The sequence below is a fragment of the Myxocyprinus asiaticus genome, chromosome 11 (genome assembly GCF_019703515.2).
Source record: "Myxocyprinus asiaticus isolate MX2 ecotype Aquarium Trade chromosome 11, UBuf_Myxa_2, whole genome shotgun sequence".
NCBI classification, from domain to species: Eukaryota; Metazoa; Chordata; class Actinopteri; order Cypriniformes; family Catostomidae; genus Myxocyprinus; species Myxocyprinus asiaticus.
In genome coordinates this window covers 50,036,158-50,140,963 of record NC_059354.1, presented here as the reverse complement: position 1 = coordinate 50,140,963, position 104,806 = coordinate 50,036,158, and the positions used below count along the sequence as shown (strand labels likewise).

At 37.8% G+C, this 104,806-nt stretch overlaps 2 protein-coding genes across 6 annotated transcripts; both read left to right on the top strand.

The window, feature by feature from the left end:
- The first annotated feature begins 4,389 nt into the window (after nt 1-4,389).
- LOC127448245 (E3 ubiquitin-protein ligase Midline-1-like) lies at nt 4,390-53,862 on the top strand. Of its 3 annotated transcripts, XM_051710638.1 has the most exons (11): nt 4,390-4,471; nt 4,550-4,633; nt 30,559-31,292; nt 40,764-40,859; nt 41,312-41,419; nt 43,519-43,667; nt 44,601-44,728; nt 46,886-47,029; nt 47,661-47,822; nt 51,223-51,430; nt 52,213-53,862. In XM_051710638.1, the coding sequence occupies exons 3-11, from the start codon at nt 30,612-30,614 to the stop codon at nt 52,559-52,561; spliced, it is 2,025 nt and encodes a 674-aa protein (XP_051566598.1). In that variant the 5' UTR covers nt 4,390-4,471; nt 4,550-4,633; nt 30,559-30,611; the 3' UTR covers nt 52,562-53,862. The 3 variants fall into 3 exon arrangements, with proteins under 3 accessions (XP_051566598.1, XP_051566600.1, XP_051566599.1); XM_051710640.1 differs by lacking the exons at nt 4,390-4,471; nt 4,550-4,633 and adding an exon at nt 18,114-18,224; XM_051710639.1 differs by lacking the exons at nt 4,390-4,471; nt 4,550-4,633 and adding an exon at nt 21,519-21,701.
- Nucleotides 53,863-63,063: 9,201 nt separating this feature from the next.
- LOC127448237 (conserved oligomeric Golgi complex subunit 3-like) lies at nt 63,064-93,073 on the top strand. Of its 3 annotated transcripts, none has more exons than XM_051710627.1 (23): nt 63,064-63,251; nt 67,331-67,477; nt 67,697-67,758; nt 68,435-68,600; nt 68,913-68,987; nt 69,085-69,177; nt 73,091-73,216; nt 73,293-73,373; nt 73,482-73,525; nt 75,761-75,887; nt 77,638-77,729; nt 77,870-78,009; nt 79,511-79,671; nt 82,923-83,025; nt 83,113-83,219; nt 83,702-83,791; nt 84,826-84,946; nt 85,081-85,169; nt 85,299-85,433; nt 85,637-85,712; nt 89,174-89,301; nt 89,421-89,519; nt 91,517-93,073. In XM_051710627.1, exons 1-23 carry the CDS (start codon nt 63,078-63,080, stop codon nt 91,541-91,543), a joined length of 2,463 nt encoding a protein of 820 aa, XP_051566587.1. In that variant the 5' UTR covers nt 63,064-63,077; the 3' UTR covers nt 91,544-93,073. The 3 variants fall into 3 exon arrangements, with proteins under 3 accessions (XP_051566587.1, XP_051566586.1, XP_051566588.1); XM_051710626.1 differs by having other exon boundaries at nt 83,110-83,219; XM_051710628.1 differs by lacking the exons at nt 89,174-89,301; nt 89,421-89,519; nt 91,517-93,073 and adding an exon at nt 87,061-89,167 and having other exon boundaries at nt 83,110-83,219.
- The last annotated feature ends 11,733 nt before the right edge of the window (nt 93,074-104,806 follow it).

Genomic DNA, 104,806 nt, shown 5'->3' with positions numbered 1-104,806 from the left:
ACACCTACCAGTTTTGGCTGTAAGGTTTTAGTAAAGGGTCTCCCAGTAGGGAATTGTAAAAGCAGGACTTGATTTTATTCATCAGTAATTGATTGGAAAATGGGAGTTACAGTACAGAATGAGGTCAGATTAATATGTTGATATATAGCCTAATGAATCCATGTTCGTGGGATACTGTAACGTTCAGTTTGCGATTAATTTGGGAGTTAAATGAGAAATTAAAGTTCATAATTTAGCCGTTAGCAGTGCTGAGTAAGTTACTCTAAAAAAAAGTAATTAATTACTAACTACTAATTACATCTTCTACAGTGTCTGAAAAGTAATCACATTACTTATTACTAATTACTTTTTAACCTCGACCAGATGAAAAATACAAGGATAGACATGAAACTGTTCTTTTAATTCTTTCAATTAAATCATATAAAATCAGATAAATTATTCATGAACTGGCCAAATGATGTAAAGGGCCTGCATTTAATTAGGAAACATACATTTTAGCATTAGACGTTAAATTAGATTTGAATTGTTCTATAGTCTATACAGTATTTAACACAATTACATCACAATAACTAATTAAATTACTGCAAAATTAAGAATAATCCCTTACTTTTTTCAACGAAAAAGTAATTTAATTACAGTAATTAATTACTTAGTAATGCATTACACCCAACACTGGTTGTTAGTATGTTATTATGATTGGTCATACCTGTGCGCACATGCGTGTTTGCGCACATGATCAGAGGAGGTCTGTTAATGCGCTTCATTTAAGGTTGCACCGCTTCTGGTTTGTTTTATTATTCTCCTTTTGCGTGTATTTTATGCATCAACCACATGTTACGCAGTTCAGTTTGAGGTATAAACATGACTTAACACGATATTGATGATTAATAACAGTATATATTTTAGTTTTACAATTTATAAAGGCTGTTTTAGAGTTGTGTCCGAGCACGTGGTTAGCATATGTGCCGAGATTGGCACGCGACTAGTGAGAAAAGTAATTGTGTGTGTGTGTGTGTGTGTGTGTGTGTGAGTGTTTTATCCGTTTCTGAATGCACAAATTTAGCAAGTTTCTTGTAATTCAGTATGAGAATGTTATATGAATCTTTATTAAATTAAAAGGTGGATTGAAAGTATAACTAGAGGAAAACAAGTATTCATTTGTTTATATTGGCACATTTCTCCATATGATACGAGTTACAATTGAATAACAGAAAGATATGTTCAGGCATAATATTTGGTAAGTGCATGTTAGGCTAAATGTATTTGTAGTTTGTAGTTGTGTAAATGTATATTGTGACAGATGTAGTTATTGACAATTTTACTATTTTAATTAACCGAAGGTTAAGCACCACATAGTTTATTCTTTAATATTCTCAGTTTAAATAAGTAGCTCTATTTATACAGTATATGAAGTTGTAAATGTATGTTGAGTTGTTTTAAGCACGATGCTGTGTAGTTCTGGGTAACGCATTCACACATGTCCACAATTACAAATCAGGATAATGGGCAAAAATCATGTCGATTGGTTAATTCTTAAGCCATTTATGACCTTACACCAATAAAGGAAAGCCTTTTAATGCATTTACATGACCACACATACGTTGTTGGCTTATTGAGCGTAATCAGCGTAAGAACATGCATGTAAACATGCATGTGGTGGTGGTGTAGTGGACTAAAGCACTGTACTAGTAAGCAGAAGGTTGTTGGGTCAATCCCCACAGCCACCACCATTGTGTCCTTGAGCAAGGCACTTAACTCCAGGTTGCTCCAGGGGGATTGTCCCTGTAATCAGGGCACTGTAAGTTGCCTTGGATAGAAGCATCTGCCAAATGCATGAATGTAAACACTCTCAGTGATGGGAGTAAAATGTGGTAAATTGTGTGAATGTTTGTGCCTTTGTGTAGCACCTCTACAGAACCTTCTGAAAAATCCCACTGTTAGAAACAAGCAGCAAAAGTTTGTTGTTCATTTCTGTCTGATCTTAACAGTTTGAGCTGCATTTTTCAGCATGGATTGCTCTAAATCTGCCGCAAAGAGGCTGTTATTGAAGGGCGGGGCAGTTAAAAACTGTATTGGACTCGACAGCAAACCCACAGCTTGTGTGTGAGCGCAGCAGAGCACTTTTACTCATTTCACATGGTAAGAGGGCGTTTACATAGACGTCTGATAATAACACAATAGCAACAATTGGCCCCTTTAATTGTAAGGGTGTGAGAGAAGTCAACCAGTTAGTTTTGGGTGGAAATAAGTTACTAACACTGTAAGTGGACCAAAACAAATTCAGTTTTTGTTGGCTATACAGCACCATACTGAATCTAGGCTGGTACGAACAACCTGGCTAAAGATTGGCCAATGAAATAATGCCAGCTCTGTTTTCTGACATTTGATCTCAGGTCTGGCTCTCTTTGAATGGTTAAAAAATGAGACACGGTTGAATAAATCTCTAACTAACCTGTAAATCTCTCTCTGGTTGAATGTGCTGTTGTTAATCAAACTACTAGTGCTTTCCTTCACATCGTCAAAGGAGAATTCTTTCTTCTAAAGGTTTTCTGCTCTTTCATTGTCTTCCCCGGAGTGCTTACAAATCTCAGCTCCAGATGTTTCCCTGGAACAAGGCAATTGCATGCTTGAAAAGCTGCAAACAATGTTTTACTGTTTTCAGATTCAAACACAGGTGACAACAAGCTCTTTTGTTTCTGAGGGTTTGGTGACTCACAACAGATAAAATTATGCATTGAGAGATCTATGAATATTTTTTATATTTTAATATTAAAATTGCTGTTCTATATTCTACGTGTGATTCAAGCATCCAACTTGTAATTAGAATCGTCTATATTGGAAATAAGATACACAATATACTCCTGTAAAGTGTTAGTTCACACACATACTTTTCAGTCTAGGCTGACTTTGTAAATTTTTGTGTATTCATTGTCAAGTTCATGCATGTCTGTTTTGCAAGTGTTAAAAACACATCTATATGCATCATTCAATCTGAGCGCAGTAAAAATCTGCAGAGACACGACAGCCATAGCAACCCAGAACAGCATAAACAAAATACAAAACGATTCTAAAAAGTTGCTTTCCCGCTGACGACAGCATGTACAGCATTGATGAAAGTTCAGAACTTTTTGCTTCATTTCAGAATTTACAGATTGTACTTTTCTTCTACTTTTTCTTCCATGTTTGTTCTGCCACAAAATAGTTTTTTTTCTTCTTTCCTTTTGACCATCTGTAGATTGTCTGGGAATAACTTCACATAAAGATGTATAATTATGCGGAGCAGGTAGGTGTAGATGAATTATACGCAGTAAAGTTGGTTTATTAGAGGTTGAGAGCACAGGGAAATTCCTTTAACTAGTTCAATGACTGTGACTGCTGTTTATAGTGCTGTCGGCACACATATTTGACCCAACACTAAATGCTATACACTGTATGCAGTAAGACTTTATAGAGCATGTTAAAGGCATATAGGCATAAACATATAGGCTAACTATAATAACATTAGATATATCATATTACAAATAACTGGTTTAAAAAAATGAAAACAATAAACAATGTTCAAGATATGGAATTGATATTTCTAAACGTCCTATGTAGTCCTAGTAAATTGTTTTATGGTGAAAAAAGTACAAATGCAATTTTTGTCCCTGATAAATATTTGGGTCATTGACAAATAAGGATGTCTGAGGTGATAAGAATAAGAAATGTAATCTCTTTAAAGCATTTTCTTAAAAAAAAAAAATTATGTAATGACGTTAAAAATGTAATGCGTGAAATGTAATACACCATTATCCTTGAATACATGAGTGTACACAACCTAATTGTTAATTTAAAAAAAAAAGTTTTTAAGCATTATTTTCAAGGTAAAAAATATAAATGTTTTCTTTTTATGAATTGTTTTCCCAGAGTTACACCATTTGTTTTATTTTTATTTTTATTAAGTAATAATATTGATATTTAATGTTGTTAAATATTGCATTTTAATGTATACTGGAATAATTTAATAGATCTGGAAAATAAAAAAATAAAGAAAATGAGCGTCACGTCATTGACCCATTTATTTATTAAAGGAACAGTTCACCCAAAATGAAAATTGTCATTATTTAATTGTCATGTTGCTCTAAACCTTTATGCTGTTGTTTTTTATTTTTATTTAATTTTTTATGGATACAAAAGGAGAATTTTTGATGAATGTAAATGCAGCTCTTTTCCATATTACAGCAACAGTTCATAGTGAGTGCACATGTCAAGCTCCATAAAAGTAGTCTTCTGAAGCCACACAACAGGAACACTTTTTTAAAAGCCAAACAGTGAAACACAAAAAATGAAACTCAGATGGTGTTGTATAAAAGGTAAAATTGAAATGTCTCTTGTTCTCCAAAACACAGTTTGACGTGAAGGGTTAAAGTGATGGATTATATGCAGTCCTGTGTAAACCTGTTGTTCAGATGTGGTGCAGTGTGTCGGTGAGGTATGTGTTTTGAACACACCCACATATTAAGAGAGAGAGAGAAAGAGACCATTATCTGAAATCTAACATTTCTTTCAGGCGCATGTTCAGTATGTAAGGGACCTCTTGTCGCAATTTCTGCATCCAGAGATGATAAAACTGACCATCGCCATGGGGAAGCTGGTAAGACCAGAGCCATGTATACATGTAGAATGAGAATTTTTGCTGAATTCTGGTGATTTTTAGTAATTTGCATGCAACAATTGGGTTAGTGTATTTGTGCATCTAGTGTTAAAAGGGTTCAAATGAGGAATACAATTTCCTTTGATGTTTTGAGATAAGAGTTCTTTGTACTATGAAAACTGTAACGTTTAGAAATTCAGACTTGACTTTCTGCGCTCACCAAAATTTGAATCATTGTCCCCCAGTGGCTGAAGCTGGAAGTGTTAAACATTTGAGCACGTGTGAGCTCTAGTTTGCGGGTGAAATGCCCACAGGGGGGCGCCAAAAGCGAGTTTTAAAGCGGGTTGTTTTAGCTGTAAATGATGTAACACAGAGAAGAATAATGCATATTTTATTAACCTAAACCTGAACCCAGAAGACTGATTTATATGCTGTAGGCTCTGCATAGTGGCAAGTGTGTTGGTTTGCATTTATAGTTCTGCGTTGGTGTGTCTGTGTCATTCTGCGAGTACACAGCCAAGTGTTGGTATATTAAGAGAAAACGCCTTTGTTTCTGAAATAATTATGCATATACAAGATATGTAGATGTTTTGAGATTTAGGGACTATTTTTTGTTGTCTGCAAATCAGGCATACACCATATCTCTCAGTTTGATTTCAGAGGACTCGATTAATACAAATAAGGCTGGGCATAGAAATGCATCTCCTCTTTGACTTCAAACTACTCAGACTAGGGGTGTGAATCTTTGGGTTGAAAGCGAATCGATTCGATTCACAGGTTTTCGATTCGATTCAAAAACTATTTTTGCAAATTCAAAACGATTCAATTCGATTCACAATGAAATTCGATTTGATTAACGATTCAATTCTGCATTTTTTTAAATGCCTTTAAATACTTTTTAAATACTTCCCCTAATGTGTCTTAAGCAAGAAAAAGAAAGGCAAACTACTTAAACACATTAAATATATGTACATACAGGCTACTTGGAATACGATAATAGTACAAGAGTACAATGTGCCAATAAAATATTTCTGAGATGAACATAACTAGAAAATAATTCCATATTTCACTATAAAAGGTCTTTTTATTCATTTGCATGACTTTTCCAGGCCTTGAAATCACAATTTAAAGATTCCCTGATATTTGCAGGATTTCCACGACCGTTGGGACCCTGAATCAGTAAACTAATCCAAATATTACAACATTAAAGTAACATCATCTGACTACATTCAGTTTCAAGGAAAAGAGAAAAGTAATTATATAGATGAATTTGTGACGAGGAGGGCAGGGCAGGGCTGGGCCATGAGAACACACGGCCGGCCCTGAATCAGGCTAATCAGCCGGGAGTGGGATAAAGACGAGCCAGAGGCGCCAGTTCGAGAGAGAGAGACCCATGCGGCCGCGTTGCATGTGTGTCTGTTCGTTTATGTTTTATGTTGTTTTAAGTTAATTTATATCATTACATTTTACATTGACTGTTCAGCCGGTTCCCGCTTCCTCCTTGCCCGTCCTTATACTGTTACAGTGGTGCCGAAACCTGGGAGGGAGGAGGGATGCACTGTCACAGAGTCCTCACCGCTGCTATCCACCAGGGGAGCAGCCACGGCCGTCTGCCTGGGGACGGAGGGGTCACTGCCGGCCGCCGAGTGCCGGAGGAACCGCTGCCGTCTGCTGAAGAAGGGGAGGGGCGGTTCCGTCCTCCAGGGGCCGGAGGACTCGCTGCCATCCGCCAGAGGGCGGAGGAGCGGTTGAGGTCCGGGCAACAGCGTGTCTGAGAACCAGCGGGCAAATTTTTCTCTCTCTCATCTCAGTCTTTCTCTCTCTCTCTGTCGCCCCGCCTTGCTCTTTCCCTCTCCCCTTTCCCTCCCCTCGTCTCTCCCAGGGCTCCAGAAAGGAGGGGAAGACCTGCCGGCAGGCATGGCCGGAAGGGCAACACCCCCCCTCCAGGAAGGAAGGGGAGGGGAGTGCGTCATGCCGGGGGTTTCCCTGGCCTGAGTAGGGCGATGGAGGGGTGTGACAAGGAGGGTGGGGCCGGGCCGTGAGGGCGTTTTATCTATTTAATTTTGTTCCACATTACACAGCTCATTTAATGGATTTTTTTAATTAAAAATAAAATGCATAAATCTTATAAATAGGCTAAGATCATTTATTTTGAGTGAAGGACAATGCCTGATAAAATTTCCAATGAATGGCAAGAGTGTAGTGTTCTGTTATAGTGGAACAAAGTTATTTTTGTACATGTAATTATTTATTATTTACTTGGCTATTGTGTATGTGTAAATGTCTTGGGCTGTCAAACAATAAAAAAAATAAAAAACAATTAATTACATGAACTGCCAGTTAATTACATATTGATATTTACTATGAAAGACCTGAAATTTAGTATATAACAATTTAGATAATTATAAATATAATATTATACAATAAAACCCTAGCCCATCCAACCTCTTCCACTGGGGCATGGCAGAGGCACCAGTATGCCCACTGTGTCAAGCAGTTGCCCGAAGGCCCTACGTGAGGACGCTATCGCTGGCACCACGATCAGGTCCTGAAGGCAGTAGCTGATGCCATCTGTACAGGTCTCACTCCGAGTAAACAGGGCGTGGCGAAGCAGAGGATTGCCTTCGCAAGGGAGGGTGAGATGCCGTTAATGCGGCCAAAGCAACCAGGAGGGCTCCTGGCCACATGTCGGGACGGTCAGTTGACGGCCGACCAGATAAAGTTCCCAGATACCATCACAGTTACCACACTCAGACCAGATATGGTGCTGGAGTCTGAAACATCTAGGCATGTGGTTCTGCTGGAATTAACTGTGCCCGGGAAGACCAGATGGAGGAAGCCTAAGTATGAGAATCTGGTTGGGGAGTGCCGTAGGCGAGGATGGTGGGCACAGTGCATGCCCTTTGAAGTGGGGTGCCAAGGTTTTGCAAGCCAGTCTCTCTACAAGACTCTATTGGATGTTTGTGGAGCGCCTCACTTTGGTTGCATCGCGTCTCACTAGTTTTCGGTGTCTCTAGTCATAAGTGCTGTGTTTTTAAGATGCTGTGTCAAGTTAAATGTAGTTTGAAACTTTGAAAAACCGCTTTGAGATCCCTGAATTCTGATGAGCTCGGTCCAGCTGTCTGTAGAAGACGTGTTGCATAAACAGCTGCAGCACTGACTGCCCCCTACTGCCACAGACTCGCAAAAAATATCAAGCTTGAATTGGTCCGATGGTAAGAACATTCCTTATTACAGAATTCATGTACGGATCGGGAGTATGATTATTCGCGTATTTGTTTTAATGCATTATTTTTCATATAATTAATCGCACTAAATTAATATGGTAAGTTGATAGACCTAATATGAATATATTTATATGAATGTACTATATGTATGTTTATAGCTACATTATAGGCCTTTATTATTGTATGTACTGTATATAAATATGCACACCAAAAAAAAGGGGGTGGGGGGGGGGGGGTCTTAAGGGGCTCGCTGTCTCTTAAATTTTGTCTGAGCGAGTCTTACAGTCTTCGACTTTGAAATTTCCTGAATTAGAGATTGCAAGATTAAGTGCTTTCTAGTTTTTTGTGCAGTATGACTGTGGGTGTGCCATCTGAAGCTGACTCAGGACTCTCTTTGTGTTTGCGTGTGTGTGTGTGTGTGTGTGTGTGTATGGACAAGCCCATGATGGGGGGGGGAGGGGGGGGTGGGGGTTGGGTGGTGTCTCTCTGAGTCTTTATTCCAAGGGCAAATCGAATCAGTCTGCGGTCAGTGCACACAGAACCCCTCACAGCTGAGCAACCGGCTGTTAATGCATTCGACATTCCCAACTAATTAAACAGCAGTCAAGAGCAAAACATGCTGTGCAGTGTGACATTCTGTATACTGTACACAAAGAATTCATCTTTTTCAGACCATGTGAATCTACAGTAATTCCAGTTCTTGCTTGTAACTGCAGTTAAAGGGATTAAAAAAATAAAAATAAATTAAAAATAAAAAATAAAATCTGTCATCATTTATTCACCTTATGTTGTTCCAAACCCATTAGACTTTCTACTGTGAAACACAGAAGCAGATGTGAATGCAGTCACCATTCACTTTCATTTTATAGAAAAACAATGCAGCAAAAGTAAATGGTGACCAAACATCTAATGTTTGACATTTGCTATGCAGAACCAAGTTTTAAGGGCCAAGTACAGATTTTTATTTTTATTTCAAATAAAATGTCCATCAAATTTAATTGAATTATTGAGTAGTATTTAAAAAAATAAATAATAATAAATAAAAAAACTTTAGATTTTTGAAGTTTTATTTAATGTAATTTTGTTAATGATTATACAATTACATTTTGTGGAATTTTATAATGAAATTGAAATGAGTAAATCTTAAAAAATAAAAATAAATAAATAAATAAATAAATAAATGTGTATGTGTTTGTTTTCTTCTTTTTCTATAAAGTGTATTTATGCTATCCAAATGGTCACAAATCTATTTTCATCTTTTTGAGATATGTCTAATAAAATTCTACAGGTTTCAAACTTAAAGAAATAGTTCACCCAAAAATGAAAATTCCATCATTATTTACTCACCCTCATGCCATCCCAGATGTGTATGACTTTCTTTCTTCTGTAGAACACAAATTATGATTTTTAGAAGAATATTTCAGCTCTGTAGGTCCATACAATGCAAGTGAATGGTGATCAGTACTTTGAAGCTCCAAAAAGCACATAAAGGCAGCATACAAGTAATCCACACAACCTCAGTGGTTTAATCCATGTCTTCAGAAGTGATATGATAGGTGTGGGTGAGAAACATTGCAAAAATATATGTCCTTTTTTTACTATAAATCTCCACTTTCACATTCACATTCTTCTTCTTTTGTTTTTGCCGATTCGCGTTCTTCGCACATATCGCCACCTACTGGATAGGGAGGAGAATTTATAGTTTCTCACCCACGCCTATTATATCGCTTCTGAAGACATGGATTAAACCACTGGAGTCGTGTGGATTACTTGTATGCTGCCTTTATGTGCTTTTTGGAGCTTTAACCTGTTGATGTGCATTGTTGTTTTGATTTATTTATTTAAATTGTGTTATAAGGTGTCTTACACAGTATAAGGGAAATTACGATTAGACTCTAGGTTAGCCATATGGCACACTGGACTCATAGTGCACATAAATCTGCACTTTTGTAAAGTACAATTGAGTAAAGAAGAATGTCTTAAACTCAACAAGTTCACCAGAGGTAACACTAATCACCCCCATAGTGACCTCACAAAAATCTCAATTATCAACCAGCTACAACAAAACAACAACAATAGTCATAAGAATTAAATCTAAATACATTTTTAAATAAAAATCTATTATTTTACTACATAAGTTCCCTTGGTTTGACCAAACAAACATAATTTATTCAAGCGCAAAGGTTTATGGGTATTCCACAAAGCTGTAATTTTGTACTTGGTAATTTTGAGTTAGTAGTACTCGAAGCCAAAGTTTCAAGAACATTTCATATTGGATTTGGAACAATATGAGAGTGATGACGGAAATTTCATTTTTGGGCGAATTATCCGTATAATGACAAATATCATCTTCAAATAATCCTAGTATATGTTACATCCTTACTAATCATATATTTATGTTGCTTTAAATCCCCAGATATTGCTTAGAGGTTTCTCTTTATAGCTCAGGAGGATTAATGGAGTTCTACATTGTTTCATTCAAGTATCAATTTTCTTCAACATCAAACATGAAGCTTAAAGCATTATTACCCGGGTCCTTTGTTTTTTGGGAGACTGGGAGGGGTTTTGAGGTCAACAGCTCATCCTATCTGTTAGTTTCTGCATAACGCATGGCGAAGATCCCCCCTCTGTATGTTTCATGCTCGCATGATTACACGGCCTACTAAAAGGGGCAGGGCCGGCGGGGGGCATGCAGGGCAGCACAACACAACGCAAGCCAGTTGATTGTGTTTTGTTATCTTTAATATGCTTTTGTCTGAACATCTAAAGCACATCTATCTGGCTCCTGATAGCTGTTACCTTGAGGACACATTCATGTAAGTAACATGAAATCTGTATGAGTGTGGTGTCGTGCAGTTGGCCTTTTAATTGATGACCTACTTATTTGTTGTGGTGAGTTGGATCTGGGTGCTTGAGAGTCGAAATTATCTTTATATGATGAGATGAGCTGATTTCAATTCTGAATAGGGATCTAGTGGGATAAAGTAATTGTATTTGTGAATGTGATTATTTTAGTTTGTTTAGTGACATTAAAAGGTAATATGATTTATTATCAGGTTTCCCATTGCCTGGAAAACGTGGAAATATCAGAGGATTTCCAGGTCTGCATAGAAAAGTTGTGGAAATATCTTAAAATGTCATGGATATTTTTATAGTGAAAATACATTTTCTGTTTAAAGGAATATGTACAAGTTAAGCTCAGTCGACAGCATTTGTGGCATAATACTGATTACCACAAAAATGTATTTCGACTCGTCCCTCCTTTACTTTAAAAAAAAAAAAAAAAAAAAAAAAAAAGGCACAAATCTGTGTTCCAGTGAGACACTTACAATGGAAGTCAATGGGGCCAATTTTTGGAGGGTTTAAAGTCAGAAATGTGAAGCTTATAATATTATAAAAGCACTTACATTAATTCTTCTGTTAAAACTGGTGTATTATTTGAGCTGTAAAGTTGTTTAAATCGTTGTTTTTGTGGCGGACTACTGTTCTTCGATATATCGCCATGGCAACGAAGTTGTAGAATTGTCTATAACTTTACACAGATGTGGTTAGTAAGTGATTTTATGACAGTAAAATCATGTTACCACACATATTGTTTATGTCTTGTGTCTATACTTTTGAAACAGTGAGTATTTTAACGTTTACGGATTGGCCCCATTGACTTCCATTGTAAGTGTCTCACTGGAACACACATTTGTGCTTTTCTTTTAAGTATAGGAGGGATGAGTCGAAATTCATTTTTGTGGTAATTAACATTATGTAACAAATGCTGTCGACTGAGCTTAACTTGTGTTGAACCCGAAATATTCCTTTAAGGAATGGTGACCTACTGTTATGTGACAGTGTTGGCAAACATTGAATAGGAGTGATGTCATTACAATATGATCCTCTTTCAGGGACGTTTCAAGCTGTTTAATCACCGGGAGTTTGTAGCAAAGAAAATAATTTGCAAGTGATGGTGAATTTTTCATAAACTTTTATTATAAGGAGAGCATGACAGGAAATAAAAAGCACACCAAACTGCTCATAACCTCTCTCTGATTACATAATTGTGTTTTTGAGTCTGTGGACACTTATTTCACACTATATGTGTCATGTAGGAAGAAGTCTGACTTGATCAAAGGTGGTACTGAATGGCCTGAATAGTTTGAGAACCACGGATGTACAACAGCTAATTAGTTTTTGTTTTTGTGTCTTTACATTCACAGTTATGTACTCATTTAGCAGAGGCTTTTATTCAAAGTAACGAACACAACAAGCAATTTGTCATACACAAGTCAACAATATCTGCAGTATTGCAATGCAGTAGCTAGAATAGTACAGAAGACAGAGCAAAAGAAAGAGACATAGGATCTCAGAATCATATTACTATATTAACTTTTTTGCCAGATGATTTTTACATGGCTCATTGTCCGTATGATTTTGTTTCCTGGCAAACGGAGACGGCTTTGAATTCTCTGGCAGAGCTCCATAATCCATCGCTGTTTACTGGTCAGCTCAGCTGAAGAGCACAGTGTGGATCTTTGTGAACCTAAACACTCTTCTGTCACATCCAGTTGCCTTGTGTCAAGACAGCAACTTAAAACCAATTGCTTTTGTCCTGGTTTCCTCCAAAAGGTGCAAGTGAGCAGCTCAGGTTTTTCACAAATGCCAAGATGTTCGGCAGACTGCCCACACAACGCCATGGCAACAACAGACATGAAAAGCATGCGGTAGTATTTAAGGAATTGTTCACTCAGAAATGAAAATGTATTCACCCTCATGTCATTTCAAACACACAAAACATTCTTTCTTCAGTGAACACAAGTACAAGTATGTAGTTTGATTAAATATAAATGTAAAATGTGTATAAAAATTAAATAATAATTGTATTTATCTTTAGTGGTCGAAAGAATAGTTCTACAGCATACAAGAGACGAGGTAATGATCTGAGATGTCATCGCTCTGCAGTAGAATTTCTATAGTATCAACATTAACTCCATATGACAGAATTAAATCTAGCGTATGATTATGGCGATGAGTTGGTCCTGTCGCATTTTATCTGACTCCAAGAGAGTTGAGAATATCGATAAATGCTATATGTCATTTTCATTATCTACGTGAATGTTGACGTCACCAACAATTAAAGCTCTATCTACATAAAGGAGATATTAGGTAGAATGTCCGAGCTGCTTTTTTCCAAACAGCAAAAGTGGATGGTGATTTTTACATCCTTGAAAATGACAAAAAGCACCATAAAAAGTATCATAAAAATTGTACATACAACAATACAAGCTATCATATGGCTTCATAAGACTTAAAATATAGTACACAGTTTTATGGACTACTTTTATGATACTTTTAAGGTGTTTTTCATCCTTTTTGGAGCTTAGCAGTAAAAATCACCTTCCACTTTAGTTTTATAAAGAAAATCAGCTTGGACATTCTGCTTTACATCCCCTTTTGTGTTTTATAAACTTACATTCTAATTATTATAATAATAATAATAATTATTATGATTATAAATTAATTACTGTGATTAATAATAATGAAAGCTATAATAATAGTAATAATAATAATAATAATAATAAATAATGTATTATTATTATTAATCACTGTGATGATAATAATAACAATATTAATAATAGAGTTAATAATCATAGTAATAATTATTGTTATTACTATTATGATTATTATGAATAATAACAACAATAATAATAACATATTTATTATAAGAATCATATTAAATTGATTATTATTATGAATATTATTAATCGAATTAATTACTGTGATTAATAATAATGAAAGCTATAGTAATAATAATAATAATAATAATAACAATAATAATTATACATGTATTATAATAATAATAATAATATATAATTTATTATTATTATTAATCACTGTGATTAAAAATAATAATAGTGATAATAATAATAAAAGAGATAATAATAATAGTAATAATTATTGTTAATGATTATTAATAATAATAACAACCACAGTAATAACATATTTATTATAAGAATCATATTAAATTGATTAGTATTATGATTATGATTATGATTATTATGAATTATTACTGTGATTAATAATAATGATAATAATAATAATAATAATAATAATAATAATAATAATAGAGTTAATAGTTGTAATAATAATCATTATAATTACTATTATGATTATTATTAATAATAATAACAACAATAATAAAATATTTATAATAATAATAATAATAATAATAATATAGAATTGATTATTATTATTATTATTATTATTATTATTATTATTATTATTATTCGGAAAAGCTAAGTCAAGTATCTAACATACAATTCACAAACACAGGATAAATCATTTTCCATTTTATCATAGCTTTCAATACTAAAACTATAAAAAGAAAAAACACAAATGAAACAAAACTTTAGTTACAAATTAGTGAGATGAAAATACACAACATCCGTCCATCTTCTATGTAGGGTCATGGGTAAATACACAACATATTTTTTGTTTTGCTAAATAAAAGGTTTTGGATCAATGGGTTTAATAAATTGTCAATTTTAACCAATATTTGTATCTATTTCATCTTCTTTTGTGTTTCATGGAAGAAAAAAATTATTTAAGAACGACATGATGCTGAGTAAATGTTGACAGAATTGTCATTTTTGGGTGAGCTGTTTCTTTAATTCTGTCTGTCAGATCTTCCTAATGTTTTGTCACATAAATATTTCTGTTATCTTTAATTCATGAGTGAACAGGACAGTTATCTTCACGGGGTGGTTCTGTGTCATACAACGATGCTTCAGATGAGCATTCTGTGTGCACACTGTGTAAAAAGAAAAGAAATTTCTCATCGCTCTTGAAGTCTAATACTTACAATGGCATTCTTTATGTTACCTTCTCATGGCTTGTTTAATTTAGGCTGAAGTGAATGTGGCCTTGCATGAATTCCATGCAAATGAGTGCTGTGAACGAGGGACCATTATTTAGAGACAGCCCTCTTGCTGTCAGGTCCTTCTAACCAGTTTTAACGCTTTTGTCCTAATTAGCCAGTGTCTATGACTGCAAACTCCTACTCCCTGACGCCTTTCTGCATTGAGTGACAGCCTCATTGGACGAGGTGGGGGGGTATTTACCTCCAATGTATCCAGGGACAGAGCTAATGATCCCGGGCAAAGACAAAAGCTCAGAGCATGAGAAGTGGACTCACTGTTGATGAGAATCTCGCTTCTTTACAAGGATGATTTGCCAACAGTACTGTAAGGAAAATATCTCATTCAGCATCTGGTTCTTTTCTGGAAGAAAGTGACAGTTTAATTGCATCTCGGAATGAGGTAAGGATGTTAAGACTGTTTGTTGCTTTTCATTTCGGGTTTAACCTTTTTTGGGAGCAGAGTGTAATAAAAAATGCTGTTAGATATTCAGTCTTTTATTCAGTCATTTATAAGCTGAAATGAAGAAAAACAGCGCTGAGGTAACTGATCGAAAAGTTTATTTGAAAGCCTGAAACTTCTTTTCTTTTGACTGTTTCAACTCGTCCCTCCTTTTCTTTAAAAAAAGCAAAAAATCTGTGTTCCTGTGAGACACTTACAATGGAAGTCAGTGGGGTCAATACGTTTCAAAAGTTGTAGGGGTGGTGGCGTAGTGGGAAAAGCACAGAACTGGTAAGCAGAAGGTTGCCGGTTCGATCCCCACAGCCACCACCATTGTGTTCTTGAGCAAGGTACTTAACTCCAGATTGCTCCAGGGGGATTGTCCTTGTAATAAGTACACTGTAAGTCGCTTTGGATTAAAGTGTCTGCCAAATGCATAAAAATGTAAAAAAAATAAAATGTGCAACATGGTTGCATAATGTCATCACGCTTTAAACCATGTAACCCTGCAAAACAATGATTTAAACAACTTTACAGCTCAAATAATACACAAGTTTTAACAGAAGAATTAATGTAAATGCTTTTATAAAATTATAAGCTTCACATTTCTGCCTTTAAAAAAATGGCTCCATTCACTTCCATTGTAAGTGCCTCACTGGAACCCCGATTTGTGCCTTTTTTTTTAAAGATAAGGAGGGATAAGTCCAAATTAATTTTTGTGCTTATCAACATTAGGCCACAAATACTGTCAGTTGTCAACATCCCTTTCTGTGTTCTTCTGCAAATAATTCAGCCTGAACCACTTAATGTATATACAGAAAACAAGCCGTGCCGAGTGTCATAACAAGGGCAAAGCGGCTCTGATACAGCATTGCAATTACACAGAAGAAAAGGAAATGCAAAACTAGTTCAGCATGTGCTGCTCCATAGATACTTTGCATGTTTACATGGAAAAAATCAAACTTGGATTAGGATAAATAATAAGAATCATTTACTTTGGTTTGAACTTTGCCTTGAATTCACAAAATGCTGATATTTGTGATCTCATCTTAACTTGGAATCAGTGTCAGTTCTCTTGGCAATTCCAGCCCTAAAAATTCACAGACAGACCGCTTACCACTCCCATTTTGGGCTTTCACTGCAGTTTTTAGCACAGCTTCCTTTTCTTGCCCTATTTTCTTACCTCAGGTTAGTTGTCAGTTAGTTGTTTTCACTGTTAAAGCTATCCCTGATCACTGAGACTTTGTTTTTTTGTTGCTGTGACTTGGCTGAAGGTTGTAGGATAGAATTAGAGCCGCAAAATAATGCCAGAGTGAGGCTTGGAAAAAATGCACGTTCCAGGCAGCGATCCCAACCCAGAGTTAAAGCTCATATGTGGAAAAATGATCAGAATCAATATCAGATGTTGGAAGGTATTGATCACATTCATTTCTGGTAGAGTTCCTGAAGTAATTGATTAAATAAACGTCAATAACTAACTTGGAAAAGAAGTTACTGTTGAACCCATTTGGCTGCAGGGACCTGGAATTCCTACATTCTTCCATTTGACCACAGACTTGGGAAAGAGCAGCAGTGATATTGCACCAGTGGACCAAAATTGACTGGACTGACTGAAATCTGCAATCTTTATATATATATATATATATATATATATATATAAAACAGAATAAAGTAAAAGCAGTTAAGTGATCAAAGACTTTCCCAGTAAAGCAGGGTGTCAGATTGTACAATGCAGCATTAAATCTATAATTAGCTGTTGTGCAATGCATTGAATCAGCATTTAGAAATGTATGCAAATTTTGGTCCAATCAAATGCATTCTACAATGTTAATAGCAATAGCAAGTAGCAAATTATGGTTCACAGCAGTGATGTTAAACTAAATGTTATTGACTATAGAAAAAAAAAAAAAAAAAAATGACAAGCCCTTCGATATGTCCCGCTTCAACTTTGTAAAAAAAAAAAAAAAAAAGGAAATACATAAACACAGAAAATAAAACTGCTCTGGTCCAGACATTTAATTTAATTTAATTTATATAATTATTATCATTTTTTTTTTAATTTAACAATTTAAATTAATTTATTATTTTTTATTTTATTTTTCATTTATTTATTTATTTTATTTAGTTTAATTAAAATGATGTAATTTAAATGAATTATTTTGTAGTTATTTATTTATTTATTTTTATTTTATTTTATTAAAATTATTTAATTTAATTTAATTTATATAATTATTATTATTTTTTTAATTTAACAATTTAAATTAATTTAATTATTTTTTATTTTATGTTTTTATTTAATTTAATTAAAATTATTTAATTTAAATTATTTTGTAGTTATTTATTTATTTTTATTTTATTTAATTAAAATTATTTAATTAATTTAATTTTTTTTATTTATTTTTTTTATTAAAACCCACATGCCATTCAAAACCCCTATACTGTTATTCATTTATTTTTTCTCTGTGGAACACAGAAGGAGAATATTTCAGAATGTTGTTTTTTTTTTTTTTTTTTTTTTTTAATTCCTCAAAAAAATAAAAATAAAAAATAAAAAAAATCTCCTTTGGTGTTCCACAGAAAAGAATAACATGGGTCTGTAATGACAAGACGGTGAGTATGACAGAATTTTAATTTTGGGTTGAACTATCCCTTTAAATGTGTTAATAAAAACAACATTACCTGATCCGCTGAGTGAGGTGATTGGTTGTCAGTCCTCCCCTCTTTGTTCTGATTGGTTGGGTGGGTGGTCGGTCAGCAGCACACAGCCGTTAGTACAACATTTATTTTTTGAAGAGGGGAAAAGTGAATCACAGGCTGCGTCTCATTGACAGAAGAGCAGCAGGGTCTAGCGAAATTCCCCACTGAAACTGAGAAAAACAAAGCAACTGTACTTCTCTACAAACGGCTCTTTGACAGACTAAAACTGGACGCTCTTGGAACTAAATTAATGTGATACTGTGATCGTTTGTGTCTATTTTTACACTGTTAACTGACAGTGACGCTTTCACGATGTTGCAGGTAAGAATTATTCTGCATTCCTTCACCTGTTTAAAGGTACCTTGGGCTATTTTTGGGTTTTAAAAATGTGACTTCTACTTTTTAATACTACTTTGAGTGTATGAGGCCAGTGTTGGGTAAGTTACTTTAAAAAAGTAATCAGTTACTAACTACTAATTAAGTGTAATTAGATTACTGTACCTATTACTCTGTCTGAAAAGTAATTGCATTACTTATTACTAATTACTTTGTAAAGCCCTGATCAACCTCGACCAGATGAAAAATACAAGGATAGACATCAAACTGTTCTTTTAATTCTTTCAAATAAATCATATAAAATCAAATAAATTATTCATGAACTGGCCAAATAATTTAAAGGGGCAGCGTTAAATTAGAAAACATATATTTTAGCATTAGACGTTAAATTAGATTTGAATTTACTATTGTTTTATATAGAATTGCTCTATAGTCTATACAACATTTAATGCAATTACATCAGAAGTAACTGTAATTAAAATACTTAAAAAATTAAGAGTAATCCCTTACTTTACTTTTTCAATGAAAAAGTAATTTAATTACAGTAATTAATTACTTTAATGCATAACACCCAACACTGTACGAGACACCCCTCATCAGTCATTCATGTTTTTTCTTTTCGTTGTTTTATATGATTTAAACAGGAGTTTGAGCAGCTGGTATTGCAAATTCAACATTTTTGGATGTCTGTAAAAGTAAAATGTCAGATCACAGTTATAAAAGTAAGATCGTTGTGTCATTAGTTCCATGAGTCAGTCTTTACCTCCAGAGTTGTTGCCAGTATATGGTTAGAAAACTTCTTAGTGGTCAGATGATGAATAGAGTGCCTCAGTTGTGTGGCTCAAGTTTTTTCGAGGACGTTTATATTTTCCATTAACTCCCACTAGATGTCCCATTCATTGACATGTCACTCTATTGTACTGCAGATCTGAAAGTAGGTTAAGTATGCTGTAAATGTGAGTGCCAGCAGAGTGACTCTGGCATTAAAAAGACAAACGCAGAGGAAAACGTCCAGAAAAAAGTATGTTTTGTGCCTCTGTGGAAATATAACCGATAGTTTATTTCAGTGAAGAAAACACAGTTCTTTGCTGCTGAAAGTTCCAGCCAAACCAAGGGAGTGTGAGGCATGTCGATTACAGTATTTTTGTCATATTAAAAGAAATATCTAAACATCCTTGTCCTCTTTTACTCTGGTGCATTTTTAGGCTGCCGCCTGCCTAAAAATTGAGTTTTTTCCACACTCAAATATTAAAGCTCAACTTGCACACAGTGGACTACTGGTCTCATTTGACAGAAAACCCCTTTGAATTAAAAAAAAAAAAATATTCCAATAATTAATATAAAGTATTTAAAGTATATCTTTAAAATCTAATGATGAACACATATACATACATTTTTAAAATAATTTTTTGATGTTTTAAATTTGTAAGCATGGATTTCTGGTTCTGTTTGCTCTATCTCCCTGCAAAAAGTCTTATTTATTCCACTAGATGACAGCAAATACTAGGAAAAAAAAATATGTTTTCCTCCGTCACCTACAATATACAGATGTGAAATGTAGCTGGTGCTCTAATGCAGTTGAGCACTCACACCATAGACATCCAGTCTATAATGGATTGTGTGCATGTTCCCCACCGTTTCATTGAATATCCACAGCCCGCCACAGTCTAATTTGTCCCGCCACAGTTTCATAATGAACCGAAAATATTTTTACACTTCTCATAATAACGTAAATGATCTGTAACGTTGTGTTTAGCGCCGTTGCTTTGGCAAAGTATCTCTCACTCCAAGTCTTCCATAATTAGCATATTAGTTTGTGTTATTATTTGTTGTGGTATTAAAGCTGGTATTGAGAATCGTCAAATTTCACGACCGACTCCTGAAAGTCTTTATTGTACGTGGTAGATCTTGCTGCAATAACATGATGAAAAAGCAGATTCCATAGAACTATGAGCATCCCTGCTGTAAATGATGGTGATGGAGGCTTTTCTTTATTTGACTAACATACGTAACATAAAATAATTAATTACCATATGACAATAGTCTCCTCCCCTATCCAGTGCAGTTTACATTTCTGTCACAGAGAATTGAGTTGATTGCACAAGTACACTATTAGTTTGGGCATCGGTCATAATTTTAGAACAATATACAATATAAACTTTGACATGTTATTTGAGCATGTAACTTAAATGACCTTTTTTACTGGGACAAGTGAATGACCAATTTATTTGTCTGGAGGTCAAGCACATGACAACGCTTAATGTCGAGCGCTGGCTCAAATGTTTGCTCTAGTCGATTTTGTGTTTTGACTATTTGAGTTAAACTCCGTCTCGTTTATGCTTTATGAGTGTGACTTTTTTGCCGTGTCATCACCATTCAGATCTATACAAGCAATGTGTTTATGATTAAATTACGACTAGAGCACAAAATTGTTTACAAGAACACAAAGCTAGCTTTTATGCGCAAGAACGCATTTTATCTGAATGGCCCCTCAACCACCTAATTGTCTCATTTTTAATCTCTCAGACACTCTCTTTGACCTCATTCTGTTAATTGCAGTGTTCCTTCTGATCTGATCCTCACAGTGAAAATAAACTCTTTTTTTAAAATTTTTTTTATGTGTTCCCTGCTGAAACAGTCAATTTAAACCAGCTGGTCTTAGCTAGTTTAAGCTGGTCTTCCAGTGTGGCCAAGCTGGTGCTCAGCTGGTTTAGCTGGTTGGCAAGTTAGTCCCCCAGGTAAAAACTGTCCAAACCACCTCTATAACTAACCTGGGAGACCAGCAGACCAGTTTAGGCTAGTCTTAGCTCTCAGTTTTTCTTTTCAGCTGGGGATCCATCGCACTCCTCGCTCTAATAACAAGCATTAGAAATGCAAGTCTTTTTTCGATTAAGCTCTGTATGAATGGCAGATGAAGTCACATGTAAATATTTATTCCCAGTCAAATGGGCCATTGAGAACAGAATGCAAAGCTGCACTTCACATGAATCCCATCTGCTATTTTGGGCCTGTCCCGTTGGTTTTATTCCCTGGTGACAGTGCCCGCATAAGGGCCGATACACAGGGCAGCATTGTGTGTGAGAGCAACGCATTGAAGTGAGACGAGAGAGAAACCGATTGAAAGATAGACAGTGACCCAAAAGCGCTGTCTCTCTCTCTCTCTCTCTCTCTCTCTCCACTGTATTTCTAGGTGGAGTTGGTTTTCCTGGAATTATCTGGGGCAGCTTTTCCTGTTGTGCTGACTGCTACTTGCCATGCGCTTCTCTCTGAGCGTGTTTGTGTGTGTGAGGGCAGCGTTCTGTAATAGCCACAACTACGGATTAACATGTTATGGACGAGTGCACCATCTGGAATTCTTGCCCCGACACACGAGGGGTTTTTGTCCATGTGAGCTTTCTGAAATTTGTACAGAAGTTCATCCTGGAAATGGCTCTGAAGTGCACATCAATGCGAAATCCATCGGTGGGTGAAACAGTATTGCGTACTATGTGTGACTGCATGCTGTATGCGTGACTCCAAGTGTCTTGCACTGGATACATGTGGGTAGTTGACATGTTCTGCAATGTGTCATGCTGTTCTCCATCTTAAATGATTTGTCTTTTATAATTAATAATTTTGCATGCAGCTTTTATGAGTTCTTTATGGAATATTTGTACTTTTACAAATTCATTTGTGACTCCTCTGGCATTTTGGGCTTGGTTTTGTTCTATTAAATAGCAGTTATGAGGTCAGTAGTATGTTTAGCATATTGGAAAATGTCAAGGTTTGTTGCTTAGAGAGGCTTTTTATAGTTAGATATTAATTTATTCTGAATGCTTGGGTTTTTAGGCTGTTCTTTACCTGTAATAATAGACATCAGAAATAACTATTAAAACATGGAAATGTATGGTATGGATCTCAGGGGGTTTGGAAAACAGATTTGTGCAGCGACTGTACAGTGTTTAAAGTGGAATTTAGCATTTTGGGCTATGTTTTGTTCTGTTTATTGTGATTCTGAAGTCAATTAAATGTTAAGGATCAGCATAAGGGAAGATTTCTTATTGGCATAACAATTTAATTATAAAGTTGAACTGGAAAAATGTACACGAATTTGAGAATGTCTTGAGAATGACTTGCTTTAATGACAGCATGATCAAAACCTGATGGTCATGTTATCCAGCGTGCGTTCTTGCATTACTGTGGCGGAAGCAAACCTCAGTACTCAAGAGGGTGAAAGAGTTACCTTCAAATGTCCCTGACTTTTACTTATTTGCTCAGCAATATTCTCTTGAAACAGTTAATCTGCTATGACAGTGGTTGTCTTGAAAGAGAAAACTCGTAGAAGTGGACGGTTCACAGTAATGTCCGCAATAGCGCCCCATGTGGCAATATAGAAAATGACATGCATACGTAGTGTTATGAATTGCGGTATGACAAGCTAAGGATGTGCACGAATAGTCGACATTCGGTTAATCGTTCGACGCGGTACTATTCAAATACCAAAATCACGATTCGGTTATTACACGTGCAACAGAGGTCTTTAACCTGACCCGAACTCGATGAGTTCTGACAAACCATTGGGTTATCCGACCAGGTTTGGTTCGGTTTTTCAAGTTTAGAACGAACATGCTTTTGTGTGCACCTGCACTGTTTTTCTATATACTGTCAACACGTGCTGGTTGTACATCTTTGACATGCGCTTAATCTCACTGTTTTTTTCTTTTCAGCGTCTCGTGCAGGGTCACCGCATTTTTATTAATTTTGTTCTCCCCAATTTGGAATGCCCAATTTCCAATGCGCTCTAAGTCCTCGTGGTTTCGTAGTGACGAATCTCAGTTGCCTCCGCGTCTGAGACCGTCAATCCGTGCATCTTATCACGTGGCTTGTTGAGCGTGTTACCGTGGAGACGTAGCACATGTGGAGGCCCTCGCTATTCTCCGCAGCATCCACGCACAACTCACCACGTGCCCCACCGAGAGCGAGAACCACATTATAGCGACCACGAGGAGGTTACCCCATATGACTCTACCCTCCCTAGCAACCGGGCCAATTGGTTGCTTAGGAGACCTGGCTGGAGTCACTCAGCATGCCCTGGATTCGAACTGGCAACTCCAGGGGTGGTGGATCACCACATTTTAAGACACCAAGCAAAGACACCGAGTTAAAATATCTTACATTTTTATAAATGCATCTCAAAACACCTATGCTGTGTTCCATTCATTGTGCTGCGTTCTGAAGAAGTTCAGGTTGCAAAGGTGACTTCATGTGACTGTTTCACCATTAAACATGATTGCAGGTTGTTTTTCACTGAGCAAAGTTTCAGTGCTTAATACACGGTAAGCCAGTGTTTTGCCCTTTTGTGACCCTCAGGGTTTGTGATGCAGTCGCTCAGTGAATGTATCAATGGTAATTGCTGCGTCTTCACACAGCATCAAAGACCATTGTGTAGTAATGAGCTTTAGATTCTTTTCACACATAATGAGTGGATGAAGAGAATTCATGGCCAGAGTTCATCTGCTCGCAGCTGCGGTGAGAACTGTCAGAAACAAAGACGTAGTGTACTCGCTGCAGATCTGGCTGAGGTATTGTGCTTGACTGACCTGTCAACATGGGCGGTGTTGAGGAGGGGCCTGCAGGTGCAGGTGCACCCCTGTAGCATCCCCAACTCATTTTTATTTGCCTATTCATAAAGATGAGAAACATTTTCTCGGACAGTTTTTCAGCAATCATGTCCTGTGTAGGCTACTGTATTTCTGTCGGCTGTTTAGAATCAAATGGACTCGGCACGTAGCCTACGTATTTCCGTAACGAGCTCCAGGTATCATATTCAGCCATAGCGGAAGTGTCGAGAGCAAATCACTCTTCTTTTTAAAATAAAACGATTGATCACAACAAATGTGATTTAATTTAGTAAAAGTAAAAGAATGATCACAGTAATGATCTCCAATAAGTGTAAATGCATACGGAAGCTTGTAGAACAGCTGAGCACCGCTATACTCTTGTGTCGCGCCGTTTCACATCGCAAGCGTGATCGGCGCGTGAGCAGAACATATTTTTTTTGCCGCCCCTGTTAACAAGTTACAGCATTAACATCGGAAGTGTCAGTATCGTGTCAGAGCGTCGCATGAGCTGCAGTGCAGTGGGGGTTTCGGCTCCGAGTCCATTTTTGCAGCGCCGCTCACGCTCAGTTAAAGTGACCGTGCATAGTTGATGAATAAACTGTACAAAAATGCACAGAATATGCATGTATTAGTAGTCTAGTGTGTCTTTAGACTGTATGAATTAGAGCACACCTGAAAAATAAATGAAAAGAAAAACTGGTATTCCAGGAGATTTAACAATTTATTAATTTAAAACAACAGTAACAGCGCTTATTGACGCTGACTACCACCCCTGGAGTCGCGAGTTCAAATCCAGGGCATGCTGAGTGACTCCAGCCAGGTCTCCTAAGCAACCAAATTGGCCCGGTTGCTAGGGAGAGTAGAGTCACATGGGGTAATCTCCTCATGGTCACGAGTGGTTCCTTAGTGGTTCTCGCTCTCAATGAGGCGCACGGTAATTTTTGCGTGGATCATGGAGAGTAGCATGAGCCTCCACATGCTGTGAGTCTCCGCGGTGTCATGCACAATGAGCCATGTGATAAGATGCACGGATTGACGGTCTCAGAAGTGGAGGCAACTGAGACTTGTCCTCTGCTACCCGGATTGTGATGAGTAACCACATCACCACGAGGACCCACTAAGTAGTGGGAACTGGGCATTCCAAATTGGGGAGAAAAGAGGATACAAATAATAATAATAATAATAAAAAAACTACAGTAAACTACAACTTATGGGCCTGAAAATATATATTTTATGTACTATTAAACATAGAACAGGTCTATAGGCTTCAGCAATACCCACTCACAGCCGAGTTTGCTTTCACTTGTAAACACATGCACATGACAGACCGTGACGTCGGTAAATTCAGAACTTACCTCATTCGTGTTCAACAATGAATGATACAAGATTGTGGAGGTGGAGAAGCACAAAGTGCTCTATTGTTTACCTTTTAGATGCAAATGTGGTCCTCCTCCTTATGTAGATAAGATTTCACAACAATCAAGTCTGTAATACTTATCAATGACCCACTCCTGATAACCATTTTATAAGTTATGGCCTTTATTGAAATAAATACTCACTGTAGTAACAGAGAAATCAGAGTATTTTTCTGTATAGAGCCGCTGCTGTGACGCTATAAAAACGCTTCCAGTGTGAAAGCCCTGTTGTGTTTGCAGCTGACGCTATGCTCACATCTCGCTCAAGCTTGCGATGTGAAACGGGTGTTAGACTTCCTCTGTTGGCAATGTATTTACATCCATCGACTGTACAGTGATTAACCAGTGAGAAATACAACAACACATGCGATTCATTTCAAAGAGAGCACAAACAATCACCAGAAGATAAAGTCAGGGACAGTCCGTTGCGCAGCTGAGGTTTTGGCACCATCCGCAGGGCGACGAAACACCACTGGGAACACTCAACACACTCTCACAGCGAAATTGTCAGGATTCGTACGACTTTTCTAAATTTGGCTAATTCATATGATATCATGCGACTGCACTCGTTTGAATCCCTACGATTTTCTCTACAGCCAATGACGCCGCTGGACATCGCTTCCATCTAATACTTGCTTCTGTCACACACAACAGCTTCCTATCATGTTTACACACTCTACTGATTGGTTAAGTTTAGATAAGGGGTTTGGGTTAGGGCATATTAATAAGCATGTCCTTAACGCCTCGTGCACGAAACTCACGCTTACTTCTGCATTACACATCTGGGAATTTGTACGAGTTCGTGCGACATCACATGAAATAGCCTCCTCGTAGATCGGGTTGGAACATTACAAAGCTCAAACAGTACTGATTTTTTGTAAATTATTATAATTCCCCCATAGTCAAAGCATGAGATGAGTAATTTGAAATACACATTGTTAAACCCCTTCTTTTTACTGAATAGCTCTGAGTCTCAATGTGTGATGGATAATGTCCACTGTCATCCACAGAAAGTTCTGTAAATAACACGTGTGAAAAGCAATTTTCCCCCCGAGTCGTCTTGACGATGTAGAAGATAGTTTATAGGTGTAAATGTGCACCCAAAGCAAAACACGAAAGTCTTTTAAGTCAGTGAATCACTTGGACAGCTCACACACTGAAACATTTGGAGTGGTTTCTCACTCAATTATACCAAAGGCTACTTAGCCCAAGACTGGAGCATTTGTATTAAAAATGAATGTGGGAAATTGGAACGCCCAATATGGCGGATGTAGATTAGAGAGTCCCGCCTTACAGATAAAAGAGTCAATCACATTTTAGATACAGGCATGGCCTGTCAATCAACTCAAGAACATGCATGTGCATTAGCTAGACCATTAGCTTTTTTTGTTGTATAATCTGAGCTAAAGACGCACAATTTATGATACCATTGTTGCCAGATTTTACTGCTGATTTGAAATATGTTTGTTGATCATAATCTTGACCAACCATTTTGGAGGTTTCAGTCTTTCTCAGTTTAAATAGATAGGAGCTACACTTTTATGCCGCTTGTTTACATATAAAATATCCAAATGGATTAACTTGCCTTGAAAGGGACTTTGCTTAGGCTATACAACAGAATAACCGGAACAGAGCAAAAAGAGCGCGGGATGAAGTGGATATTTACATAGAGTAAATTTAAAGTCAACCTTTAAATGCATCCAATCGTTTGCCAGCAATGAATGTCTTTATTATGCCCTACATGTGCACCTTTTGTAAAACACAAGGTAAACATTTTCCAAACAAAAGAGTATCAAAACATTAACCGTGCATGAAAGCACTTAAAGTACCAAAAATTATAATTGCATTAACATGGTTTTTGGACATGTAGCTACATTGGAGTTACCATAGAAATACAATGGTGTACATTAAAGTTCCATGGTATTGCCATCTGATTCCAGCACTGTACCATGGTACTCCCGCAGCAGGCAACTTTTTTGAAAGGCAGTTGTAAGAAATTTCAACCAGTGCTGGCTTGTTAGTCTTTTTAGCGAGGCTTAGCCCATACGTTAAAGCTACACAATGGTATTAAAGAACAAGTAAAAATGCTGCTCCCAAAGTCACCAGAATTGAACAATTTAGTTCTGTTCAGCCCACTCAGTAATCATCTTTGAAACGCCCCCAGGCAGCTACTTTCTAAGTAAACAAGTGGCATAAAAGTACAGCTCCTATCAACTTGAATGGAGAAAGACCGAAATCTCCAAAAGGGTTGGTCAAGATTACGATTAAAGAACATATTTCAAATCAGCAGTAAAATTTGACATTAATGGTATTATAAATTGTGCTTCTTTAGCTTAGATCATGCAAAAAAAAGAAGCTATTTTTCAGGCTGGTTCAGCTAATGCACATGCGTGTTCTCCATTTGACTGGCAGGTGATGTCTGTACCTTAAAGGTGAATTGTCTCTTTGACCTGTAAGGCGGGACTTCCTTTTATACATCCATTGGTCGTTGGGTGTTCCAATTTCTCGTTTCATTTTCATACCTGCTAAACTGTCTCCGCCACAAGGCATTGTCTGAACATGAGTTTGGGGGCATTTGTCTGAGCAATCACAGATGGGATGCGTGCTTATTCACAGCAGTGCCATCTTTGATAGGACGGGGTTGGGGCATCTTCTGCCTGCCAGGAACAGTTTCAGACACCTTTTTACAATGTGCTCTTTTGCCGTGCTTTGTCACCACGACTCTGTGATTGGTAAATCTTTCTCTTCAGGATCATGGGTAGTGTAGTTCCTCACTAGCAATTCTACTATTAAACAATATAAAAAAAAGAAGTTGAAATAACATGGACTGATGTCTTCAACAGCAGCATATACCATTGATTAACAACCTCAGAGCGCACAGTTTTTAAAGGTTTATAAGTTAGCATTAAATATCAATTTGCTTGTGGAAAAATTTGTACTTCCGGAACCAGACTGTTCTGTTCTGTTCTGTTAGTGATGTACAATTTGCACAGTTTTAATGGATAGTTCACCCAAAAATGCAACTTCTGTTGGTCCAAACCTTCTTGACTTCAGTAGCTTCATAAGAGATCAAAACGGTGTTTCTCCTGGGTTTTTTTTTTTAGCAGCGGTGCTGTTGTGCGCACATCCACAAGCCTGTAACACCTGACCGGTCTTTACGCACTGTGGCGGGGTGAGCAAGAGACAAGCCTCGGAGAGGCATTTATTGAAAATAATAATAAACATAAAATGCCCAAAAAGGGGAAATAAATAGTGTCCAGGGGGAATGGTGATCAAAATAAAGAGGAATCTGGCATCCTCGTGGTGAAACGGGGCTCCATGGTCAGGGAAGTGTCCATGGAATGGCCCAGGCATGAGCGCCGTCCTTGGTGACCTGTCTTCCCAGGCCTACGGCAGGTGAGAGGGGAAGGCGGCCCGGCCTCTAGCCTATCAGCTGCGATGCATGCTGTCCTGCCCGGCGACACACCTTATTCATGCCTGGGGTCCATGGAGAGGGTCCGGTAATGCATCTAACTCGGCCGAACCCTCCTTGCTCTGCTCCTGGGCCTGCGAGGATGCCAGTGTGTGCCCCACGGAGAATATAAGTCGGCTCCCAGAGAAGAGGCGCGCTCTGTGTTAATTTAGCAGCGGTGACAAGGCTAAACACACATCAGGTGTGCCTCATTCCCCCGCTAGCCAAACGTGGCTTATTAATTAACCAAATCACATCGTGAGCCTGGCTGAAGGACAGCCCTCAGAGGTGGGGCGATGATGACGAGAGGGAAGGGCAGGTCGTTCCGCCACAGAGCGTTGGTGGAGAAATAGCTTGAAATGACCTTCGAATCATTATATATGGGATATTCATGTTCGCCTTGTCTTGCATGTGTTTACTGGGGGCTTTTGACACTTGAAGGGCTCTGGAGGGCTCTGGGGCTAAAATTGACTAAAACATCTACAACAGTCTCATCTAAATCTCAAGGAGGGCTACTTTACTCAATTCTTACCTCTAGTTTTATTCAGATGGAATGATTTTTGAAGCATGTAGCCTGCATTATGGCCCTTCTCTTCAGTCACTTGTTTCATAGCAAGACGTGATGGAATAATGTGCTTACATTTATGTTGTTCTTGGCAGATACCTTAGTTAAGGGTAGTTAAAGGGAAGTTCATTCAAAAATGAAATTTCTATCATTATAACTCACATTCAAGCCTGTATGAATTTCTCTCTTCTCTGGATCACAAAAGGAGATGCTAGGCAGAATGTTAGTTCCAGTCACCATGCACTGTCACTACATATATATTGTTTTCCATACAATGAAAGTGAATGGTGACTGAAATGATCACCTCCCTAACATCTCCTTTTGAGTTCCACTATAGACAGAAAATCATAAACAGTTGCAAGTGAAGACAGAATTACTATCACTTTAAGAGTACTCTTTAAGCACTACTCTAAGTCAATACTCACTACTCAGTACTAAAAAAGGCCATTTAATGTTGACAAAATGTATTGAAAATGTTAACAGATGAAGTCCTGAGATCCTCGCTTATATAATAAATATTGTATATTAAAGTTAGAAAATGATATATTTTCATATTATGTATATTATTGATATTAAAAGATCTATATTACTAAATGATCAATATTTATGGATATTTTTACATACTAAAATTGACTGATCCACATGGCAGAGAAAATACCTGTATATGTCAGATGGAGCTCTAGAGAGATGGAGATCAGAGATTAGTTTCTCTTCACCCAGAGTGGTTCTGGTGGCATTTACACAAAGCATTTTAGCTGTTTATGCCTTTCTTGTCAAATGTGCTGTATTGTGAAGGAGTGTCACTATATACAGGCGTCAAAACTAGATCGCTCCGACGACCCGCGCTTGCAACGTTGACAGCTTTGCTTTCTTGATTATTGCATCGCTCGCTTACAGAGACGCAGTACAAAGGCATTCGCATGTTGAATCTTAATTTCAGTAATATGTGACTTCCTCACTCGGCGCCCTTACACTAAACTCAACAAGCGTTCAATGAGCTGCTGCACGAGAGATGACGTGTATACGGTGATGTTACTGTGATTTCGTGCATGTATTTGTGTTTGTGTAAGTGGTGGGTCCTTTTCGTTTCATACCAGCCACATTCAGCAGCGCGCAGTGTAAAAAGCATGCGGCTGACTTCGGCTAGCAAGCATTGCGCCACTGCTGAATGCATAAAGGGGAAACACTGCATAAGATACAGTTTCCTCTCATTTTCAAAACACATGACAGCAAACTTTAGACGGCTGTGCCCAGTTTGACTCTCATGCAAGATTTTATTTGTTTTTAGGCAGCTGAACAGCTTCCCTGGGTTTCGATAACATCTGCATCGCTTCACTGAAGATGGACACACTGGAGTCGGAGTTGACTTGCCCAATCTGTCTAGAGCTTTTCGACGATCCTTTACTGCTGCCTTGCGCCCACAGCCTGTGCTTTAACTGTGCTCATCGTATCCTAGAGTCCCACTCTGGTGCATTCGACGAGTCCACACAACAGTTCACTGCATTCCAGTGTCCCACGTGCCGCTATGTCATCACACTCGACGAGCAGGGCCTAGACGGACTCAAACGGAACGTCACTTTACAGAACATCATCGACCGCATCCAGAAGGCCTCGCTGAGTGGACCCAACTCTCCGAACGAAACTCGCCACTGCGACCAGTTCACCTCGAGCGTGGACGATTGCACGGCCATGACTTCATCATGCGAGCCAGTCCGGTGCCAGTTCTGTGAGCAGGACCCGCCGCAGGATGCGGTAAAGACTTGCATTACCTGCGAGGTGTCATACTGCCAGGAATGCCTTCGGGCGACTCACCCGAACAAGAAGCCCTTCACGGGTCACCGTCTCACGGAACCACTACCAGATTCGCGTCTCAGAGGACTAGCCTGTCCGGAGCATGGAGAGGAGAAGGTGAACATGTACTGCATGACAGATGAACAGCTGATCTGCTCACTGTGTAAACTGGTGGGGCATCATCGTGAGCACCAGGTGTCGTCGTTAGGAGAACGATACGACAAGCTGAAGGTAAGACACATTGTGAAGGTAAGATTAATTATAAACAGATAGTTCTGACTCTAAATTCTGATTAGATGAGCTGTGTTCAAATCTGATGTAAATTGGAGATAAACATGTCTCATTAATGCACCAATTTGCGCAAATATTAATGCTCCAAGCAGATGTCGACTGATATATTGATTTTACAGATTAATCAATGCCGACAGTAGCTTTGTGGAACTATCAGTTATTGGAAAAAATCAACAATGATAGTTTAAAAACAAATATTGTTATTCCTTCGGATTCCTCTGTGGTCGGCGCTGGAAGATTACAGTTCCACAGCGGCCTCTAGAGGTGAAGTAAAAGCAATCACTGACACCTTGTGGGGATTTGCTGTATCTCAATCTTTCATCATTGACAGTATTCATCCATATTTTTATCCTCACTTTAAAGCATATTTTGTTATTTCGATTAGATAATCAAGTTCTAAATTAAAGTGAGGAAATGCAAAGAAAAATGCAACTACATGGAAGCATGTCGCGTCAGCACACATATCTTGCTTTATATAGACACAAAACCATTCATCTGTTAAATTTATATACAGACTATAAAAAGCTTCATTTGGTGAAAACTTATACTATACATTTTTGTTGTTGTAAAACAGTGCCTCATTTAAGAAATAATTTCTTAACTTGCATGCAGCATTGCTATGTTATTAAAGATTCATAAACACACTTTGACATATCTGACTGTTTGATAGGACCTTGGCCATTGCTAAGGTATTCAAAGTAGTTGCAAGACTAACGCCAAGGTGTTATGGTTGCTTGGGGGTTGCTAGGGTGTTGATAAGTGGTTGATAAGGTGTTCTGAAAGGTTGCTTGGCTGTTGCTAGTTTAGAGTGATTTGGATGGGTAGATAGATAGATAGATAGACAGACAGACAGACAGACAGACAGACAGATAGATAGATAGATAGACAGACAGATAGATAGACAGACAGATAGATAGATAGACAGATAGACAGACAGACAGACAGATAGATAGACAGATAGATAGATAGATAGACAGACAGACAGACAGACAGATAGATAGACAGATAGATAGATAGACAGATAGACAGACAGACAGACAGATAGATAGACAGACAGATAGATAGATAGATAGACAGACAGACAGATAGATAGATAGACAGACAGACAGACAGACAGACAGATAGACAGACAGATAGATAGATAGATAGACAGACAGACAGACAGATAGATAGTCAGACAGATAGATAGATAGATAGACAGACAGACAGACAGACAGACAGATAGATAGATAGATAGACAGACAGACAGACAGACAGACAGTAGACAGACAGATAGATAGATAGATAGATAGACAGACAGACAGACAGATAGATAGATAGACAGACAGACAGACAGATAGACAGACAGACAGACAGACAGACAGACAGACAGACAGACAGACAGACAGACAGACAGACAGACAGACAGACAGACAGACAGACAGACAGACAGACAGACAGACAGACAGACAGACAGATAGATAGATAGATAGATAGATAGGGCTGCACGATTGACAAAAATATATATATATATATATATATATATAATTGTTGATTATTTCCTTTGATATTGTAATTGTGATTATTCATTTCGATTAATAGAATGTAGGGCAAAATGCAGTACTTATTTTATGTGGGGCAGATCCATGGGCCATGTAGGTTGCACATCCAAAACAAGCTGAATTGCTTTATTATTTTAGTTGCATGTAAAACAAAAAGTGTCTTTTACTTTATGAATAAATGATACACAATATAATTTAGGTAGTGAGAATTACTGATATGCCTTTAGACTAATTTAAATACCTCTGATTTGCCTTTGCATTCATGCACACAACGTCCCAAAAATGTGTTTTAAATAGAACATTTTGCCATAGTGTGAGTAGACCTAAATGGAATGCTGTAATTGACGCTTTTCACAATTATATAAGTGCAACAACTGTAATTGTAATCTTGATAATTTTTCGATTAATTGTGCAGCCCTTATAGACAAACAGATAGACAGATAACTAACACACAAGTGCACATGCACATAGATAAACTAATTTTTCTTTGCAAGTGTAACATTCTGAATGGTAGAATATTAGTGGAAAGTAATTCAGAACGGATGAAAAAGGGAAGTCAGTCAGTTTCCTCTTGTTGGAAAGTGTGTTTGGTTCTACACCTTTGACTCGAAAAGACCTGTTTCCTTCCTGAGAAAAATCCAATTGCTGGAAATGAGTGGTGAAAATGCTTAAACTCAGAAACGTTTATGAACGACACTCCAACACCACTGTAGTAATTTCCACTTATCATATTTCACTTGGATTCATATGATGGTTGTACTTGGTCTGAGCTTTGAAAGCAGATTTTCAAAATTAGCATTGGTGCATTAACTGCAGTAATACCAGGTGAGTTTTGCTGCTTTGCACATCTCCAGTAAGATATTTCTTTAGATTTTCAAAGAGCTTGAAAGATAGCAATGCTCTCTGCACATGATGAGTCCTGCATTTCAGAACGCCCACTGGAGCCCTCTGCTCTGGAACTCCCTTATATTAAATATTAAACACTGAACTTTAGCCATTTTATTTTTAAAACCGTAACACACAGATGCAAATGTTCTTTCATTTTTTCCCTGTTGAAGGCTTCACTTGATATGTCAGCATTTCACATGCTTGATCAAACACATTTTTAGATTTTTTAGAAAATCAAATCATGGCAAACAATAGGAACTCTTTAGAAACACCTTTCTCCGCTATTCTGTGGCTTTTAAACTGCATATATCATGTATAAATGATTTAGTGGAGAGGGTTTGGATAAAAGCATCTATTTCTGTGCAGGCTGAGGCACTTTGAAATGCACTGAAATCTCTGTATACAAAAAAAATAAAATAAAAAAAATAATGTTAAGTAATGTTAACTGTTTCAGTAAATTCAGTCAGACTTAGTCTATGTTCAGAACAGAATACTTTGCAGTATATTATTTTAGTACACCACCTACTATTTTTAATTAAATAGCATGTAAAACAGAAAGCATTATACAACAGTCCATAATCTACTGTTGTAGTTTCCCTTTAAAGTCGGCATGAAATGAAAATTCACCCTATCTATTTTCTAAATGCATGCTATTGATCTTATTGTGTACAATTCATCCATGCATATGTTTAATTTTGTAAAAAAAAAATAATAATAATAATATTTTGTTTTATTTCGTAATCTTTAATCAAAATGTAATAACTCGATCTTCCGGTGAAACGACAGACTTCTCTCTGGTGATGTATGCAGGACTTCTCCAATCATTTAGTCCGCTTAAACCCCGCCCCCTTTCTTATAAATACCACAACCTTGCGTAGAGTTCAACGAAGCGTCAATCGCATGTTGGTGAAGATGGCAAGGTGTATTTTCATCTGATTTCCTTCAAAACTATCGTTCCTTAACCCAAACTTCCTTGGTTACGGGTCAGCTGGCTTGAATTTACATTTCGAATGAGGAGGAATAACGGCGAATTCGCGTTGTGTTCGAGACATTTCACATCTGAATTGCTGAGGTGATCACTAATGAATACAATGCTTCGGATGACTCTGGAGTTTATTATATTTTTGAATGCAGTTATCTTGGGATGCACAGCACAAGTGTTTTTTTCCTTTATATTTAGTGTATTGTGATTCAAAATGTTAAAATATGTTTATCTGTTACTCACTTGTTTTTCAACAGCTACAGCCTCTTTGTAAGCAAAGAACGTGATGTGCTTGTGCGTTTATGCTGTCAGTTTGATCATATTTGTGTTGAGATCGCTGGTCAATTTCACCGATAACCGGCTCTTGAGGTACACGGTGGTAAGGGTGTGTGTATCCACTGCAAACTAAGGATGGGTGGATCGATACTAAAGTATCCATTCTTCCGATGCTGATGTGGTATCAAGAATATCGATCCTCACATAAAAATATAGATTCTGAAGGGTTTTTTTAAACTAATGATCTTATTATTTAGATTACATGAATATTAATGCATATCATAAGCTTCAAAGTGGATAAAATAATTATATGAGCTTGGCACTGGAACTAGTTTTTCTTCTGCTCATCTTGACGTGCAGAAATGCTAAAATACAGTAGCAGTCACAGACAGCACTCACTCTTTCAGTCATAGCGCTCGTTCAAAGAGGGAGCAGTGCTTTCCTGAGGTAATGACACAAAAACAGCATCTGGAGTTATTCACACTAAGTAATGACAAACCTAGACGTGTCATTTATTATAATGGGCTTGTGTAACCATTTTTACAGGCTTATTTAAATTCAGAGTTGTTAAAACATTGATAATGATCTATAATCCTCATTAATAAATTATACCCTTACGAAAACTACCCATGGATTTACTGTAGTAATATTGTAGTAATCACGACTGTAATAACCATGTTTTATTTCTTGTTTTTTTTTGGCAGTAAGCAAGGTTTTGATACAATTAACCACTGGTTTTATTCTTTACTACAGCATTACTGTAGTATCCAAATGGTAACTTGGTTTTAGCAATAGTAACCATATAATGAAACCTGTTGTTAATTTCGAGGGTTGTATATGTGTCTTATACTTACAAATTTTTAAAGGGTATACAAATCAGCCTAATAATTTTCTGCATAGGCCCATAAATATATCAAACAATATAAGTAATAATTTAAGTTACTCATTTTGTCTGAAGAATTCATACAAATAAAATTTAATAGAGGTATCGATATCGGCGATATTGGTCTAAAAGTACTTGGTATCGGATTGAAAATAAAATAAGTGGTATCGCTCATCTCTACTGCAAACTCTCATTCATATCTGCCTCCATTCCACTATGCAATGCCCATATTTTCCCAATCCAATCAACAACCAATGGATGAACTCAAATCCCTGCCCTAAATTTTTGTTCGATAAGCTGTTTCACTCAGAAATACGTCACAATACAAATTTTATTTGTTTTCCTTTATTTTGTGGTGTTAATCATATGTGGTCAAGCATAACATGTCAACCATGTTATGTAGTGATCGACCGATATTGTTTTTTTTTAATGGCCGATACAGATATCCAGAGACCAGTGTGGTCAATATATCACATAATTTAATATAGTAAATAACATAAACATAAAATTGCTAAAAAAGGAATAAAGTCTTATTTAGCACTATGTTTACTCAATTTCACACTAAACTTAAACTTTGTAAAAAAGAATCTAAAAAAATAATATTGTATTTTAATACGAGATATCTGCATATTTGCAGACCGTATATAATAGAACATTTATTTGATATTTGCCTTTTATCATTAGAAAAGTTATAGGGAACTGTTGAGGAGAGATTGATAGAATACATTCTTTAGAGGTTAATAATTGAGCGCTCCACAGGATGCTGAAGATCTGCTCAAGTTTTGTGAGGTTGGTTTATTACATCTGTTTAAATGAGATATGCGCATATTTGCAGACGGTATATGATATACGTTTTATTGATATTTGCCTTTTTGTCAATAGAAAAGACCTTTAAAAGTCAGGAGAGAGAGGGGGAATGAAACAGGCGAGCACTTTTAACATTATGAGCTCAAACGCGTCTGTCGCGGCTCTGATATGTGGACTGTTTAAATGAGACTGTGTTGCACACTGGACTATTATTGTAGGAACATGATGGCACATAACAACAAAACAAAGCATGACTGGTCATTTACATGTCTCAGTCGCTTCTCATGAAAGTAGGCGATTCTCGGTGCCCTCAACAAACAAATCGGCAAAACAGAAAAATTTATCGGCGGATGCCGATAATTAAAAAATTATGAATATCATACGATTTATCGGCCTCTGCAATATATCGGTTGACCACTAATGTTATGGGAAGATATATGGGAAATAAATTTAATTTTAACATTTCAATTTACAGTATTTATATTAACAAATAAAACAATCAATATAAGTTTACAAATATGTTTGCTAATTATCAATCATAGACCATGAAGTGGCTAATTTATCCACTGAATGTCCACCCTGATACTGCCCATGTAACTGGATAGACATCTGAATTTTTTGGTCATTTAGCTTGACCAGTATGACTAATACAATATTTAACATGTCCTTGTAATGATGAAACATGAAGATAGTTGTAAAAGTATGTTTAATTTTTCAAAAATGTCACCGAATTGTGTGAATGTGGCATTTACGATATGTACATAGTTTTAGTTCCACCGCTCTACAATGAAATAATTTGACTAGTTTGCAATATACACTTACTTAATAAATATTTAAAATGTAAAGTCTTTTTTGTCCAACTTAATCGGTAAACCCGATATTAAGTGTCGTTAAGTGATAAAGTGGAAAAGTGGAAATTTCGGTTAAAAATATTAGTCAAACCGATTATTGGTCTACAGTATCTCTAGTCTGGGACAAGGCTAAAACAGTCAAATCTATACATAAAAGACGTTTGAAAAGTACCAAAAATAAAAGATGAAGGCCTGTTGAAAAGTTTCCAATTCAGTTTTAATGAGACCTTCATGTATCAACAGGAAAAAAGTTTTAATTAAAATCAACCCCTGGGACATCAAAGTGCCTGAAGTTTAAGAAACACCAATAAACACACTGTATACTCACATGCATTTGCTGTAAGGATGCACCGATGTATTGGCCGCCGATATTTATCGGCCAATTAATAACCAAATTAAAACCATCTGTTCAAAGCATGAAAATGAGAAAAACCGATGGTTCATTTATAATTATTTATCATCACACTTTGTAAAAACTCTTTGAATTCAAAAGCACAATCCAGAAATAATGATGTGACAGAATGTAGAAGGGTTTTGGCACTCCAAAGAACATGTAACATTCACATTAATTAGGAAAAGCCATCGTTACAGATGTGACAGTTGTGAAAGTGGCACTTACATATACCTGATCAGGTAAAACAATCCAAAACGCTTTGAAAACAGCAAACTTTGTCTTCTGAGACATTGGTATGGTATCCATTAAGGCTGCACGACTGATCGAGTTAAGTTTGAAATCACAATAAGGTCTTGCACAATTATAAAATCTTGAAAGGCTGCGTTTAAAAATAGACTACAATCAGCTCATCAATCAGTATTGTGTAAGCAAGCGGCGCCCTCTAGCGGTCTGGACGGCATTTTCTATTATCCTTTATAACACCGCTATAGAATTTAAAAGGGCCATGTGATGTGGATGTGAGTACTGTTGATTAGAACTGCAAAAACAGAAGTGCATAAATGTTTTAGAAGTATAAAATAAGTTTTTTATTTTAATATCAATCATCATGCTATGATATTTATAAATGTCTTTTTTCTCTTTTTATCTTTCATTGTGGCTCTCTTTAAAATTCATGTGTTCAACAGAACCAATCCAGGTTCAATGGAAATTACTTATTATTAGAACAAAAGCTTTTGTACCTCTTTGTACGTTTTTTAAAACACAATTCCTGAGCAAAATAGTGATCAGATAACAAAATAAGGTAAGTGGCAAAATATCGGTATCGGTCAATTGCTATTTGTTAAAATTGGTATTGGTATCGGCCAAAAATTTTAATATCAGTGCATCCCTAATTTGCTGTATTATATAGGCTACTAGGGATGACCAATTACTCAAATTAACATACATATTTCAAGGCAAGTATATTTATATAGCACATTTCATACATAATGGCAATTCAAAGTGCTTTATATAAAAAGGATATAGAAAATACGATATAGAAAAATAAAATTTTAAACTAGTTAAGAACAAGAAATAAAAATAAATAGAAATAAAATACATTTAAAAAAGTAAAAATGATTAAAAATGAATAAAACAGAAAAAGAAAACAGAAATAAAATGATGCAGTGCAATCAGTGAGTGCAGCAGAGTGTTCAGTCAGTAAATGTACAGGTAAACAGATGTGTTTTCAGTCTGGATTTGAATGTGGCTACTGTTGGAGCACATCTGACCTCTTCAGGAAGCTGGTTCCAGCTTTGAGTAATAGTACCTTAAAATCAATTCTAAAAGTGACCGGAAGCCATTGTAAAGACCTGAGGACTGGAATAATATGCTCAGATTTTTTGGTTCGAGTGAGAATCCTGGCAGCAGCATTTTGAATGAGCTGCAGGTGTCTAATGGTCTTTTTGGGAAGGCCGTTTAGGAGTCCATTGCAGTAGTCCACCCTACTGGTGATGAATGCATGAACAAGTTTCTCTAAGTCTTGACTAGATACAAAACATCTTATTCTGGCTATATTTTTGAGATGATAGTAGGCTGATTTAGTTATTGCTTTGATGTGACTACTGAAACTAAGGTCTGACTCCAAAATGACACAGAGATTCCTGACTTGATTTTTTGTCTTTAGACCCCTGGAGTCAAGATATGTGTTCACCTTTAGAATTTCACCTTTGTTGCCAAATACAATGACCTCTTTCTCGTCTTTGTTTAATTGAAGGAAGTTTCAGCACATCCAACTGTTAATTTCATCAATGCACTGGCACAGACAGTCTGCTGTAGTCATTTGGCGATAGGGCTAGGTAGATCTGGGTGTCGTCTGCATAGCTATGGTACGCAATTTGGTTCTTTTTCATAATTTGGCCTAGTGGGAGCATATACAGGTTGAACAGGAGCAGTGCAAGAATTGAGCCTTGTGGGACTCCACACGTCATGGGTGTCCACTCAGATTCATAGTTACGTATGTTCACATAGTAACCCCTCCCTTCTAGATATGACCTGAACCACCTGAGGACCGTCCCAGAGAGCCCTACCCAATTTTCCAGTCTGTCTATGAGAATGTTGTGGTCAACAGTGTCAAAAGCAGCACTAAGCTCCAGTAATAGCAGCAATGATATTTTGCCTGAATCAGTGTTTAGCCGAATAAGTATCTTTATGAGCGCCATATCTGTGCTATGCTGCTGTCGGAAACCAGACTGGAAATTGTCCAAGTAGCCATTTGAGTTTAAAAATGTATTTAGCTGATTGAAAACAACCTTTTCAATGATCTTGCCTATGAAAGGAAAATTTGACTGAAATTGTCATGCTTAAATTAGTTGTATTAAATTAGAAAAATGCAGAATAGAAGCAATTTCAGTAGTGTACTCTGGACTGCACATGTTGACGAGGATTCAAGCTGCTGTGGCATTGCAGCTCACCAGACAGGCTTGATCTACTTTTTCAAAATCCATCTTAGTCATTTTAACCCCCCCCCAATGAGTCTTATCGCTCCGGGCCGTGGGTCGCGGTCAGATGATGTTTGAAATGCTTGGTGACAGATTAAAGCATCAGTCTGTGCTCAGGTCCTGCAGTAAACAACAGTGCAGAAGCGAGCAACATCTACAAACAAAATCATGACTGTAGGATGTTTGTTTTTTGTAAATCTTTCCTGATTTCCTTTTGATGTGTTAAGCTCTGTATAGGTTTATATGTGTTGTTGCAAAAGTGCTGCTTATTTTTGCTGATGTTGCTGTTTTGCTGTTATATTTCCACAGCAAATGTTGGATTCTAACCTCAGCAATCTGATCAAGAGGAATAATGAGCTGGAAAACCTGATGGGGAAGTTAATTCAGACCTGTCAACATGTGGAGGTAAAGACATTCACCTGGTTTTATGCAAACTTTACAGTCCTTCTGAATTATATTATATAGGCCTATATTGATTGAGATTAGTGACCCTAATCATTACAAATATTTGTCATTTTGTTTGATGTTTAAAGAATTTCTTGTATCCCAGTTGAAAATGCATAGTCTACATAATTAAGACATTTTTAGGTTGACTGTCCGTGATATGTATAAACACTGACTCTGAGGTGCTATCAGAACATTCACACTTTCATTAGAGCCAGTGTTACCTGATGTGCGGTCTTTGCAGCAATTCCACCACAGTTAATGGGGTTAAACAGTCAATCGCTGTGAGTTCTTTATTAACTCACTTGATTTGTTGTGAGGGAAGTTGTGCTTGTTGTTTGTTCACAATTGTGTTAATGTTTACCTGCATCATTTCCATCATTTGTTCGTTCATTTGTTTGTTTTGATTTCAGCACAATGCAGCTCATCAGGAGAGCAAACTCACAGAGGAATGTGATGTTCTCATAAACATCGTCCAGCAGAGAAGGCAAATTATCAGCACTAAGATAAGAGAAGGAAAGGTAATATCGTAAACAATTATAACAATTTTAAAAAACACTGTTAAACATTCAAACAGAGCACATGCACTACCAGTCAAAAGACACAAGCACTCATTATTTATCATTACTATTTTCCATATTTTATAATAATAGTGAAGTCATCGAAACTTTAAAATAACACAAACGGAATTCTGGGAATTATGAAGTTCATTTGATTGTTGGATTGATGAGGCTTTTGTGCATTAGTGCTTTCATCGCCACAATGTTTTGAAAATGCTGTTCATGTTGAGTTATTCTAAAGTGGGAGAGAAACAAAAGGCTTTGAGAATTTCACTCAGAGGAAACACTGTTTCCTTCCTTACGGCTCATCGATGTCAAAGGTCACGTTTTTATTGCTAAGGAGAGACCACTATTCATTGAACATGAAGTGTTGTGTCTATATATATATATATATACAGATATACAGTATATGGGGGCAGTCAATCGATTAAAATTTTAATTGAATTAATTACATGATATGCAATTAATTAATCGCAATTAATCGTATGTTTAAATATTTGCTGGGAAAGGCCCTCAAATAACAATAATTCAATATACAGGGATTCAGTAATTATAAAAAGTTGTATTTAAATGATTATACAGTACATATAATATTTCAAATAATTACAATGCATTACATTATTACGGCAGATGAGTAAAGCATTGAAAAGACATTACAAAAAGTTGCTTATTGAGCATAAGCCTGTCATTAGCCTAAAGTCCACAGCAATCCATTTTTGCAATTAAATTCGTCAATCTGTCTGAGATAGATTTATTTTAAGGGCTTTTCTAAGGACGCGTCAATGTACACATGCATTTTTGAGCGTTTCACTTTGGTTGCATCATGTCATAAACAGCGTTTTTAGGTCGCTGTGTCAAGTTTAACATAGTTTGAGACTTAGAAAAACATGTCTCGAGCTCCGTCCAGCTGTGTTTGAACGCAAGAACGTGTCCTCATATTTTTCTTTTTGGCCTTTTGGCTTTTTAATGGGATAGGGAAAGTAGCGAGGTGACAGGAAATAAGAGGGAGAAGAATGGGATCAGGAAATGACCTCACAAGCCAGGACTCGAACTCGGGTTACCCGCGATGCATCAGCACCACACGTCTTGAGCGCAGCCCGCTAGGCTACGGCTCTGACGAACGAGTCCTTATCTTGTGCTATCACTGCAACTGCGCGTTGCCTATGCTGGAGTTTGGCTTACTGCCCCTTGCTGAAAACAGGTGTTACTTCAAGCTTGAATTGCTTCAATGTTAGTAATATTCCTTATTATGATCTGGGGACATGTTTTTAAGTGCGTTACTTTTTCAACACGTAGCTGGGATTCCACCCACGAATTTATATGCAAATTTTGGGTTATTGCATACAAAATGCTGAATGAAAACGCCAAGATCTCCAAAATGTGCATAAAAAACGTATTCGCTCGCTTGAGGTGGATGCATTTTTTATTCGAAAAGACATGCGTGAACTACAATGGAAACACATTTACTAAAGTTATTCCTATAGAATTTATATACTGTAGGAATATAAATGTGTATCAAAAAAGTAATCTGACTTTGCCTCAACAAGCCATGTGAATACATTATTCGCACAGAGAATCAATATCCTTTACAAGTATGAATCTGTTTCGTTTAATAAAAGGCCCACAGTGGCGTCAACTTGCATTTTCATTTCTATTTTGCGCCAGTTTTCCCGAAAGTGACGATTTTTTTCTCTTAAACACATGTGATGCAATAAGGCTTTACATGCAAATTGTTTTTGCAATATTTCACTTTTTCCCATAAACTGAATTCGGAACTTGGATGGAAACATAACGTGACTCTTGGGGAAGCTAGTAAGTAATTTGTAATTTTATGTTTCAACTACAGATGTCGATTGAGAGCACAGAATTCCATAGCGCACCTTTAATAAAAAGTTTAAAAAACCTTGAAGTTTCAACGTTCTACTACTGTATAAGTCTTGTGTACTTTAATTCTTTAAGATCCAAATTCTAGATCTCATATTTTGTTCCATTTGCTTTAGCTATTATGCTAATAGTTAATGCTAATAGTTGTCATTTTCATAATGTGTGTTTGTTTGTAGGTGGTTCGGTTGAGAAAGCTCGCTCAACAGATAGCTAACTGTAAACAGTTCATGGAGAGATCTTCATCTCTCATCACTCAAGCTGACCAAGTCCTGAAAGAGACTGATCATGCCCGTTTTCTACAGACCGCAAAGAGCATCTCAGAGAGGTAAAGAAACATCACATGCAAAAATCCAGGACGTGTGCTGCAGTGTGGACCAGAGTGTATGCCGAAAGTCAAAAGTTTGACTTCACGAGACTTATAGTGGAAGGAAGCTAAAAGTGGTCTAATTCACATTGAACATAAATGATAAAAAAAAGTGTTCAAATAGGTTGACTGTTCCATTGCTAAAAAATCAATAGCTGTGTCTCGTTTTGAAGGCTGAGTGCTAGCTAGGACACGTCCTTTGAAGGCTGCAGTCTACTGAGCATCCTCCTTTAAACAAGCCTCGTTTAAACGAGACGGCCTTCATAGGACAAAAAGAAACAGAACTTATCATGGTTGCTATGACAGCATGCCACTCTTTAACAAGCGCTAGTGCTTTGATTGAGAAGGGAACAAAGTCCCTTTGGAAGGGACTGTATGAGGTCATTTTAGGAGAGTTATAATGATGTGGAGAGAAAAGAAAAAAGATTTTACAGATGTACTATAATATACAATGTACTATAAAGTAGAATACTATATGTCTATAATACTTTATTTTAATTATGTATTACTATAATTATACATACAGTATTATATACTCTGCACCTGTCTACTGAGGTACTGCAACTTGGGAATTAACATTACTTGCGTTTGAACATCATATTTTCAGGCAAATTGGTGTCATTTCTTTTTTCAGACAAATTATGTTAATTTCCGTTGAAGCAAAGAATTGTGGGTTGTGAGTGTCCACGAAGGATACACCTCATGCATCCTCCGAATTGCCGTGAAAGAAGATCACATTCGAAGGTTGCATTCGGTGTGTCCTACTTGCTTTTCTGAAATGAGACAGCCTCGATGACGTATGCGGTGGACAAATGTGACCTCCAGAGGACGCAGTCTTTGAAACGTGACACAGCTAATGTTTTAACCTGTTCTCTGTTTAAAATGTGATTGTAGAGTCTCCATGGCAACAGCATCATCACAGGTCCTGATCCCAGAGATAAACCTGAATGACACATTTGATGCGTTCACACTGGACTTTAGCAGAGAGAAGAAACTGCTGGAGAGTTTGGATTACCTCACAGGTTTGTTCATGGATGTCAGCTTAATGTCTGTTAATGTCTGACACCGTCAACTTCTTTGGGGCATTACTCTTATTCTGCTGCTTATGTGCCAAATTTGATGAGGATTGGATGGCATTTGTAAGAGGAAGTGTAAAAGAAGGGATGTCTGTGTTTACAATAGAGCGTACCAGTCTGGTTCCAGAAGAAGAAGAAATTCCAGTAAAATCCATCCATCCATCCATCCATCCATCCATTCACCCAATGACTCAAAATGACCAAATATTAGCCGGTATATCAGCCGATATCTCTGTCCATCAGCCGATTTATCAACAAAATGACAAAAAATGACTCAAAATGACCAAATATTGACAGATATATCCGCCGATATGTCCGTCCGTTGGCCAATATAACAATGAAATGACAAAAAATGACTCAAAATGTCCAAATATTAGTAGATTAGCCGAAATCTCGGTCCGTTTGTCTGTTGGCCGATTTATCAACAAAATTATTCAAACTGGCCAAATATTGACGTCTGTCTGTCCAATCTTCCTTCGAACCTTCCTTCCATCCATCCAACGGTCGATATATCAACTAAATGACCGAATATTGGCCGATATATCACCATCTGTCTGTCTATCCATCTGTGTTGTTGTAATAGTTGCTGTGTGCAAAATAAATTCTTCATGCCAGTGTCAAGACCAACACTGTTTGCCAACTGTTTGTTCTCGTACCACACCACAGAACTAAACATCATATTGATCTATATATCTGTCCGTCTGTCAGCCGATATATCAACAAAATGGCCACAAATTACTGAAAATGACCAATTATTAGCCGATATATCAGATGATATGTCCGTCCATCATTCGATATATCAAGAAAATTACCAAAAATGACTCAAAATGACCAAATATTGGCCAGATTTATCCACTGATATCTATCGATCTACATATCTACATGTCCGTCTGTCAGGCGATATATCTACAAAATGACCTAAAATTACTCAAAATGACCAAATATTGGCTAGTATATCAGCCGATATCTCCATACGTCAGCCAATTTATCAACAAAATGACTATCCGCTGATATCTATCGATCTATATATCTGTCCGTCTGTCGGCCGATATATATATAAACAAAATGACCAAAAAATGACTCAAAATGAGCAAATATTGTCTGATATATCAGCAGATATCTATCAATCTATATATCTGCCCGTCCATTCATTCATCCGTATATCCATTGGCCAATTTATTAACAAAAATGACCAAAATGACTGAAAATGTCCAAATATTAGCTGATATATCAGCCGATATGTCCGTCCGTCATTCAATATATCAACAAAATGGCCAAAAATGACTCAAAATAACCAAATATTGGCTGATATGAGTCTTATCGCTCCGGGCCGTGGGTTGCGGTCAGATGATGTTTGAAATGCTTTGTGACAGATTAAAGCATCAGTCTGTGCTCAGGTCCTGCAGTAAACAACAGTGCAGAAGCGAGCAACATCTACAAACAAAATCATGGCTGTAGGATGTTTGTTTGTCCAAATATTGGCTGATACGTCCGCTGATATCTATCGATCTACATATCTCTCCGTCCGTCAGGTGATACATCAACAAAATGACCAAAAATGATTAAAAATGACTGAAAATGTCTAAATATTAGCCGATATATCAGCCGATATGTCTGTCCGTCAGCCGATATATCAATAAAATGACCAAAAATGACTCAAAATGACCAAATATTGGCTAGTATATCAGCCGATATGTCCGTCCGTCGGCCAATATATCAATGAAATTACAAAAAATGACTCAAAATATTAGTCGATTAGCCGAAATTTCGGTCCGTTTGTCTGTTGGCCGATTTATCAACAAAATTATTCAAACTGGCCAAATATTGACGTCTGTCTGTCCAATCTTCCTTCGAACCTTCCTTCCATCCATCCATCGGCCGATATATCAAATAAATGACCGAATATTGGCCGATATATCATCATCTGTCTGTCTATCCATCTGTTTTGTTGTAATAGTTGCTGTGTGCAAAATAAATTCTTCATGCCAGTGTCAAGACCAACACTGTTTGCCAACTGTTTGTTCTCGTACCACACCACAGAACTAAACATCTTATTCAGTTACATTAGTTCTCTGTGGATAAACTGTTTTGTTTTGTCCCCAGCTCCTAGTGCGCCTGCTATACGTGAGGAGCTTTGCACAGCATCTTACGACACCATCACAGTGCACTGGACATCAGAGGATGAATTCAGCATTGTTTCTTACGAGCTCCAGTACACCATCTCCACCGGACACACTAATGTTGTCAGTAAGTAAAGCGAGCTGAGCGAGAAGAGAACAATATTCAAATTCAGTCCAGATGAACAGATCCAATCCATAGGAGCATTTCAGTGGTGACCTCATTATCTGAAAAGTGAAAAATCAGATTAAATCATGCTATAATTGTATGATAGACCAAGCGCATCATAAAAGCACTGCGGAGGACTTGATGTTCTGACTCAGAAATAAACATTTTTACAACAGAATTCTGCAAGAATCCATGAAAATGTGTCATCCAATTGTGTATCAACACGCCACATCTGTGGAAATGATGGAAATGGAGCAGATTCTTTTGTAAAGCATGGATTGGGCATGTAGTACAATATGAATCAAGATTACAAGGCCAGCAATACCTGCAGAGACACAAAAGCTTACACAGTAAATAAGGCCACACCATACTTAAAGAATAGTGCACCTAAAAAAAAATGTATCATGAAAACTGTTGTTTTTCAATGAGTAAGGACTTGCATTTGGGTCTGTTCCTCACACAAAGCTATCCTATGACATCAGATGACTTATAGACAAATTTTATGGTGTTTTTGGTCCTTTTAGGAGCTTGAAAGTTTGAAAGTTTTCCCTTGTTTTAATTTTGCAGTAAGTTTCTGTTTTTGGTGCTCCAGGTCTGTGTAACTCGATGGATAGCTGGATGATTGTTCCCAACATTAAACAGAATCATTACACTGTTCACGGGCTGCAGAGTGGAACCAAGTACATTTTCATTGTGAAAGCCATAAACCAGGCCGGGAGCCGCAGCAGTGCACCAGGCAAACTGAAGACCAACAGTAAGTATGCACTTACTTCTGTGACGTCTGTGTTAGTTAAAATGCTTGATGCTTTCATGCGAGATTAGCCTCTAATGACTGTATTAACTGTAATCTGCATCAAGATGCATGCATGAATTCTCTATAGCACATATCATGAAAGCTCAACAACATTTTGATTCACTGTTATTGCACAGCATAAATGGACCTTTCAGGGTGGCGTGAGCGTATTCATCAGTGGGCAGGGCTTCACGTGAAACTGAAGGGGGTAATATATCGCAGCCGGTAAAAGCGCCAGTTATTTGCACGTGCTGGTTTAGCACCCAATTCACTTAAGTAATTATGCAGATCAGGCAAGGGTGCAAAAGCACCCACAAACTTGTTGCTGAATGCAATTTGCACGCACAGTTGTGATCTTGCAGGGCTATTCTGAGCGATATAGCGGGAGATGCAGCAGACCAACGTGATCTGTGCAGCGTCACTGTGATCCAGACATCTGGATCATCTTTTTAACATGCCGAAAGTGTGCTTGACTACATCGTGCATCTGTACTTCTCCATCATTTCATCATTATTTGATGAATTATTGATCAAGAAAATTAAAAGGAGCTTGTTATTAAAACAGGTGCGACATCTTTAATGTTGGTTCACAAAATCACTCGTTAATCACCATTTAGAAATGAATTATGCTAAAGAATATTATGAATGGTTATTTAATATATTAACCAATTTTTATAGATTTTCCAGAAAAAAGTTACCATATTGTATAATCGTGAAAATTTCTCATATCATGATATAAGATTTTTGTCATATTGCCCACCCTTAGACCTTACTGAAATCACATTTTGAAAAATAATATTTGGGGGCATCACTGTATGACAATGGAAAAACATAATGAAAGACTGTATGATAGGGACCAAGGCAGTCACAAAGAGAATCACACCATATCAATAAGCAGTATTGTTCCAGATGTTATTAATTGGTTTACAGAGGTGCAAATCTGTGCAAATAAAAGCAGTGTGTTGAATTGAATATCTGAGAACAAGAATAAAAACGAGAGTTCAAATGAAAACCAAAAAATAGATGCAATAAATAGGATGGATAAAATAAACATAATAATTGCACATGAAAACATACAATATTTAAATTACGATTTCGTAAAATATCTCAACGCTTCCCTAATGGTTACGCCCATTCGTTAAACACAGGAAATCAAAACGGCAAACCCCAATGAAAAAAGATGGTATAAAATAATAAAAGTCCACAACGAACACAGTTAAGTTCTGTGAAGGGAGACTGCTCCACAGGTTTTCTCTTATTTAAATATTTGTGTTCAAATTGAGTGATTATCCACTTTTACTGATTTCAGAATACTAAACTTTGACTGCTACAGAATCGAATGGAATTGTTTCCTTGCTCCGGGGTATTCAAACTGTTTAAGGCCGAGAACCCCCAAATATGATGATCCCCTTGCGGGTCAAGTCAAGTCAAATTTACTTGTATAGTGCTTTTCACAACGTTGTTTCAAAGCAGCTGTACATGAAATTATGCTATTACAGAAAATGAATGAATATAAAGCCAATATTAGTTATTTATGTTTAGAACTATTAGTGGTTAATATTAGTAAACTAAGTAAGTGTTGTGGGTCAATGATTAAACAAAAATGATTTTATATGAACTATAAGTTTTAGTGTTAAAGTCCTTGAAGTCATCCCGAATTAACTGAGGAAATACATGTAGATGCATTGTCCTTTAATTTGGGCCGATGAAGGCATTTGTTAGTGGTTAATTCATTTTCTATGTAGTTTAAGAGAGTGATGTCCCTCCTTTGAACAAGTTGATATAGGTATCATTCAGTGAGGAGCATTGCAGTCCGGCTGGAAGCTGATGGCAGGTAATTTTGGTGAACTCCATCCTGAGCCCATGCTTCAGACAGTGGCTTATGAAGAATCCCATGTCTTTGAGTTTGCATCAGTTCATCCTCTGTGAAGTCTGTCTTAGTAGACTGAAGTCAAGTCTGGCCGGCACATGCTGCAGTTGGTCATCATCACTCAGCGACACAGTGGGAATCAGACATCAGGAAGTGTTTTCGGTTCCGGCAGACCCAACTAAAGCAGCATAGCTATGAATTGAGGGATAAATTAGGTGTATATCTGGCTGAATAGATGAGTCTTCAGTCTAGACTTAAACTGAGAGAGTGTGTCTGAGTCCCGAACACTGCTAGGAAGACTCCATAGTTTAGAAGCCAAATATGAAAATTATCTCCCTCCTTTTGTGGATTTTGATATTCTCGGTATTGTTAACAGGCCAGAATTTTATGATTGAATAAAGTGTATTTATTAAACCTGCTGGACATCCACCTAGTAATGCATTACAGTAATCTAATCTTGAGTGACCCCCTTTGTGAGAAAATTAATAAAAGTCATATTATAAAGACATTTGTGAAATTAAGTGGCTTTAATATTGTCATTGTTTTAATGTCTCAGTTGCCTCCACGTCTGAGACCATCAATCTGTGCATCTTATCACGTGGCTTATTGAGCGTTACCGCGGAAACCTAGCGCGTGTGGAGGCTTCACGCTATTCTCCGCGGCATCCATGCACAACTCACCACGCGCCCCACCGAGAGCAAGAACCACATTATAGCGACCACGAGGAGGTTACCCCAATGTGACTCTACCCTCCCTAGCAACCGGGCCCATTGGTTGCTTAGGAGACCTGGCTGGAGTCACTCAGCATGCCCTGGATTCGAACTCGTGACTCCAGGTGTGATAGTCAGCATCTTTACTTGCTGACATACCCAGGCCCCCAATATCAAATAATATTAACATTTTTCACACTTTTCCCCTAAATTTTTGTTTTCTAACACTGCTTTTTGGCCCCCTGAAGGGTCCCCAGACCCCAGTTTGAGAAACCCTGTCCTAGCTTACCTTTATATTTCAATTTTATTTAAATGCCAAGCAAATACTAAAAAGGAAGATACTTTGATAATACTTAAAACATGCAAATCTAATTCACTACTGTACAATGGCTATATTAATTGCATCCTTTTCATTCCACTGTCAAACAGGGTTGCTTCTTGTCAACAAAGGCATTTAAGCAATTCCTCATAACATAGAAACCATTTCGGTTAATCAAAATGTTTTAAAATGAAGTTTATGCAGAAGTGCGAATCATAATTTTCGAAGGATGAAAATCATTAAAAATGCTTTAGTACCCCACACAGTTCATCCAGTGCAGCATGCCAGAAAAAGCTTTTTATTGGTTTATTCAAAGTTATCCCTTCATAATTAACCATTATAGTGCATCATGTGCTTTTAAAGTGAAAAAAATAAAATAAAATCGGTTTGTTACCTAGTAGAGGGTTAATGCAATGGATGAAATTGCATTGCATTGTTGACTGTAGTTGATGTTGATTGACAGGTCAGCCGTTTAAGCTCGACCCGAAGTCCGCCCACAGGAAGTTAAAGGTATCACATGACAGTCTGACTGTGGAGCGCGACGAGACATCGTCCATGAAAAGCCACGCACAGGACCGCTTCAGCAGCACTGGGAACTATGGTGTCATTGGGAATGTGTACATTGACAGTGGACGACATTATTGGGAAGTTCTGATTGGAGGAAGCACATGGTAAAATGCAGACCCTAACCCTTTTTTTTTTTAATCTTATTTACATTCAGTGATATGTAAGTTACAGTATGATTCAATGCCACATGACGATATTATGGGATGTGATTGCACGTTTAAACGTTTATGATTATAAACAAACTTAAATGCACATGTAAATGAAGTAGTTCACCCAAAAATGCTGCCATTATTTACACACCCTCATGTCATTCCAAAGCTGTATGCGGTTATATTTTCCGCTCCGTTTTTTTGGAATACATTAGGAAGAATCTTTACAACAACGCAATGAGAGTTCATAATAATCTTGTCTGTCAAGCTCCAAAAAAGCACTGCAGAGATATTCCATATGACTCATGCGCTATATTCCAAGTCTTCTGAAGTCATTGGATAGCTTTGTGTGAGGAACAGACTGAAATTAATATCGTTATTCACTGATAATCAACCCCTCCACTCCAGATCTCAAATATCATTCTCCATTCCACATATCAGTGAATAATGATGTCTGTTTCAGTCTGTTCCTCACACAAACCTATCATATGACTTCAGAAGACTTGGAATAAAGTGTACGTGTGGTATGGACTACTTTTATGAAACGTTAATGGTGCTTTTGTGTGCATTTTGGAGCTGGACATATGTAGTCACTATAAACTGTCTTATGGCAATAAAGCTGAAAAAAAAAATCCTTTTGTGTTTTATAGAAGAAATAACAATATACAACATTTTTGGATGAACTGTTCCTTTAAAACATCTATTATTTATGTCATTGTTTCTCTAATTGCTTCAAGGTTTGCCATCGGTATTGCCTACAAATCAGCTCCCAAGCACACATGGGTTGGTAAGGATTCGGCATCATGGGTGCTCTGCCGATGCAACACGTCATGGGCAGTGCGGCATAATGGTAAAGAGTTTCCAATCGAACCCTCTCCTCGCATGCGCCGTCTGGGCGTTCTGCTTGACTACGACTCGGGTTCGTTAGCGTTTTACGATGCGGCTGGAACGCAACACCTGTATACGTTTGACATCACCTTCTCGCAGCCCATCTGTCCCGTCTTCAGCATCTGGAACAAATGCTTGACTGTCCTCACTGGGCTGCCCATACCAGACCACCTAGAGATCAGTGACCCCCATGACTAAACGAAAACCTGAAAATGAATCCTCTGCAATCATTTACTCACCCTCATGTTGTTCCAAACCCATATAACTTTACCTCTTCAGTGGACTGTCACTAAAAGTCTTCTGTAATGCGATGGATTTTACAGGTGAAACAGGATATTGAATAAGAAAATGTGGGATGGTACTTTATTTTATCCATCAGGAATTGAATGGATGGTGAAAACTGGGAATTACATAACAGAATGGAGGGTGGTTGGAGGGGCGAAGTTGAAATGCAAGGATTGGTGATGATAAGGCGGAGCAAGTTATTACATTTTCATCAAAGATTACAAAGACAATTGTGTGTGTGTGTGTGTGTGTGTGTGTGTTGGGAGGTGGATAACTAGCAAAGATTTATATTGTGATATTTTTTCAATGTTTGGCCGATAACAATATATATCATGGTATACGCATTTTTATAAAAAGTGCTTCAAAAATAAATAAAATTGTGAAAACTCCATTATGATTTAAAACAATGTCCAAAGTTACAGTAGAAATGCCATACCCATTGCAAAAAAATAAATAATAGTATATATATATATATATATATATATATATATATATTATATAATTATATAATTATATAATAATAATATTATTAATAAAATAAAACAATTATATATATATATTTTTGCCGGTTATTTTATAATTCCTGGGGTAATTGACTGAATGCGATCGCTTTTCTCTTCTGTGTTTGCAGCAGAACAGATGCCTATAGGAAAGTAGTAAAGGTGCGGTCACATTTACCTTTGCACAGTGAAATTCTGCAGACAGATGTTATGAGCAACAGATCAAAATAACATTATGGTTAGGGCTGAACGTTTAATCAAAATCAAAATCATGATATGAACTAGTGTGATTATCAAACCGTGAAGGCTGCAATTAAATGAAATAGTCTGAATGTGCTGCCCGCTGTGCTGCGCTCATGTGCACAGAATTATGTAATTGTATGAATTTGCCTAATTCCACTTACAAATCTAAAATAACCCCATGACACCACATTTTGTGGACAGAAAGAGAGATGAGAGCGTTTCAACGCAGTAAAAGGCTGTTGTCAGCTCAACTTCAAACGAAACACAAATGTCTTCATTGACTTTTCCGCCAAAATAAAAGCATGAGGGTTTAACTGGACTGCAGTGGAAAGTCACGTGCAGGTTAAGAAATTATTACAGAAATATATTATTATTGTATAATAATAATTATTATTATTTTTATTATGCAATAATAATAATATTTTCTTAACTTAATAATAAGTTATTATTATTATTTTTATTATGCAATAATAATAATGTTTTCTTAACTTAATAATAAGTTATTATTATATTTGTATTATGTAATAATAATAATATTTTCTTAACTTAATAACAAGTTATTATTATTATTTGTATTATGTAATAATAATAATATTTTCTTAACTTAATAATAAGTTATTATTATTATTTTTATTATGCAATAATAATAATATTTTCTTAACTTAAGAATAAGTTATTATTATTATTTGGTTTATTAATAAGTTATTAGGAATGTATTACAGAAATATATTTTTTTTGCTTAATAATGCTACTACTAATAATTAATAATTAATTAAAAATAATAGTTATAGTTGTTATTATATTATTATTATTATTATTATTATTATTATTATTATTATTATGTATTACAGTATATAATATTCATGTTGACTGGGTTAAAAAAAAAATGATGAAAAGTGTGCTGAGACCATTTCACACACACACAAAAAAAGGTACACATTGAACAGGTGCGAAGATGTTTTATTTATTTAATTTGGTTCTTTTTAAGATGACTCACCCATTCTAGAACAGTATTTCTATCGGCAGTAGAGCACAGGCAAAACATTATTACATTTTGACAAATAAAATAAAAAAATCACTTTTGCATTTTGTCCAAATCGTTCAGCCCTTATAATGCTTTTAATATAATGAATATTTGTAGCTCAACCAATTATTTGGAACATGCGGTGGCATTACCGCGATAGAAACGATGCTCCAATTCCTACCGGTTGACACATTTCGAACATTATATTGATTTAACCAGTTACAATAAGACCAGGAACATGCATTAAGAAAGTAAACAGGGTCAGATATGAATTTGTGTTTACTTGAAAGGAAAAATATACTTCATTTGCGTTCCATAATCAAGCACTTTGAATCATTCTAATTGTTTTTGATTCTTGACCTTTGTAAGACTTCTGCGCTCTTCTGCGCTTTTGTGGGTCCTTAATAGTAGTATGATGTTTTTCTTTGCTTACTGGAACACTGGCTGTGTTCAGAATGGAATACTAGCTTACTACTTACTGAATAATGTGCAGGAAATACTGTCTACTATTTTGTTTAAAAAGCTATAAAAAAACAGAATGCATTATTCCATCATTGTTGTCATATGACCTCATCACATTACATGTTATCGTCTAGGAAATAAAAACACTCATTTAGAATTATTAATCCACATTTGTGTAGAAAAGTCTTCACTTTGGGCAATCTCATCAAATGAGTCAAGAAAGGATGTTGATATCACAGTTGAAGTTGAGCATGTTGCATTGTTTGATATAGTATGGAAAAGATACCATATACAGCAGAAGTAGTTAAGAGTATTATGCTAGTATGCCGTTGCATGTAGTGTGCACTGGTTGCATACTGCACATTTTAGCAACTGTAGTAAGTCATCACACATGTATTCAATTCTATGACCAGAAACTTTGCATACTGGAAACATTATACATACTACATACTGCAGAATTATTCAGAGTTGTATGATAGTATGCTCCTCCGAACATAGCCATAGATTGTACTTGCACTATTTGTAATTATCTGACCTTTGTCCTGTAACTCTGCAAAAAACTGTGACATTGTATTTAATGTTTTGTTTTTTGGATCCACGGAAATGTCACCGTGTGGAAATATCCTTAAATGAATTTATAGTCAAACAGTAATTTAACTTTCATGTTAAACTGTCCTCCCTTTCTCCTCAGGATGTTTTCCCGAGATTTGCGTTGAATAGACCAACCAAAAGCACAAAAGCAAATGTTTTCAGGGTCAGTTGAATAAGGCAATAATGTCTTTTTGTTAAAAATGTCTTATTGCAGATTAAATAGCACCAGCTGCACTTTAAGCATGAGTTCTTTGATTTTAATGCCCTGTTTAGTTTTAATCTTCAAATAGATTTTTTTTTTTTTTTTTTTTTTTTAATAATGCTTATAATATTAGTTTCAATGTACAGTGTTACTACGTGTCCTAACCAGACCTGACGTGATATAAAAGCTCCTTTCGATCACTTTTTGTTTCATGGTTTCGTGCCAGTCCAAAATCCTGCTCCTCATAACTGTACATTTTACAGTACATCAAATATGTTCTAATTGAATAATAATGTTGAAATAATGTTGACTGTGCTCCGTTGCGGAGCATTTTCACATTACATTTGGACTGACAAGTTGCTTGTCGTAGGAATCTTATCATATCGCGTCTGGTTAGAACATGGTGCTACAGTTATATTTTGTATTCCAAATATTTTTGCTGAATGAAAAAGTTGTAAATAATGTCCTAGCATGGAATATTAAAATTGTTTGTCCCATTATCAATGTGAATGCTTGCCTTTACTTAAAAATGTGGAAAAAACCTGAAAAAAAAAAAAAAAAAGGGGGATAGTTCACAAAAATAAAAATTCTGTCATCATTTACTCACCCTCATGTTGTTCCAAACCTATATGAATTACCTTCTTGTGTGGAACACAAACGGAGATGTTCGGCAGAATGTTAGCCTCAGTCACCGTGCATTCACATTTATTTTACGGAAAAACACAGTGAAAGTGAATGGTGACTGAGGCTAATGTAATGAAATTTCATTTTTAAGTGAATGATTCCTCTTCATGATTTACAGAAGTGCAGAATGTTAAGAAACATTGTTTTTTTTATGTTCAATATTACTATTATAATTGCATCATTAAAAACAGTTATCAGTTTTTTATTTCATTTGCACATTTTATTTCATTTACACAGAGAAATTTGGAGGTGGTTTAAATATGCACTTTTATTTGCACAGATGCATATGGGGAGACATCAGAGGGGAGAGTCGCCATTCACTTTGACATTTGTCACTGTAGACAGGTGTAGATGAGATAGACAATCACACAGAGTAGGAAGGACTCCAGTCTCTAATCGTCGTTACTTTCCTTCTCCATCCATCCAAAGAGCCTGTCACGCTTCATCCTATCCTTCTTCCATTGTTGGTGTTTGGCCTCCTCAATCTCACTGGGAGAGCGCGTCCTACTGTGTACTCCACATACTCGCTCTCTTCAGCGTCACTGTCCAGTAAGATGAGTTCTGCAAGTGGCCCAAACATGGATGAAGAGGCTGACTGTGGCTTCACCTCAGCCGGAATTTGGCTGAGAAGATCTCCTAGTGATCCAAGGGATGGAGAAGGTATCAGGGATATTACTTCATCAGGCACCGGAGATGGGTTTTGCGGAACCACTAAACTCTTCTGTTGCTGTTGATTTGTGGAAGGAGAAACCAGTTGGAGATTTGATATCCAAGGCTGGTGGAGATGTTTTTTGGAGAGGCCCTTTGATCCACCGATGGTTTTGCCATTGATGACCTGAGAGAGGAAGAACCGGCCGCAGGTCTGAGCTCAGAGGCTGGTGAAGTTTGATGTTTAGAGGCCATCTGAACTACCTTTGGTTTTGCCACTGTCCATTTTAGAACAGAAGAACCGGCCACAGGTTTCATCTTAATGACTGGTGAAGCTGGATTTTGAGAGGCCCTTTGATTCAGAAATGGTTCTGCTGACGATTTGAGAGAGTTAGAACTGGCCATGGATTTTATCCCGACAGCTGGAGTCAGTTGAAGAGAGGCCCTTTGATCCATCAGTAGTTCTCCCATTGATGACCTGACAGAAGAAGAACCGGCTGAGGGTTTACTCTTAGAGGCTGGTGCAGTTTGGTGTTGAGAGGCCATTTGAAATACCACTGGTTCTTCCACTTTGCATTTTAGGAAGGAAGAACCGTTCACATGTTTCATTTTGCCGAATGGTGGAGTTGGTTTTTGGGAGGCCCTTTGATCCACCAATGGTTTTGCCATTGCTGACCTGACAGAGCAATAACCAGCTAAAGGTTTGCTCTTGACAGCTGGTGGAGTTTGGTTTCAAGGGGCCATCTGAACCACCACTAGTTCAGCCACTGATGACCGGTATATTGAAGAACCAGACAGGGGTGGAGTTGGCTTTGGAGAGACTCGTATGACCTCCAATGGTTCTGCTGATGATTTGAGAGAGATAGAACCGGCCATGGATTTCCTCTTGATAGCTGAATTCAGTTGAAGAGAGGCTCTTTGATCCACCAATGGTTCTAACATAGATGTCCTGACAGAGGAAGAACCGGCTGAGGGTTTGCTGTTGACGGCTGGTGGAGTCTGATGTCGAGAGGTCATCTGAACTACCACTGGTTCTGCCACTGTCCATTTTAGGATGGAAGAACCGGCCACGGATTTCATCTTGACGACATGTGGAGTAGGTTTTTGAGAGGCCATCTGTACCACCACTGGTTCTGCCACTGATGACCTGTGGATTGAAGAACCGGGCAGAGGTGGAGTTGGCTTTTGAGAGACCTGTATGACTTCCAATGATTCTGCTGATGTTTTGAGAGAGGTAGAACCAGCCAAAGATTTAATCGTGACAACTGGAGTCAGTTGAAGAGAGGCCCTTTGATCCACCAATGGTTCTGCCATTGATGATCTGACAGAGGGAGAACCGGCTGAGGGTTTACAGATGATGGCTTGTGAAATTTGGTGTTGTAAGGTCATCTGACCTACGTCTGGTTCTGCCAATGTCCATTTTTGGACAGGAGAACTCACTGTGGGTTTCATCTTGATGACTGCTCGAATAGGTTTTTGAGAGGCCACCTGAACAACCACTCGTTCTGCCACTGATGACCTGTGGATTGAAGAACCGGGCAGGGGTGGAGTTGGCTTTTGAGAGACCTGTATGACTTCCAATGGTTCTGCTGATGTTTTGAGAGAGGTAGAACCGGCCAAAGATTTAATCGTGACAACTGGAGTCAGTTGAAGAGAGGCCCTTTGATCCACCAATGGTTCTGCCATTGATGATCTGACAGAGGGAGAACCGGCTGAGGGTTTACAGATGATGGCTTGTGAAATTTGGTGTTGTAAGGTCATCTGACCTACGTCTGGTTCTGCCAATGTCCATTTTTGGACAGGAGAACTCACTGTGGGTTTCATCTTGATGACTGCTCGAATAGGTTTTTGAGAGGCCACCTGAACAACCACTCGTTCTGCCACTGATGACCTGTGGATTGAAGAACCGGGCAGGGGTGGAGTTGGCTTTTGAGAAACCTGTATGACCTCCAATGGTTCTGCTGATGATTTGAGAGAGGTAGATCTGGCCAAGGATTTAATCTCGACAGATGGAGTAATTTGAAGAGAGGCCCTTTGATCCACCAATGATTCTGATACAAGTGAATCAAGGGATTCAGAAGGCGACAGGGGCTTGACCTCAACACGCATTAGAGTTGGTCTTGGTCTTTTTGGTCTTCCTTCATCTTTCTACCTTTCGATTTCTTTCTCTTTTAAAAACACCCTATCTGTCTCTTTTCCTCAGCCTCTATTTTTCTTTTGCACATTTCCTTTTTCCTTCATCTTCCTCTCTTCTTTCTTGGCTGTCTCTCTCTTTTCATCGGCCTCTCTAAAAAGGAAGTGATGCACATTTCTTTTTTTCCTTCCTCTCTTCTTTCCTGGCTGCCTCTCTCTTTTCCTCCCTTCTCTCCTTCTTTATCTTTCTCTTCCTCTCACTTTTTTCTTCTCTCTCTTCTCTCAGTCTTTGCAGGTATTTCTCTATGATCATGCGGCCCTTTATCCAGTACTTCCTGTCAGTCGCACTGAAATCAAAGGCCTGTCTCCCCTCAGCCCTTGTGGATCCTGTCTCTCTCTCTCTTCCTTCTCATTTCTCTCCTTCTGTGTCCTTCTCGTTCTCTTCCCCTCTCTTTCTTCTCTCTCTTTTTGCATGTATTTGTCCAGTATGTGGCGGCATCTTATACGGTAATTCCTATCTATAGTGCTCAAATGGAAGGCCTGCCTCCCCTCGGCCCTCGTGGATACCTGATCTTCCAGCTCCAGGTATCTAGACTCCATCTTCAGGATGCTGGCCCATTGTTCAGCACACTGTGCCTTCATGTTTGTGTTCCTTCTGGACATGCAGTGACTCAAGCGACCAAGCCATCCAAGAAAAGTCTGAAACAGTGCCATGATAGAACACTGAACGCAATGACTGTCAATGTCAATAAATACACACAGTAAATACAGGCAGAACATCTTCTGTCTATGTGTCTGTGCAGAATGGAACCGGGCAACAGTCAGACCAGCAAATTAAAGCTCTCAGAATGAGGGCCCAATTGTGACATCAATTAGACCCCTTTATTGTTTGAGAATTCTCAATTCCAAATCCTGTAGTTTTTGTCAGGGTGCTGAAAATTCCTCCCAACTTCTTACCTGAAAATACTGTATGTGCCATGTGAAAAAATTGTCACTAATATAAATTTTGTTTAGTTTGATCAAATTTAGTTTAATCTATAAGGAATGAATTGCCTTTCTATAACAATAAAGATTGCAACTAGACATTCTTTCATAATTAAACTTTAACTTAATGGTTAAATAACAGCACCAAGGCATCCATTGTAAATCAAGGGGCAAAAGACTTCCACAGGTGATAAAGTCTAGATCTGAGGGCAATAACGATGGGGCAAAATTTGTCTTGATATGCAAAAATATTTTTGAATTAGCAAGATTTCTGTGTAACATTTATATCAATTAAATGCTTATTCAAACTCATGTAACAGTTATTGATAATATTTTTAAGTGTTTGTACATTTTGTTTTAATGTACAGTGTAACAGTTATATTATGTATTAAAAAAATAAAATAATTCTGAATGAAAAAAGGCTAGATAATGTCTTTCCGTGGAATTATAAATTTGCTTGCCCAAATATCAGTATGAACACTTGTCTCTAATATGATGACATTAAAAAGTACTCAGACATTGAAATTCCTTGTAAAAGCAATCATAATACTTCTTAATCAGAACTGCTGGTCTAGGATCAGTTTTCCCACCTCAGATTAAAATCTTAACTACTTCTGAGAAGGGAAAATCTGACTCTAGATCAGGCAAATGTATCTTTCGGTGCTCGAATGTGCAACAAAAATGTAATTTTCAGATATTTTACATTTTTAAAACAAAAATAAATGTAATGTTAAAAATTCTGGATTAAAATGTATATTTATGCTAGCATTAAAAATTAGTCAATTAAAGGTGCACAGTAATTTTTTCTCCATTAAAAAAGTTTTACTCCTAAAGAAGTGAATTGTAATTTTGAAACATGTATAAAATCATGAGCGCTCACATGAGATGAAGACTCCAGTCATATCAGTAACCTTATAAAAGCTGTTTGATTCTACATGGAGCAGGGGCGCCCTCATGGGGGCAGCCATATTAGAATCACATGACCAGCTGAATACTACTCACTTAATCACAGTAACTCTCATGGCTGATTGTGAATAGTGAATTTGTACAATGGCATCTTTAAGTGAAAACTGTTGATTTTGAATGATGCTGCATTCACACCACTAGGTGTCACTGTAAGTCCAAGATGACACGAGCAAAAAGTTACTGAGTGCACCTTTAAAGTACAGCGTTCCTATTTTAATTATGTCTATATCCACATTTAAATCAATATGTGGGTCCATCAAATTTAGATGACTGTTGAAAATGAATTCATAAAAGAAAAAAGAAAAAAAAATTCATCACTTAAATTTCAAAAATCAATATGATGTGAGGATAAACAAAGTCTTTCTAGCAAGTCAGTCCACTGTTGGCCATATTTGGAACGCTCTCGGGAGGTTATTTCCAGTCATGCCAGTGCAGCTCCCATCTACTTAAATGGAGGAAGACCAAAAATCTAAAAAATGGTTGGTCAAGATTACAATCAAAGAACATATTTCAAATCAGCAGTGAAATCTGACAATGCTGATATTACGCCAAAAAATGCAATTTTCCGGCATACGGAATATTAACAAAATGGCATACATTTTGCCAAAGGTATGTATTTTTTGGGGAATTTTGATATTTCAACCTCAGTTCATATAATACATCTATAATACACTATGTACACAAAATAGTTACACTCAGGACCTTCAGGACAAAAATGTCCCCATTGAAACCCATTAAAACTGTAATATTTGATCCCAGTGCCATTAAAGCATAAAATCATGAATTCTATGATATTATGATTTCATTCCGGAGCCCTGGCTTCAAAATTTACATTTTTAATATTTTCCACCAGATGGCGCCATTTTTCTCATGTTTAGCCTATGGAGCAAATACATGCTTTTTTCCTATTTTCTGTTTTCTGTATTATAGAGCAATGCAGGACAATTGAATAAATGATGCAGCTAAAATTGTGTGTGTGTGTGTGTGTGTGTGTGTGTGTAAAATACAACAGTGGAACTATGTAAACAAACTGGCATTTAAAGGGTTAAAATCCTGAAAATGAATGAATATTTGGTAGTTATGATCAGGACTGATGGTGGTTAAAAAAATCTAAGTCAGTGAAAGTGGAAAATAATAATAATAATAATAATAATAATAATAATAATAATAATATATATATATATATATATATATATATATATATATATATATATATATATATATATATATATTATTTATATATATGAGTGAGCTTTTTTTTATCTGACACTGCACAAGAAATAATAATACATCAGAATGAATGTTGTTGCTAATCATTGACGTATACCAGACTTTAATAATAATAATAATAATAATAATAATAATAATAATAATAATAATAATAATAAAGATTCCCCTTAGCATTTAGTTTATGGAAAATAATTAATTTTTGTGTTTTTTTCTTCATAAAAAACAACAGTGGCATTATGTAAACAAACTGGCATTAAAAGGGTTAAAATCCTGAAAATGAATGAATATTTGGTAGTTATGATCAGAATAAAAAATTAACTCATTGAAAGTTGAAATAATATTAATATATAATATTACTATAGCAGTTTTTGACACGGACATTTTTGTCCTCAAAAGACCTCTGAGTAACTTTTTTAAATTGATGCACTGCAGTTTAAAGTGTTTTTGGATCGTTCCACGGACAAAACATTGATAAAATATCTGTCCAAGAACATTCAGTATATAAAGAACTCCAGACAACATGAGTTGTGGAAAATCAGATGTGATCTAGGAGCTTTATACAGTTCGTGCCATTGAAGAGACTGTAAGTCTATCCGTCACAGCCTCGTTTTTATTCCCATTAAAAATCAAAGATGGCGCTAGCGTGAATAAGGTCATAATAAGGAGTTAGAGTGAAAGCGCTTCTCTGATTGGTTACCTCCGTCTTGACTCCGCCCAACCGGGAAGAAGCGTACGTTCTGATGACGTCGAGTGTTGTTGGTCATGATGGCGTCTCTCACAGAACAGCCTTACTCAGATCTCACTGAGAAAGAAACTAGAGAGAAACTGTCTCACTGGGACCAGCGAGCTGATCCAATGGCGCCGTTAACCGACAAACAGACGGACTCGATTCTTGAGATCCGCGCCGCCGCTGAAGTGACTCCGATTCCAGCTGAAGTAAGTGAAGCTATAGCCTGTCAGCTAACTGCACAAATGTAGTACGTTTAAAATCACTCCACTTGAATGGGGCTAGTTTTGAGCTGTGGTGCTCAGTTAATCTTTTCAAACCCTCATCTAGCTAGTTAAGTGACGTCAGTGGGTTATGATTATATTAATACGCCACGTTAAAATTCTGTTATTATTTACTCATGCTAATGTTGTTTCAAACTACAAACTATGACGTCATGTCTTCCGTGGAGCACAGAAGGAGATGACAGCGTCAGTCACCATTCACTTCTATTGCGTCTTTGCTCTATACAATTAAAGTGAATGGTGACTGAGTCATTTCGATCATTTCAAACAGCATCAGAGCCCTGGACGAAAGTTGAGGACGCTGAGAATCACCTGTTTGCATGTGAAGTGATTGAGACATGTAAACGATCAGTCACAGTTCACTTTGTTAGCTGTGTCTCGTTTCGAAGGCTGTTTCTGTTTCTCCTACAAAGGCCGACTCATTTAAAGGACGACACTCAGTATGCTGCAGTCTTCAAAGGATGCAACATAGCTAGCATGCAGCCTTCGAAATGAGACACAGCAGTTGTTACATGCTATCGTGTTGCTACAATAATAGACTGGTGTGCAACACGGTCTCATTTAAATGGTCCGTATATCAGAGCCGCAGCAGACGTGTTTGAGCTCATAATGTTAAAGAGCTCGTCTGTTTCATTCTCCCTCTCTCTCCTCAACAGTTCCCTTTAACTTTTATCTGTCTTGTTTAATGATAAAAAGGCGAATATTAATAAAACTAATATCATATACTGTCTGCAAATATGCGCATATCTCGTTTAAACATATGTAATAAACAAACCTCACAAAACTTGAGCAGATCCAGCATCCTGTGGAGTGCTCACATACACCGTATGCCCACCTATCTTTCTTAGGATTTTGCGTATGTCCACCTAAAATAAGTGATGATACGTATGGCCGCCAGTACAAGTATTGGCATCGGCCATTAAAAAACCCATTTCGGTCGATCACTAGTCGTGTGGATTACTTTTATGCTGCCTAAATGTGACTTTTGGATCGTCAAAGTGCTGGCACCCATTTACTTCCATTATAAGGACCTGACAGAGCTCTGTCTTCTAAAAATCTTAATTTGTGTTCTGCTGAAGAAAGACAGTCATACACATCTGGGATGGCATTGGGGTAAGTGAATAATGAGAGAATTTTCATTTTTGGGTGATCTATTTCTTTAAGCAAAATATGTTTTCTTGCCAATATTGTTTAAATTGGTTTGTTGTTTTTTTCATCCTCAATAACACTTACCAAGATTTTAGTTTCCATCTATTTTAATAGTTGAAATCCCACGATTAGATATAGACCGATAATCGGTTTGACCGATATAACCGATTTTTTAATATCTGATGTACTGTTAATGTTGGACAAATAAGACTTTACATTTTAATTCTTAATTAGGCTAAATGAGGTGCTTTGAACAGGTGTATATTGCAACTAAGACTAGTCATATTAATTCTTTGTAGACTGTGCGTGCTTTTAGTTTTGTAATGCAGTGGTTAGTGGTAAATGATTAAGTTGTTAATGTGCCAAAAAGCTGAATTAAAAATCTGTTATGCACATCAGTTATCGGACACTTAAACACAGTATCATTTCGGTCATTGAAAACCAATATCGGTCGATCTCTACTCTCGATACTTGTCAAATATAAAACCAAAAGAAGCCAATAAGCATTTTATTTTTTTATTTTTTTTGATTGTTATAGAAAATTAAGCCTATTTTATGGCCATTAAGATTTTTTTAACATTTTCACGACAGTTACGCATATTTTACCCTCCAATTCTCATTACCGCGATGCGAAAATGTTTATGTGAAATGTATTATTGACATTGTAAAGTGTTTATACATCACAGTAGTACTCCTTTAGTAATGCTTTTCATTTTCACTGATTTTAATAAATAAAAAAAACACTGTAAAACAGCATCTTTTTACTGTAAGTAAATAAATAAATAAATACCATGTCACACTAATGTGAATTATCATTTAAATAAATGGGAATCGTAAATGTAAAACATCCAGAAGTGTTACGGAATTGAAAATTGGGGGTTAAAATGTGCTTATAAATGTCCTGACAATGTCACAATGCAAAAACAATAAATCTCAGCTTCATTTTCTTTGCACAAAATATAATTTCATAGTTTGTGTATTTATTTGGGGTTAGAAATGTCCTGGGCTGCGTTTCCCTAAAGCACCTCCAGGGCTCGACAATAAGGACTGTCCGATGGCCCGGGGCCAGTGTAAGAAAAATTCGGGCCAGTTGCTAGAACTGTCACTTGCCCGATCGGGCCAGAGCTGCATTTATAACATTAGTGCAAGCAAACAACAAGCGAGAGAGCAAAAAAATTACACTGAGCGCAGGAAGTCTTCTAACCGAGGAGCGAGCGCGAGTATATTTCTCTCGCAAAGATGCGCAATCGCATAATATACTGGACGCGCCAAGGCACAGTCGCGTGCATGCACAAGATCGTGCAGACACCAAGCGCACTGTCCTCACTCTTTTCCAAGTGTTATAGCAGCAGCTATTACCAATGTGTAGAAAATAGCAGGAAGAAAAACCACTTAATGAATTTCGTAGTGGGATTTAACGTCTTGTGCAACATTTTAAGTATCCCCGCACATTCCGTGTTCACACATGTTGGTGAAAATTAGTAATCCTCACATTGGAACACAAAAAATCAACAGTTTCTTTCTATAGGACTGAAAATCCATGTCTCTCCATGCATATGTCTCATCATCATCATCTCTCTCCATGCAGTGTAGACTGCTTAACATGCATGTGCTCTCGTAAAGGGACAGAGCACTAGTTTTATTCCCACTGTAAAAAAACAATCAAATTTTCTCTCATTAATTCGCCTTTGAGATGAAGTGCCGAATGAGACGTAATAAACGTTGTTAAACCCTAATTATACACGTGTCTGAAAATCACGAGCTGCTCAGTCTCCATAATGTAAGTATACATTTAATTAGGTTAGTTTCAAAACGTTAACATTAATTTGACATGATAATGGCGTTTGATTTCACTCCAATTTGGAATGCCCAATTCCCAATGCGCTCTAAGTCCTCGTGGTGGCGTAGTGACTCGCCTCAATCCGGGTGGTGGAGAACGAATCTCAGTTGCCTCTGCGTCTGAGACCGTCAATCCGTGCATCTTATCACGTGACTTGTTGAGTGCGTTACCACGGAGACATAGCGCGTTTGGAGGCTTCACGCTATTCTCTGCGGCATCCACGCACAACTCATCGCGTGCCCCACCGAGAGCGAGAACCACATTATAGCGATCACGAGGAGGTTACCCCATGTGATTCTACCGTCCCTAGCAACCGGGCCAATTTGGTTGCTTAGGAGACCTGGCTGGAGTCACTCAGCACGCCCTGGATTCAAACTCATGACTCCAGGTGTGGTAGTCGGTGTCTTTACTCGCTGAGCTACCCAGGCCCCTGGGGGACATTGTATTACAAATTTTTAAATATATTGTAAAAATGTAAATGTATTTACATACTTCGGACATATTTTTTGAAGCTATGATGGTAAAAACAGCTATTTGTCATTTTTTGTGTTGGGGCCAGTGAAAATGTTGGCAGGGCCAGTAAAAATCTGAAGCACTGGCCCAACCGGGCCAGTAGAAAATATCCTTAGCACTGTGCCCTGACCTCGAGCTTAATTTGATCGTAGAGAGCATTGGCGCCAATGGTTTCTACGATCTACTTCGCTTACGATGCTTTTGGGAAACAGCCCAGGACATTTTATTGGCAGGTTAAGTGAGAATCACCCAGTTTTAGTTCTGTTATTATTTACTCACCCTTATGTTGGTCCAAACCCCTCTGCTGTTACTTTTCCCATGGACCATAAAAGAAGCTATTTGGTGCTTTTTATGAAGTTTTTTTTTTTTTTTTTTTTTGTCTATATTTGGTCGTTTGTATGGAAAGTGGCTGCAATGAAAACAACATGATTGAAAAATTGCATCACTTTTAGCTGTGCATTCAGTCTTCCTTTAACTTTCTGCACTGTAAATGTTTCTTCAGCTCCCTATTGAGGACATCTGCAGCCTGGCGTCTCGTTCCCTGCGCTCATCTTTCACTACAACTCTGCCAGCATCCACCGAGGACGTTCTCCTGCAGGGATTCCAAATGTTGGATTTGGAGAGTGAAAGAATAGAGACCGCTCAACAGGTGTGACATCACAGATTGAAAGAGAAATACTTATCTGGTTGAGTTCATTTACAGCTGTATGTTTTGATTGTTTAATGAAGTTCAGGTCCAAAAGAATGAACCCATCTAGTCTTTCCTCAAAGTTCTTTATGGAATGAAACATTTCTCTGACTGTCAAGTTTTTTGTTGTGGTTCCACTGGATCATCGTGTGACTAATGACATCATCATCTGTGTGGCAGTTCTTTAGCTGGTTCTCAAAGCTCCAGACTCAGATGGATCAAGATGAATCTGCTAAATACAGGTGTGTGTTATGTCTGTGTGGATTGATATCACATGATATTAACATGAGTGTCGTATTTATTAGTGGTGTTTTTAGTTAATTTAACATCTAGTGCTCTTTAGTATTTCTACTAATGAATGAGAACGCAGGGCAGCTACGGTATATACTGCGATATGAATTATAGGTATCAACAATTCAATTTAAATTTCTGATTCTTGATATCAGGAATGGAATTACTATTAGTGAAAGTGCTCATTTTAGGGGGGCATGTTTCAAGTTCTTTTTGGCCCATCCTGACCAGCGCTGAGAAACGTAACAGGTACCACGTGACAGCTGCGTCGATGCTACATATGCATCTATTTACACCTGATTAATGATACTGAAACACTTTAAAAAAACGGATCTGAGACCATATAAAAAATGCCGTCATGTGGTGCCCCACTTCACGCAGTTAATGTGCAGCAGCAATGTTAATATATAATATCTTACTATCATTTTACTGACTTTTTCATCCGTCCAACACAAGATTGAGGGATGAGAGGATCGTGATTGTGAGGATTAGCTTGCACAGTTTGTCTTCAGAGCCAGCTAAAATGTTTTGTTTGGATGTTTATAGCAATAGCCCTACTGACCTCCTAGTTTCGCATCCACTTCAATGGCTGATGTTTAATCGAAGGAGTTGTGTTTTGTCCCACAGGACGACTCGAGATGTGTTGAACGGCTATCAGGAGCAGTGTGACGCCATTCTGACGGATGTCAACACGGCTCTGCAGCACTTGGACTCTCTACAGAAGCAGTATCTCTTTGTGTCCATTAAAACTGGAACACTTCATGAAGCCTGCGAACAGCTGTTGAAGGAGCAGGTCTGTGTGTGGCCCGTTACCTCACTCACACACTCAAATACATGTGATGGGCCATGATTTTATAACGTGCACTTCAGATTGACTATCTTGAACCTTTTGCCTTTTTGTAAAGTTTGTAATGTTTTGGTTCAAGGCTTTTAACCTTTTAATCAAGAATGTTTTGAAATGCCGTAAATCGTCGATGAATGGCTTCAGTTACGGCAAATCACTGTCGGAGTGAACGCCCTTTAAGAGTCGTTTCAGTTTGGAGAAATTGTTCGAATTAACAGCGTTTACATCTACTGTATTATTTCTCTCTCTCTCTGTCAACAGTCAGAGCTGGTGGATCTAGCTGAGAGCATTCAAGAGAAACTTTCATATTTCAACGAACTGGAAAACATAAATACGGTAATGCTTTGCTACTCTTTCCAAGATGTGCTTTTCATGTGTGATGTCATCTATTTAACCAACAACTATCCGTTTTATCCCTTTTTTTTTGTTGCAGAAACTGAACTCGTCAACAGTATCTGTGAACAGCGAGGGATTTATACCGATGCTTTCCAAACTAGATGAATGCATAGAATACATTTCATCACATGTAAGCAAATGTTGCCATATCAAAGCTTTTTATTTTGTATGTTTTTGCAATATTCTCCTCTTGTTCTAGTTAGAGCTGGGCTATATACAGTTGTGCTCAAAAGTTTGCATACCCTTGGAGAATTGGTAATATATGTACCATTTTTAAAGAAAACATGAGTGAGCAGGCAAAACACATTTCTTTTATTTCTTATGGGATTCATATTCAACTGTAGGTTATAACAGAATGGCACAATCATAAAACAAAACATGGCAACAAAGAAAAAAATGAAATGACCCCTGTTCAAAAGTCTGCATACCCTTAGTTCTTAATACTGTGTATTGCCCCCTTTAGCATCAATGACAGCGTGCAGTCTTTTGTAATAGTTGTCTATGAGGCCCCAAATTCCTGCAGGTGGTATAGCTGCCCATTCGTCTTGGCAAAATGCCTCCAGGTCATGCAAAGTCTTTGGTCATCTTGCATGAACCGCACGTTTGAGATCTCCCCAGAGTGGCTCGATGACATTAAGGTCAGGAGACTGTGATGGCCACTCCAGAACCTTCACCTTTTTCTGCTGTAACCACTGGAGGGTCAACTTGGCCTTGTGCTTAGGGTCATTGTCATGCTGGAAAGTCCAAGAGCGTCCCATACGCAGCTTTCGTGCAGAAGAATGCAAATTGTCTGCCAGTATTTTCTGATAACATGCTGCATTCATCTTGCCATCAATTTTCACAAGATTCCCCGTGCCTTTAGAGCTCACACCCCCCCAAAACATCAGTGAGCCGCCACCATGCTTCACAGTAGGGATGGTATTCTTTTCACTATAGGCCTTGTTGACCCCTCTCCAAACATAGCGCTTATGGTTGTGACCATAAAGCTCTATTTTGGTCTCGTCACTCCAAATGACAGTGTGTCAGAAGCTGTGAGGCGTGTCAAGGTGCTGTCGGGCATATTGTAACCGGGCTTTTTTGTGGCATTGGCGCAGTAAAGGCTTCTTTCTGGCACCTCGACCATGCAGCTCATTTTTGTTCAAGCCCTGTTTATGATACTCGATGTCTATCTCTCAATATATATACATTTGCTTTGAATAGTTTTTAATCGGATGAGTAGATTCAAAATGTTTAATGTGAGAATAAATGAAAAAAATCAAGGTTTGTTTTTAACAATAAAACAAACACAAGGAAGAACTATATTCAGTCATCTTATCATTTATATGCACCAGTATAATCAAACATAGTAGGAAAGAGCAATATTTATTTTTTTAAATTTTAATATTTTACATTTAATCCCCTTTTCTCCCAATTTGGAATGCCCAATTCCCACTACTTAGTAGGTCCTGATGGTGGCACGGTTACTCACCTAAATCCGGGTGGCGGAGAACAAGTCTCAGTTGCCTCCGCTTCTGAGACCGTCAATCCGCGCATCTTATCACGTGACTCGTTGTGCATGACACCACGGAGACTCGCAGCATGTGGAGGCTCATGCTACTCTCCACGATCCACGCACAATTTACCACGCACCCCATTGAGAGCGAGAACCACTAATCATGACCATGAGGAGGTTACCTTATGTGACTCTACCCTCCCTAGCAACCGGGCCAATTTGGTTGCTTAGGAGACCTGGCTGGAGTCACTCAGCACGCCCTGGATTCGAACTCGCAACTCCAGGGGTGGTAGTCAGCGTCAATACTCGCTGAGCTACCCAGGCCCCTGAACGAACAATATTTAACTAAATAATTTTAACCTCTTCAACTGCGAGGGCGGCCAGGAGCATGTAATACATTTAGGATTACAAAATAAAAGTCCCCGGATCCACATGTCAGGCATATGTTGTACTATTTGAAAGCTTAAAAACAAACTTTTCACAGAGCTCTGTCACTTTTGCAGTTATGTTACATAAAATTACAAGAAAAGTCCTGAAAACCTTGGTGATGCAAATGAGCGCCACCTTTTGGTAATTATGTAGTAATGTAAATATATAAGCAGTATAAAAAGCAATGCTGCCCCAAACACCAGTCCAAGTTCCAAAAGATTATTATCCAATTGTCCAGGTGCATAGACCCAAAAAGAATGCAAAAGGAAAAAAATTGTGAGTCCGCACTCAAAATAGGAAAAAAAACCTCATAGGAATTTATTAACACAGAGGCCCCAACAGAGCAAAAGATGTGCAAAAAGTGCCAAGTACAGTAGCAAAATGTTTTCGGTATCACCCCTTTATCAGTGCTAAATACATATAAGCAACACACCTGCAATCATTTACCGTAAACATTCTAATATTAGGTATACAACTGGATCAGAAGTCAGAAAGACGTAGTTTTATACATCCAAAGAGACATTGCTTGTACATACAGTATATACATCATTTTTTTTCATTCACAATTTTTTTCTAGTGTGCAATACATATACACATACACAACAACCGACCTTGTGCAATTCTGTACATGGACAATCAAGAAAACAACTCAAACAAAGAGTTCATTCATTCCCGGAGGATCCATCGATTTTAAATAAAATAAAAAATCCATCTACATTCCCTCCGCAAAAAGCATACGCTCCTCTGCGAGGATGCTTAATTTGTTCAATCTCAAAAAAGTTAGGATCAGAAACAGAATGATTCGCCTCACTAAAATGAAGTGCAATGGGAGAGCATGAGCAATGCGCTCGTGTTCAGTAAGGCGGGTTCTAATCTGTCTATTTGTCTGGCCAACATACAGTTTGTTGCAGGGACATGAAGGCAATAAACAGCATTCTCTGAACCACGTCACGAGTTGCTTGATGTTATATGTTCGGCCTGTTACCAAACTTTTAAAAGAGGACGTTCTCCTACGTGCATTCTTACATGCAGCACAGCGAAGGCAGGGGACATACTAACATAAATATAAATATATAAACGTGTTTCATATAGCACTTAAATATACATGTCATATATCAAGCGAAAGCTCTCATTCTCAGACATTTGACTGTGTCGTTTATTTTGTTGTCGTAACACCACAGTTTGAGTGTTTATCAAAAGAATCATGAAGTGAAATATGATCTCTGTAAGACAATAAAGACAAGCGACTCCCGTCTGCTCCGATCACTGCTTCTGTAAGCCCCAAATTGCCACAAACTCTATATCAACTCTTACCTTAGGTTGTTTGCTTTCAAATGAGCCATTGTTTACTTGTCTGTGAGCTTGTTTGGGTGAATAATCCAATGTTGTGTCTCACAAGTTCAGAACTAAATATGCAGTCCAGTAGAAAAAGCATGATAAACAAATCATCAGAAAAATACGTTCTCAGCTATTGATGATGTAATGTTATACATCAGGTTCTCAGCTTTCCAACAACACCTAGATTGAGCTACTAGACAACTTAGAAGTCGATATATTCGCCGAAACATTGAGGAAGGTCTATGCGCTCTAAATATACACTTGGTGTCTATGAACATGCGCATGTGTGTGTGCTCGGCTGCGTTAGAGCGCCACCTACATTTCAGATCTGTATATTGTGATGGGAGATGATAGAGGAAAAATGATTTCTTCTAGTACTTGCCGACATCTAGTGGAATAAAATACAAATTTGTACAGGGAAATCTTTTCTTAAAGTTTAGGGGGTTTTCTGTAAAATGAGACATATTTTATGCAATTGATCCATTGTATGTGTGCAAGGTGAGCTTTTAAATTTGGGTGTGAACAACTGTACGCAACAACCAAAAAATGCATCAGAGTTGAAGAGATTAATACATGAATAAAACGCTTCCACCAGAAAGGAGAGGATCGTGAAATTAGTCTGTTGACACACTCTTTACACAGTCACGTGATTGAGATCATATGAACAGCTGAATGTTGAAACACTGTTTTGGCTTTCTGATGTCATGAATTCTTGATCCTGATGTTGTTGTGTCTAATAAGTTGATCAAATATCCTCCCTATTCTTCATTATGTTTTCTTTCAGCCCAATTTCAAAGACTACCCCGTCTATCTCACCAAATTCAAACAGTGTCTGTCCAAAGCGATGCATCTAATCAAGAGCCACACTGTCAACATCATGCAGAACCTCACCGGACAGCTCACTAAACGGGTAACTCTTGCTCATTATTAGATTGCAGCTTTTTGCATAAAACGCTTTCTTCATTGATTGAATATCACCCGTTCAGGACCCGATGGGCGTTCCAAACGCAGATAATGCCTTCACGCTGTACTATGTGAAGTTCAGAGCAGCGGCACCTAAAGTTCGTGTAAGTGTGATTTGACACCAGCTCTCTTTACTGGATTTACGCTGATTTAAATTCCATTAGTAATGCATGCAAGTATTTTTATTTTGCAATAAATCTTTTATGCTTCAGAGGCTGATTGAGCAAGTTGAACAGCGATCTGAAAAAATTCCTGAGTGAGTGATAATGTTTTGATTTCTCTTTTGATGCTTCTCGTTTCTATATCATTATGTCATGTAATGAGTATTAACTTCACATGTTAGTTTTGACTTATCAAATGTTAAAGGAACTGTTTACCCCAAAATCATAAGTCTGTCTTAATTTTTACTTTTTCTGATTATAACTTTTTGCTATATTTCTTAAGGAATAGTTCATCTCAAAATGATAATTCTCTCATTATTTACTCATCCGTACGCTTCTCAAACTCGTATAATTTTCTTTCTTCTGCGGAACACCAACAAAGATATTTTGATGAAGATATGATGTGAATATTTCCGTACAATGCAAGTCAATATGGTCCAACACTTTCAGGCTCCAAAAAGGACAATCCATACTAGAGGTCGACCGATAGTGGATTTTATTGATTCAGATAACTATGGTGGTGGAAAAGGCTGATAATCGATTTAAAGAATCTTAAAAAATGTTTAGTCTTTTCATACTATGACTGACATAGAGGCTACAATAGTCTAAAATGAATAAAATCCCAGATGTAGTTTATTGTTGAACCATAATTCCAATAATAACCCAAAAAATAAAAATAAAATGAAGATTTGACGCATAATGTGGGACTTTTAACTTTAAACAAGCCCAAAACACACAAGGGACTCTTATTTTAAAATTATAGACACTTGGTTCCATTACAGTGCTCTATAAGTAAATATTGACCAAATTAAGCTTTTTTTTATATCTTATATAAATTACCAAATTAAAGGGATAGTTCTCTCATCATTTACTCACCCTTATGCCATCCCAGATGTGTATGACTTTCTTACATCTGCTGAACACAAATGAAGATTTTTAGAAGAATATTTCAGCTCTGTAGGTCCATATAATGCAAGTGAATGGGTGGCAAAATTTTGAAGCTCTAAAAAGCACATAAACATAGCATAAAAGTAATCCATAAGACTCCAGTGGTTTAATCCATGTCTTCAGAAGCGATATGATAGGTGTGGGTGAGAAACAGATCACTTTTACATTCCTCTTGTTTTTTTAGTGATTCACATTCTTCATGCATATCGCCCCCTACTGGGCAGGGAGAAGAATTTCAAGCAAAAAAAAGGACTTAATTATTTATCTGTTTCTCACCCACACCTATCATATTACTTCTGAATACATGGATTAAACCACTGGGGTTGTATGGATTACTTTTATGCTGCCGTTATGTGATTTTTGGAGCTTCAACATTTTGGCACCCATTTACTTGTATTGTATGGACCTACAGAGCTGAAATATTCTTCTAAAAATCTTCATTTGTGTTCTGCAGTAGAAAGCAGAAAGCATCCCACATCTGAGATGGCATGAGGGGGAGTAAATGATGAGATCATTTTTATTTTTGGGCTGTGTGACTATATTTCACCAGATTCTGTTTAATGAGGAATAAGGTTTATTATTATTCACAACATATGAAGTTGGAGACACATTGTACAATATGTGCTGATGGGGCACATTTCCATATAGTCACATTTTTCTTTGCATGCCCTTGTTTCAATTTAGAACACTTGACTAAGTGTCTAATCAAAATAACAAAATGTGCCTTGAACTGAGGATAAAAATATGAATATTATAAATTATGAAAGATTTAGATATAGCAAATCCCCACGTGGTAGTTAATCAGGAATAAAAACAAAACAAAGATGTGTCAGTATAGATTTTTGCCAATAACTGATAGTTCCCAATTAATCAGTAAAACTGATATGTCGGTCTGCCTCTCATCCATACAACTCAAGTGGTTTAATCCATGTCTTCTAAAGCAGTATGATCAGTTTTGGGTGAGAAACGGACCAAAATGTAGCTCCTTTTTCACTATAAATCTTGGCATCAAGCGCGAGGAAGTGTACTCAAGCTTCAAATCATGATTGCGCCAAGGAGGCTGCAGATATCAAGATTAATAGTGAAAAAGGAGTTACATTTTGGTCCTTTTCTCACCCAAAACCGATCATATCGCTTCAGAAAACATGGATTAAACCACACAAGTCCTATGGTTTACCTTTATCCTGCCTTTATGTCCATTTCGAAGATTGAAAACTTTGGACCCCATTGACCTCCATTGTTTGAAAATAAACACATCATATCTCCATCAAAATCTCTCCTTTTGTGTTCTGCATAAGAAAGCAAGTCATACGGGTTTGGCACAACATGGGGGCTAGTAAGCGGTTTTTGAGTGAACTATCACTTTAATGCATCTCTTGTAGGTATCAGCAGTTATTGGATGAGATTCACCAGTGTTACCTGGACCAGAGAGAAGTTCTGCTCAGCCCCAGTATAAACTCCTCCATCACAGACCTCACCAGCCAGAACAGCAAGGATCACTGCGCTCTGGTGAGACGCTCACACTCTACGTCTCTGTGCAGAAGCATTAAAAACTTTTGCACCAGGGGGCCTGGGTAGCTCAGCAAGTATTGATGCTGACTACCACCCCTGGAGTCGCGAGTTTGAATCCAGGGCGTGCTGAGTGACTCCAGCCAGGTCTCCTAAGCAACCAAATTGGCCCGGTTGCTAGGGCGGGGTAACCTCCTTGTGGTCGCTATAATGTGGTTCTCGCTCTCGGTGGGGCACGTGGTGAGTTGTGCGTGGATGCCGCGGAGAATAGCGTGAACCGTGCGGTAATGCGCTCAACAAGCCACGTGATAAGATGCACGGGTTGATGGTCTCAGACGTGGATGCAACTGAGATTCGTCCTCCGCCACCAGGATAGAGGTGGGTCACTACGCCACCACGAGGACTTAGAGCGCATTGGGAATTGGGCATTCCAAATTGGGGAGAAAAGGGGAGAAAAAAACAACTTTTGCACCAGACAGATGCGCTATAACTAAGCTCTGTTTTTAGATGCAACCATTGCGATCTCGTTTAGTTCAGTTTTGCTTTAAGCAAAGTTCAAGAAGCAGAACATGTCCCTGGAAATCAAGTCTTGAGGAATAAACTTTCTTGATCTTTTGAGATAAAGGGTTCCTTTTAAATCTTTCTATACTAAAAAATACCATTTATTGAAGCTAAGCTGCAACAATGGTGATGATGTTCCTGACGTTAGAAACAAACCACTTAAGTTTATTTAAACGAGATCCCTGATCACTTCATTAAGATCTGAACGGTTTGAGCAGCACATTTCAAAACAGATGGTTTTGTGAATCTGACACAGTGTAATGCATTTTTACAAAGATAACATCTGTGGGTCATTTCGCTTCATTTTAATATACATTTTGTTATCACTGTGCAATACGGTTCTATTCATTAACGTTAGTAAATGCATTCCTATATATTTACTGTGTATTTTCACATTGAGAATAAATGCATTCATGCAAAAACTGACAAATGTTGCTTTCAGAGGCTTTATATGGAGTTAGGATGAAAATAAGGTGCATTTCTAACTGTTCTGAGACCAGTGCAGACAGACAGCACACTGGAGGTTAAGTCATTCACTAAATAGGGAGCAAGGGAGCATCCTATAGCTCTCTATGCAGTTAAGTGCGTTCACTCCTAAAATCTGACCAATGTTTGGATCACTCAACATGTTTATCAGACATGTGACAATGATAATCAGTACATAGATTCAGAATTTATAATGTATCATTTTATTTTAACATGGTTGGCAGTGATTGGATGATGCTGGACATTACTTTGAATCAGAATTATTTATTCAGCTTTATAGAAAATCAGCTGTAATGTCTATAACATCTCAAAAACATGACTAACCAACAATCGTGGCACCTAATAAACTATTTGATGAAAAAAATCTGACTTTCTATAGCTTAGTGTTATTTACAATTTCACAACTTAGTCCCGCTGTCCACATATGAGGACATATATTTTAAGGAAAACTATTTGCTTTAGATTTATTTATTTGTTTATTTATTTTTGCATGTTTATTAGGTGCTACTAGTTACAAATAAAAATGGAAAATGCACACAGCAGTCACGCTCGGGTCTCAGGAGGTTAAAAACTGCATTTACAGTACAGTCTTGTTATCAGTGTAGCTTTTCTTATCCCCGTCCATCAAATACTGTTTAATATCACACTTAATATTTTTATTTTTATTATAATGTTCAGCTAAAGTTGACATTTCTTGTAACAGATGCGCAGTGGTTGTGCATTCATGGTCCATGTTTGTCAAGATGAGCATCAGCTTTTCAGTGAGTTCTTCTCCAAACCCACATCTAAACTGGAGTGAGTACCACAAGCATGTCTCCATAAGCGGATACAATCACACTGAATCTGTTTTGCTTTATATGTACTTATATATTACCATAACAGTAATTATTAATGGTAGAAATACAATTGATGTTGATCTGCTGTTTCTGTTGCAGCGAGCTCCTGGAGAAACTGTGTTTGTCACTGTATGATTTTCTGAGGCCTCTGATCATCCATGTCGTTCATCTGGAGACGCTCTCCGAACTCTGTGGAATCCTGAAGATCGAGATGCTGGAAGATCACGTTCAAAACAATGGTACTGGACCCTCTTAAGACCAGAATGATCCACCCTTATGGGAACAAACATCTTAAAGATGAAAAGAGGGATACAGAAAGACTAGCTCTTCGACCGATAGTGGATTTTACAGATACCGATAGGTGGTGGAAAAACAGATAATCGATTAATCGGCCGATAGTGGATTTCCTTACAATGACATGCACAGACATAGGGGCTACAATTCTATATGAGTCCATAATGAATAAAATCCTAGATGTAGTTTATTGTTCAACCAAAATCCCAATAATAACCAGAAAAAAAAAAAAAAAGATTTGGTGCATAACATGAAACTTTTAACTGTAAACATGCCCAGAACACACCTGGGACTCTAAACGTAAATATTTAACAAATTAAGCTTTTTATAACCTGTAGATACTCCAAATGAAGGGTTTTTATTATATATTTTACCACATGAGGTTTAATGAGCAGTAGGGGTGTAACGATACACTGTGGTTCAAAAATGTGACTATACGCATCGTGGAGATTGGACGGTTTTTGTTTGTGTTTTTAATTATTTTACAAGCATCTGTTTCCAATACGCGCGCCATCCTGTGCCTACGTAACACAGGCATACACATGGAAATCGCTTCAGTGCACATAAGGAGCTCTAAATTGTGATTACTAGTGGAATCCACAAGAACTGAAAGTGCATCCTTGTAAAAGCGAATGTAATACAGGGAGCGGGATAGAGAAGTGCCTTTTTAGCCGGGAGGGATCTGGGGGCGTATTACAGAAGACTTCCTATCTGTAGTTAAGATGGGATAATGCATTTCAGAAATGTTATAAATGTTATATTAATCTACTATATATAATGCTGAATGTGTATTGTAATGCTATGTAATGTAAAATGCCATGTCTGATTTGATTTCATCAGTACATTTCAGTAGGGTTTTAAGTAGGGACATTATTTAACTGGATAAGCATGCACTTCCATGAAATATGTATTTTTGAAAATTATATTTACATGCAATCAGAGACAAAAGTATTTTAGAAAAATATTGCTTTAATTTAAAATACTTTAAATGTATGTATTCACTAACAGTGTGTAAGCACGTTACCACGGAGACAGAGTGCGTGTGGAGGTTTCATGCTATTTTCTGTGGCATCCACGCACAACTCACCATGCGCCCCACCGAGAGCGAGAACCACATTATAGCGACCGCAAGGAGGTTACCCCATGTGACTCTACCCTCCCTAGCAACCGGGCCAATTTGGTTGCTTAGGAGACCTGGCTTGAGTCACTCAGCACGCCCTGGATTCAAACTCATGACTCCAGGTGTGGTAGCCAGCGTCTTTACTCGCTGAGCTACCCAGCCCCCCAAGCTTGATTATTTTTAACAAGATACTGTATGAAGTTGGTGACACGATGTTTGCACGCCCTCGCTTCAATTTAGAATACTTGATTATCTAATCAAAATAACAAAAACGAGTGAAATGAGTTTTCAGGTAAAATGTCATGTAATCGGTGGTTTTGTTGCAGTGCTGCAGCTGGCAGCGTTTGATGCAGTTGTGAAGCAGATGTTGGAGGATGTTCAGGAGCGTCTGGTGTACCGAACACACATATACATCCAGACTGACATCACTGGATACAACCCTGCACCAGGAGACCTGGCCTACCCAGACAAACTGGAGATGATGGAGGTGAGGAACAACTCATTAACCTCTTTTACTCTGCAGATCTGGTACCGGGTCTGTGGGTGGGGCCAGGAGCATGTAATAAATGTATGATTACAAAATTAAAGTCCCTGGATGCACATGTCACTCGTGTGGTACCATTTGAAAGCTTAGAATCAGAACTTTTCAAATAACTCCATCACTTTTGCATTTGTTACATAAAATAACAAGATAAGACTTGAAAACCTCTGTGTTGCAAATGAGCGCTACCTTTTGGTAATTATGTATAAATGTTTTTTCGTATAGAACATAAATAGACATGTCATATATCAAAAGAAAGCTCTCATTCTCAGACATGGGACTTTGTAGTTTGTTTCGTTGTCATAGCACCACAGTTTGAGTGTTTATCAAAAGAATCACAAAGTGAAATATGATCTCTGTAATAGACTTGCCACGATATCATAATATTCAGACCGGTGCGGTGTTCACGTACAAACCGACTAACACCAGTATTACCACTGGTTGGACGCTAATTGGTACTATGGGGTAATTTTCGTTAAGCAAAAGCCTAAACAATAATGCAAAGCAGCTTGATTTCAAACGCTGAACAATATTTTGTATTTATTTTAACTAAAAATTAAAATGAAACTGAAAAAAATGAATTGTAATTAAAATTGTGTTGTTCAACTTTTTAAAAGATGGCTTTTCAACAGTTGTAAAGGGCAACATCTCTTTGGCAACGAACCGACTTCATCTGTGCATTCTCTCCATCATGGGCGACCGGTCGGTATTTCGTTGTCCGGGCAAATACATCACTTATTGTGGGTTGTTGCGGGTTTAATGTTGGTGTTTTATTACCTTTCATCCCAGGACCCAGTTTAGCTGCATCGGAAGGGTAATGACTTTGAATGTATGTGAATAAATTAATTTTGTTCCCTCCTAGGGCTGGGTGATATATATAATCACAGTATTCAATTACATCATCAACCCTCCGTCTGAGAGATCGGTGAATATTCTTGCTTTAGTGTTTTGCATTGAAAATTAAATTTGTTTATTTAAAAAACAAAAAACTTAAACCAAAGTCATTTCTAAACGTGACTGCACGCCTCCGAACAAACAGCGTGTCATACATGCGCATAGACGGCTTTCTGTCATCTGTTTTTAATAATATAATAAAGTGTGTTTCTTCAAGCACATGTCTGTGTGTCTAACAGCATTTCTTGTGTCATTCTGAATCTGAGACGTCTTACAGTTACCCACCATGCACATTATATTCACTACCTGCGATTAAATGCGCGTACTTTGCTGCCTGTGTAATTTGATACGTTGGTAAAGAACGTCTGGCTACAGTGCATTATTTAGGTTCATTTATCATGGGTCACAAACTCTTCATTAGGCAGCTATTCTTTATTTAAGGCTATTTTGTTCCATTCATAATGTTTCCCCCTTTTACCCCGTATAAAATGTCACACCGGTGTTGTCCCTTGTACCGAGTAAAACCGGTAACACCGTTTATCGTGGCAAGCAACCCTGCTCTGTTTGACAATGAAGCCAAACGTCTCATGTCTGCTCCGATCACTGCTTCTGTAAGCCCCAAATAGCCACAAACTCTATATCAACTCTTACCTTAGGTTGTTTGCTTTCAAATGAGCCATTGTTTACTTGTCTGTGAGCTTGTTTGGGTGAATAATCCAATGTTATGTCTCACAAAATATGCAGTCCAGTAGAAAAAGCATGATAAACAAATCATCAGAAAAATACGTTCTCAGCTATTGATGATGTAATGTTATACATCAGGATCTCAGCTTTCCAATGACACCTATATTGAGCTACTAGACAACTTAGAAGCCAAGGTATTCAACGAAACATTGAGGAAGGTCTATGCGCTCTAAGTCACTTGTTGTCTATGAACATGCGCATGTGTGTGTGCTCGGCTGCGTTAGAGCGCCACCTACATTTCAGATCTGTATATTGTGATGGAAGGTGGTGGATAGAGGAAAAATATTTTCCTTAGTACTCGCTGCCATTTAGTGGAATAAAATAAGACTTTTTGCAGGGAAATAGAGCAAACGTAACATGAATTAAATTTTTATAAATATTTTTAATATTATATTTGTCATAAGATTGTAAACAAATACAGTATTATTTATGATTTTTTTATTTCTTTTTTATTTGGGTAGATTTTCTGTAAAATGACACCAGTTGTTTTTGCAGTTATTCAACTGTATTTGTGCAAGGTAAGCTGGTGTGAAAAACTGCAAGTGGCAGCCAAAACATGCACCAGAGTTGAAGAGGTTAAAACATGTTAAACATTAAAGGTGTTCAGGACAGTTTGATTAGAGAATTCAAGCTTGCAACTTTATTAGAAAAGTGTGTAAATGTTTTAATCTTGTAATACTTTCTTCTATAACAGCTTTGTATGCAGAAACAATAATAAGTAAGCTATTTGTAGGTTAATTTCACAGAAAAGCATAAACACCACAGCTCTTTGGCGCTTGAAAAATGTGTTTTTTCAAGCCGGAAAAACAAAACAAAAAAGAGGAGAGGGAAAGGGCAAGGCGGAGCGACAGTGTGAGAGAGAGAGAGAGAGAGAGAGAGAGAGAAAAACTTGCTTGCCAGTTTCCCAGACACGCTGTCGCCTGGTCCTTGACCACTCCTCCACACTCTGGCGGACAACAGCCGCTCCTCCCCGGGCGGACCGGAGCCAGTCCTCCGACCCCTGGCGGATGGAACGCCCCTCCGCGTTTTGGCGGCCAGTAGGGAACTCCTTCGCCCCTTGCAGCGGCTCCACCGCTCCAGGCGGCCGGCAGCGAGCCCCTCCTCCCCTCGCGGACGGCGGCCGTTCCTCCGCGTCCAGGCGGCCGGCAGCGAGCCCCTCCTCCCCTCGCGGACGGCGGCCGTTCCTCCGCGTCCAGGCGGCCGGCAGCGAGCCCCTCCTCCCCTCGCGGACGGCGGCCGTTCCTCCGCGTTCAGGTGGTCGGCAGCGAGCCCCTCCTCCCCACGCGGACGGCGGCCGTTCCTCCGCGTCCAGGTGGTCGGCAGCAATTCCTCCGTCCCCTGGCGGATGGCCGCGGCTGCTCCTTTGGGTGGATGGCAATGGCGAGGACTCCACGACAGCGCATCTCTCCTCCTGCCATCTTAGTTTGTTTTGAGCGGTCCTTCCATATTATTTTCTTCCATCCGTGAAACATGATTGTTTAAAGTAGGTATGTTTTCAAGTGTAACATCTAATTTGTTTAAGTAGTCTCATCTGACTGATGCTGTTTCATCAATTGTAGAAAATCGCTCAGAGTCTGAAAGAGGAGCAGATGAAGTTGACGTCCAACAATGCTTTCTCTGACGTCCAGCTGGAGGAATCGGACAATAAAAAGATCTGCTCGGGTGTGTATGATTACTCGCACTCAATAAAATGTTCTTATGTACTGAGCCGCAGCGTCACACAGCGTCTGTGTGTTTTTATTCCAGTAGATCCTCGATTACAGAGCAGTGTTTCTCCAGCAGATCTGCACGGCATGTGGTACCCAACTGTCAGACGCACGCTAGTGTGCTTGTCCAAACTCTACCGCTGTATAGACGTGAGTGTTACAGCACATCAGCTGTTTCCTGCCTGTTCTTAATCAACAGAAATCTGTGCATGAATATTATGTTTTCAAAATGATCAAAAAGACCACCAATTTCCTGTAGCATTGCATTAATATTATGCAATCATTTAAAAGTGACTCAGAAAAGGACTGTTGACATGAACCAAACGGCACAGGAATTACATTGTTAATGCATAACCAGAGGTTCATCCACCTAGAAGTGTAGTTCCACCTCAAAGAGGATGATTAGACATTTCTGCTTTGGTAATGCTAGCCCCAAAGACTTCTATTGTAAGTGCGCTACTCGAACTGTTATTCCCTTTATTTAAAAAACAACAGCAGCTGAGGGATAAGTTGAAATGATTTTCAATGCTAATTAACATTATGCCACAAATGCTGCGTCGGTGGATCTTGGCTTGTATTGAAACCAGAACTTTATTTTATCTTTTTCTTTTCTCAATGACTCTTTCCTGTAGAGGGCAGTGTTTCAGGGTCTGTCACAGGAAGCACTATCTGGCTGCATCCAGTCGCTCCTCAAAGCCTCTGATGTCATTCACAAGAACAAGGTAAAAGCCTTCTGTACACCCGTAGGCAAGCACAAGTATAGTGGTATAATATTCCTGAGTCCCATGCCACCTTGTGGGTGAAGTGGGAAACAAGCGTTAACAATCGTTGTGTACTTACGCAACATTAAAAATGACAGAAACTTTGGTTCAGTTGAAGACTATCTAAACATGCGGGACCTTTTTAAAGACTTGCATTAGAAAAGAACAAAAGTGCCTCTGATATGGCGGACGGCAACAGTTGCTGATGTACGGTTGGTCAGTAAAGTTTTTAAAGGGGTAGTTCACCCAAAAATGAAAATCCTCTCATCATTTATTCACCTTCATGCCATCCCAGATGTGTGACTTTCTTTCTTCTGCAGAACACAAATGAAGATTTTTAGAAGAATATATCAGCTCTGTAGGTCCATACAATGCAAGTGAATGGTGACCAGAACTTTGAAGCTACAAAATGGACATAAATACAGCATAAAAGTAATCCATACAACTCCAGTGGTTTAATCCATGTCTTCAGAAGTTAAATGATAGGTGGGAGTGAGAAAAAGATAAATATTTGTCCTTTTTTTTACCATAAATTCTCCTCCCTGCCCAGTAGGTGGCGATATACATGAATAATGCAAATCGCCAAAAACAAAAGAAGAATGTAAAAAAGTGAAAGTAGAGATTTATAGTAAAAAAAAGGACTTAAATATTGATCAATTTCTCACCGAAACCTATCATATCACTTCAGAAGACATGGATTAAAACACTGGAGTCATATGGGTTACTTTTATGCTATGTTTATGTGCTTTTTGGAGCTTCAAAGGTCTGATCACCATTCACTTGCATTGTATGGACCTACAGAGCTGAGATATTCTTCTAAAAATCTTCATTTGTGTTCTGCAGAAGAAAGAAAGTCATACACATCTGGGATGGCATGAGGGGGAATAAATGATGAGAGAATTTTCATTTTTGGGTGAACAATCCCTTTACATTTGTACAGATCTCAGTTCAGTCTCTGCATCTCAACTCTCGTAACGTTTGTGTTGTGTCTACAGACTCCGATCGATGCGCAGCTCTTCCTCATCAAACATCTGCTCATCATGAGAGAACAGATTGCACCGTTTCATGCCGACTTTGCCATTAAAGAGATTTTTCTGGATTTGAAGAAGACCAGAGGTATTTGACATCAGTGTTTTTTACAGCAGCAGTATGAATCGATACGATCTCTTTGTTGATGATTTGTGTGTAATATCAGTGAAGAAACACCAGATGGCGTAGCAACATAATTTCTTTTCATGTTCTCTTCACAGACGCAGCGTTCAAAATGTTCAACCCGATGGTTGTGCCCAAATTCTTCCGGCTGAACAGTCACAATGCAATCCTGGAGTTTTTACTAGAGGTAACTGTTTAGCTTCACTGAGTCATTTGATTTAGTGGCTCTTCAGAGTCTCACATGTCTTGAACCCCTCTCATCTGATTTATGTCTTGCATTTGAATGATTCATCATGCACTATTACTTTCACACCAGGGCACACCTGAGATCAAAGAGCACTACATTGACTCAAAGAAGGATGTGGATCGGCATCTGAAGTCCAGCTGTGAGCAGTTCATACAGCAGCAGACCAACATGTTTGTGAGCAACCTGGAAGAATTTCTCACCAAGGTGAAACTCGGGAACATTTTGGGTTGGCAAACAAGTAAATGTGGATGGTTGCACAGTTAAAGTGTGAATCAATTTGCTTCTGCATGTTCAGCTTTGTGGTTCTAGTTTAAAGTTAGTTGTCAGTGGAAATCAGTGGAAAGTTTGGTTAGTGGGACAAATTCTGAACTCGAGCAGTCATGGTTCATATATTTCTGTAATAACAGGTAGGAGCTCTAAAAACGATGGCTGTTCAAGGAGGACCAACCTACAATCTCTCTCAGCAGCCGTGGGCTCAGCCTGGTGAGTCGACAAGGAAATCTTTCAACTTTATTTATCTCATAATTAACTCTAATTTGCTGTTTGATTGCAGTGAATGATCTGGTCCAAATTTAGAGACACTTGAGAAGAGAATATCGTTGTTGGACACGTTAAAGGTCTTGTGTTATTCAGCAGTTGTTAACAGCTACAACTCATTTACATATAACTGGATATTAACACAAGCAAGCAGAAATGAGTTTGAGTAAATCTCACAAAAACATGACATTGGTACGTTTCACCCCAAAATCAAAATGAAAAATATGAGTGTATTTGCAAAATGAAAATTTGGGATGTTGTTTTGCACTGTGAGATTATTTTCATGACAATTAAGCAAATTTTTCCCCTGTCAAAATCTCATTACCTTTAGGTGAATTCTTTGTAATTATTCTCAAAGGTGATTCTTGTTACTGTAATAGTCGTTTTGTACTGTATTTTATTTTTCTCCCAATTTGGAATGCCCAATTCCCACTACTTAGCAGGTCCCTGTGGTGGTGCGGTTACTCACCTCAATCCGGGTGGCGGAGGACAAGTCTCAGTTGCCTCCACTTCTGAGACCGTCAATCCGCGCATCTTATCACGTGACCCGTTGTGCATGACACCACGGAGACTCGCAGCATGTGGAGGCTCATGCTACTCTCCGCGATCCACGCACAACTTACCACACGCCCCATTGAGAGCGAGAACCACTAATCACGACCACGAGGAGGTAACCTCATGTGACTGTACCCTCCCTAGCAACCGGGCCAATTTGGTTGCTTAGGAGACCTGGCTGGAGTCACTCAGCACGCCCTGGATTCGAACTCACGACTCCAGGGGTGGTGGTCTCAGCGTCTTTACTCACTGAGCTACCTGGGCCCCCATTTTGTACTGTATTGAATGTTCCAGTGCAGTAGATAAATCAGCAAAAATTAAAGGCTGTGTACAATAAAAAAAATAACTGTTGGATTTACTTAAAAAAGCAGTATCAAGTGGTTTTACGCAACAAGCCACTAGAGAAATTCAAGTAAATTGGACTAAAGCTTTTTGAGGAAATGCATTTGGATTTGGTAGTGTTATGTATTATTATTATTATTATTATGTTCATTTTATTTGATAAAAGGCATTGAACTTATTAACTTATACTTATTTATAGGTATGGGACGATATATTGAATTTCAATATATCACGAACCAAAAAAATCATGAACCATATCGAGGCAAAACTCGATATTTAGACATTTGAAACATTGTTTTCTGTCCATGTGATCATAAATGAAATGACCCGTCAAACATCAGAATCTCTCTGTCGCTTGATTTTACCCCTCCTGCACTTTTTTCTACACTGTTTACAGGGTTCACACAAGGTCCATGAAGTGCTTAAAGTGCCTGAATTTAGCTCTTAAAAATGTAAGTACTGGAATACCTGGAAAATCGCCTTGTTTTGATGAAAAGTGCTTGAGATTAAAACAGACCATTTCATCCTTGTAATGTGTGTCCATCAAAGATGAGATCCCGCACTCACTTTCATTTAAAGTTGCTACATGTAATATTTTGAGTGTACTAAATCATAAAATGACCATAATATGTCATTAGAGAATTAGGAAACATGCTAAGTTGAAATACTGGCTTCTCTGATAACAATGCTTCAGCCAGTATATTCTACTTTGAAGTTTCCATTCCCGGCCGGAATTTCTGTTTATGTTTTGGCCTGTGTGATCCCACCCACTGCCCACTTACCAGTAGTATTTCGACACCGCCGGGTTGCCAGATTTGAACAAGTTTGCAGGCAAACAACACTGCGTGCTGCAGTCATGGAAGCCAGCAAACGAACTGGATTAGAGATAACCGATTCCACCTGACCTAAAAAGCCTCGCCATCAGTCTAAAAAGGCGTAGTAAAACAAGGATAAATATCGGAGATGTCTTTGCAAGATGGAGACAACTTAAACCCAGGAATCCTTTAAAACGGACGCCGAGTTGGCTAATATTCGTGTCAACATTCTGGCAACCCGCATGAGCTTCGAGTCTGGGGCGGGGCAGACAACTCTCCAATATTCTGAATTTGGACTGCAGTACCCATTTCAAATGCTTGTTGTCAATCTTACATATAGCACCTTTCATAATGTGTCTTTTAGGGGGCCTGGGTAGCTCAGTGGTAAAGACACTGGCTACCATACCTGGGGTTCACTAGTTCGAATCCAGGGCATGCTGAGTGACTCCAGCCAGGTCCCCTAAGCAACCAAATTGGCCCGGTTGCTAGGGAGCTTCGAGTCTGGGGCGGGGCAGACAACTCTCCAAAATTTTGAATTTGGACTGCAGTACCCATTTCAAGCCAATTTGGTCTCCTAAGCAACCAAATTGGCCCGGTTGCCAGGGAGGGTAGAGTCACATTGGGGTAACCTCCTCGTGGTCACTATAATGTGGTTCGTTCTCGGTGGGGCGTGTGGTGAGTTGAGCATGGTTGCCGCGGTGGGTGGCGTGAAGCCTCCACACGCGCTATGTCTCCGTGGCAACTCACTCAACAAGCCACGTGATAAGATGCGCGGGTTGACGGTCTCAGACGTGGAGGCAACTGGGATTCATCCTCCGCCACCCGGATTGAGGCGAATCACTACGCCACCACGAGGACTTAAAAGCACATTGGGAATTGGGAATTCCAAAATTGGGAGAAAAAGGGGAAAAATCCAAGAAAAAAAAGAAATAATGTGTCTTTTAAAATTCTGTTTTTTACAGACAGATAGAAAAGTACAAATAAATATGAATCATTAATATTAATCATTATTATACATACAGTTTCAATAAATAATATGAACTGATAGAAAGTAGAATTGTTATATATTTAAAAAGTTGAATTTTTGTTGAATCTAACCCTAACCCTTAATTTTCAACATGTATTTTCTCCATCCAGTTTTGTGCAAAGCATGATGGGAACTACAAGTCACTGCGGTTTCATTTAATGCAAGCAAAACTACTTAAATTGTTCCAACATAAATGGATTAAGTAGAGCTGACAAGACACATTTTCGTTGTAACAACTCAGTTGCATTAAGTTCACTTGGTTACATGCATTTTTTGAGTAATATGAACAAGGGAAGATTCAGTAAAACTGACAATAGTGAAAGTTAAATTTTTTTTTTGGAGTATACAACAAATATTACCATGATGTATAAATAGTGTACAATTTAAATAATTGCATTATAAAATCAAGAAATCATTATGTATTTATTGATTGCCATATGGAAATGGGAAATGCAGGGAATTTGCTTAATTGTCATGAAAATTGTCACAGTCACTTTCATTTCTTATTTCTTTTGATTTTGGGTGTGAAATATGATCTGGACATGTTCTTGAAAGAGGCAGTTATTAATTTGCAGCTTTGAATAAGATAGATGCTTGACCATGTGTTTTTTATTTTAAAGTTTCTACCCTTATTAAAAGCTAACGGTGCATTGCCGCTTCCTTTTTAGCCAAAATAAATGACCTTGTGATGGCTACATATCGAATAATGAAAAACAAGCTGCCCGGCACGTTACAAAGCATGTCTTTATATCTGGCCAATAAAGACACAGAGTTCATTCTGTTCAAGCCGGTCAGGGTGAGTATCACTCCAATCTTGGGTTTAATTTCATATAATGCGACACTCGCTTGCTTTATGCAGCGGGATATAATGACAAAACAGCTGCAGTGAATCTGATCAGCTGCATCATGTTTCAGAACAACATTCAGCAGGTATTCCAGCGACTGCATGCGTTACTGCAGGAAGAGTACAGCGGAGAGGATCTGCAGATCATTGCATGCCCATCCATGGAGCAGGTGCAGTTCTGCGCATTATTACTGCTTTGTACTTATAATATACACTCATGTAGGGAGAGGCAGTGTGAACAAACAGTACGAGTTATTATTTAACACTTCATAATAAGATTCTGTTTGTTGACATTAGTTAAAGGGATAGTTCACCCAAAAATGAAAATTCTCATCATTTACTCCCCCTCATACCATCCCAGATGTGTATGACTTTCTTACATCTGCTGAACACAAATGAAGATTTTTAGAAGAACATTTCAGCTCCGTTGGTCCATACAGTGCAAGTGAATGGTTACCAAAACTTTGAAGCTCCAAAAAGCACATAAAGGAAACATAAAAGTAATCCATAAGACTCCAGTGGTTTAATCCATGTCTTTAGAAGTGATATGATAGGTGTGGGTGAGAAACAGATCAATTATATTATAAAGCCTCCTCCCTGCCAGTAGGTGGTGATATGCTTGAAGAATGCGAATTGCCAAAAAGCAAAAGAAGAAGAATGTGAAAGTGAAAGTGGAGATTTATAGTAAAAAAAAATTGTTTTTAATATTGATCTGTTTCTCACCCACACCTATCATATCACTTCTGAAGACATGGATTAAACCACTGGAGTCTTATGCTGCCTTTATGTGCTTTTTTGAGCTTCAAAGTTCTGGTCACCATTCACTTGCATTGTATGGACCTACAGAGCTGAGATATTCTTCAAAAAATCTTCATTTGTGTTCTGCAGAAGAAAGAAATTCATACACTAATGAGAGAGTGTTTATTACTGGGTGAACTATCCCTTTACTGCATTAGGTATAATGAACTAACAATGATATTTCTTGGCTAATTTACAAATAAACAATTGTTCATTTATTAGTTCATAATGCATTCACTAATGTTTACATACAAAACTTTTAATGTAAAAAATATTTTTATCAGATATTGACAAATGATCAGAGATGATACAAATGAGAAATTGTTTAAAAATCTATAAAAACAACAACAACAACATCAACAAAAAAAACATTTATGGTATTTTCTACCAAATTAATCGATTTAATGAGTTTTTAAAATGTGAAGTGGTGTAACCATCAAGTAAAAGGTATTAAAATACGTTTTCAAAGTAAAAACAAAAAACAAATTATTTATATTAAAAAATCTTACCGTTGCTCCATTTGACCTGAACAAATGTGTCTTTTCATAAAAATGCCGAAATATCTGATTTTTTTTTTTTTTTTTAAGCAGCCCACTCAGTCTTGAGGGTCTAAATGGGTCTTTTCTGTTTCATGTTTTTTGTTGTTGTTGGTTATTTATTTATTTTTTGTCACGTGACAAAAGTTGGTGGAAAAAAGTTTTTCAGATTCGAATAATATTTTTTTAAGAAATAATAATTTAAGATTATTTAAAACTACTTATGCCAACATTTATTTTTTCAAGAATTTCAGCTTTTAATGAGATTTATTTATTTATTTATTTGTTTGTTTACCGCCTGTAGACTGTTACACCACAGGACATTTTTGACTTCTTTAAGCCCCCGAAAAAATATAAAAACAACTCTGAAACTCAGAAATTAAAAAACCTGTTCATAATTAAAGAGGTGTAACTGTGTGAATTGCATTTTTAATGTATTTTCAAAAAACTTAATAGATCTGGACAAACAAAAATGAGCGTAATGTCATTTAGCAGATTTAATATATGCTGGCAGATATTGTTCGTGTTAACTAATAGTTATGAATACAGCCTTATTGTAAAGTGTTACCAGTTACGATATAGGTGTGTTAAATTCCATTTGCTGCCACTAGCGGTGCATAAATTACACACTTTAAACTTTAAACAAGAAGGTACAAGAAACCATGCTATAATGTGAATATAGTCATAACCAAAGGGCACGCTGTATTGACCAATCAGCTTCCAGTACTACGACTATCCATTTTGTAATTTGTAATAAAAAAGATCAAGTATGTTTGTGTCGGAGTGAACAATATACTGTATATATATATTTATTTTTTTTGGTCTCTGTCCAGATAAATTTGCTGCTCTCTGTGAAGTGAAGTGCGCTGGACGCTGAAGTTCCTCCATCCTCTGGTCACAGCAACATTGAGAGACCAGACCAGAACCCCTCCGTGAGGGCTTCGTCCTGAACGTTCCAGAACGTTTTGGAGATAAACAAGTCTTTGCGGTTTTCACCAAAAACAGTGTGCTTCCCATTCCAAGCCTGAACGCTCTAAAGATGGCGTTGTTGCTTGATGGTCACTCTTTTATTTCCTTCTGTTTTTGTGTTGATTCTAATTCATCTTGTACAGATTTAAATTATATGACAGCAGAAAAGACCCAAATGCTGATGGTGTCGTTCAAGCATTGATCTGTACATTCAGAACACGTGCTGACCAGCAGAGATGAATATTGTCCACTTGGTGGCACTGTGATTCAAAGAATAGATATAGACAAAAGGGGAAATGTCTTTTATAGGTGAAGGAAACAAGATGTGCATAAAACATATTTATTAAAAATAAATACTTTTTGTTATTATTTACTCACCCTCAAGTTGTTCCAATCCCGTATGCTGTTATTTTTTCCTCTGGAACCTTAAAGGGTAATTTTGAGGAATATTCAGGCAGCTTTGTTCCATATAACAATAGTTCATAGTGACCGACTCTCCAGGTCCAAAAGTAACAAAATCAGTTCATATGAATTCAAATGTGCTATTTTCCAAATCTTCAGGAGTTATACAATGGCTATGTGTGAGAAACAGACCCAAATTTAAGTGTTTATTCACTGAAAATCCGTCAAAGCTCAAATCTCAAAAAACATGGCAAACGCCATAGGTTCTTGTGTGTCACCTGACCGAACGCATGCAGTATTCAGAATCAGATTTCAGAGCTGCAGTGAAAGGCAATTTTCGACTTAAATTCCAGTCTGTTCCTCATACAAGCTTTTAATTGGTTTGGAATATAGTGCACAAGTCATATTGACTACTTTTATGGTGTTTTAATGGTTGGGTATGTGTTTTGGCATGAGTAATATGCACTATTGCATAAATAATTCACTTCCTTTTTGACAAGAATGACATGTTTTGTACTGTTTGGAGTGAATGTAATTTAACCCTAATGTAAATGATTTATTCATCTGAACTAAAGAGCTGAAGGTTTTTTACACATTGTGCATTATATTCTTACTTCTCCAACTGCAATCTGAAAAACTGAAAAGCATGAACCTTTGCAACCTGGAAATGAGATCTGGTCAAGTTGTTTCGTGGGACAGTATTAAACATTGATTAAAATCTTTCAAACAGCTTTTATAGAAATGATCTCTTTTGATTTTTATGTGTGTTTTTTTTTGAATGGGGCTTTTATGGTCGATATAACTCCTAATTTTCTCTTGCGTTATTAGACTGGCATTTCCTTTTTCTTTAATAACAGCTCTGCTGTCTGATCTTCAATCTCACCGCCAAAGAGCAACGACTAAAATAACTTTTGAATGTGTTTTCGAACGCCTTGGGTTCTGCCATTTAATCGCAATAAAATAGCTGATGATGATGTATGTAACTAATAATTCTTTGAATTCGTTTTAAACGCGTATGGAGAGCAAATGGCATATACAACATAAAAATATTATTTTTTTCACTCATTTCATCATGTGTGTTTGTGCTCATGTAAATTCACTCCAGAACATATTTTTGCTAAATTTATATTCTTCTTTTCCTTGTTGTGATGTTTACTAAGTCTAACAGCTTTATTATTATTGTTCAAATGATCTGTCTGTCTCTTTCTCTGTCTGTTTATCTGTCTCTCTAGCTATCTGTCTTTCTGTCTCCCTATCTATCTGTCTGTCTGTCTCTTTTTGTTTTCCCTCTCTGTCTATTTATCTGTTTGTCTTTATGTCCATCTGTCTATCTGCCTTTCTGTCACTCTGTATGTCTATCTGCCATTCTTTCGCCATGTCTGTCTGTCCATCTGTCCATCTTTCTGTCTGTCTATCTGCCTTTCTGTCGCCCTGTCTCTCTGCCTATCTGTCTTTATGTATGTCTGTCTCTCTGTCTGTCTCTCTGCCTTTCTGTTGCCCTGTTTATCTGTCTCGATGTCTATCTGTCTGTCTATCTGCCTTTCTGTTGCCCTTTCTATCTGTCTATCTGCCTTTCTGTCACCATGTCTATCTGTCTGTATGTCTCTGTCTGTCTATCTGCCTTTCTGTTGCCCTGTTTATCTGTCTCTGTCTATCTGCCTTTGTCACCTTGTCTGTCAGTCTATCTGCCTTACTGTTGCCCTTTCTATCTGTCTATCTGCCTTTCTGTCGCCCTGTCTGTCTGTCTGTTTATCTTTATTTTGCCCTGTCTGTCTGTCTGTCTCTATGTGCCTTTCTGTCGCCCTGTCTATCTGTCTGTATCTCTATCTGTCTTTCTCTCTGCCTTTCTGTCTGTCTATCTGACTTTCTGTGACCCCGTCTGTCTGTCTATCTGTCGCCCTGTCTATCTTTCTGTATGTCTATCTGTCGGTCTATCTGCCTTTCTGTCACCCTGTTTATCTGTCTGTCTCTCTGTCTGTCTGTCTGTCTCCCTGTCTGTTTCGGTTGCTGCCGGCACGCTGCACAAGTCTATTTGTAGCTTGCTAGCCTGCTTAGCATCGCTTATTCCTCTACATTCATCGTTTTATCCCTTGCCATTTTACCACATGCTTCGATTTTCCCTCGCTTTTCTGCTGTTTCAACTGCGTGCATTTTACCACACGCACCTGTTTTCTTTATTCGTTTCTTTTTTCCGCTTGTCTACATCTCGCATCTCGAATGCAAGTATTTGTTGTCTCCTCTGTGTTTTACACATATTATTGCATCAATCTCAAACCTCTGCTGATCAGGAACCACCACAACAACAGCAAACAAATGCGTGAGGGATTCACATCTATCTCAAACCCTTGCCACTCAAGAACCACAACAACAAACAAACAATTGCAGTAAGTCATGGCATCCGCTCATGTTATCCAGGGTACCTGCGGGTCCTTAAAAATTCTTAAGTCTTAAATATACTTTTAAAAATGTAAGGCCATAAAAAGTCTTAAATATCATAAATAAATTACATGACGTCTTAAATTTCGTTTGCTGAGGTCTTAAATTTTGGGGTGTGAATAGAGGCTTAAAACAGCAGTCAAAATCACCTGTTATATCTCTCATTTCCATCTCTCTAAAGCACCATCTGACATATTCAGGTATTTTCTCTGCCATCTGAATCAGTCAGTTTTAAAAATGGCCATTTTCAAGGTAGCTGACGAGTTTTGACTTTTACTTGAGATATTTTCACACAAAAAATGAAAATTGTCATCACTTACATTTATGCTGTTGCAAACCTGTATGACTTTCTTATTTCAGTGGATATCAAAAGGAGATATTAGGGAGTCTCAGTCACCATTCACTTTCACTGAATGAAAAAAAGATGCAGTGACAGTGAATGGTGACTGAGACGAAACGTTTTGCTTAACATCTTTTTTGTTCCACGGCAGAGAAATAAATTATACAGACTGAAGCGTGAGCAGTGATGACAGAAATGTAATTTTTAAATGAACTGCCCTTTAACTACATGTTAAAGGTATCTGCCAAGAAAAATATATATAAATGTTATTCAGCACATGCTAGACCTTATTCACAGCAGCGCCATATTTTATTTTTGACAAGAATGAAAACGAGGCTGTGAGGGATAGATGTACAATCTCTTCAGTGGGCTGTACTGCAGTTTAAAGTATTAAAGGGCCAGAGCATCTGACATCAGATCAAATTTACAAATGCTAATGCTAAACATAGATTTTCTAAGATTGTTATTCATGTTGGCACTAATGATGTCTGGCTTCACCAGTCAGAGATCACTAAATATAATGTTAAAGAGGTGTGTGAACTTGCAAAAATGATGTCAGACACTGTATTATGCTCTGGCCCCCTCCCTGCTCATCGTGGTGAGTCACTGAACGGCTGGATGTCTGAGTGGTGTCAGGAGAATAGGATTTATAGACAATTGGTAGAGTTTTTGGGGTAGACCTGACCTGCTAAAGAGAGACGGACTCCAACCCTCCAGGGAAGGTGCTGCTCACCTCTCTAGTAATTTGGCTCATCGTCTAAATAGTGATAGTATTTGGGGCCCAGGTTAGGAAGCAGACAGAATGGCTTAACCATCTGTCTGCAAGCTGCCTTGAGGTGTCACACAGGTCACATAAACTACAACACATAGAGACTATGTCTGTTCCCTGAACTACCAAACACAAACCCCTCGCTAAATCATTTAGAAAACAATTAAGGTCAAACATACCTTGTACATATATATAAAGGTAGGGCTACTCTTTCAACCAAAGCACTAATTGTAAATGAAATTATTACTGATCATAGTTTGGATGTGCTCTGTTTGACTGAAACCTGGCTTAAACCTGATTAATATATTAGTTTAAATGAATCTACTCCCCCAGGTTATTGTTATAAACATGAGCCTCATCTGAAGGGTCAAGGAGGAGGTGTTGCTACAATTTACAGTGTTTACAAGTTTTTTGGTGTTACTCAGAGGACAGGAAATAAGTTTAAGTCTTTTGAACTAATAATGCTTAATGTGACTGTCAAATATAAATGAAAAATCTCTGTCGTCTTTTGCCCTTGCTACAGTATATAGATCACCTGGGCCGTATTCTGATTTCCTTGGTGAAGTTGCAAATTTTCTGTCAGATCTAGTAGTTACTGTGGATAGAGATTTAATTGTTGGTGACATCAACATTCACATAAATAATGAAAATGACACATTGGGATTAGCATTTATCTATATTTACAACTCTCTTGGAGTCAAGTCATTTTTATTTGTATAGCGCTTTTCACAACACACATTGTTTCAAAGCAGTTTTACAGAAAATCATACTTCAACAGAAAATGAAACTGTAATGTCTGTAAAGTCGTAGAGTCATCATTATGTAGTTTGATTAAATATAATTGTAAGTATTGTATAAAAATAAATAATTAAATAATAATTGTATTTAGAACCCCAGTGAGCAAGCCGAAGGCGACTGTAGCAAGGAACACAGAACTCCATAAGATGTTGGTTAATGGAGAAAAATAACCTTGGGAGAAACCAGACTCAATGTGGGGGCCAGTTCCCCTCTGACTAAACAACATGAATATAATGCCAATATTAGTTATTTATGTGAGATGCAAGTCATGGTTTAAAATTAGTAAACTAAGTAAGTGTTAAGGGCCAGTGTTTAAACAAAGATTTTGTATGAACTGTAAGATTAATGACTAAAGTCTTTGAAGTCCATCCTGGATTAACTGCAGAAGTTCACATTGATGCATTGTCCTTTGTTAGTTGGCTGATGAAGGCTTTTGTTGGCAAATAATTAATAGTCTATGTATTCCATTTCAAGACTGTAGTCCATCAATAGACAAAGATGATGCAGGCAGAGATCAATGAGGTGCATCGCAGTTCAACCGGCAGGTCATTTCGGTGAGGTTCGGTGAGGTCCATCCTAAGTCCAAGGTTCAGGCAGTGGCATATGAATGATCCATTGTCTTACAGTTGGAGTTGGCATCAGTTCATCCTCTGAAGTAAAAAGACTGAAGTGATGTCTGGCTAGCACCAGCTGTAGTTTGTCATCATCACTCAGCGACACGTAGAAGTGGAGTCCGACACCAAGCAGGAATGGAGCTGGATCTGGCCATATTCTGGTTATATGAATCCTGAGTTTGAGACATGGAAACAAATAGAATAATATTAGCGTAGATGCCATTCAATTTATTGCAGTTATAGATTATGAGAAATGTTTCTGGTTCCGGCAGACCTAACTAAAGCAGCTTAATTGTGAGTTGATGGATAAATTAGGTGTATATCTGGCTAAATAGATGAGTCTTTAGTCTAGACTTCAACTGAGTGAGTGTGTCTGCATCCCGAACAGTGTTAGGAAGACTATTCCATAGTTTAGGAGCCAAATAGGAAAAGGATCTACCTCCTTTTGTGGATTTTGATATTCTAGGAACTATTAACAGGCCAGAATGTTGTGATTGTAATGAACATGATGGAATATGGCATGACTGAAGGTCACTTAAGTACTGTGGAGCTAGACCATTCGAAGCTTTGTATGTAGTTAACAGAATTTTCAAATTAATATGAAATTTAACTGGTAGCCAATGTAACGATGATAAAATTGGGCTAATATGATCATATTTCTTGGTTCTAGTCAGAACTCAGTCTGCTGCATTTTGAACCAACTGAACTTTATTTATTGAACTTGCTGGACATCCTCCCAGTAATGCATTACAATAATCTAGTCTTGAGGTCATGAACGCATGAACTAGTTTTTCGGCATCAGCAACAGAGAGCATGTGATGTAATTTAGCTATATTTCTAAGGTGGAAGAATGCTGTTCTACAAACATTGGAAATTAGATTTTCAAAGGACAGATTGGTATCAAATATAGCAAGTTCTTTGCTGTAGAAGACGACGTAACAGTACATCCATCGAGAGTCAAATTCTATTTTAGCTGCTTATTTTTAGACGTTTCTGGTCCAATAATTAGTACCTCTGTTTTGTCGCAAATAAGTATTAGGAAATTTCTTTTGTTTGATTTGACAATTCCTCATTTACACATGCAAAGTGGTAGCTCTAAACATGCCACAAAACTTCTTGTTCAGTCACTTGTCATAACTAGACGGGACTACTGTAACGCTCTAATTGCAGGCTCCCCTGCATGCACAATTAGGCCCCTGCAAATGATCCAGAATGCAGCAGCATGTCTGGTCTTTAATGAACCAAAGAGAGCGCATGTTACACCACTCCTCGTCTCTCTTCTCTGGCTGCCGGTTGATGCACGTATCAAATTCAAGGCTCTGATGCTGGCATACAGAACAGTCACTGGGTCTGCTCTAGCATACCTAAAATCATTTCTGCAGAGCTAAGTTCCCACCAGAAGCCTGCGGTCTGCAAATGAGTGGTGCCTTGTTGTACCAACACAAAGAGGCACCAAAACACTTTCCCGGACTTTCGGTTTCACTTTACCAAATTGGTGGAATGACCCTACCAGCTCCATCCATGAAGCAGACTCGCTCTCTGTCTTCTTTTCCATGAGCACTTAACCATGCACTTATATAAAATATATATTTTTGTTTCACTCTATTCTGTCTTGGATACTACTGATGCTTTTGAAACTTTGTAATGCAGCACTTTTTGTACCACTGTATCCTTATTAATCAAATCAAATCAAATCACTTTTATTGTCACACAACCATATACACAAGTGCAATAGTGGGTGAAAGTCTTGGGTGCCGTTCCGAGCAACATGACAGTGATGAGACATATACCAATTTACAATAAACATCAGATTTACACAACACAATTGACATATCTAATATACACATAATTACAACATAGTATACAAATAATAATGTACAATGTACAGTATACAATACACACAATATAGAATACACATTATACAACAGAAATAGTATATATAGTATATATAAAATATACAGTAGGTTGTTTTGTACTGTATTGACATTTAGGCTGTTGGTTGATAGTCAGTTGCCAGTGTGTTGTTAAGAGAGAATATAATTTATGACAATCCAGTGTGAGATAATAAGATTAATAAAGTGCAGTGCTGATGTATATTGATCATGAGAGATCAAGAGTTCAGAAGTCTGATTGCTTGGGGGAAGAAGCTATCATGGAGTCGGCTGGTGCGGGTCCTGATGCTGCGATACCGCCTACCTGATGGTAGCAGTGAGAGCAGCCCATGGCTTGGGTGGCTGGAGTCTCTGATGATCCTCCAAGCTTTTTTCACACACCGTCTGGTATATATGTCCTGGAGGGAGGGAAGCTCACCTCCGATGATGTGTCTGGTAGTATGCACCACCCTTTGCAGGGCTTTGAGGTTGTGGGCGGTGCTATTGCCGTACCAAGCAGTGATGCAGCCAGTCAGGATGCTCTCTACAGTGCTGGTGTAGAACCTTGTGAGGATGTGGCGGTTCATTCCAAACTTCCTTAGCCGTCTCAGGAAGAAGAGGTGCTGATGAGCCTTCTTCACAATGGCCTCAGTGTGGACGGACCATGTGAGTTCCTCAGTGATGTGGACACCGAGGAACTTGAAGCTGCTGACTCTCTCCACTGGTGCTCCATTAATGGTGATGGGACTGTGTTCTCTGTCGTTTCTCCTGAAGTCCACCATAAGCTCCTATGTCTAGCTTATGATGTATTATTCCTCTTTTATAAGTCACTTTGGATAAAAGTGTCTGCCAAATTATTAAATGTAAATGTAAATAATCATACACTAGATTTAATTCTGTCATATGGAGTTGATGTTCATACTATAGAAATTGCTGTGATCAGCTAATGTCACTCAATCTACACCATGGTATTGTTCAGGTTGAACTATTCTTTTGACCACTAAAGATAGCTTCACTAATAATCTTCCAGATTTGTCTCATATACTCAGTAAGCCAAAAAGTCTAGAAGATCTTGATGTATTAACAGAAAATATAAATACAGTCTTCTCTAGCACTGTTGATAGTGTCGCCCACCTTCAATTAAAGAAAAAAGACCCACACCATGGTACAATGATCACACTCATGCTCTCAAGAGAGCAGCTCAGAAAATGGAGCGCAAGTGGAAGAATACAAAATTAGAGGTATTTCATGGTGCATGGAAGGATAGTGTCTGTAGCTACAGACTGCCAGGTCAGCATATTTGAGCAAACTCATAGAAAATAACCACAAGAGTCCTAGGTGTTTATTCAGTACTGTGGCTAAATTGGTTAGGAATAAAGCCTTGACTGAACCAGATGTTCCGTCGCAGCACAATAGTAATGAATTAAAGTAATGACTGCAATAGTCTGTCACAGTACCTCAGAAAATGGTGTCTCATAATTGTCCTCACAAGCAACTTCAATCCTACATTGTCATATGTCATGAAGAGCTAACAAAACTTATCGAAACATCAAAAGCAACAACATGCATTATAGATCCAATACCATCTAAGCTCTTTAAAGAGGTATTCCCTGTAATCTCAGAACCTCTTCTTAATATTATTAACTCCTCGCTATCCTTAGGACATGTCCCAAGAAACTTTAAAATGGCAGTTATCAAACCGCTTATTAAGAAGCCACAGCTTGATCCTGGAGAATTGACTAATTATAGACTAATTTTAAATATCCCATTTGTGTAGAAAATACTAGAAAAGGCAGTGTCCTACCAACCATGTTCATTTCCACAGATAAATAGTATATATGAACAATTTCAGTCAGGATTTAGGCCTCATCACAGTACAAATGAGTTACAAATGACTTGCTCTTATCATCTGATCGCAGCTGCATTTCTCTTCTAGTGCTTTTAGATCTTAGTGCTGCATTCGACATGATAGATCACAACATTCTCTTGAATAGGCTTGAGAATTATGCTGGCATTTGTGGACTTGCATTAGCATGGTTTAGGTCCTATTTAGCAGACCGCTACCACTTTGTCTGTGTAAAGGAGTAGTTGTCAAATCAAACAAATGTTAAGGATGGAGTGCCACAGGGATCAGTTTTAGGGCCTCTGCTTTCCTCCTTATAAATGCTTCCCCTGGGAGATATTATCAGGAATCATGGAATAAGTTTTCATTGTTATGCCGACGATACCCAACTTTATATTTCTTTGAAACCCAATGAAATTTCACAATTCTCCAAATTAGCAGAGTGTATCAATGCAATCAAAGATTGGATGTCCAGAAATGTCCTTCTACTCAATTCCGACAAAACAGAGGGACTAATTTTTGGACCAAAAACCTCTTATAATAAGCCGCTAAAATATAATTTGAGTCTCGATGGATGTACTGTTACATCATCTTCTATAGCAAAGAACTTAGGTGTTATATATTAATCTGTCCTTTGAAATAGAGGTCTTCACGGGTTCACCCTGACCTGAGACCTGTCCCGGAACCCGTACGGGTTCGGATCCACATTTTATACGGTCAGCCGGGTCCGGGTCAGTCCCATTCTATTGCTGGGGGTCCTGGGTCTGTTTAACATTATGTGTAATACCCGAGTCGATTCAAGAAGACCCGGCCCATGATCAGACAGTGTTGATGATGATGTGTGTGTGTTGTAATGTAAAACATTGTAAAATTAGGATGAGAAAGTGCAGGCGGGAAATAAGGTGAAAAATGGAGTGGAGCCAAAATGAGCTGAGTGATGTCAGAGGCAGAGCGGAGTTAAGGCACACGATAGCAAATAAACAGTGCTAACATTAGCAGCCATGGCAATGAACGAGCAATCGGTATTATAGTTCAAAAGGGCAAACAGTTGAAGTTATCTTATTATGCAAGATACAAAAAACAAAACAAAAACCAAAAAAAAAAAAACACCAAGTGGACTTTTGAAGCTGAAATAATGAGTGGATTAGCTATGCTGTTTCAATCAGCAAGAGAGGAATCACAGAAATCCTGGATGTATTTGACCAACTTTCTTGGTAAGGAGGATGGATTATATGCATCACGGCCAGGGACAGAGGAGAAGGCTACTAATGTTAGATTAGGTAAAACACAAAGTTTTGTTTTCACAACTTGTAAATTAACTTGTTAATAGCAATCAGATGTGAAATCGGTGTCGATCGGGTCTGTGTCTCCCGGTTGGGTCCGAGTCCCAGCTTTCAAATAATAGACAGGTCCGGTCCGGGTCCGGCATTTCTCGGTTCTGCATGGGTACGGGTCCAAGCTTTCAAATAATAGATGGGTCTGTTTCGGGTCCAGGTAGTACATTTCCAGGTCTCTTTGGGTTCGGGCACAAATGTTTGGACCCGTGAAGACCTCTATTTTGAAAATCTAATTTTCAAAGTTTGTAGAACAGCATTCTTCCACCATAGAAATATTGCTAAGTTACGACACATGCTCTCTGTTGCTGATGCCAGAAAAACTAATTCATGCGTTCATGACCTCAAGACTAGATTATTGTAATGCATTACTGGGAGGATGTCCAGCAAGTTCAATAAATAAAGTTCAGTTGGTTAAAAATGCAGCAGCCAGACTGCTGACTAGAACCAAGAAATATGATCATATTAGCCCCATTTTATCATCGTATTGATTTTAAAAATCTGTTTACTACATACAAAGCTTTGAATGGTATAGCTCCACAGTACTTAAGTGATCTTCTACCATGCTATTCAGAGGCGCAAAAACCATATATGCAAGGTATGCAATGCATAGGGGTACCATGTATAGGGGGGCGCTAGCGGCTCACTAAAGGTGGTTAAATCGGCCTCCTCAACACCTACAACATAACCCCCCCCCCTTCAAGGCTTATAATCGGTCTCCTCGAACCCTCCAACATCACCCCCCCGTTCAATGCTTATAATTGGCCTCCTCGAATCCTCCAACATCCCCGAATACATAGACTATCAATTAACTGCCTACAAAAGACTTCATCAGCCAACTAAAAAAGGACAATTCATCTATGTGAACTTCTGCAGTTAATCCAGGATGGACTTCAAAGACTTTAGTCATTAATCTTACAGTTCATACAACATCTTTGTTTAAACACTGGCCCTTAACACTTACTTAGTTTACTCATTTTAAACCATGACTTGCATCTCACATAAATAACTAATATTGGCATTATATTCATGATTTTTTGACAGAGGGAAACTGGCCCCCACATTGAGTCTGGTTTCTCCCAAGGTTATTTTTCTCCATTAACCAACATCTTATGGAGTATTTAATCAAACTACACAATGATGACTTTAAGACTTTATAGATATTACAGTTTCATTTTCTCTTAAAGTATGATTTTCTGTAAAGCTGGTTTGAAACGATGTGTGTTGTGAAAAGCGCTATACAAATAAAAATGACTTGACTTTCTTTTGCCTTATCTATCTGTCTAGCTATCTGCTTTTCTGTCACCCTGTCTATCTGTCTGTCTGTGTCACTCTGCCTGTTTTTCTGTCTGTCTGTCTATCCTTCTGCATTTCTGTCGCCCTGTCTTGTCTGTCTATCTATCTATCTGCCTTTCTGTCGCCCTGTCTATTTGTCTGTCTGTCTATCTGTCTGTACGTCTGTCTGTCTCTATGTCTATCTCTTTGCCTGTCTGCCTGTCTGTCTGTCTGTTGTCATGGAAATTCCCCACCTGGAATTCACACGAGTGAGCGGTGTTCCAAACGCACAGGACACAGTGCAGTCTTTTCTCAGCTTTATTTGTTCTCACGGCCGGGGAAGAAGCTTCAGTGTCTTCCAACCCACTTACACTTGTGTCAGGCTTATATTGGACGTGTTTACGTAAGCTGGAACGTATAGTTCCTTATTCTTTGAGCAAACAAGTTCTTGGAATAGGTCATTTCACAATACCACCCCTCCCCTGAGATCTGACCACAGCAGAATTTTTGTTAAACACAGGAAGGGAGGTATTATCCTTCACTTGAAAAACAGCATGGACATCAGCACAATATAGAGCTGCTCTTATACTGCATTATATTACTATCTGCCTTTCTGTCACCCTGTCTGTCTGTTTTTCTGTCTGCCTATCTGTTTATTTATATATCTGTCTGTCTATCTGACTGTCTGTGGCCCTGTCTGTCTATCTGACTTTCTGTCACCCTGTGTATCTGTCTGTCTATCTGTCTGTCTCCTTGTCTGTCTATCTGTCTCTCTTCCTGTCTGTCTCCTTGTCTGTCTATCTGTCTGTCTACCTGTCTAACTATCTGCCTTTCTGTCTATATGTCTGTCTCTGTCTCTCTCTGCCTGGCTAGCTATCTGTATGTCTGTCTATCCAGTTGTTTTGCTGCATTTGTATGCACTGGTATTTACAAATAAATAATTATTCCAAAAAGGTTTCTCACCTGTACATTTCAGACAGTAGTGTTTGTAAACAGAGGTTGTTTTCACATACAGTAGTGTCTCTGTTGAATGGAGCAGCTGTGCTGAGTTCACTCGTTCACCTGCTTCAGGTCGCTGATGTCGCAGCTGTCGATGTGTCACCTGTGCTCTGCATGGCAACAGTCTGCTGTTGCATGTGATTGCATTGGGCCGATCCTCAGGCACATCTGAAGCTGATAGCATTATGATCTGTAAGGAGGTTGTCCTAAAAATCAGTGTTTCATGCATGGAGGTGAAACCTCTGCAAATCTACATCCAATGCTGCAGACTGAATGCCAGCGTTGGGAAGTAACTAACTAAATGCAGTGATGCTTATAATTTCACTTTATTTATTTATTTATTTATTTCTGTAGCTTGACATTAGACATCTGGAGTTTACAAAATATTGTAGCTTTTTTCTCATTTTTTAATGAGCTTTAATAAGTAGCAGTGTAGCGCAATAAAACGCTACTTTTTTCAAAGCAGTTAAAAG

Bases quoted from the DNA above. Each gene is read 5' to 3' on its own strand.
- LOC127448245 (XM_051710638.1), top strand. From the start codon at position 30,612: ATGGACACACTGGAGTCGGAGTTGACTTGCCCAATCTGTCTAGAGCTT. The intron at 31,293-40,763 runs GTAAGACACATT...ATATTTCCACAG, and splicing joins AACGATACGACAAGCTGAAG to CAAATGTTGGATTCTAACCT. The intron at 44,729-46,885 runs GTTTGTTCATGG...TTTTGTCCCCAG, and splicing joins GAGTTTGGATTACCTCACAG to CTCCTAGTGCGCCTGCTATA.
- LOC127448237 (XM_051710626.1), top strand. From the start codon at position 63,078: ATGATGGCGTCTCTCACAGAACAGCCTTACTCAGATCTCACTGAGAAA. The intron at 83,026-83,109 runs GTGTGTATGATT...TTTTTATTCCAG, and splicing joins CAATAAAAAGATCTGCTCGG to TAGATCCTCGATTACAGAGC. The intron at 84,947-85,080 runs GTATTTGACATC...TTCTCTTCACAG, and splicing joins GGATTTGAAGAAGACCAGAG to ACGCAGCGTTCAAAATGTTC.